This window comes from Argiope bruennichi, chromosome 3 (assembly GCF_947563725.1).
Source record: "Argiope bruennichi chromosome 3, qqArgBrue1.1, whole genome shotgun sequence".
NCBI classification, from domain to species: domain Eukaryota; kingdom Metazoa; phylum Arthropoda; class Arachnida; order Araneae; family Araneidae; genus Argiope; species Argiope bruennichi.
Window position 1 is genome coordinate 37,263,417 of NC_079153.1, and position 144,179 is coordinate 37,407,595.

At 29.5% G+C, this 144,179-nt stretch overlaps 4 protein-coding genes across 5 annotated transcripts; all 4 read left to right on the top strand.

The window, feature by feature from the left end:
• The first annotated feature begins 1,429 nt into the window (after positions 1-1,429).
• On the top strand, positions 1,430-10,877 carry LOC129962561 (15-hydroxyprostaglandin dehydrogenase [NAD(+)]-like). The gene is made up of 7 exons (XM_056076326.1): positions 1,430-1,586; positions 2,439-2,562; positions 4,728-4,834; positions 4,911-5,007; positions 7,009-7,085; positions 9,817-9,956; positions 10,647-10,877. The coding sequence occupies exons 1-7, from the start codon at positions 1,497-1,499 to the stop codon at positions 10,783-10,785; spliced, it is 774 nt and encodes a 257-aa protein (XP_055932301.1). The 5' UTR covers positions 1,430-1,496; the 3' UTR covers positions 10,786-10,877.
• A 10,646-nt stretch (positions 10,878-21,523) lies between these two features.
• Positions 21,524-52,303, top strand: LOC129962808 (uncharacterized). The gene is made up of 15 exons (XM_056076807.1): positions 21,524-21,669; positions 22,533-22,656; positions 28,778-28,884; positions 28,964-29,060; positions 29,673-29,749; positions 32,796-32,932; positions 35,028-35,160; positions 36,335-36,386; positions 39,352-39,500; positions 42,515-42,638; positions 43,515-43,621; positions 43,704-43,800; positions 47,090-47,166; positions 48,820-48,956; positions 52,071-52,303. The coding sequence occupies exons 1-15, from the start codon at positions 21,580-21,582 to the stop codon at positions 52,207-52,209; spliced, it is 1,647 nt and encodes a 548-aa protein (XP_055932782.1). The 5' UTR covers positions 21,524-21,579; the 3' UTR covers positions 52,210-52,303.
• Positions 52,304-84,008: 31,705 nt separating this feature from the next.
• Positions 84,009-96,695, top strand: LOC129962566 (15-hydroxyprostaglandin dehydrogenase [NAD(+)]-like). Of its 2 annotated transcripts, none has more exons than XM_056076331.1 (7): positions 84,009-84,146; positions 89,286-89,409; positions 91,566-91,639; positions 91,793-91,889; positions 93,423-93,499; positions 96,172-96,308; positions 96,498-96,695. In XM_056076331.1, the coding sequence occupies exons 1-7, from the start codon at positions 84,057-84,059 to the stop codon at positions 96,625-96,627; spliced, it is 729 nt and encodes a 242-aa protein (XP_055932306.1). In that variant the 5' UTR covers positions 84,009-84,056; the 3' UTR covers positions 96,628-96,695. The 2 variants fall into 2 exon arrangements, with proteins under 2 accessions (XP_055932306.1, XP_055932305.1); XM_056076330.1 differs by having other exon boundaries at positions 91,566-91,672; positions 96,498-96,694.
• A 2,232-nt stretch (positions 96,696-98,927) lies between these two features.
• Positions 98,928-117,115, top strand: LOC129962563 (15-hydroxyprostaglandin dehydrogenase [NAD(+)]-like). Its single transcript, XM_056076328.1, has 7 exons — positions 98,928-99,159; positions 102,544-102,667; positions 103,839-103,945; positions 107,201-107,297; positions 111,931-112,007; positions 113,764-113,903; positions 116,856-117,115. The coding sequence occupies exons 1-7, from the start codon at positions 99,070-99,072 to the stop codon at positions 116,989-116,991; spliced, it is 771 nt and encodes a 256-aa protein (XP_055932303.1). The 5' UTR covers positions 98,928-99,069; the 3' UTR covers positions 116,992-117,115.
• Positions 117,116-144,179: the final 27,064 nt, after the last annotated feature.

Genomic DNA, 144,179 nt, shown 5'->3' on the forward strand with positions numbered 1-144,179 from the left:
AAGGAAAAGGAAAGGCATTATCCTTTCAGGATAAAATATTGCTAACAAAATAAATGTGATAAGAATGGTAGTTAAGAATAATGAAGTACTGAAACAAAATATTGAGGTAATGAAGTCATTAACAAAAAAGCTTGAAATTATACTTTATGACAATTTTGGATTAAAGTAGGACGAATTAGAAATGGGAGACGGAATACAGAAAATTGAATTGAGGAACAGAATTTAGAACTGGAAAGCCGAAATATCAAATACGAGTTCCTTCAAACGATTAGAAATGTAAGTAATGGACACAGTTCTTTAGACCACCAGGTTCATTTTTTATCATCATGAAACAGAGCAGATTAAATCTTTAATCTTTGATTATGATCTAATTATATTATATAGAAAAATATATAAATATTAAAATATATGCATAGTGCGACAAATATTTGAAATTCAGAATCATTGCTGAAAGAACATAGTAGGAAAATAGATGGTGAAAAAATTACCTGGTGTAATTTAAGAAAGGATGGATTGTATAAAATTTCATATCAATTTGCAGAAATAACGTCACAAATTCATAACTTGATTTGATATCAAGCACAATTACTTACAAATCAGTTGTAGCATTTTCGAAACGGTAATTGTATTCTTTAAAATGATAATTAATTACCATTGATTGATGAGTATTTTAAACAAAGAAGTTTCAAAATGCTATTTTATAAATTTAAATTAGATTGGAGTTGAAATTTGCAGCAAATAACGAAATATTTTAGTGACAAATGAGCTCTACTATCATCGTGGAAATAGTAATAGTTGCTCGACATATTTTTCTTTTTTCATTCTACCATCTTTATCAGACGAGCTATGAAATATATTACCATACTCAACGAAAAAGACATGATTGCCATATGATTACAATGGGGGTTTCTCTGAAGTTAAGACTGTCTGCGCTTATTGTCTTCTATTAGCTATAAAAAGCTACGCTTCTTTGTAATTACTACGCAATATAAAATCAAAAAGTAAAAGGTGCTTTCTCATATGCTAACTCATAATGAAAAAAAAATTCCCGTGCTTTCCTGGAAATAATTAATGTGTCTGTTTCTAGTTATAGCATTAACCCAGGAAAATTATTTCAGAGTTTTTCAGTAATTTTTACTTCTTTTTAAGCGAATGAACGTGATTTCTGAGAATACTGTTTTATGCCGTTCCCGGTTATATAACTCCTCACCACAATCATCCGATACAATCTTATATTTTTCAGATTCACATTCATTTTGTGCAGTGTAACGCATTTTAATGGCAATCGTTTTTCCGAATGAAAATATATTACCTTGAATAACAAAGAAAATCTTACTTGCATTTTTTTTAGAAGAATGAACATTTCAAAAATATGTTTTGGTTCTAGATTATAACAAACATGATAAGTAACAAATAGTAGTATATATAAGGCTTAGATAAGCAAAATTTAATATTTTGAAGAACATTATAAACATATTAAATTTATTAAAAAAACAATGTCCGATTCTCCTGTTGCAATTGTTACTGGAGGAGCACAGGGCATTGGAGCCGCTGTTTGTATAGAGCTATTGAAAAATGGATATCGAGTAAGCTAATGTTAAGACAATATTTATTTAAAAAAAACATTCAAAAAATTTGTGAGAATGAAATTAGTTAGTCATTGTAAAAAGGAATAAAAAAAAAAAAAAAGGATTTGAATTTCTGTTGTAAAAAGTGGAAAGGTTTGAAAAAAATTGCTTCTTCAAAACATTGGGTCTCTTCATTCTATTTAAAGGTTCATATTTCATTTTCTGGCACTGATATTAGACAGTTATATAGGTTGATTTGTAAAAGATAAAATTTATCAAAACAATTTCACTTTTTAATGTTGACTTTTTCTTTGCTAAGTTTCTTAAATGTGAAAGGTAAAGATTGCCTTTGTTTCTGAAATTTATATATTTGATAATTTTCAATATTTCACTTTGGAGAAAAAATACATAACTTTTCCGCTTTGGGAAAATTTGAATACTTAGTTCAGAATTAAAAAAAGAAAGTGTTTTTCAGTTTTGTTTCATAAATATCTGTCGTTGCCTTGTCTATTACTAAAAGCACTGAAATCTCTTTTGTACAGCTTTAGAACTATGATTTCTTTGAAATGGTATTTTATACCATTTGAGAACCACATTATTAAATTTCTGTTTACAAACGTTCAATTCAAATTAATTCATAATCAAAGATGTTTTATAAAATCTCGATTTATCATTACATATTTTAATAAGTATACATTACTTTCTGCATTTCAAATTTTTTTATATATGTCACTAAAGGTATTGCATCTCAATTAGTATAAGATTCACATTTCATTATCATAAAATTCACATTCCATTAGCATAAGATTCACATTTCATTATCATAAGATTCACATGCCATTAGCATAAGATTTATTTTCAATTCTTTAGGTGTGTATAGCTGACATTCAAGAATCGAAAGCAGAAGAATTTGCTAAAGAACAACAACAAATTTATGGAAAAGAAAATGTCATCGCTGTAGGTTGTGATGTATCAAAAAAATCTGACTACACGGGTAAGTCTTTTGAGTATAAATGCTTGAAACTCTCGAAACACAAAACTGATCTTTTACAGATCTTGTATGGGACGTATAAAACGGTATTTGAATGGAAACAAACATTTTTGAAATTTCAGTAAACAACATTGATTAGTAAAAATTAAGTGCTGCTATTGCAAATTCTTTTAAAAGTAATAATTTTAAAGATTTTTAGCATATTACTACACGTTATTGAAAATGATAATGCCATTTTAAAATAAACATTTAGCTTAATAATGAGAAAAAGCAAACATTCATTGCCTATCTAGTATTTCTTTAATTCTGATTTTATGCCATTTAGGTACATTTAACTAGGTTTTAATTGAAAAAAACCTATAAATCTTTGCCTGATTTGATGATTATCTGTGACTAATTATAGCATTATGAATCGGGCCAATTTTATTGCATGTTTATTCTCTAGTATTTTGGTAAATTAAATAAATACCAAGTTTTTCAATGTAGTCCGATGTGTTTTAATTAAGGGCAGGGGAAGGGCTTCTTCGCATTATTCTTTGGTAAATGTGTTTATCTTCTCTTCAGTCTTCATAAGTTGTGAATAATTCCAAAATCATTAAATAGGTACATTAATTTACATACCCCTCGAAAGGGATCTCCGTGCCCAGGAGACGCCAAACTTTTTATCCACGATCACATATTCATTATCTTTTTTGTAAATATTATTTTTATCTAATTCAAAACTCTCTTTTAATAAAATAATCCTTTATTATCATAGAATATACTTTATTCTATATTTATCGCATAAGTTTTTCGGATCTATATTATTTGTAATAAACATCTTTTTCGATTTAAAGTATTTAAGTACTAAAATTTCGATGTGTAAGAATTAACGTTTGCTCGTGCAATTCGACAGAATGGAAAACATTTTTCCATTATACTCGTATAAAATTTTATCTCATAAGTATGAATAGGAGATTCATCTTTAAAAAACTTTTTTTTTAAAAATATTATTCATCTTTTAAGCCACTCAGCGAAACTGCTAAAGATCAGCATGTTGTACATCGTGAGTGTTGCTGAAAAGGAAGGCATTGTGTTTACAAATTGCAAATTTTTCTTAAACGTTCCACGTTCTCTTTGGACAATGTTTGCTGAAATGGAGTTCCAGAAATTACTATTTATGTCAGACATCTGTTTTAAGGGTTGATTGCGCCTTCGGGACCTATGTGAGTCAGCACCTCTTTTACCCGTCTCAGTAAAACTTTCCATTGTTGTGCTTTGAAGATGCTACATTACCGTATTTCGTGTCCAGTATCATAACGGCTGATACAGAACTCCTTGCACGCCCCAGATGATGGGCTGTTTCAATCACAGAGCAACCATCGTACTTCATTCTAGCAATCATGCCTTTTTGGGACTCTCACAAGTTAGTCATTATTAGAGTTTTTCAGAGAGTGTACGGTAAACTCATGTAACATCTATGACTGAGGTGGAGGGACCGATAACCCTTATTTTGCATAACCACTATATCGCAGACTTCAGTGCAAAGCAACCTGCGTGTTTTGCTTCTTTGAAATGGGGCATATCGTTTACATGGGTGGTCGTGTTATTTTACCACCTATCTGTATTTGCAATGGAAAGCCAATATCAAGGTAGTGGACCCATAATATGCATGGAGATACTGTTAAAACCTTATAAGAGAGGACTACTGATTTTGAATATGAGAGCATCCGTTGTTAAGGCATTTATTGCGGCATAAAATTTGGGTTAATTTTATAAGAATATCGCTTTTTTTACATCTCTTTACATTTTGAAAACTTTATAAAAAATGTTATTTTTTAAAGTTTTCCTTCAATTTTAAGCTTTTATAAGGGCTTATTTAACTTTTTAAAAAATTACCAAAACTTAAATGATATATAAGTAGAGATTTTCAAGAATTTAAATTTTAAAGAATCTACGATCGATTGAGTTCCTTCTCACATTTCTTATAACACTTTTTAAAATATAACCGCTGTAGAACTGAAATCTTATTTTCCATTGTTACTAATTAAATAATTTGCTTGATTTTTTTATTCAGATTTATTTTCAAAGAAACATATTACGTAATGTTTGAAGAGATATAATAACACTTTGCAATTTTTTAGATTATTTTTCTTTTTCCATGATCTAAAAGCCTGTCTTTTCCATAGATCTCTTTGAAAAGACCATTGAAAATTTTAAAAGGGTAGATCTTCTGGTAAATAATGCTGGAATTGTAGAGGAGCAAAGTCCACGCAAATGTCTGGAAATAAACTTGGTATGTTTCATTAGTTTGATTTTTTGACAAAGTTGAAGCTCTTAATAATGAATACATTTTTTGTTGTTGTTTTTAGTTGGGACCCACCATTGGATGCCATGCAGCACTAAAATATATGGGTAAAAGTAAAGGGGGAAATGGAGGCGTAGTTATCAATACATCTTCTGCAGCAGGTAAATGTAACATCTATTTGCTTTCTATTAAAAAAAAATATATATATTAATTTTAAACAGGTTGATTTTTTTACCTCCATATTTTTGATAAAACAATATATATTTTTATTTTTAAAAAAATTAATACTAGCAATTTAATCTTATTGTTATTATTGCTCGCTGAGGTTAATAGAGACATCGCACCTTCAATGAATAAACATTATACGTTGCTTTCTATCAATAAGTAGATCTCATCATTTTGTAAATATGTTTGTCTCTCAAATTAATTTTTTCTCTATTAGCCTGACATTGGGATTATACTTAATTAAGACACAAAAAAATGCTATTTTATGAGCTGAAAATAGAATGGAGAGATCTTAATACAGTACACTCCCGATTATCCGCGGAATTGGGTGGCGCGGCCGCCACGGATAACAAAAGTCGCGGATAATCCGAAAAAAGGTAAAAACGGGTATAGCAAAAGAGAAAACAGTCATTCCAACTTTGTAAAATCGTTTTATGTACAATAAAACGTAAAATAAACAGCAGGAAATAATGTTTAACTAACGCTTAATATTTTAGTATATCACTCAAAACTAACCTAAAATGCATTTTGTTAATGAAAACAGTAAAGTGCTTTGTACTTACGAGAGGCGTCAAGGATACATAGAAAAATTAATACATATGTACTGTTTTAATACTGTAATGTATTATGTAATTACAAAAGCATAAATGTAAAACTGCACCTTTTTGAAGAAATCAGTCATTTGTGCTTGCTTCTTGCTTTGGAAGCATTTTCTCTTTGCTTGAAAGCAAAAAAAAAAAAAAAAAAAAAAAAAAAACTTAGTGCGGCAGGCGCGGATAACCCGCCCGCGGATAATCGGGAGTCTACTGTATATCAATTATTTGAAAATAGAGAAATTAATGCTCTATTTTAGTTGAAATCCTATTAAATTTTTTTTGAAATTTCCCCCATGTGTAAACAAATTTATTATATATTTAATCACAAGCATATACATGTAGAATGACCACTAAATAAAACTCTACATACATTATCATAAAGAAAGTAACAATATGTCATATTTCGAGAAACAAATATTGCAAATTGCTGCATAAAAGAACAACAATTTGATATTATTCTGTATTTAATAACTAAATGAGAAATAAAAATATTAATATTTAATTAAAAAAACGAGTTTAATTAAAGATATCACATATTTTAAATTACAAATGTGGAAAAGATACAATGTTAAAATTATTATTAGAAAGATAATTAAATATTATTTCAATTATGTTGATTAAATTGATCCTTCCACCAGACATTGATATTGACACGCTAATTTAGGCATTTTCTTTTTGCTTTTAGTTCCATTATCGAAACTCTTCGATGCTTAAATATAGACAATCGAACTGTTCTTGGTTTGATTCGAGCAGCCATTTAAACTTGGAACTTTTCAATGATTTTATTTGTGTGCAGTCGCAGGATTTTTCTTGAATATTATTAGCAATATTTCCTTGAGACTTATTCCTCCAACAGAGTATATTAAAATCTTTCTGACACCGTGATAATCTAGTTTTATATGATGTCAGTGGTATATAAACTCTAATCGCTCAAATTATGCAAAATAGACAAAACTTTCAAACATATAACGAAAATACGAAAAACAGAATGAAAGAAAGAATGCAAAAACTATTGTCATGTCCTCTTCAGAAATGCAAGACATGGCAAACCCTCAGAAACCGTCCGAGCGCATATACCCATTCGAATTTTATGTGTATGGTTAAATATTAAAAAAAAGAAGACTTCATTTAAACTCTGCAATTTAACCACGCATTAAATAAGACGTCTCAGAAATTTCGTCTTGTATTTATTTGAAAAATTTAGAATCACTGACTTGAGTTACAAGATGAGTACTTTGAGCAAAACACATATTTTGAATTTTTTAAAAATCATCTTTTATTTGATTGATTATCTTTGCCAGTAAAATAGTGAAAAGATATTCTCTAAACTACATTCGACAGGTCTCGTGCCTGCTGCTGGAGCACCTGCTTACGCCGCCTCCAAGCATGGCATAATAGGTTTGACACGCAGCTTTGGGGTAAGTCTTTTGAAAATGAGTATATATTTCAATAGAAATATAGAAGGCGATTCCAGATTTAATGTAAAACTATTAGAGGAGGCAGAAAGGAAGAAAGAAAAACACCCGAACCACATAGAAATGAATAATTGCAATTATCACACGAAGATGCAGAAATGAGATGAGTGAAATTTTTTTCAGTTGGTGATATTTCCCGTTTGGACAAGACAGTGTACATCTAATTTCCCAACGGCTAATTGTTCTTGCCATCCTTGATTATGTAATCGCAATGGAGGTGCATGAGTCACAGAACCCTTTCTAAAGTATTCAGTTTACACAAACATTTGCAAAGTAAAACCTTATTAGCATAAAACGCTTATCTATGTTGTTGGATAGTTTTATGATTTTCTAGGGCATTTAGAATTCCAAATATAATCATGGCTTTATTAAACCGCATCTTGTAATTATAGAGTATGGATATTCAGGTAACGAAATCAATTTAGTTATTCAACTCTTCCCTGAATTTTGACAATTTTTTGAAATGAAGCCATTTCATAACATTATTACTCAGTGCTTTGTTATGATCAAAGTAACATAATGCAAATCACTTTTTTTTCTACTAAACCACTCAGTGCAATGTCTAGGCTATTCGAAGAATAATTGGAAAATTTTTTAATGAGATTGCTGTCAAAATTCTTGGCATTGTTTCGTGAAAAGCAAAAGAATAGAGGAATGAACCTAATCCTACCAGAACTGAGCGTGGTCGAATGCTTGTTTTGAGTGTCTCATCTAAATTTACAAGTATTATACAGTTTATAATTAATCGCACTTACCAAAAGGTATGTTTCAACAGAAGTTATATATATATATATATTGAATTACCTTTATACCTCACTGATTCCTTGTTACGTTTGTAATGCAAGGTCAACAATGAATAGATAGCAGAAATATTTATTTTAAATGTTGGCATACCTAAAAAGATGGTATATATTAAAAGAAACATACTAGAAAAAAGTATAACACACATATACATACAAAAAGCTGGTATATATTAAAAGAAATATTCTAGAAAAAAAGTATAACAGACATATACAGCAAGGAGTTCTTTTTCATTCTTCGAAATTCCTATTCACGCGCAATAACTCAGCTCTATTAGAGAATCAAGGAAGGAAAATTAATCTACATCTTATACTTGAACTCCCTTCACTTGGAAGACATTTAATTTATATATATGTTATCTTTAAAGTATGAAATCCGTTATTTTATAGAATACCTAGTTATTCCATGAAATAACTGATCGTGTCCGCTAAAGTGTAAAACTCTCTTGTATTTCATGGTTTAACTAGTTATTTCATAGAATAACGATCTGCAGCCCGTTAAAGTGTAAAATAATCTATATCATATATCTCGCACGACAAATACATTTACCTTCCACCCCTGCGAAATATCGCTCCGGTCGGTTGCTACAGCTCAAAGTTTAGGTACTGGTCAAGGATTTAAAAAATGTTCGTGTAAATCCCAGTGTGTCAACAAAAAATGTTTTTGTTTTAGAAATAATGTTCTTTGTAATTCCAAGTGTCATTTTAGTAATCCTTGTAGTAACAAATGATTTTATGGTACGTTTCCATAAATACCATTTATACGCTGCATAAATTAGATAAATTGCTTCTTTTTCATTTTAATTGTCTATCATTAGTTCAATTTCATTTTAGATAAAATTGTTTATTTTACATTTTAACTGTCTCTCATTAGTTAATTTATAGAATACCTAGTTATTTCATAGAATAACTAGTTAAAGTGTCAAATTAATAACATATTACACACTTTAACGGACACGATCAGTTATTTCATGGAATAACTAAGTATTCTATGAAATAACTGCATTATATACTTTAACGGTAACATATACATGCTTCTAACATCTCTTCTGCCTATCTTCATAACTCTCGACGGAACGCCTATCACAACCAGTTTATTCTTGTATTCCTGGCACGTTCTTTAGACAGGAGGCTCTGTGGATGAACGATAAAAGTAATTGAACACGCCGGGTAATGGAAAACGACGGTTTACTTCTCAAGAAAACATGAAGCGTAGATGAGAACATGGTGTGGCACACGCAAAGAGCAGCAATTGTAGAAACTTACAGTATAGGAAGATAAAGCACAAAGTTCAGCTTGAGAATTATTGCCGTGTTGACATCTCCAAGAACAGAATTCCACGAGACTGAATCATTTTAACGTGCTTGCATTTTTTGGAGTTTTTTTAAGAGGTCATAGATTTTTCTAGAAGATGCTTTGGATCTCCACTCTTTATGGACATACCGTTAAAACTCCTGTATTGTTTAGAACCTTCATTTTCATCATCTCAATTGCCAAAATTTTCACCAAGTTACCTAGTTGCCAAGATCGGAGTCAAAGATCTGTCATTCATTCAGCATTGTTCAATAATATAGCGAAATTCCTCTTTTTATATTCTGCAATGAATTTCATATCGCAGGAGAGCAATGCTACTTATTCGTAACCATAGAAATGAAGTCTAAGAAGCCTAGTCTAACCGTCACTGCTAACAGAATGAACACTAAATACTACAGTAACTATAGGGAGTTGTTTTCCGAAATTTGTATGAAATATTTATTCTCTACATATATACCTTACATATTATTTTGTTATAAGAAAAAAAAATTAAAACATTATCTTTCATCATATTTAACAATTTTATCATTTATAATAGTTCATATCATTCTCATTTGCAGCATTCTTCCCACTATGATAAAGACGGAATTATTTTTGCTGCTGTCTGCCCTGCTCTAGTTGATACAGAAATTGTAAAGAAAGGAAGAAAGAACCGCCTTAATATGGAACGTGAAAGTACATCGCGAATCAAATTTGTGAGGTAGGAATCATGGATTTAATAAAATTTTAAGCAAGCATCTCAGACAGAAATGTTTATGAATTATTAAAAATAAAGAACATATATTTTTATATATAAAAATATTATCATAAAGGAAACGAATTACTAAATTATATATATTACTAAAGACAAATGCGAATGTGTCCGTTTTCATTCTACAGGCCAGATTGTTCGACCATGACATTCTTAACTTGCATCATATTAAAATGCTTTTAAAGTAAGAATATGAACCTTAGAGTGGCATTTGTAAAATTTTAATTATAATTTTTGCTTACTTACAAATTAAGTGAAATTGCATGTTAAAATGAAAAATAAAGTTAAGTTAGGCTTTTATCTGTTATAATTTCCGAAAATATTATTGCTTAAAAATTATTTTCATATTGTTCTAAAATTAAAAATATTAATGAAATCACTTTTGCTGTTCAATTCTTTTTAGAATTTTAAGAATTTTTAACAATGCTTTTTGCATAATTTTTAGCCGAATAGAGATCTTGAGTATAGTCTTTTTTTTAAAATGTGACTAAAACTTAAATGATTAAAATATGAAAATCACAAATATTTTAGTGGCTCACGGAAAAATATACCACAAATATTATTGGTTTGAAGAGTAAGTTCCGCTTTGAAGTAATATTACTCCATTAGTTTACAAAATTATTTTTTTTTTATTTCTAGCATTGAATCTGTGGCAAAAGCATATCTGAAAGTACTGGAAGACAAAATCAATGGATCTATTTTACTTGTAGTTCCTAATGGATATCATTATCAAAATCTTGATGAAAAACTGATGACGCTGATTTCGGGTGATGAATAATCCTGAAAGGATAGTTTCAACGAATAGATGATGAAAGAAACGTGGGTGAAAGAAGTTTTATGTTTAAAATTCAATAAAAAAAATTAAACTCATGTGTGTTTCTGCATGTTTACAAATATGCAATACTATTCGTTTTATTACTCCGGCAAAGCTACTGATATTTGGATAGTAATATTATCTAATGTTTAGGATTTGTTTGATTATAAATTCACTAATTACCGGAGTTCTCTCTGATTTGCAGTCTGTCTAGTCAAAAACAAAATGGCTCTGGTAAAACCGATGGAAACATTTGCAGAACGGTGAAATTCGGAGTAAACGTTTTGATCTTGGAAGTTGTATGACATGAGATAATAAAAATAAAGTTGATTACAAAATGCAGCATCATCTATTTAATAAGAAAAGAACAGCTTTCATTGCCTAGAAAAGCAATTTTAAAACTACACAATCATGTCTCTCATGTATAAATGTTTCTTCATTATATAGTTGCTTGTTCGAACCGTCATCATGAAGGTCGGATAAGAAACTTTACTTCCCATTCGGTTTGTTTATTCTTTTTGCTGCCATGAAGTATATTTGAACTGCAATAACTAATTAAAATACAAAACTGTATGTTACTGAAAATACAAAGGCTGTTACTGAAAATTAATTATCTAAGCTCCATTCTACTTAAGCAGAAAGTCTATAACAAATTCCTAGGGCTTTTTATCCTCTAGTATTTATTATTCTTAATGCGTATACCACATGGAAAGCATCATATCACCATATTATGCCTATAAAGAATGCAGGCAGGCTTTCACAAATGAATCGCCATAAAGTTGGAGCACTTCCTTAGCACTCTGCCGGTGATTCTTGCAAAATGCAATGAGTGACTCCATGATGAGTTCAGAACTTAGTATATAGCCCTTTCATTATACTTAAGACTATTTTTATGATTATAGTTTTCGCGGTTCTGAAGTTCAGTGTTTCAGTGTACTTTCTATATATGCCATACAATGGGGAAAAATATTGTTACACATGAGGTTAGATTAAGATTCAATATTCATTTTTGGATTTTCTTTTGTCAAATGGGATAGTGAATATTTTTTTTGCGCAGTAATTGGGAACCGAGTATTTATACAATAAAAAACTATATTTTTCATGCGCATAATTTATTATTATCCAGTCACATAATTTATTTTGTGAAAAGAAGTGAAATTAAATCTAGGAACACAGCAGCGATCCACCTCACGAATAATATTAATTTATGTTATGTTAAATTAACAATAGGCTTTTTAAAAGAATTTACCATGTGTCTACTTACATATTACTTTCCAAGTTTAAAGGCTATTTTTAATAATGATTTTATGCTGTTTGAATTTAAACATGGAAGAAAACTAATGTTGATGAAGGAAAAAAAAAAGAATGTGATGTTGAAAGAAGCGTTTTCAGAAAGAGACTTTGATTCTTTTAATATTATATATATATATATATATATATATATATATATATATATATATATATATATATATATATATATATATATATATATATATATATATATATATATATATATATATATATATATATACAGTGGTGGCCAAAAGTGTGGACATTTTTTGAAAGTTTCATGTTTTTCAACATTGCGTGCTTGTAGAATATATTAATTTTCACTTAAATACAAATGTTTGTATATCAAATTGAAGCTAATTTAATGTAAAATTTAATAATAAAAACAGTATTACAATATCTGTATTATAAAAAAAGTTACGCTCATTTTAGTAAGATCTATCTTAGATTTGCATTTTTTTAAAGTGATACTTACACAATCAATACTTAGTAGGAGAACAATTATTTATTAAGACAGCTTCACAGCGTCTTTTCATCGAGTGAAAAAGTGTTTGGAGTTCATCTTTTGTAATCACATGGTGCCAAGAATCAATTATAGATTCAATAAGTTGTCTTTTATTGGATGGACGTTTTTTTCGTACAAGGATTTTCAAACGTTGGATTGAGATCAGGGCTGTTTCCTGGCCATGGTAATACATCTCTGCCTTTATTTTCAAACCATGCTTTACATACTTTTGCTGTGTGGCATGGATCTGAATCCTGCTGAAAAATAAATGGTGCTTTGTTGGGGAAGAAATCCCTGATGGAAGGTATCAATTTTGGTTTCAGGACAGTTTCGACGTATTTTTTGACATTCATGATGCCATCAATCACTTGAATTCGGCCCATACCATCTGCAAACATACATGCCCAAATCATGGCATTTGTTGTTGTTTTTATAATTGCTTCAATGCAATCAGGATGAAGCGCTTCACCTACTCTAAGTCTCATGTATTTTCTACCATCACTACCAAAGAGCGATATTTTAGTCTCATCGCTCCAGATTACTTGCTGCCATTGATTTTCTGACCATTTAATGTGTTCTTTTACCCACTTAACTCGTTTTTCGCGTTGCTTTTGATTTAAATAGGGTTTTTCCTTGGAATTCTAGCTTGTAAACCAAATCCTGATAACCTTCTTCTTATTGTTCTTGAACTTACTGCAATACCCGCTGCATTCATTTCACATCTAATGGCATCTGATGAAATTTTTCTATCTTGAAGGCATAGCCGTTTAATTTTTCTATCGGCAGTAGCACTTGTGCATTTTTTTCGGCCTTATTTGGCCTTATTTTCCACTGATTTCATTTTTTCATAACGTAAACAGAACTTTTGTACACCAGAACAAGTCACTGAACCACCAACTTGTCTTGCAATTTCAGCATAAGAGAGGCCATTTTCTCTCAATATGACAATTCGGCTTCTTTTTGTAGATGTCCAATCAGTTCTTCTTGTTGGTGACATTGTTTAAAATTAGTTTAATTAAAAAAAAGGACTTAAAATATTCAAAAATAACAATACTCTATTTAATTGTAATAGCATGCATCATTCCGCAAAATATTTCCACAACAATAACACTTTTACCATCCAAATAACCTAAACTATAGTTACAGACATTTGATTGGTGCTCAGAACAGTGTTTGTGATTGACTAGTACGCTTTTATTACAAAACACGTCATTATTCAAAACGATTTGTGTTTGTTTGTTCTACTTGTTTGTTTGTTTGTTTCTTATGGCACTTGCCACTGACAAGCCCGCTGTTACGAAGACAGCGATTTAAGCCTGAGGGGAACGTCTCTTATTTTTTATAGCAGCGCCAACTAGGGCAAAGAGTACGACTTTGCTACTCACGCATCACTCATTCGCTTGCACAACCCCTTTTTACAGGAGGGCACATTCACACATCTCACAGATAGAACAACAGAAGAACAACCATGCCCAAACCGGGACTCGAACCCGGGACGCCCAGATCACGGGGAAGACGCGCTACCCCTATGCCAGGACGCCGGCGTTTGTTCTACTAAAAGGAGCATAACTTTTTGTGTAATACAGATATTGTAATACTGTTTTTGTTATTAAATTCTGCATTAAATTACCTTCAATTTGATATAAAAACATTTGTATTTAAATGAAAATTAATATATTCTACAAGCACGCAAAGTTGAAAAACATGAAAACTTTCAAAAAATGTCCACACTTTTGGCCACCACTGTATATATATATATATATATATATATGTAAACATTTTCGGAATCCTGTCGGCTTTTTAGTGTGTAACATTATTTGTTGTGAAGCAGAATGCAGTTTGTAGACAGTGAAGATACTTTTTAGATTTTTAAATTCTTTTTAATCCATCGGGAAAGCATAATTATTTACAAGCAGAAACGCGGACAAGACGTCCGCCACAGCGCAGACTAAAGCCAGAGTGGGGAAAAAGGGCGAAATGAATTATCCCTCGCCTTATATAATCTTAGATTTTGATAGGGAAAATATTTCTTCATTGTGCTAATATATTAATAAGGTTCTGATAGGGATTTCTGACACATGTCAATCACATGTAAGGGAAACACAGGGATCTTTTAAAAAAGAATGTGCTTACTGGACATTTTTACCCCTTCACGCCGAGCGTGTGAAAATATCGGTGTTTAGCTGACCAAGCAATTTTATAAAGCTTCTCTTGAATTAATTAAGTAGAGACAGTGGAATTGGATCACGAAATAAGAAAATATTTTAGAATGAAGTTACTATGGGCTAAATTAAGATAAAATCTTGAAAATTAATTAAATTGAAATTAGAGTTGAAATATCATTTATATTATATATATATATATATATATATATATATATAACGGCATTTAATTTATTTTTACTCTCCGTATTACGAATGATAATTTCTATATAACATGGCTTTTGCGCCTAAATTTGATTTCTTTTTTTGCCAATTTTTATGTTTCGTACTTATGAACCGATTTTCATAATTTTTCCTTTGCCGAAGTTCCAACAGAGTCAACTAATCTGTTATCATGAAAAATTGCAATATTTGAAAGACCTATGAACTGTGTATGATACTGGAATTTAAAAGAGTCACGAAATGTAATAGAGATATTGCAATGAGTGATGTAAATGATAGGGAAGAGATAAATAAAAAAAATTCACCAGAAGAATTATTAACAGTGTATAAAGTAATGTGAAAGGGTTTGCAGCTTTAAGAAAATATTATAAATGATAGGTTTCAACTCCATAAAAGTGTGAATTTTTATAAAAATTTATCCTCTATAATAAACAAAATATAACAGAATGGTAAGCATTTTTTGGTGAAATATATGAATATTAAAATCAATAAAGCAGGTAGGTAAGTTCTATCTTTGTATTTTTATAACTAAATAATATATTTTTTAGTTTCATAAAAATAAAATCTATTTAAAAAAATTTATGATAAATTTTTAAGTAGAATGATGTAAACAGAGATGCTACTATATTTAAGAATGGGGGGGGGGAGTTCGAACAACGTAAGTTGTACTTAGAAGTTCTCAAATTAAAAAGATTAAATGAAGAAATATGATAACGTTTTATCGGATATTACATCTGGAATATTTTAATATAATTTTTTTTTGGCAAGTGTTTCAGCTGAAAATGTATTAGTGAAAAAAATTTCTTCTGGACATTAAGGAAATATCCAGTCTTTATGAAACATAGACTGAATTGCATAAATAACGATCCAACCTATAAAAGAAGAACGAAACTTTGCATAGTCATATAAGTGTTTAAGAGTTTTAGATTAATTTTTTAGAAATCTTTCAATTTAAAGTAAACAATCTCAAATGGTATATTTCTGACAAAAAGTATTGAAAAGAAGATTAATTTAAGATAAGAACATAATTGAAATAATATTTAATTATCTTTCTAATAATATTTTTAACATTGTATCTTTTCCACATTTGTTATTTAAAATATATGATATCTTTCATTAAACTCTTTTTTTAATTAAATATTAATATTTTTATTTCTCATTTAGTTATTAAATACAGAATAATATCAAATTGTTGTTCTTTTATGAAGCAATTTGCAATATTTGTTTCTCGAAATATGACATATTGTTACTTTCTTTATGATAATGTATGTAGAGTTTTATTTAGTGGTCATTCTAGATGCATATGCTTGTGATTAAATATATAATAAATTTGTTTATACATGGGGGGAATTTCAAAAAAATTTTAGTAGGATTTCAACTAAAATGGAGCCTTAATTTCTCTATTTTCAAATAATTGATATATTAAGATCACTCCTTTCTTTTTTCCGCTCATAAAATAGCATTTTTTTGTGTCTTAATTAAGTATAATCCCAATGTCAGGCTAATAGAGAAAAAATAAATTTGAGAGACAAACATATTTACAAAATGATGAGATCTACTTATTGATAGAAAACAATGTATACTGTTTATTCATTGAAGGCGCGATGTCTCTATTAACCTCAGCGAGCAATAATAACAATAAGATTAAATTGCTACAATTAATTTTTTTAAAAAAATAAAAATATATATTGTTTTATCAAATATATGGAGGTAAAAAATGTAGAGAATAAAGATGTCATCCTCCCACTCTTCACCAAAGAAACAAGGCTCCCTTACAATAATTTTTCGAAGCGTTGGCAAATAAAACATTTAAATTCTTGACACACAAGATGCCTTAGAATCGAGTAAAAAATGTTTGAAATTTAAATACATAGGCAAAGAAGAAATTAGCGTAGAAGATAAAAGACATTTAAATCAGCTTGAGTATCATAGGTACCTTTTGTGTTCTTATAATGAAATAACTATTCAACATGACTTAAGGTAAATAATCTTATTAGACAGTTAGAATAAATTCGTAATGTTAATAAATAATTAAAACATAAATAATAATTGAAAATAATAGTTTGAAATGTCAATAAATAAATAAAATATGAATAATATTTGAAAATAATTTATAAGTCTAATAGATAGTTAAAATACAAATTATAATTGAAAATAATAATTTGTAATGTCAGTAAATAATTCATAAACTTTCTTCTTCATCGATTTGCCAAGGAGCTAAATTAGGAAGACAAGGAACATGAAAATAATTTTAATATGATTTAAATTCTATTAAATTGCTTACAGGAAACTTTTAAAAACGTATTGTCTCTACTTAAGGAAAATTGCTTCTTCTACGTAGTACATTACAAATATGTTTCTAATATATTTTGAGTCATTTAGAATAAATTTCCACAGAAATTAATTTAATTTCTATGGCCAAATTGATCTTAGGACTGAGGAGGGTAACATAGAGTTAATAAAAGCAAAATTATTTTATATGTTAATAAGAGAATACAGAAATTAAGAAATATGAAAAAAATTTCAAGGCTATCTTTATTACAATCTTTAAATAGTTATTATTACAATTACTATAAGTATTACAATAAGTTTGTTAAAGCATCCGAACAAGCTCGGAACGGAAGTTTAAGAAAAACAGGGTTTAAACATACTTCAACCATATTTCTAGGTTTAAGGTTATTAAAGATTAGCAATAGAAAATCAATATTTGAAATAAACATTAATATTTTTTGAAAATCGGCATATAATAGCATAAATTTAAGCAAATTCTTAAAAAATTGGCTACACCAAAAACTATGACTCTTATCCAAACAAAACTTATACCAAAATAAACTATATAGTTTTCTATAGGGAATGAACTACAAGCGTATGGTTATAATAATAAATAAAAATTTTAGAACCAATGAAAGATTTATCATGAAATTTTTTGCAAATTTATTACGTTATTGTTCAAACAATAGGCTGTAAATTAAAAAATATTCTCTCAATCTAAATTCTTTTAGTTCCTTGCCTAGAAAATAGAATAAAGACAAATTTCACCAAATTTTATAGTAATATGGTAATTATATTTTGAGTTATTTGATTTGAAGTGAGCAACAAATAAGTAAAAATCAATTTTGAGAAAAATGCATTTAAAATATACAGTAACATGTTTTAATAATAAATTATGTGTGCACATACTTAAAATTCACCACATTTATAGGATATATCTTCTTCCTCCTCAGTGTTTAATAATTTTCTATTTTTAAGCATTTTTTTCTGGCAATTTTTGCATTTGGCAGTGAATGCCGCCTAGATTCATTTATGTCATTGTCAAGCTCAGTAAATGTTCTAACTGTATTTGCACTAAAATACAATCCAATAACCTTAGGAATGTTCATTAATCCTATAAAACCTTCATTAAAATGTATTACAGACATAAATGCCCCTAATCTGAGGATTCGGAGCTCAACTAAGACATCTTTAGGTACAAATTTCCACAAAACATCATTGAAACTCTCATTGGCATTTTGCGTTTTTACGTACAAAACATTTTCCGCATTTAAAACTAAATTTGTGTTTATATAAATTTTTAACATGTTTTTGGCCCTTTAAAATGGTACTTCCGGTTATTTAAATGTCCACTTCCGGTTTACTGATCATTAGGAAAATATTAATATCTTGACTTCTAATTAACGTAGAGACAAAAGTAAACCTGTTTGGGATAGCTCAAAGTCCAATAAAAGAATCTTTAAAAAAATGTCATTTTTGGCGAAAATCGAGCTATTCAACTTGTTCTAATGCCTTGACTGTATAATAATTATTAGTACTACAATCTCTAATTAGTTATTATTTAAGCTTGCATCTCATTAAGTCCAGAATTATTCGTTCTTATATAATTTGTTTAATTCATTTTATTATTTCTGTCTTTCATGAGTTTTTGAATTTTGTCTAATATATTTGAAATCGTATTCTGTTTATCATAGAATAATGACAAAAGAATATTATGAATAAAAAATATATTCTTTATGGGTGCGAAATACCAGATGTTTAAGTTCTATGTGTGACATTTTTCTTTCCCCCTTTCATATGTTTTAGTTATTTTTCATTTAACACATTTTTATTAACTTGCTTTCTGTGCAAATTTTGCAATTGATTTTAAACTGTCTTACCGGTGAGCTACAGACTTTGAACATAATTCATAACATAAGCAATTCATTGAACATAAGCAATGTAATATTTATTCTTGCCTGTCTATTGGCTTCTATGTTAAATACAAATTTTGCAATCGATAAAAAGTTTCATTACTGATAGATAGTGCTTTACAAAATCTTTGGTTCATAAAAAAGTTGGATTAAAATCGATTGTACAATTTTACGCACATAAGATTAAAAAGCAAAAAATAATTATTTAACTAAATAAATTTTGATACATTACTCTTTGAAAATAGATTAAAATATGTAAAATAATTTTTCCTAATGTCACAGAGATTTATATCTCCTTAAATAATGATAATAATAAGATAATGATAATAATAAGACAATGATAATAAATAGGATTGTTCTGAAAATTTGTGGTCGTGAATTCATTTTGAGAACGTTTTGTACGAGAAGTTTAGTAATTTGTTTTGAAAAGTTTCAATAAGAAATATATAGACAGCAAGGAAAAAAATCTTTAAAAATATGAACCGCCAAAAAATAAGTCTGTTTAATTAGGACGGAAATACATGAAATCAATGGAAGTAATATCTCCAAAAGTTTGACATATTCTTTAATACACATCTTCCCCTCCTATCTCCGCATACAATTGGAGATCTTGAATAAAATCGTGAATTTCTCGTATGGCCTTGGTGAAAGATTATTCCTCGTATACCAACAATTTTTGGCGTGAATTATACATTTTTGGCATTTTTCTCAGTCCATCACTAGAATATGTGTTTTGGATGCCTTCTTACCGGCCGATTGATACCATAATTTGATATGAAACTACAGTTGTAGCCATATATAGAATTTTATAAAGTCATTGCGTTTATTAGCTATTTGGTTTACACGCATGCTCGATGTTCATCTAAAGCAGTACAGACTGACGACGGTATTATATGTAGAATTTGATTCAAAATTTGATAAACATCTATATTTGAGGTATTAAATCTGTTTTAAATTACATTTATCTAGCTCTTTGTATTTTGTAGTTATGGAGTTCACATGTACTCGAAAAGTTAGACAGACAGACTTTCATTGAAAAGATTTCTTTCAAAATTTGATTTAAAAAAGCTAAAATTTCTGTTGTAATTTGATATATCAAATTTCAGCCATTTTGCTCAAATTATTGTTGAATTATTGTGTTGACAGAAAGACATGATGCAAGAATGTGTTTTTCATATTCAGGCGTGAAACGGGGTGATTTGTCAAAATCTAACTCGAAGTTTTTGATGATTACAGTGTTTCCTATAGTACTTCGTATATAAGAAAGTAAAAATGCTTAGTTTCAGAAAAAAAAATTATAATGTTTTTTCGTTTGAAGGAATTATTTGAAATGCCATTGTACGTGTGACACAGTATAAAGTACTTGGTTAAGAATTTCAGATCGATATTTACTTTGTTTATTGAAGAATTCAACTTTGTCGAAAAAGCATGAGGTTAGAAAATGTTAGAACAGGATTTTCTTTCGATTTGTGAATCCACGATGAACAAATTGAAAATTAATTAGAGACCTTTTTTCAAACTCGGATTTTTTTATAAACAATATATATTGATCTGAGAATTTTTACAAGTACTCCTTTCTGTGTTACGCACATCTATTTAAGTAGAATTTCAAATATTCAGTTCAAATTTAAGAAAATTTCATAATTCCACTTCCTTAAAATTTATTTCTGTCCTACTTAAACCATCATAATTTTCAAATTTCACTTTACAGGAATTTTTAACTATAAATTTCTAATTTACACTTTTTCTTTCAGATAAATAATCTTTTATTTGAATGAGAAAAATCAAATTTTCAGTTCTTTTCTCACCGTCCTTATTCGGTCTGTGCAATGATGAACATATAATGGCCTGTTTTGGATGGCCAACCCAAGAGCCTTAAGTAATATAATTTCTGCAATGCATCTTTCCCCTGTTTTGATAATATCCACGATATTTCGATATGGCTATGCTTTGTGATTTCCCAATTATATTATTCACTACCTATGTTTTTTTATAGCGTTTCAGAAATCATTGTTTCTGAATTTTAAATTTTTTAACAGTTGAATATGTTTTAAAAATGATGTTTTAAGTTGACAGTCGATTACGAAATTTCTCTAAATAATATATGAAACAATCTAATATCTAATACATTATCGTTCATTTATTGCAGTGTAACGAATTTAAATGATATCAATATTTCGTAATAATAATCTATCACCTTGAATATCAAAACTTGCTTGCTTTTACAAGGATGACAAGTTAAAAAAAAATATTGTGTCTGAACTCTTATCTAAATTATAATAAAGTTAACAAATACAGAATGAGTACTGTATATAAGTTTCCAAAATGTGCAGTTTGTAATCGTAGAGATTTCAGAAGTCATTAGAAACATTAGTTTTGTTAAAGAGAGAACACAATGTCCGGCTCTCCTGTTGCAATTGTTACTGGGGGTGCCCAAGGCATTGGGGCCGCTATTTGTGCAGAGTTATTAAAAAATGGATATCGAGTAAGTAACTGTTAAACTAATAATGCTTCTTAAAATGGATATTCAGGATTTTGCCATGTTTTGCTCATTAGGGAATGGGGCTAAAACGGCGTGAACAGAAAGAGTTTTAATATACAAATGTAAAATATTATAAATTGGAGACGCTATCTGTACAGCTGAGCTACTTAAAACAAACTAAATGCAAAATATTATAAAAATAAAAATGTATTTATCTTTCTTGAAAAGCCTATTTCTTCATTTTCCAATTGCTTTCTTGCATTGATATTTAACAATTATATAGATAGTTATTAAAAATGTAGCGTTTTCAATAAAGGAAATTTTGAATTTATAGTGTAGATTATTGCTTTCCTGGATTGCTTGATTTTGAAAGAAAATGCTGCGTTTTGTTCTTGAATATTTTCAGGTGTTGAAATATACAAAGAAAAATATATAAGGTTTTTGGAAAGTAAATAGGCTTTGGGAAAAATTTGAATATCCAAAATAGAATATTAATGAGACAACATTTTTTCGGTTTTGAATTGCGAAAATTTGTGATTGTATCACTTATTAAAAGTGTTAAAATGTTGATAAAATTTAGCTTCTAAATTATTTTATACAATTTGGATGAAACATCAATGGATTTCTATTTGCAAATTCTTCTATTTTATACAATTTGGATGAAGCATCACTGAATTTCTATTTGCAAATTTTCACTTCAAATTCATTCATAATCAAGGATGTTATATATAAAAAATATCGATTTATTATTAAATATTTTTATAAGTAAACTTTACTTTCTGCATTTCAGAAATTTTTATATAAGTCACAAAAGGTTTTGCATTTAAACTAATATGAGATTCGCATTTCATGAGGGTTCTCTTTAGGTGTGTATAGCTGACATTCAAGAATCGAAAGCAGAAGAATTTGCCGAAGCACAGCAACAAATATATGGAAAAGAAAATGTCATCGCTATAGGTTGTGACGTATCAAAAGAATCTGACTATACGAGTAAGTCTTCTGAGCATAAATGCTTGTAACTCAGACGCATTGCTAAATTCAGAAGCATTGCTAAAATTTCAATAAACAACTTTGATTATAAAAAAATAACAAGAGAATATTGGCATTTTATTATTGAAAATAATAATTACATTTTAAATTAAACATTTATCTTAAAAGTGAGAAAAAAATAAAAACTCTCCAAATTTACATTATTGTTTCTTTAATTCTGATTTAATGTGATTTATGTACATTTTACTAGGTGTTTAAATAAAAAAAATCTTTACTCTTTTTCTGAATAACTAGTAATCTGAGAAACCTTGGCTTGCGCAAGGATACAGTAGGCGTTCCTAAGCAATGTTCACACGAGGCCAACTATTGCGAGTAGGGATTGCAATACCAGTATACCGAATACCGGCATTTCGAGCCATTTGTACAGTTTTGTAATACCGGTATTCACAAGTTTAAATACCAGTTTTTCGGTATTTACTAGAAATTTTTAAAATTTATCCACTATATGTTCAGGTATCGCGAACATAGCAAAATAGTATGCGTTTTTGTTTTTATGTCTCCATAACGGGCGAAATTTATTAGCTAATTAACGGCTTGATTAATTGCTTAAATCTAAATTAGCGAAACATGGGTTAACCCTGAAAGAAAATATTGTATCCTTAACGACTGATGGAGCAACAATTATGAAGAAAGTTGGAAAGTTGATTGGTGCAAATCAGCAGTTGTGGTATGCACATGGAATTCAATTAGGAGTAATAGATATATATGATACCAAAAAAATAAAGATCAGAAGAATCCAAATACTGTGGATATAGAAATTTCGGACTCCAACTTTGAAAAGTGTAAGAGTGAGAGTGATATTGACAATGAAGATAATGACAATATAATTGTTGAAGAAGATACTGCTAATGAGGATGAAATATTAACATATCAAGAATTGCTTCCTATAATTTATAAAGTTCGAAAAATTGTTAAGATATTTAAACGTTCCCCTATAAAAAGGATATTTTGCTAAAATATATACTAACTGAAAATAAAACAGAATATAATTTAATATTAGATTCTAAAACACGTTGGAATAGTTTACTCCTAATGATGGAACGATTTTTGAAACTGAGAAGTCCAATCCAAAAAGCAATAATCGATTTAAACCTGTAAATTAATTTTTCAGATAGTGAATTCGACTTAATATCCAGAACTATGTCAACTCTACTTCCAATAAAACTAACTATTGAGGCATTGTGTCGGAGAGATTCTAATTTATTAACAGCTAATGCAGCAATAAATTTCATGTTGCAGTCACTGAAAGAACAGCACACATCACTATCTGAAGAATTATATATTACATTGAAAAATCGCACAGAAGAAAGGCATACCGGAATAAAAAATGTCTTACGGTATTTACATAATTATAATGATTTTAAAAATAAAAATTAAAATGAAGAAAAGAAAATAACCAATTCAAATCTGATTAAGTTTAGAGTAAATTTTCTTAAAATTTTTTACCCTCAACCATATCCACATTCAGAAGAATTCGGTTCAATTATCGAAGATTATGATGTCACTACTGTCGATAGTGAAAAGTAATTGTGTCTTGAACAAAAATTAGAATTAGTGATAAATAAAAAAATTTCAACGAACCAAAATATAATACAGAAATCAGCTATATCCAAAACCATCCGAAGAGAAATCGATTTATTTGAAGATGAGGGATTTAGAAGTAAATACTTGGAAAAAGTATATGACGCATTGCTAACAGTACCACCAACTAGCGTAGATGCCGAAAGAGCGTTTTCGACAGCTGATAATTTTTACACAAAATTACTTTTCAGGCTTAATGACAGTACAATTGATGCATTATGTTTTTTAAGATCACATTTCAAAAAGTTGTAATAGTACCCCAGACTGAATAGTGATATTTACACTTTTTTGTGATTTAAATAAATAAGATGTTTCTTTACTTTTTTGTGATTATATACTGTTATAATTTATAAGTTACAAATTATTTTTTGTGATATTTACATTCTCTAACAAAACTGGCAAATAAAACAAAAAAACATCTGTGTTTTCTTTCTTTTTCTAAAATTTCTAATACCGGTATTAAAACCGGTATCCCGGTATTAAGATTTAAAGAATACCGAATACCGGTATTGAACTTTTGGTCCGGTATTGCAATCCCTAATTGCGAGCAATCAAAATTCACACCTACTTCAGGAAGATCACGTGACTGCAATGGGACAATGGCAAATAGTTGTCCCAATGAGACAACCATTTGCCATTGTCCCGTTGGGGTCATGTGATGTTCCTGAGGCAGACGTGCCTCTCATTGAACCCAATAGTTGGCGTCGTGCGAATGATTCTTTACATTTGTCACCATTTTTAAATTCATTCTTCTAGAGTTTGGTGTAGATGGTATGAAATTTCTTTTTGAGGAAGACTTTGAAGGCAAAATAGTGTGTTAGCCTCCTTTCAAAAGTGGCGCTTCTTACAAGGAGATCTGCTATCTATTACCAGAATGTCCCTCATGCGTTTTGATGCAATCGAGTTTATTATCTTAAATATTAAGAAGGACATTTTGGATGTTCTATTAACATATTTTATTTGCTTTTTAAGAGAAGAGATAGAGTAGAGATTGGATTTACAATTTTATCTAAATTTTAATGGTTTGATTATATTGTCTAGCTTAAATGCAAGCTTTAATGGGTATTAGCTCTTCTTGAAAGGTTTAATTACATAGACTGAGATGAGCTGTCCTTTGAATTCTGGAAATATTTTTTGCGACACAGATTTCGCCTCCTGTACTGTTTTTAATTTAATAACCACTTATATAAATATTAGAAGAACTCTCTGCCTTGAAAATGTTTTCTAAGAAAATGTGTTCTCCTAGATCGAAAGAGGATCGATGATACTTGGCAGTGGAGGCCTTGTCTTGAAAATTTTGGGATTGCAATCATTATTTTTGATTTAATTGACTCTTCTAAACGTGGAAACTCAAATAACCAATTTTTTTGTTTTGTTTTCAAAGAAGAGAGAGAGTTCCTCTGTAACTTATAGGGTAATTACTTGAATAATTAGTTCCAGAGAAGTCAGAAGAAACTTTTTTCGAAGTAAGTTAAGCTGCCTTGATTGTCTAGTAGGTAGAAGTCAAGCCTACATCGCTATTCCATGTAGGACCACATGTTTCTGTTACCGTAGTATAAAGTCGGCTTTGAAAGCTTGGTCTTCAATAGGTTACCGCTATTTTTTCTGATGTTCCGATATAGGTGAGTTACTTTAATTTTCAAATAGAATAGATGGTTTACCTAGTTTAGTTTGTAATTCATTGCAACGTCTAGGCATTTGAAAGATCTATCCTCAATTATTTTTTATTTATCCATTTTATTCTTTTATTCATTACTAACTTATTGATGAGGATATTGTAAAAGTTTTCAATTGAGTCTGAGAGCTCCTGGCTTCTGTTTGTCCGTCTATTTTTTTAAGACTTATAGAAGTTCTTAGTTCCTGGATGTAAGATTTTTTTTAAATGTGGTTCACCAATGACGAAAACAGAATAATAAGCGGATGGGATGTATATAAATGGAATCTTGATTTAAGTATTCCAAAACGATACCTTTTGCTACCAAATTCAAGAGCAAGGGCCTGTGCAGGAGCCCTGTACATAGTCTTGTTCGGTCTGAAAACTGAAACTTGATCTTACTATGTAGTACGAATCGTCTTTTGCTAATATTGCCCTTCAAGGTTTCTGTCGTGTTTGAAGGGACGTTACAGGCATCTAGGCATATTTCGAATGGAGAAGTATTCAGCAAGGTTGAAAGGTTCCTGGATGTTTAAAGAGATATCCAGTGTATGATTTTGGTTTCTTTTGAATTCATTTGTCTTCTTTAATTTTTAATGAATGACTTCAGGAAATAAAATTTGGTTTGGGAAGAGAGAATTTTACTTTAAATTTTGAATTTATGCAAAAAAAAAAAAAAAAAAAAAAAAAAAATCAAGAATTTCACAAAGGGTTGGAAGAAATGTTACAGGCCAAAATGACTTGATGTTAAATGATCCCTTTTTTATCCTTTCTTGTGGAAGAAGATCATTATTTTTTTAAAAAGAGTTGTAAAATTGATGTAGTGTATGAAAATACATACACACAATGCATACGTAATATATTACATGTAATTAAGGTCTTGATTATAATAATATATAAATAATTAATGCACAGGGTGTCCCACAAAATATGCTGCATCTAACATTTACAGATTCGGATAGAATACGTCATGATGAGTGTTTTGATGTATAATATGGGGGGGGGGAGCGAATATAGCTTCATAGTCTAATTAAGGTGTGAAGCTTGTGTCATGAAAACTTCAAGAAATAAAAAAAAAAATCGTGAAAATTCTAGTGTTCTAATAATTCTAATCGTGAAATGTTCTATATTGAGAACTTAAAATACGATAAATTTTCGAAATGTCGGCCGTTCAGCCAAATGAAATGGTGAAATTAAAATAGAAATTTTCAACTGCAAAACATCTGTTCCAATTTTCTTGACTTCGGTTTCAATACTGTTCTCAAGTCGTCCAATGTTGAGGGCTTTGTGAGATGCACTTTTCTTTCAGATGTTCCCATAAAGAAAAGTTGCTCAGGTAAAGATCTGGCAAGTAAGGTGGCCACTCTATAACAGTGCCTGTTCTCATAACGGAATCAAATCCTATTAGTTTATCGTGAAAATGTTCCGCTAAGAGATCGAAGTTTCTCTGAGTACGTGAAGTCTAGCACCATCTTATATAAACCAAATAATAAGCCAATCTTGTATATGCTAGGCAAGAATGCGAAGACACCGTCATTTAACACGTCAAAAAAAGCTTCACCAATGACACTTTCGATAAATGCGCATCAAACTGTGAGTCTAAGTAGGTGCAGTGGCAGAATTATCACATGATGAATATTTTCAGTGGCCCCAAACCTCCAGATCTGTCTGTTAACATATCCTTGCAGGTGGAAGTGCGCCTCATCACTGAACCATATCACATTAATATCCATTTCGCCACATTCAACTTTATTAATCATCGTTTTTGCAAAATCACACCTCCTTAAAACATTGAAATCGGTCAATGGTGATTGATTTGTATTTTGTAAGGGAACAGGGCCGCATAGGAATTTGCATATTCACTTACAGACACGCTTTTACCCTTATTGACTGCCACAAATTTTCATAGTCACCTAGGGAAGCTCTTCCCTGCTGTGCAATCGTCGTATGCATCGTCATTTGGAATACAAACAGTTGGATTCGTAAATAACGCTCTTCATGTAATTAGACTATGACTTCACTTAGATTAATTATTATGTTAATTGTACGTTCATGTAATTAGACTATGACTTAGACTTCATGTAATTAACTCGGGGACCCCACATGTTATATATCAAAATACTCGTCATGTTGTGTTCTATCCGAATCTGTAAATATTAGATGCTGCATACTTTGTGGGGCACTCTGTACTTGCAACTTTCATGATTCTTGCTTTGACCACTAGTAAATTTTTGTGCTAGTAAATTAATTTGATCACTGGTAATAAAAAATCGTATTTTCCTTTAAGAAAATAGTTAAATATTCAAGAGATGATCATAAAACATTTTTAGCGTGCTTTGATGCAGAATATTTGTATCATACTTTAGTAACTAAAAGATTAATATTTCTTCAATATAAACAGGTTTTGCTGCTTTTAATATTGATTCAGAAGAAGACATTAAAGGAAAAAATTTAAATTATCATAAGTTAATTCACGCGCTTATTAAATAGCTCAAATTAAATTATTCCATGTAAGAAATTTAACTTTTACCAAGATTTATCTCAACTGTATTTTTGCTGCAAATTTATCTTTACTGTATCCTTTAGTGTGCTCTATCTTTACTGTACTCCTTAGTGATATTTATCTTTATTGTAACCTTTGTTGAGATTTATCTTTACTGTATTCCTTATTAAGTTTTATCTTTACTATTTTAAAAAATTGTCTTTTACTATGAAGAAAAACACAAATGATAGAAGAAATATAACAATGATTCATAGTTAGTTATCTGCACAGTTTTTAAGACAATTTTTTCCCATCCAAGACTAAAAAAGACGAACTTTTCGTAGATGTCTTTGAAAAGATGCTTGAAAAGTTTAAAAGAATAGATGTTTTGGTGAACAATGCTGGGATTGTCGATGAAGAAAGTCCTCGTAAATGCTTGGAAGTAAATTTGGTAAGTTGTAATAATTTAATTTAAGTGCCAATAGCTGAAATCTTCAGTAACTAATGCGTTTTTCAATGCTATCATTCAGTTGGGACCTCTAATCGGATGCCACACAGCACTTAAATATATGGGTAAAAGCAATGGAGGAAATGGAGGTGTGGTTATCAACACAGCTTCTCTTGCAGGTAAATGAAGTTTCTACTTTGTTTTGGTATAAAAACACTAATTTCAATCAGATTGAATTTGTATTGACTTACAGTTATTGGATGAAGCAAACACTTTTTTTTTTATATTTTTTAATTAATTAATAACAGCGCATTTTAAATGTAATTATTATTTTTTATATAATATTTTATTAAAACTTAAAAATAAAATAATTTTCTATATGTGGAATATAGTAGAGACTACGTATCTTTTATTACTATTTCAAAATTTTCTCTAAATTTATCAGCGGGTAAATCTCATTACAAAGTAGATAATTTTGCCTCCAAATTTTGTTTTGTATTCGGGTTTAAGAATAGGAGTGCTATGTAATGAAGATAGACAAGATGGCATCTTTGTTGGTAAAAGGAACTGTAAGATCTCTCATCCATCAATGTCTTGAAATTAGAGAGCCAGAAGAAACTATTCGGCGGCCTTTTTTGAAAGTTCTACTGTAAAAGAATATTTCAAATATCATCCAGATGTAACTAAAGATTAATATATGTTTTTAAATACTTTTATTATTCTTTTTTAAATAATTGATTATTTACGTCATTAAAAAATTAAATAATATTCTCTTTCCTGCTTTTAATTAGGTTTCGTTCCAGCTACCACTGTCCCCGCTTATACCGCCTCAAAGCATGGAATAATAGGTTTGACCCGCAGCTTTGGGGTAAGTCTCATTCATCACCAAGCATAGAAGATGATTTGATACATAGCAGATAAATTGTGAAAGGGAGGCAGAAAAAAACAAACAAAGCAATCACAATCATAAAAGAAAAATAACTGTTAACCCATCTTGATGGGCTAGACGAAACAAAAAGACATAGACATGACAAATCAATAATGGGTGAAATATTTCTAATTATTGATATTTTATTCGACGGCACGTGAACAAAACCAATTTCACAATAACTGATGAATATGTTTATTATTCTGAATTATACATACTTTACAGTAGATGGAAATAAATTCCGAAACCTTATCAATAGTATTGTCGCGGATTTGTAATATTGCTTCTCTGCGCAATCAGTTTCATAATAGAGATGGCTGAGAGTTACAAAATCTTCTCCTGATTACAAACATTATTCTTAAAAAAATTATTTTTATTTGATATATGTTCTGTTGAATGTTATAAAAATATTTATAAAATTTTTAATAAAACTGTTACTTAAGAAAATTTCAGTATGAACATTATTGATAGCTCAAAGAATGTTAAGGCGTTAATATAGCAGTTGACAAATATTATCTAACATTTTGGTTGTCACACTAGATACCACAGCATCTACGATCCTAACTTCGAGTATATCAATATCTTTAAATGGCGCCCTTTATGATAAATTGAAACTGACCGATTTAAATTCATGGAACCAAAGAATGCACTGAGCTTTTTCCTTCGTTGACGTCATTCTGATAAGAATTAATGTGGAATCACTATTTCTGCATTAGTTACATAAACTGTTTGGACTAAAAATAAATCTAAAAATAATACTGAAAAATTTTAATATGGAACGATTTCATATTAAAATTTTAAAGTATCATATTCAATGTCTCTTTTGTAAACATTTTTGTAAGGATAGGCTTTATGACCACCCTCTTCAATAAAGCGCTACCTCAATCAAATTGAAGAACGATATAACTATATATCGTGAATAAAATATATATGAACTTCTTGTTTTAATATTTTATAAGGTTTAAATGTTTCTTCTTTAAAAAAAATTGTTACCAACGATTGAAGACATCCGCTCCCATTCCATCCCATTCTTTCTGAACTCATTCTCAATGTTTTATGCTATTCACTTGGTGGCAAATTTAGGATACCAAGAGAATCATTCAAAAATATTCAATGAACTGTTTCAAATGATCATCACTGAATGAAACCATTTCAAAATGTCATTTTTAAGCGCTTTGCCATCGTCGAAAAGGGCTGATATATGACAGTGCCTCGACATATTCATCAGTTATATTCACAGTAACTCACTCGACACCGTATATGAGCTGTGTGAATCATGAAAAACATTTTAATGGAACAGTTGTGAAAGCACATCAAAGAATGGAACCATAATAACAGTAATAAACCATAATACAGTTTCTAAATGAATGGTTATGATTGAAAATGCATTATTCAAATCACTATCGCCAATGGATGCCATAACAGAACTATCGGCATAATTACCAAACACGACTTCTCAAAACTACCTCAGAAGTTCTTGAATAAGTTTAACTGAAATTCGGATAGAATTACTGCAAAAAAAAAAAAAGACTAATCTAGAACCCAATATGTCTGGACGATTATGTCTAGAACTCAAATGATTCAGTCTAAAAGTTATATGTTGCTTTCTGAAACTTTACTCCAACCTTCTTTTTCATTTGTTAAAGCTGACAGAGTAATACACTGCTCAGATTCCACTTCTTAATGCTCAATGAACATTTATACACAAAGTCAGAGGAATGATGTTGCTATTCCGGCTTCTTTCTCGCACATGCTAAAGCGGATGTTATTTTCCGCAGTTCCTTCGTCCTTTACAGGTGTATTAGAGTACGTTTACGAGATAAGTTCACCAATGAAATGATGGAACAAATATTTATTCTAAACATTAATATATTTAAGAAACTTCAGTATCACTACAAGAAAAAAAAAAGAAACACTCACAGGAAGAATTTCGCTTTAACTTTTAGAAATTTATAGTTACATACAAAGAATCAGAAATATTAAGAAATTAGAGATGAAAAATTAATTTCATAATTTTCCATTCCATACTCAAATTTCTGTTGTTGAAATGACACCCTGAACCTCTTACGCTGGCTGCTGATTTCCAGTATATTTTTACTTTTTCATATAACAAAATCTACAAAAATGAAGCATTATAATCATCGAAAATTAGAACCTGGGATTTTGACGAAACTTGTTTCAGAGCTACCTGAATTCCGAAAAACACGTTTTTGTAACTCAAAAGCGCTTTGAACTAGACAGAAGAAATTTGGCATATGGCATTAACACCGAATTAGTAGAATAGGAAATCCAATCAGACGAAGCCTTTTTTCTAACTGTTTAATTATGTAGTTAACACTATAAGTATAAAATAAAGAGACTAAGATAAATAAATGTGGTATTTATTTTTGAAGTGCACGTATGTGTATAAATTTGAAGCCAGTTCTGTCAACGAATTTGTCCTTTGCCGATATGTCACAAACATGTAAACGCAATAATTCAAAAGAATACATATTTAAATATATGAAATTTGGTATATGATTTTGTGACTACAATTTTTGTTCTGTGACAAATTATGGTTTTAAACTACCATAAAAAAAAGGATGCCCAAAATCTTTATTGGATGTTCTTGTGTATTAACTTATATGGTTAATACACGAGTACCAAAACATTCAAAAATTCGCTTACTGACATGCTTTTTCGTAATTTCTTAACTATCCTTTGTTTGTAAATAAGCATAAGGTTAATAATACACAAGCACATTTAGTAAAGAGTATACGAGAAAATTTTGGGAAGACCACTGCCGTTGGTACAGAAATGCGTACAGCTCAAATATATGTATCTAATCTGGGCATCACTACAATAAAGAGGTAGGTTTATCATCAAACACAACAGTATGTGCAGAATATTGTTGACTTAACTTACCTTTTTCTTAAAAAATTCATATACTGCTTATATAATATTTTCAAAAATCAATTGTGTTATTTCATATCTTTCTCATTTGTAGCTCCCTCTTCACTTTGATAAAGATGGAATTGTGTTTGCTGCTCTGTGTCCCTCTCTAGTTAATACAACCATAATAAAGCCGATGATAAAGAATATTAATTCCACAAAAGAAAGTGATATGCCTTTTAAATTTGTGAGGTATGGATTAAGAACTTAATAAAATCTTATGCTATACACATCATGCACGAATATTTATGATATTTTTCCATAAAAATGTTTAGATTTTTTTAACATAAAAATATTACTTTTAGGCAATATATTAAGAAAACATTTTACCTAAAAGACCAAATGCAAACATATGATAAAATTATTTTCAATGAATTTAAAAGACTTAACAGAACATTTCAATAATCGTATTAAAAACGACAAACTAATATAACTCAAGATAAAAAAATAAACTTTTTAATCTTGAGGATAAAAGTAAAATCGTAAATGCTCGAAACAGAAATAGAAATGCAATATGTAAATAAAAATTTCAAACACATTTACATTATATTTCAATTTCTATATCATGACTGATAAAAAAAATTTTGTTTCTAACAGCAATCACTGCGATTTTATAATTTTATTCTATTATTTCTTGCTCCATATGTTTGATAATTTTTGTTGATTAGATTTTTCCTCCAGTTCTTTTATTAGAAAATTATTCTTTCTTTATCATTTTTTTAAATTATAAAGATATTTTTGATTGTTATCCCTTTTAATTTTTTAATAAATTTACCAAAGACATTGATGTCTTGTTTTTTCAAAGTATAAGAAAGACAGAAATCAAAATTCATTTTTGTGAAATACTCAAACCTTCCCAAGTGCTACAGATTGCCTCATCGTGGCGGGAGGGTGTCTCTGGGCGGAATGGGTGATGTACGTCGGGAGCTTGCTCCTGGTAGGGTCACCCAAGGCGTGAAGGCCATACCACTATGCCCAACTAAAATCTGCAGGCGAAGGAGCTAAGACAGTCTTCTACTTCCTGGTGCTCCAGTCTTTTGACTCACAGAAGCTGCACTTCCCTCCCCATGAATCGGTTGACTCAAACCTTAGCCGAAAACTGAACCTGATGACTTTGGCACTGAATGTCAAGTACGAAAACTATTTTATCAAGTCGATTTGATACCTTGAAATTTGCATCCATATTCCATTGAAATTTATAAAATTTCAATGGAATTATTGCATCCATATATTAAAGAAAATGACACCTTGTCTGCAATTCCTGATTTCTAGGAATAAATAAATTGATTGAAGTTACACATTTAGGTGAAAAAAATAAGATATCTTCTAACAATGTGATGGACTTCCTTTTGCTCGGCGAAGTTCAGCAACTCGACATGACATGACATGGCATTGAAATTCTGTAATCAATTTCAACATGTGGCGCCTAGTTCTTACATTTAAATTTAAGGTAATAGTTGTCGTTTTCTCAAGTTAATGGGAACTTTTAAGACTTGAATGGACACCTTGTATACAATATTGTAGGTGACTGAATTCTGGATGTCGATATTTTTCGGCCTCCAATTTAAAGAAATAGAATGCTGACAAAAATGACCGAATAGAAGATCGAGGAATAAAAATGTAGGAAAAGAAAGTGCCTTCGATTCATTGTTTCTCGAAGGCACTTAAAAATGTAAAACATAATTTAATCCCGATGCATTCAATGATGCTTAAAAATGTCGATATTTTCCTGTGAATGTTGATATATACGAGACTGTATATTTTGTTAAATCTCATTATTTCACTCCGGCGAATTATATATTCATCATACACTTTTGATGAATGTCGAATAAAAATATTTTTGATTTTTTGAGATCAACTTTTAATGAGATTTTAATTAACTTTTAATTAATGAACTTTTTAAATGAGATTTTTTAAATTAATCTTATTATAATAAAAGTCAAAATAAGAAAAAGCTTAAACAAAAATACATGTAAATAAATTAGTACCTAAAACGAATAATGCATTTTAGATAAGAAAAGGAGATAATTCCAGCAATAAACTTATACATAATTATATTATTAACATTATACGATATTATTTAGAGCAATAGTTTAAATTATTATGAAACTGCATTGTTAAAGTATAATGAATTGCATTAATAGTTCCTTCTTTTATAACTTTGCTTTGCTTACTTTTAATGGTGGAACCCGCTTTTTTTTGTTATAACAACATGTAAATATTGGTGTAATTTTGGCTTTAGAATAATACTAAGAAAATGTATTTATGTTTGGAATTTTATTTTTAGCATTGAATTGGTGGCAAAAGGTGTTCTGAAAATACTGGAAGACAAAATCAATGGATCAACTTTAATTGTAATTCCTAGTGGATATCATTATCTAATCCTTGATGAAAGACTGAAGAAGCTGATTTTGGATGATGTGAAATGATAAAAAAAAGGGAATTAAAAAGATAGCGTCAACGCATAGATTTGACAAATTGGATGAACATTTTATGCCAAAATTCGATAAAGAACTTAAATTATATATAAATTTATTTTTGTTTGCTTACTATTATAAATTTTGTTTTATCATTTTATTGTACTGTTATATAATAAAAATACTTTTGTAGCGACAACATTCATGCTGCTAAATTTTGAATGCTTTTAGATAAAATTTGAGAATTATAATTAGTCAATATTTTACTAACTAAAAAAATTCCAGAGTCAAATAATTTTTAAAATATTTCGACAGTATCCAGACCAAAAGTGTCCGTGTTACCATGGAAATGGGATGCAGTAGCTTCTGAGGGTAAAGATCCCTGAGCACCCGAGGGCAGAAGTCTGACTTCTAGCTCACATGAAGATGACACTTACACACTCGCTTGCACAACCCCTTTTTACAGGGGGGCTCTTTCACACACCTCACAGATAGAACGCAGGGTGAAGAACAACCAAGACTCGAACCCAGGACGCCCAGGTCACGGGAGAAAGACATGCTACCCTTAGGCCAGGACGCCGGCGACTCTCGATTTAAAATTATAAAAAAGCGCATTCGAACTAGGTTTCCCGTAAAAAATGTGTAGGGTTCAAAGAAATGCCTGACCTTGTAAAGCATACCAAGAGTTTCTAAAAGTAGAAAAGAAAATTTTAAGTGAAATCAATGCTAAAAAAATATTAAATTACATTTGTGATATTTTAATATATTTCTGGAACAAATACCATGTAAGGAAACAAATAAATTGAACAATTTATTTCTACAATTTAATAAAAGGTCTGGATTTCATCGAATAAAAGTTTTCCACAGAATAGAAGTTTCTACAATTGAAATTTATTCACTGAAAAAACAACAGATGTTAACAAAAAATTTCAGAAATGTGTTAACAGTATAGAATGACATTTTCAGAGATCTCTGAGATTAAAATAAGCAATTTAAATTAACTGATTTCCGACATAAATAATAGAAAATTGATCACGAAAAAAAGATTTATTCAATTAAGATTCATTCTTTGAAAAGAATACATATGTTAACAAAGATTTTCACAAATGTGTCAACAATATTAAATGGAATTTTCAGAGAGCTCTGTGCTTAAAATAAATTGACTTATTTATGATAGAAACCACAGAACAGAATCTATGAAAATGAAGATGTTAAAAAATTTGCTCTTGGTCAGTGGCGTTTCGAAGCGTTGACGAATAAATCATTATTTAATCTTTTTGTATTCAAAAACATTTTTATCACGTATATCAATATGCAGCTTTTTTTTAGTATTTAAACGTATAATTAAATTAAAGTATCAATTCGTTTAAAAAGAGATATCTAATATATCAGATTATTTTATGTTCTTATACTGAATAAAAGAAACGTTAATGTCTAATATAAGATGTACCATTTAATAAGAAAATTACATGAAATCGTTTAGATATGATTTTTAAGCAATTGTTCACATTCTTCTTACTTGGACTAGATCTAAACCTTAAAAAATATAGCATCATTTTGTACGTTTGAAACTTAAGCACCGACTTTTTAATTTCTCTACTTTTTTAGAGGTGATTTCTGATCTGAAATTAGAATCAACACTCCACATTACTTTTACGGATAAGTTAGATTAATTAACGAATCGTTATTGAGAAGGATTCAAATGAGTAAAATCAAAAACTATTAATTTAACACCGGAATCATATCACTGAGTGACGAAATAAAATAGCACTCTACAGTAGCCCGTAGTAAACTTCAGAACTTTGCAATGGTCTGTACAACATAGATTGCTCCAGTATGTATACAGCATAAATCAATCGAAACTTGATTTTTAAAGTTGTTTATTTTTAGTAACTATTTAGAAATATCACTAAAATGATTCGTAGACACCAGAATTTAAGTCAGTGGATTAGAAACTTGACTTTAGTAGTGGTCGCTATACTTCGTATGATATGGAACGATTAAGTGTGCTATAGGGTTAGCATGCGTAAGGTGTAGCAAGCACAGGTATCTAATAACTATATGATATGTGAAATACCTCCATTTCAGAAAAATAGTTTTGTATTTGAATAGTGTTGTTGTTTCTAATGGCACTTGCCATGGACAAGCCCGCTGTCGAAGACAGCCGATTTAAGCCTCAAGGGGAACGCCTCTTGTTTCAATAGTAGCGCCATCTAGAGCCAAGAGTACGACTTAGCTACACACACGTCACAACCCTTTTTACGGGGTGGACTTCATTCACGCATTTCATTCACTCAACCACAGATCGTAATTTAGACCTGAATCAGAGAACGATCACCCCTGATCCAGTACCCCCAGTGGTATTACTCTCGACATGGAGGACTTTGTGACCACGACAGATTTAACGCGCGTCGGCCACCAAGCACGCGGGGAATCTTCGGCCGGCGGGGTTCGAACTCGCAACCTAAGGGACGCGGATCCGACGCTCTACCAACCAGGCTATCCCGGCATTTGAATAGTTTTATAAGTAAATTGAACTATGCATTAATATTAATGATTTAAATATATTCCTAATGGCGAAAGTTTTAATGCTTTCTGAAACAAATAAAAAAAAAAGAATTGGAACAAATTAAGCAAATCTTTAACACAGAAGTAAAAAAATAACATATATGCATATCTCCATTTTTAAAAAAAATTCGTAGGCATATCATGGAAAATCAAATTACATTATACTAATACTAATATAAATCCTGGAAAATAATAATTTACAAAAAATTGTATTAGATACTTTCTGAAATTAAATGGATTTGTAGTTCTAAATACAATAATTAATAACCTGTACTTAACCATTATAAAATGCAGTATTTGATTATCCACTGCCATTCAGAATCATAGAATATAGGATTTCATATTAGATTCGAAAGTCTTATTTTTGAAATTTTATCTTTAGTTAGTCAACATTGAATTAAAATCTCTGTTCATTTGTCTGACATAACCAACGACTTCAGTTTATTAGATTAATATACTTAAAATTTAGATTACATCTGCATTAAAGTATCTGAAAAAATTATTGCAAGGAAAAAACAATCTGCTATCTAATAATTTTAAAAATCATATTTCTGAGGATTAATTTAAAATTTTAAATGCATTGTGATTAAAGGAAAACTGTGCTTAAGGGAAGACGCTTTTTTAAAGTTTTAATAAGAGAATATTTCATGCACTTTTAAAAATAGGTGTACAAATGGAAAAACTAGGAAAGAAAAAAAATAAAATTAGAATAAGGGAATTGATAGTGTGCACCTCCAATATTCAGATTTTATTTGTATTTATTACTGAACGTGAATCAATATCTGAAAAATATTTTTAAAAAAGATAATATATGTGCATTGCCGCTCTATAAGATCGATCGCTTCACCTATGCCTATTAAATTTTGTTGAAATACACTTCGGAGGGTAAAAATGTGAGATTTAGAAAAAGTTTCAATTAATTAAAAAATGAACAAGTGCATCATATTGTTTACCTTAATAAAATGCAACTAAAAGTATAAGAAAAATTTATGAGTTTGCCTTTGCAAAGGTTTGACTGGAATATTTTTAGATACGGCTTAAAATCATCCAGTCTAATCTACAAACGTAAGTTAAAGTAAGAAAGTAAATGAAAAGTAAGTAAAAGTACGAAATATTAAAATATTAATATGATATTGGTTACTCGCGAAATATTTTGTTCTTATTTTACTATTTAAATGTTTAACATTCAACAGTTTATGGAAACATTAATTATTTTATAAAATTGATAGTTATAGTGTAAAAAATCATAATTCATAGCACAATTTTAATACCTTCATTATTTTTTTTTCATTAAAAAGAATGAGAATTTTTAATAAATTAACTTTACACTTAAATAACGTACGAGTTCTCTACACTGTATCTCATTAAATAATGTTTCATGTACTCAATAAAACGTGCAAATCAGATATTTCAATCTGTGTATCTATGTAAAATATCGTAAACGTCTTTTTTAAACGTATGTTTCTTCTTAATTTAAGAGGATGAGTGGTAAAAAAAATGTTTTATCATTTATTTTAAAAATACAATTATTAAGCAATAAAAAATACTGCATGTATAGCCATGATTAAGCGCGATTTATTTTGATTATTTTCATAGAAATTATAGAATACGCGATTTATTTCATAGAAATAAAGTTTTCGGAAAATATTGTTCTAGTAATTGATATTTGTTTCATCTATGAAAATATGTCTACCTCTCCTGTTGCAATTGTTACTGGAGGTGCACAAGGTATAGGAGCTGCTATTTGTATAGAGCTTTTGAAAAAAGGATATCGAGTAAGTAAATGCTGAATTTATTACCTCATATTTTAAAATGAATATTCAAATTTTAGTTAAATACTGTCAGAAATGGTTTCTATGTATAACTTATTTTCATAGATGCAATTATTCAATTACGTTTAGTATTCAATTACATTATTTTTATTATATACGAATTAAATTGGGTAGTATCATAATGGCTTCGAGGATATTACATATTTTAATTGGCAAATGATAAAAATAAAATAATGTGCTGTTAAGTTATATATATTATATAACATTGATTAAAATATTTAAAAAAAGTGTTTCACCTTGTAAATTTCAAATAAAGAAGACAAAAAAATATGAATAGCCTTTATCGACAACATAAAATTTACTTTCTCAATAGAATCAATTTATGCGCACGTGCTGGCAGCAAAATATTTTAATATTTTCAGAACTTGTTATATTTTAATTAAATTTTAATTTCAAACATAAAGCGTCATCTAGTAGTGAGTTGAAGAAAATAGTGATTGTAAAATATTCCATATTTTAAATTATGAATTATAAATAAAAGAAGTATTTGTTTAAGAATAAAATAAAAGAATAAAAGAAGAAGAAGTATTTGTTTAAGAAGTGTGAAATGATTAGGATAGTTTTAATTTTTCGATGCACTGTTAAAATTGCCTTATTAAAAAGACTTAAGATTATTTCCATTCTTAAAGCTTGCTCTAGTTGCAAATAATATAAGTACTGCTTAACTTGTTGAATGATTGAAACTTGTAATGTGAAATTTTTAGTTCCATATTTAAATAATATACGTATTTATATTAATCAACTGTGATTGTTACTACACTAATCAACTTAATTTTTGCTTTTTATTCTTTTCTGTATATTAATATTTTCCAAGTTTTTAAAGCCTTTTCTTCAACATGGATTAATGAGAAAAATTGATAACTAAAAAGGATGCAATTTGCAATCTGAAAAGAAAATAACTCTTAAGATCCTCCCTTATTGATGAACTATATGGTGAGCGATCTTTTAACATCAGTACTTATTGTTCAAATCATCGAAGAATATATATTGCTAATTTACATTTTTGGAAATCTATGGTGCATTAGTGTGAAAACTGATAGTTTCTGAAATTATACTCTGCAAACAATTGGTAGAAAGCTTACCTTCAATTTAAATTATTCTTTCAGATTTACATGAATAATTATAATTTAAAGAATTTAATAATTTAAGAAATTTCTTTCATTACACAGATTATAATAATTATTTCAATGCAGCACATAGAGAAATATATGATAGAGAATGATAAAGTTAGAGAATGTTTCTTTGTTAGCTTATTTATTTGTTTGAACAACTTATATAATTCTATCCTCTTTAATGGATTTGAACGAAATTCGGTATTTCACAGCACATAAGAGGATTACGTGCATAATTAAAAAGTTGCTACAATAACGTAAGGTGCTTGAAATGGATTTAAAACTTTTTAACGATTCCCTCGATCTCTTTGAAACATATCGCCGTTCAAAAATATTTTAAGACAGTAGAAAATTTTCAAAGTTAATTTATAAGTAATTACCTATAATTGCATTTTAGTTGAACCATTAGATTTATTTCTCTATTTAATTGCAATTATTATTCGAGCGCTTTTGTTAACGCGGAAATAACATTGCTTTTTTCAGACATTTTTACATTCGCATTTATCACAAAGAATAAACATTTCTCAACATGCATTCTTAGTAATTCATTTTATCTTTAAAATTTTTTAAATTTATTTTACTGTTAATCAATTTTATTATTTAATTTTGTTTCATATCTTAGCACTTGTGGAATTTTAATGAACCTGAAGGAATTTTTAACATATTTCTTTTTTTATGAGCTCTTTGAATAAGATTATTACTTTATTACATATTTTATCGCAACAACTCCAAAATCACTCACACAATTTTGCCTACAGTCTTTAAATTACTACATAAATTAAAATGAATAATAAATGTATATTTTTGCATTACCATTGTATTTTCTAACTATATACTTTTGTCTACCTTTTAGGTTAGTATTGTCCAAAATTCTGGCAGCAATTTTTCCTGACGACATTTTTATCATATCAATATGATACAAGTTTGAAATATTAGATTTTGAATATTTATATTAATGTTCCTAAAATAGATTGTCTTCTTTTTAAATTATTAACCTCTTCAATTAAAATGTAATCTTTAGAAAATGCAAATTTAAGCTCAGAAACTCAACGTTTCTTACAAGACGAATTACATGTTGCCAGGTTCTAGATTGGAAATTCCATTTTTTTTTAACATTTAGGTTTAAAATACTTACCTATTATAAATGTTAAAACTAAAAAAAAAAGTTTATTATAAAATTTTAGAGGTAATTAATTCCGGTTTATTAATCAAGTTTCATGATCTTAAAACCTCTTAAAAGGTTTAATATATGATGGAAAAATATATGTATGAAGTAAAAATGATGTAAAAATATATGTATTTTGCTTTTTTTTATTTACATATAGAGTAATTAAACACAGACAGAATAACAGATAAAATGGCCAGTACAGAATTAATAGTATGTCTTCTTACCATCTCAAAATATAACAAATAATATCTTTTCATTAGAATTTCTTGTTTTTAAAATTTCTTATTGCGTAAGTGTTAACTTTCAATTCTTGAATATACTTAAACTTGAAAAGTCTCTTACAAAATATTCAGTAAAAACATACATAATCTTGAATATAACACATTAATTTTAATCTAAATTATGACAATAATATAAGAATTTGGACAAAAAATATTTAATAAGGAGAGTATCAGAGAAGAAATGAAGATAACTAAGCTTTTGAGATACTAATTATTGTGTCGTCTATAAATAGTATTAAAATGATTTCCCGAAAGTTCATATCACTAGATTTTTTACCTGCATTTGAAAAAAAAGGAACTTACAAAGAATGAAATATGCATACAAAAAATTGATAAGACATTTAGTGAACAAAATCTCTGTAAGCATAAGACTAATTTATAGCAAATTATTTTCAGGTATGCGTAGCTGATATAGAAGATTTAAAGGCTGAAGAATTTGTGAAAGAGCAACAAAGAATTTTTGGCGAAGAAAATGCAGCAACTATACGATGTGACGTAACAGAAGAATCTGAATACGCAAGTAAATTCACCTTTTTCTAGATATTTTAAAAGAACTTTCTAAATATTTTCTCTATTTTGTTGAGTATACAGCAAAATCAAATATATGTCAAGAAACGCAATGTATCGAATTTTAAAAGAATGAATTTGGCATTGAAAAGTAATATCTGTATATAAATGTATGTATAATTTCTATATACCATTTCTATATATAAATATTATAGAATAAAATTTCTATATATAAATACTATAGAATAAAATTTTTATATCAATCTCAAATTTTTGCTTAAAATTCAATTATACGTGCAGACAAAAAGTGTTCATTCATTTTTTTTTATAAAAAAATTTAAATGGGCGAAAAAAAAACAGTTTTATTAATTTTAATTAACAGAAGATTGAAGGTTCATTCATAAAAAACCAATATACACTTGCCGATGAGTCACATTTGATTCTCGAATTTTTATTCCATTAATTATTTTTCTGATTTGTATTTCTTTAGCCTTAAACAAATACGCAAATTTTTTACAGGTACGTGTATTTTCAAATTAAATTTCATTGATAATTTGAATTTTGAAAATCGTTTTTAAATCGTAAAGAATTATCTCTGTATAATTGTTTCAGCAAGAAAAGCAATATATTATTATAATTATTAACCAAAATTTTTATATAATGATTTTTCCCCGATAATCTTCAAATTCAACTTGTGTTTCAACAATTAAAATCTGTGACGTATGAAAAAAAAGGATTTCAAAAATACATAATGCTTATAATAATAAATTATACATTAAGGATTATAGAACAGAAAATAATAAAAATAATTTTTATCTTTTTAGAAAAATAATAAAAGCGTTTTCCCTCCTTCATAATTAGATATTGAAAAATGATTTTTTTTTCACAGATCTTTTTGAACAAATTCTCAAAAAATTTGGAAGAGTTGATGTTCTAGTGAATAACGCAGGAATTGTCGAAGAAACAAATCCTCGTAAATGCTTGGAAGTAAATTTAGTAAGTTTCAATAATTTAATTTAAGTAATACTAACTGTAATATAATTAAAAACTAATATGTTTCTTCTTTGTTGTAATTCAGTTAGGACCTCTTTTCGGATGTCATGCAGCTCTGAAATACATGGGAAAAAATAAAGGTGGAAAAGGTGGTATGGTTATCAACACATCTTCTGTAGTAGGTAGATGAAACTACTAGCATTTTTTTTTTAAATCTTAATGCTTTAATTAATCGATTAATTAACTTTGCTCGTCGGTTAAATTCTTTAAAAGACAATGTGATGCCGTTAAGGGATTCAGTAAAACGTCCGCTAGTATGATAGTTATTCATTCACAAGTTACTTTACACATAGACACTTTATATACAAAAATTTGGAATAATTTTAAGATACATATATAAAATCAGGGTTTGGTTTGGTTATATTAACGTCCCGTTTGAAGCAACACTTGGGCTATTTGGGGACGGACCTCGTCATTTTGAACCGCGGTCAGATGACGAGGACGACACCTGAGCTGGCACCCCCTCTCCACACCACACCAGCGGGAGGACGTTTGGTCATGACGGATTTAACGTGCAACAGACCCCCCCTTCCACGATGGTTCTTCGGTGGAATCGGGTCACGAACCTGAAACCCTCCCGTTTCGAAGCCGAAACCTTACCACCAGGCCATCGCGGCCCTCTATATAAAAGTAGAGATCAAAGCATGCAGTAATACCATCGCTTGACCTTAACTGAGTCATAGCGCCACAAGGCTTCAGAGGGCGCTGTCTCTGACGTCATCCGTCAGTTTATGGTTATTATTTCAAGAGCGGCTACAACGATGCAATTAATTTGATTAGCAAATAAAATGAGTAATTGTGATTTAAAATCAATTATATGTGTTTTAAATCTAAAGTACGCTTGCAATTTAATGTTCTCGTAGAGGGTCCAGTAGAATGCTAAAGATTAAATTAAAATGTTAAGAATACTCTTTTAATTATTTCGACTTGGTCATACTTGTAATTGTAGAATTTTGTAATCTCCTCTTTAATATGCGAGAGTGCTGAAACATTTATAAGCTTAATGCATTTTTAATAACAATACGATATATTAGCATTTTCAGACTTTAATTGATAGTTAATAACAGTTTAAGTATTTTATTACATACATACAACGCTTTCCGATACCAAATATGAGAAAGAATTTGTTACAAAATTCCATAAAATTTGTAATAAAGAATTATATTTTGAGGAGTAAAGTAAACAAGAATAATATATTCTTGAATAAATTATCCTTTATTATTTTATAGAAAATAAACATAACCAAGAATAATATCTTTTTAATACACTAATATTTATTACCCTTTATTTTCAATCTTTTTAATACACTAATATTTTTTTACACTTTATTTACAACCTTTTTAATACACTAATAAATGTATGCTTTTCAAGACAACTTTTTTTAACTGAACTTATTTTATTTCCCCATGTCTCTAACAAACAGATAAAACATAGCAATCACAAAAAAACAACCCTCATATTTTTCTGAATACTATGGTTATTTTAAAATTAATAAAAAAATCAATTAAAACATTTCTAGAATTATATTTGTGTGCATGTATAAGAATTATGGCTTAAAAATAAAAAGATTTAATTGGATGATTTCTTATTTTCAATGTTGAGAGATATGCACAAAATGCTGTGCCATATTCGTCAAATTATATATATAAAATAAATGTTTTATCCTAAAACTTTTGTTTTGGTGTTTTTAATAAAATAAACTAATTTAAAAACATCTAAGCTGATTTGTTTGTAAAGTTGTTTAATTTTAAAGAGCTGCATAGTCTCATGACATACATTCGTTTAAGAACTTTATTGACGTTGCATAAGTATATACTTTCTAAATACAATTTCGAGAGCTGCCACTGGTATTAAATCCCACTTCAAATAAATAATTTTAAAACAAATAACTGCTGGCTCAGTTTGGAACAAAAAAATGATTTAAAAATAAATCTTATAGGTCAATAATCACACTTATAGTATTACATTTTTAACTAAGCTTTCTACTGGTTAAAAAAAACACTCAAATCGGAAAGTTTCTGTTTAAAAGAATCAGAAATATGGATGAGATATAAGTGCTGACAATATCTATTTTTCCTTGTTAACAATAAAAAGAATGTATTGAAAGCTTTTTTCCGCGTTAGGATAGCAAAAACATTTTACTAAGATATAAGAATATCATTTTGTTTTTCGAAACTATGATTAATTCGAATAGTTTTGTGTACAGATAACAGATAAAAATATACAGAACAAGCAATCTTATTGTGTTACTACATGGATTTTCGGTTTTATGCACATACCATAGCCACGAGTGAGTTACCCTCATCTTGCCTCTGCATCAATCCGCATGGCCATTGCTGTGGCAGCTGGAGGATTGAAATTTGAGTTTGAGCTCCAAGGTCATTTACCAGACCTAGTAGAATCGCTCCCGTAGGAATTGTTCTTGTCCTGTCAATGAGGCAAGGTTATCTGACTTTACCATTGCAATGCCAACCAGAAAGACGAGTGTCTGTTTATTTAAAAGTCAACCCATCTCCACAAACTCGTGGTGCCCCAGGTAGAAAAGGGAGGCTTATGGATATATACTGGGTGGTTCTAAAATTATAAATCATTGGTCATACGTTAAAAGTAAATTAGGTATACAGAAACTAATCATTTTTATTATAGAATATGTAAGTGTAAAGGCAAAGAAGGGCTTTTCATCAATGACTTAAAAGAAAGAAATGGAAATGTCAAACACACCAATGACTAAAAAAAAATGGCCAAGGAAAACAAATTGTACAATACAGGTCTAATTCACAAAACCATAATAACACTCTTGTAAAAAATAATAGAATAATAAATCTCCCGCAGCATGACGGAAATAATGGTGAGTAGAATATAATATCCACGTCAAACCTTTGCAGTATTTAAAGCAAGGATATAAAAGACATGACATCCGAAGCTATCTATACATTGTGTATTACTGAGCTGTTGTAAATTTGTAGCTGTTGTAAATTATTTGGTGCATTCATTTTTTTATGCAACTCCCTGACAAACACCTCAATGTACCGAGTTTGTAATTGTGAACATCTTTTTTTAATTTAAAAAAATGACTTGTTTCCTTATACCTAACCCAACTTTAAAGTTTGATTTCCAGTATTAGAATATAATGATATGTGGTTTACAAAGAGATATAAATGTTACAACATAAGAGATAGAAATCTCATATTTCAGTAAATTTATTTCTATTATAGGAAAACGCTGTCGTTTTTTTTTTTTTTTTGTCGAAATTTTTGTTATATAAACTTTTCTCGTGTTTGAACTTTCTTCTTGACGTTATTAGAAGTTAATATGTTTTAATTGTACAAACTTAATATTTTTTCTCGAATTAACTCGTTATTTTTTGTCATTAAAATATTGAAGTGTTATTCACTTATTCGTATTTTATAGCTTTCTCGCCAAGTCCTAAAATGCCTGCGTACACCGCTTCCAAACATGGCATAATAGCTCTGACGCGCTGCTTTGGGGTAAGTTCTTCTGAAAATGAAAGTGAAAAAAAAATCACGTATTCTTCTTTATAAAAATCGCCACCGAGTATAGTAATTTCCATCATTTATTACTTTTGATAATGAAGTTAGAAAAAAAATTCGAACTCAGCAATTTGGTCTACTGTGAAAGTACTAAAAATTTAGAAAGCATAACTTTTTTAAAATTATTAGGAGAATAATTTCATAAATATTCTATCATTTGTAGTCTTAATTTGGATTATTTGGAATTTTATCCAACAGATATAATAATATAAAAGCGAGTTTCAGTCTTTTTGGAATTTTGTTTAATCTCCAACTAAAAAAACAAAACAAAAAAAAAACAACAAAAAAAAAACAGCCCTTACGATTATAAATGCATTCCTCAATAATTAACACACCAAAATCATATTTTGGTTGGCTATGCATTTATCATTCATGTAATGCTGAGTCTAATTGTTCACTCTTGTCGTTGAATCCTAGGATTTTAAAATTATTGAAACAACGTTTAAAGGGTAAAATAAAACCTTATAATAAACATTTTTCGCACAGGACGAATCACCAAAGATTATGCTAGATGTATCTATTGTGCAGAATTCAAATAAATCTTTTGGTTAAAAGTAATTTTAATACTTGTGTAATTATCTATAAAAATGATGACCTATTTCATGTAATATTAGTGTATTTTTTAATATTTGTCTAATGTCTGTTGATATTTTAATAAATGTTCTTTGTTGCAAAGTTAATTGACATTGTTGTAAGCTATAATGATTAAATTAAGTGATCATATTTTGTTGAAAATCGACATTTGTGTGTCTGTCTGGGTTGGACACATGCATTAGATAGGTTTAATGGCATACACATTCTTTCCAATTGATACAGATGTATGGAAACCGGAGGAGTGTTTACTTACAAAATGTTTACTTACAGCACAATTGAAAAATACATCTTAAATGAAATAAGGACTCATAAAAAGTGTTCACAAACATGCTTCAAAGCATCGCTAGAGAAATTGGCGTGTATTTTCGGATGAATTTGATTAAGAACAATGCTGGTCTAAAGTTTGTTACTGAAGTTTCGAGAGGTATGTAGACAACTAACCGATGCTTCCAAAGATGTGTTATTGTTGCACGCCATTTTCAGCTATTATTATAATTAGATATGTCTTTAAATATACCATTTAAAATGACGCCATAAGTAAATAATTTGAGTTTGCTTTCATTTTCTTTGTACTTGTGCTCCAACTCATCATAAGCACTTATAAGAGGTTTTTTTTTTGTAATGCGTTTTACCATTCTTTAAAGTTCATTCCATGAACGTTGAGATATCCTATGCTTAAAAATAAGTTTGTACCAATCCAAATTTAATTTTTTAAAAATGAACCTTTATGAATTATTTACCATAAAAAGTGTCCAATTAGGAAATGCTGTGAAATAACTTCAAAGTGTAAGTAAATAATTGATTATAATAATATGATTATAAAGATATTCTAACATATATTTATTAAAAGAACAGATTTTAGGAGCAGTGAATTGTACATGCTATTGATGTCTGACAGTATCTTTAATTTTAAATCAAGAGTTGTTACCTTTTAGTCTTAAAAAATTATTTTAAACTATTTCTCTAACTTTAACAATCTATCATTTTCATTTACAGCATCCATTCCACTATGATAAAGATGGAATCATATTTGCTGCCTTATGCCCTTATTTGGTTGATACAAATATTCTGAATTCTGTAACTAAAACTCTTGATCCCACCATGGACTATTCCAAGGTCCCTGATAAAATGAGGTATCTAAAATCTGAATCTTTTCTTTGCAATCAACTTCTTTAGCTTGACAAATACATTTTATTAAATTTATCTTCAATTTTTGTATATTTTACTGCATTGTTTTATAAAGACAGGCGATTTATTTAACCATTAGGTGATTAACTATTGGATCACGATAATAATAGTTTTCCTGATCATCAGAAAAAATTGCTATAGGACTTTCATCTATGATATAATATGTCTGTCTATGGACATAAATAAATCCTCCGAATGCACGAAAACATTTTTAATTTAATATAATGATGGCAATTTATTTACAGACAAAGTAAAAAACAAACAAACATGAAATTGGAATATTTTAAAGAAATATAAAGTTGGAAACAATTTTTTTTAATATGCAAAGGAATTAATTTACTTTTATTGAAACGTTGCCTGTTAGGGAATTGAAACTCATCTTCGGATTATAAACACATAAAAAAATGAAAGAGAGAGAATAAATAGATGATGCAGTTTCAGCAAGACCAAAAATCCTCTTTTATATGAGGCGTTGCCATTTTTAGACACAGAAACTCTCCAAGCATTTGCGCTATCCGGTTTTGATTTTGTCAAAATGGGAGTAGGACGAAAGATGGTGAAGGAGATGCATGAAACATCACACAAACTTTGAATTAAAAAAAAAATTGTTATTAAAAAAAGAAACTGAAACTGAACATCAAGAAAGAATAATTAAAAGAGAAACGCGACTAACAAAGAAATCTTGAAAGACAATATTCTTACTCATTGCGTATACCCTACAAAGTAGCAATCTTTAAATTTCAGAATAACTTAAAATAACTTGAATAAAAATTAGCTACGGGATCATGAACTTCACATTTTATTAAAGTGAAGTCTTTTATACTTGATTGTAGCAAAGATTAATGAGTTGAGATCTGCAATTTTTATTATTTTATATTTATTCTGGTTCATTATATTTTTCCCTAGCGAACCTTTGGAGTTACTGCCAATATTTCCTTTCGTTATTCTTTGTATTTGGCATTGAATTTTTTTCTGTTAGTGGATCCTTAGTTATTTTAAGCCAATTATCAATTTTGATTGGAGTATTCATTCTTTTCTATTCAGCGTTATGAATAGAGAAGATCCCATTGCAAGGAAACAAAGCTGATAATGTTTATATTTACATCAAAAAAGTATATTATATATATAAGGTGTCCCAAAATTAACGCAAAATGTGAATTTGCCATCATTCGTGAAGCAAAGCGTTGGCAACCTTATTAAAAAAACCATTTGACAGCTGATAGCTAAGGATTAGTAAAAATGCAACGTTATAGATATAGAACAACGTGTTAATGCAAGATTTGAATTAAATAAAAACACACAGTTTCTTTTTCTTTAAACTGTTACATTTTTATTGAATCGTAAAGTACACAAGAAAGGGTTATGTACAAAATAACCCATAGGGCAAACGGCTTCCACGGCTTTGCTAGCCCATAGCGTTGAATTTCCTCCTTCAATGCATGCGTGCTTGTGGACTTGTTAGCATAAAAATTTGACTTCAAATAACCCCATAAAAAGAAATCTAATGGTATTGAATCGCACGATTTGGGGGGTGGGGTGGCCACCAGACTTTCATTATTTTTGAAATATTGTTCAACAATGAAAAACGCTGTTCTGTGTAACAATACATTTTTACTAACCCTAAACTATCATGTGTCAAGTGGCTTTTTTAATAGGGTTGTCAACTCTTTAACCCTTTGAAGCACACAAACATACATTTTCTGAATTTTAAAAAAATATGTAATTAATTTACATGCTTAGGGTCTAAAGGAAGAGAAAATACTTAAAAAAATTTATAGTGGACTGCACCACGGGAGGGGGGGAGAGGGTCAGTGGAGTACCACCGCACACCTACGACATATTCTTTTTATGAATAATTAATACTTTTTAATTCGTTTTTGTATCATAATTATTCATTATTTATTTATGGAAATACTAAAACATACAATATTATCAATGAAAATTACTTACACAATCTTACAACATAAAAAAAATTATAAAAGCAAATAAATAATTTTAATAACAAGTAATCCTCAAATAAAACGACAATGGCAAGTTCTTTACGAGGCATTTAGACTTTAAATACAATCAAAACTATATTCAAGTTATGAAGAAACGTAATATTTAAATTAACTATTTAAAAATGAAAAAAGTTATACTACATTAGAAAATATATTTAAACATTCCTATAACATAGCTGCTTGCTAATACGAGAAGAACGCAACTGAAAAGTGAAAATTTCAATCATCCTTTTCGTATAAACCTTACTCAAATGTAAATAAATTCCTCACCCATAAAACACATGGCAAAACCTCCATAAATTATCAGCCACTTGACTAAGACTGTCAGGGAAAGGAAAACATATCTTTTTAGCTCATGCGTTTTAAGTTATAGAGAATCTTATGCCCTAAGTGCGCGGTGACATTTCTCTGAAACTACCTAAATATGAAGAACTTTTCTTTCGCGATTTCATTTGAAAAACAAATTTATGAATGCATTTTGAGTTTGCTTACTTTTTGCTTGATAAAAAAAAATTAAATTGAAAGTATTGAGAAAAAGCGTTAAAAATGACAGTTTTTTTTTTTTTTGTATATAAGAGGGATATTAACTAGTGTGCTGACATCTACATGCAATTATTAAAGTTAGAATTTTATTTTAAAGCCTCGGGTTTCGTTTAGAAATCACCGCCCGTTTAGAAACAAGTTTTAGAAAGTGGTGGTTTGGTTTCACTGTGATACCAAAGCGCGTCAAAGGGTTTTAATGCACGAATGGACAAATTCAAATCTTGCATTAATTTTGGGAAACCCTTTATATGTATTTATTTTTTAAGCACACTGCCAATACGCATGAAATTTTTTATTACAATTTTCATTAGTTATTCTGTGACGATCATATCAGCGATATTATTAATAGGATAATATCCCGTCTAGATGGGTGTACTAATAACAGATTTTTAAAAATCATATAAAAACTTCACAGTAGATTATAGATTAGATTCTCTTATATTTCAGAAAATAAACAATTTGATGAAATCTTTTTAAATTTCTTATTTATGATATTATGTATAATTATTTTTATAGTCCTGAATATGTGGCAAAAGCAGTTTTGAAACTTTTGGAAGACAAAATCAACGGGTCAGCACTAGTTGTTCTTCCTGGTGGATATCATTATCTGGAATATCAAGATGAAATTAAGAATCTAATGTGTAAAAATAAGTGAGTGAGTTGATGGGAAAAAAATGAAAGATCTGTATAACAAGAATAAAAGGATAAAAATTCTTTTTTTGAAAATAATAAAAATTTGAATAATCTCATTGCTTGTTCTTTTTTTTTTTCACCTGACATACCGTAAAGTTTGCTAGGCGGTGAAGTTTTATTATTTTTTTTATTTGTTTCAATACGTAAACAGTTTTTAAAAAGTGACACTTCAGATGCTGGTAAACCGAAATATTAAAGCTCGGAATTATTCTATTTTAGATCTACAGAACAATTAATAATAATAAAAAGAAGAATCAGTGACTTTCTTATCATTCTTTTTCTAAAACATTTGAAATAAAATTAACTTAGAATTTTTTATTTCATAATTATTTTTATGGAAAAAATGTTGAGAGGTTGGATGCCATCAAGTTGAAATCCTAATCAAAATTTCATTCAACTAATGATGAATCTAAAGATATTTAGATTCCTCATTCAGATCATCATTCATTAAATCAGATTCATCATATAATTTATATTCGCTAAATTATATGATATATTATTGACGATAATAATTATAATTATTATATGATTTATTATTGACGATATTAATTATATTATTGACGATAATATCAGTCAAAGCTATTTGTTTAGAGTGTGATAGTATGAAAAAAATGCGTTTAAGTCATGTACTTTCGACAATATATCGATATCATCGAAAACGAGAAGTGAAAGTATTAATGAACCATTTATATGAATGTCCAGTCAGAATGAATGAATAAAAGATGTAAAGCTGTTTTGTATATGGAATTACAGAATATAGAATTATAGAAATAATTTCTCCATTTTTAAGTATCACTACTTGAATTTATATTCCTTAATCTATATTGACACTGTTACGGGAACATTAAGTTGCATAGGGTTTCAGGATTAAAACACGTATAATTCAATTATTTTTATTCTGCAAGTAGAAGTGGTTATCAAAATAATAGAAACACCTTAGATTTATAAAAAAATCCTTTATTAGTATGGCGTAGGACCATACTATATAGTTTAATCGCCTAGGAATAGATTCATACAAATATTGAATAGTGTTTAGAGCAACATTGTACCATTATTCCTGGAGATATTACGAAACTTCTGAGAGAGATGCCGGTGGAGGATATCGATTCCGTATTAAAAGCTCTAAAATAGAACATAATGGTTGAATTATATTGAAGTCGGGTGACTGTGCGAGCCAAGACACATGTTTAATTTCATCCTCGTGTTTATCAAACCATGACTGGACAAGTTTCGCTGCATGGATAGGTACATTATCATCCTGGAAAATTCCATCTCGTGCAGGAAACAAAGTTTGCATCATAGGATTTACCTAGTCAGCTAAAATTTCTTTTTAATTCTTCCCAGTGATCTTTCCTCTTAGGGTTACGATTGATCCAGATGAAAACCACGACATGACTGCCCATATCATGACAGAACCACCTCCATGTTTGACAGTTGGAAGGAGACATCACGATCATACGCTTGTGCAGGTGTCCTCCAAACGTGCACCCGTTCTGTTGTAAGGAAAAGTGTAAAACACGATTCGTCAGACCATGTTACATTCTTCCACTTATCAATCGACCAGGTTTTGTGAGTACTCCTGTCGGAACTGCTACGTTCAGTGGTGGCGGGGTGGTCGGCTGTACACAAGAAAAAAAAAAGGTTTTGTGAATGTGACACCACTGTAGACGGCGTTTACCATTAACATCTGTGACAAGTGGCTTGGGATTTGCTGCTCTGTCATAAATGTTCTGTTTATGAAGGGACCTTCTAACACTGGAGAATGCAGATGGGTATTGAGTTCTGCGGCCACTTTTTCTGAAGTTGCTCGTTTTTTAGAAATTACAATCCGCTTCAATATCCGTCGTTCTCTTTCACTGAGCCGCCCACTGTTTTGCTTTGCCGATCTCGTCTTGCCGCACTGTGCATATGCTTTCACGACTTTAGACACTGTACCTCTAGAAACGCCTAAAAGTTGGGATGTTTCGGTCACACTTGCTCCAGCTGGACGGGCTCCTACAATATGGCCTCTTTGAAAATCTGAGCGGTCCGACATTTTAAGCTTTTGAAAAAAATCCAAGAATTACAGAACTTTAATAAAGCTAACACATACTACCAGAATATATACATTGCTATTTATAAAAAAAACTTGTAGCTATTATTGTATTTTAATTCCTACGAAGCACATTCAAAATTGTCACTTTTATTCACAGGTGTTTCCATTATTTTGATAACCACCTATATATTCAGACTTTAACTGAGACCGTAATTCCTAATTTTGATTGCTGATCAATATAATTTTTATTGTCTTTTATGGAATTTAACTGGTGAAAGCAACCAGCAAGGCATCACAAGAATCTAATTAGATTTAGGATAGCAAAGGAGCCTTAAAAGTTAAGTATTAGGAAACTCAAAGTTTGGACGGTATCTTGCTATTAATTAGAAACATATTACGAAATGTTGAAGATATATGTTTCAGAACATGGGGAGGGAATTGCTAAGAATACTATAAATGAAGGATGGGGAAAAAATCTCGATTTGTTATTTTGATACAAGTAAATGTAATTTTTGTTTCAGACTTAACAACATGATATATAGACTTAACAATCAAATATACAGGGTGTCCATAAGATACCCTTTTCATTTTAATGTATTTACGATTAAAATTTATGCATGTTATGAAGAAAAATTTCATATACAAACTAGAAGACGTCGTGGGAAAAATTTAAAAAAATATTTCTTAACAAATTCGAAAGCGATAAAAAATTTTTTGGCATTGTCGGAACCAGGAATATGTCAATAATTACAACAAAAGCATGGAAAATGGAGTAGATAAAATTTCGTTAACATTCGATTACTACAAATTTTACCCCCTCAATGGTAATTAAAGCAAAAATATTTTTAATCGAGTCACTTTGAGCCTTTTGTGCAATGTACTGTATTTGAAAACAACCTTGAAAAGTAAAAAATATACCATTTCTATCTCCAAAAAGAATACTGCCTTTTGCACGTAATGGAATGACTCGTCCAACAGTGCACTTCTCCTAACGACAGTAGATATGACAAATAAAGAAAATGAAGTATCTGATATAATGTTAAGGTATAAATTTATCTGGAATGAAGTAATCACCTCGTACGAGTAAAAATTTTGGGAGGTAATATAAAGTAACTTTATATTTGTTAACGGTAGAACGCAATGTCCGACTCTTCTGTAGCAATTGTTACTGGTGGCGCCCAAGGTCTCGGAGCCGCTATTTGTATAGAGTTACTTAAAAAAGGATATCGAGTAAGTAAATGCTGAATTTACTTTAGTAATTTTCAAACGGACTTTATAGACTAAGGAAAACAATAATTGATAATTTATTTATTCATTTTATTTTCAAGCAATGATAATGAGCTACTAAATAAATAATTGATTAAAATATAGAAATGTTATTAGAAAAAGCAAATGTGTTTTATTCACAACTTTATTTTATTAAAATATAAAATAGCTCATGTTGATTATTGTTACTTCATATAATGACAAAAGAGAGAGAGAGAGAGAGAGATGCTTATGGCAGGTGTTCTCTAACTTTTAAAATTTTTCCTTCTTCTTACATTTTTTTTTCTTTTTCTTCTTCTTTCTTATCAACATTCAACTAAACAAGACAAATGCATGTTCGCCAAAGATAAATTAATTGGGGACGATTTTTCGCCAAATGGAATCGCAACAATTTTTTTACATTAACTATAAATAACGTTTGTTACTATTTCTGGTAGTCATCCAAGACGGAGGACTTTTGCCGAGTTTTTTGATCATTAGCACGATTTTATCGTTTTTGTTGAGAAAACTTACTCGATTCTCTTTTGTCTACTTTTTTATTTAAGGGGCTATAGGACCTTTAAACCTTCATTTTTTTTTTGAAATTCTTTAATGATTTCATTTGATAGCTGAAACCGTTCTGTACTTTTTTTGGTATTGTACATGTGTGCACATTAATTAGTTTAAAAAATATACTCACAAACGTGTTGATCATTGTTGACTTTTTACTCAGAAACGTTTACATTAAAGTCATTTTTTTCAATACAACATTTTCAGATCTTGGGCTCCGGATTAAACAAAAATGGTTCATCGCATCAATATGAAATTTTTCAGGTATATGCTTATGCATATATAATAAAGAAAATCATGAAAAATCAAAATATTATTATGTCTGTTTCCTTTTCAGTGCTTGCTAATATGCTAAAAATGTTTTTTAAACCATTATCGTGTAAAACGACATAAAAAGTGAAATGATTCCAGTAAATCTATTAAAATATTTATTGCTTTGCATGGTTATCATGTTCATTGGTGAAACATTTGATAATATGACCTGCTTATTTTAGGAAAAAGTTTGCAGGCAAGCAAATTCTGTCGTCGACAGTTTACACAGAATATGTTTCATTGACTAATATATTTGAATTAATAAAATTATTTCAATGACTTAAAAATTCATAATTATAAGGCTAAATATCTTATAAAACCGTGGTAACAAATCTATTAAGTTTAAGAATTTTTTCTTACGTTAGGGATAGTTTCATTGGCCAATTTTCGAGACCAGCTTTAACTGTTAAAAGTCCTATATCCCTTTAACAAAAATTCAGATAAAAAAATTGAAAGACAAAAGAATATGTTGATAAAAGAATGAATTCCGTCTATCCTATCATAGATGCAGATATAAGATATAATAATTTAAATTTTTACTAACAATAACGATGAATTTCTTTTTATCTTTCTCTGTCTGTGTGTTGGCGCTCTACAGCTGAAACCGTTTACACCACAACTATCAAATTTGACATGTATATGTCAGTTAGAATGCGAATTTTCATAGCGAATTTTTAAAAAATTTTAATTAAAAATTAGATCAATTTTGAAAATTTTCCAACATAACAACAGAATATATAATTGCACAAAATGAATATTACACCATTTCAAAATTTAAAAAAAAATATGTCTTTTTAATGATTCCAAACTAACAGTCGTGCAAAAATTTTGCTGAATTTTTTTCAATTTTACATATTATATATATATGCCTAATTTCTAATTATAACTAATATTGTTGCCCTGAAGTTCAAACCATTTTCATTGTTCTTTTACTATCTATCTCGCAATTATCCATTGTTGAAAATTAAAGAAAAATGACTTGGTTTAATATTGTTACAAAATTTTTCTATGCATTTAATCCCTAATAGTTCAGCAACTTGCTTGCTTGCTAATCCTCTAGTCTTTTTACTCGTCGGCGACTCCGACCACTTTCACACACACAACTTTTGACGATACACACCCTTCGGACGATCCACACGACTTCCTCCTCAGATTCAGATTGCCTGTCTTTTATAGTTCCGGGAGGTGGGGCTGGAATCTTCAGACCAATCAGGGCGTACCTGGCTGTATCTCGGGTCTCAGTGGATGGATCGTGAAAGTTCTCGAACTTTCCAGTAGTATCCATTTAGTCGCCAACCTCACCAAATTCATCGCCAAGCCGCCAAATGTTCGCCAAATTGGTCGCCAAGCTCCGAGGTTATTGACGCGGCACCCACTCAACATGCAGAGGACAGATCGTACAATTGTCTTTCTTACGATGACACTATTCGGGCCGGGTAGCAAAATTACAGATTTGTAACATTGCTCCCCTCTTTAAAGACTGACGTCCCGGCAGTCCCACTTCAATCCAACAGCTGGCGTAGGCTTCCGAACGATGTGATGATGTTGATGCATTTGGCGACTTCTGCACTTTCGAAGATGACATCATTCGCTAATTTGGCGGCGACTAACGATCCATCCTAACCTTCTCAATGCTTTTGACACGGACCTCTTCGTCGTTTCGGATTGTACACCCAGACTTGATCCCGCTCCTTAAAATGCAGGATGTCCCATGGAGCCAAACATGATATCGCATCATGACTGTCCGAAACGGACTCAAGCCAGGATGGTAGGTTGGTCACTTTGAACTTCTTCCAGCGAACCAACCGAATATCGGGGTGGTCCAATAGTGCCTTCAGGTGTCTACTTAAAGGCCAGGGATTCGCCTTCATTGCCAGATCTTCCGCGGAAATATCTCCGCTTATTCCTGGCTCATTCTCAACACTTGAGAACTGTCCGCAGCTCTCAACACAGGATCTTCTAAAGAGTTCATCAGCCTTTGCTGGGAAAGTTCTTTTGCGACGACGTAGCTTGAACAGACACACAGGAGGTTCTTTGGCTTCTATTTGCATCATACTTCTTTGCAAATCCACAGCAAAGTCGAATTCTTGAAGGAAGTCGAGGCCGAGACTACAGGAATCAGCAATTCCAACCACGTAGTCTTCTTTCGTATCATAATGCAAGTAGACACTAAGAGGCTTGCTAAGAGGTTGTCCCATCGACCTTCGGGATGAATCCAGTCCAAACAGGGTCTCTTTAACACCTGCATTCATAGGCATCGAGCACGGGTCGCCACTAACAGACCCATCCAAACAGAGTTCATCTTCTCCATCCCCAAGTGCCGGCTCCTTCGATTCCACTTCAGGGGACTCGTTCGGAGAAGCCTGTTTCAGCCCTGCAGATATTTGACAGTCTCCCTGTTCGTGCATCTCCTCATTGAACTTCGGTTCATCCTCCGGATGGCTAAGCTCCATTTCGGTGACACCGGTCTCCATTCGATCTTCAGTATTTTCTTCCACTTGGCTCTCGCTGTTTCCTTCAATTTCTTCTGTGATATCATGGACGTCTTCGGTTTTGTTACTTTTATCTTCTAAAATTTCTTTCTTTAACTCATTCTTCATTTTCTCATATCCGGCTTTCAATTCCTCTTGTCCCTTCTTTATCTCTGCCATCATGGCAAGTAACACTGCAAATTTTTCATCCATTCCTCTGGTGCAAGGCATACACAAGAAAATCCAATTAACCCCACTCCTGACACCAAATGTTACAAAATTTTTCTATGCATTTAATCCCTAATAGTTCAGCAACTTGCTTGCTTGCTAATCCTCTAGTCTTTTTACTCGTCGGCGACTCCGACCACTTTCACACACACAACTTTTGACGATACACACCCTTCGGACGATCCACACGACTTCCTCCTCAGATTCAGATTGCCTGTCTTTTATAGTTCCGGGAGGCTGGGCTGGAATCTTCAGACCAATCAGGGCGTACCTGGCTGTATCTCGGGTCTTAGTGGATGGATCGTGAAAGTTCTCGAACTTTCCAGTAGTATCCATTTAGCCGCCAACCTCGCCAAATTCATCGCCAAGCCGCCAAATGTTCGCCAAATTTGTCGCCAAGCTCCGAGGTTATTGACGCGGCACCCACTCAACATGCAGAGGACAGATCGTACAATTGTCTTTCTTACGATGACACTATTCGGGCCGGGTAGCAAAATTATAGATTTGTAACAATATCTATGTAATTTACAAGAGGGATAAAAAGTGGAGTTACAGTACCGTGGAATTTATAGACAGTCATATATTTACAGTTTTAATGGAGCCATCATGTCATGGAACTGATCTCTATCAGAAAGTTTTCTTACGCAAGACAATTAAAATAATTCATCTTTAATGTCTCACAATTTCTTGGTATCTCATGGTATGATTTTTGTACCAATAGAGGATGTGGTATTGGATTTTTAGTTCAAGGATGTTATTTATGAATTTTTTGTTGCAAGGAAAATACACTATCTACGAATAAATAATTGGACACCTGTGATAAAAGAGATGAGTACTATTTATTCATATTAAATAGTTGATAGAGCCTCCACCTGAGGCAATTACAACCTTAACCCTCCTGTGCATGCTTTCCATAAGTATTTGGATGATGGACAGTGGTATTTTCTTCCACTCAGCTTGGTTGAAGACAACTCGTATTTTCTTCAACTCGGCTTCCACTTGAAGACAAGTACGTTCTTTCGATGATTTTCGACAGTTGCTACATCCCTTAAATCGACAATACAACTGGGCCCAGAGGTTTTCTGTAGGATTCAAGTTTGAACTCTGAACAGACCAGTCCAATCGGTTCATCCCGTTGTCATCATACCAATCCATGTTGGGCTTCGCAACATGACAAGTATCGATTCGATCCTGGAAAAAACAATGATCCAATCCGTAAAACTGCCACATCATAAGAAGTACATTGTTGTGTAGAATAGTGGATTAGGAGTCGACTTTCAGCTTACCATGAACAGGAAGCTAGGGTTTTAAGTCCATACCACAAGTAACATCCTCAGACCATTATTCCACATCCACCAAACTTCAATGTAGGCACAATACACTCTGGAAAAAGGCATTCTCCATATATACGCTAAACTCACACTCTGCCATCCGACTAGCAGAGACTGAACTTTGATTCCTCACTCTAGAGAACCTATTTCTACTCATCTGCTGTCCAATTTCGACATGCCTTGCACCACCTTAACCAAGCAGCGCGGTGGCTTTTTTGTAATAAAAGGTTCATGCAGCACTACCATGGAAATCAAGCGTGCTTCCTTGCTGATGGTATTTATCGAAACATAAATGCTTGTTAGAACTCCTGCCATCGATTTGGTGCACTATTTCCGAATTTCTTTGTACAGCATTCGTCGGTCTCTATCCCTTATTTCCGTGGGTCTGCCATGTCGAAGAACATTCCGACAATCACCACTTTTTTCATTCTAGTTTTTATTATTTCTTGTTATTTTATATGTATTCGCATTTTGTCATTTGTTTGTTTCTTTCAAACTGATTTCTGCGTAATTTTATTTTTAAATAAAGTTCAACTACATCTACATCAAACCGGAAAGCGGCCACATGAGCTCTAGAAACGGAAATGTGGTGTGTTGTGGTGTTAAGTGTTAAGTCAATCACCGCTCAAATTCCATTTCTTGATCACAAAAGCCACAGCCTATTTCGGAACACAGCCTATGTTTAACTCCCCAGATATACTTTATGATATCCGACAATTACGTCTTTCTCGAAGTCAAACAGCTCTGAATTTTGTGGAATATTGAATACGACTAATGCAAATGCTGTTTCCTACACAATATTTATGTAGAGAAGACGTGACGTAGATCAGGACCTCAGATATTCTCATTTTCATGGATGTCCAAATACTTATTGGTAGATAGTGTTATCTATAATCGTATATTATTCGTGGAAAGTGTGAGAGGTGAATGTAAGAGTTGTAGAACTAAAATGTTTATTGGAGCTGTTTGACAATCATCTCGCTCGCTCGCTTTTAATCTTTTTTCTCTATTTAACGAATTGAAATTGCATTTCCAGTTGAAGTACAACATGTAGTTGTATATTGTTAGTGCTTTTGACAAATGGATTAATATATGCGTGATATTTGTAATCAAGCTTACATGACATCGTATTTCCACATTCCTCGTGTATGGATTCTATCGCATATTTCACAGTTATTTTTATTATTACTCCCACTTATGTTTGCTCTTGAATTCTTCTTATTTCAAAATTTATAATGAGGTAAAAGTATATTTTTATAACAGTTTACGAGCAAGAAAAGATAACTATCTCATTTAAAAGTTAATTATAAAATTTGCTGAGTCTTCAAATACGAAAATTTGCTGTTGTATCATCTGTTATTATTAGTCTTAGAAAGGATTTTACAAAATGAGCTTACTCAGAAGTCATAGTTACTAAAAGTATTTAGTAACTATGACCCTAAATTTTAAAACAAAAATATTTATTGTAAATTAGTAAGGATTTAAACATATTCTCATGTTATTAATAAATTAAAATTTATAAAAATAGACATTTTATATACACAATATCCGCTCTTCTCATGATTCAATAGTATATTCTTAAACCGTTGAACACATGGTTGTAAATAGAAAAATGGTTAAAATTGTGAAATGAATCACATTTTATGTCGTTTTGCATCATTAAATGTAAAGAAATTAATTTCGAAAAAGTTACAAATTTTAACTTATTATATAGGCTTTTCAGTCGCATTAAGAAAAAATGCAGACAATTTAACAAAAATACGATTAAATAAATTCATTGTTTTATAACTAAAATTGGCCAATTATAGTTGTTTAATCTAGATCACATACAAATATATTTTAAGAAACAATTTCAATAGGAAAACGTTTATTTTAAACTAGCAGACCCGGCCACTCGTTGCCGTGGCTAAGGTTTTTGTTATATTACATAGTAGTAAACTATTCAAGGGAAACGGTAGGAGAACACCTGTCATGGGGACCACCATGCTTTTTTACACAGATGCCATTTGTAAAAAAACATGGGGACCTCCATGATTGATTTTCTACTATCGTTGATATTGAGCAAAAATCAATACAAAAAAAAAATAATTTTCTTTATTTTTTGTATTTAAGTTTGTAACAAATGAGTACATTACAAAGTTGTTAGTAAAAAACACGTAACACTTAAACTTATAAATGAGGTAGGTAGGGCAGATAGTTTTAAATCTTTGACAATAATGTTTATTATTTTGAATTATAAATACTTTTAATTTCAATTTAATTTAGCACTAATCGGTGCACAATATTTTTGGTTAACCTGCCTTTAGCTAACACAAATAGATTTGACGGTTTTCCTACACGTGAACATGCAACATATAGTTGCCCATGAGTAAAACATGGATTTTCCAAATCTAAACCACAAATGGACATTGTTTGGCCATGAGACTTATTTATAGACATGGCAAAAGCTAAACGAATTGGAAACTGTAACCTTTTGAAGGGTATCATAGATTCTGATGGTATCATCGGAATACGTGGCAACAGGACCACTTCTCCTTTAAACTTTCCAGTTAAAATGGTAGCTTCAAGTATATTTCCGGTGATCTTTTTGATGACCAAACGCGTACCGTTGCATAATCGAGGTAGATTCAAATTAAGCAGGAGAATAATAGGTGAACCAATCTTTAATCGAAGGTTATGTGGTGGCATTCCAGGTATATCTAGTGAATTTAAAAATTCAATTGGAAAATTTGCACTATCATTTTCATCAACAACAGTATCGATTGATTTAAAAGACATCAGATCGCCTGGTATCAACTGTTGTATTTGGAAGTTAATTTCGTCAACATCAACATTTTTGGCTGCCAAATAGCCCGATCACTGAGCCAGTTATGATTCAAGTAATTACTCTGTATATCCGGAAAAATACTCTGAATCAATTCATTTTTTCCCTGAAGAACAGTGCAGAAATTGTCTGGCAGTTTAATGCATTGCGTATTTGGTTGCAGTTCTATTTTACCGTTCCCAATATCTAGCAATTGTTCAGAAAATATTTGTGCTGATGGATCATTTTGCAATTGTACGCGCATGTTTATGGCCAATCCAAGTGTTTCAACACTTCGCCATAAGAATGATTGTTTTAAACATGCATTTTAATTAAAGATTGTTGAACAATGAAGCACTAATAATTAAAAAGCAAGAAGAATTCCACTGTATTACTTTTACTATAATATGAATTCAATTTATACTTCAGTCTAAATAACACGTGGTCGGCTATGCTAATACCAAAAATTGAAAAAGTAAGAGCAATTGAATTTCATTGTATTGCGTGTACTACGAAATAAATTTAACTTATACTTTAGCCTCAGCAACACGTGGTGGTTATGCCATTAAATTGTAGCTTATGTGAAACGTTGGTACTTTTAACAAAGCGCCATCTGTTAGAATACTTACTCAATCCAGTCAACAGATACCGTCATCTGTTAGAATCGCTTGGAGCTAACAGATAATTGTGACTGTTAAATAATGAACAAATAATTTGTTCCTTCTTAATACCTTCCTTCTTAGTATAAACCCTTTATGATGTATAATAAATCCTCTAACTTCAGTGAAACAGATTCTGGCTTCCTCAGCTTAAAGGAAAGATTAAAAAAAAGTTCTATATTCCACACATGAAGTTGCCATGAGATTTATTCCGTCATTGATACATTTGTCTGTTGCAATAATTCAAAATTCATTTACAAAAGGAAATCAGTTTCAGAAACATTTATTAAATAATGATAAGCATTGTAGCTGAAGTGAATGATAGCTGAGTTGATGATAGCTGACATAACTTGATACGTACATGCAGTTTATTAGTAAAGAAATGAAAAACTGAAACGATTATTGTAACCATTTTTTATTATCATATCTTCAATAATTTATATAAAAAAAGATTAAATTTCATTTAGCATACAAATGAGTTAATATTTTTTTATTATCCGATTAGAGGAACTTATTATTGGCTCGTTCACTTACCTTTTTTACGATATCCTTAACAAAAGAAATAAAATCATTTAATTGAAAATTCAATGAAGGTAACAAATGTTATTGCCGTACAACATTTTTCTTAGCAAACAGTAAGATAAAGAATCGGAATTCATTCAAAACGAAAAGTAATAATTATCCGTGTGCACCTCCAAGTATTTTTTCAAACTTCTTTATAATTAAAAAAAAGCAGAATTTTAGTATGTTATATTAATCAGTGATCCGTTAAAACGTTTGTAATTTATCATTTTCAAATAAAATATCTTATTTCTGAGAATTGCCACCATGCACAATAATACAAAATTCAAACACAAGATCGTGATACTTTATCCGTTGCAACGTATCAAATTTATTGTATGCATTAAAAAACAATTGTGGAAAATGATATCTTATTCCTGAGAAACGTTTTCGGATAGGATCATAAATAATTCGAACATTCGCATTCGAAACGTAACGCAAATGCCTGAGTTTTTCTACGCCAGTTGGGGTAACGCTTTGCAGATTAGAAATTTTTAATTTCCTTTATTCTGTTTTATTTTAATTCAAAAGTACTTAAGAATGAATCTGAAAGATCGATTAATTAACAATGTTTAATTTTAAATGCATCAAACATTAAGAAAATAAATAGAATCGTTTCAAATAATCAGCCGAAAAATCTTAAACCTAGCCTCATGACTGTTAGGGAAAAAAACTGAAGCCGTACTCATTTGGCGGTGGGGAAAATAAAAAGATTTTTTTTAGCGGGAAAGTTAATTTTTAATTAATAATTAAAATTCTAATTAAAAATTCAAAAAAAGGGCTATCCTATCTTTTAAGTTAGATCAAACTTCACACGGTGTGCAAATTTGATTAAAATCGGTTAAATAGTTTAGGAGTCCATCGCGGACAAACAACGTGACACGTAATTTATATATATTAAGATTAAAAATGCTTCTTCAATTGGTTATTATTTTATATATTCAAACAGAAAGTATAATACAAATATTCGGTTGGTACATAAGATAAAAAATATATAACATAACTTGCTCATAAAAAAACATGATGGAAAAGTCAAATAATTTTTTTAATACAAAATAAAATAATATTTGAAATGCGATTACAATCAAAAAATTTTAAGACTTAAAATAAAAATAATTTTTTAGTTAATTTTTAACTCGTTGACCATAAGATTTTAAGTAAAATTAAACACCTAATTGCACATAAGTTATTTTTCTTAGGAAGAACTGAAAAAAAATTTATTCGAATTTATTTCGATTATTTAACATAAAACATTACTCAAAATCATAAGAAAAAAATAAAATTTCAACAAATCCTTTTTTTACGTGGTGGAACTTGTATAACACCACCATTTCACATCATAAAATATCAAAATTAGCATAAAATATCAAATAACATAATTTTTAATTATAAAGCAATTCAATTTATTCCTTCATAATAAAACAACGTATGCCCCTATGAATGACAAAAATTCACTGCATGACACAATGCGTCAACCTTGATCTTAGCAGCATGCCCAAATTACTGAGGCATTTTGATTTGTATATATATATATTTTTTTTTCGCTTTGTACGCATTTGTCGTTGATGCATAGCATTGTCATATGGATGAAGACATTAAATAAAATATTAAACTGTATGAATATGAGTAACTTCAACTTTTCAAGGTGAGTTAAAATATATCCCAATAGGCATAAAAACTAAGCAAAAAGTGCAACTGTTTTTAACTCACCTAACCTAAAAGAATTAAAAGTTACATAGATTGAAGACGATTTTCCTGTATTTAATTCTTAGCCGGGAATCATGCCGCATAGATAAAGCATAAATAACAAACACTTTAACACATCGACGACTTTTTAATTGAAAAATAATCATTTAAATGGATAATAGATTTTACATATAAGTGAAAATACAAAATAATAATAATAGTAGTACTAATAATAAAGATTACCATGCAATATGATGCAGTTGAAATTTTGCGTCTTAGAAGGAGGATTTAAATTTCGTTTGCTTTTTGACGGTTAACGGCAGACGAAATTTAATTTGTGATCTATTAGACATAATTATTATTTGCATTTAGAAACACAAATATTTTTGCTTCTATTATTATTTTTTATTTATGATTATATAAGATTCTTTATTTTCCTTAATAATATCAAATTTTTTTACAATCTTAAATACGAAGTGTAAACTTTTTTTAAAAAACTGAGCGCAAAAAATATTTATAATGCTATGAAATGCAAATTTAGAAATTAAAGGTTGTTCTTCAAAAAAAAAAAAAAAGCTAATAAATAAAACCAAGAAAACCAAATATGAGTCAAGATTGATTAAAAATAATTAAAAATGATTTCAAAGCTTAATGATACCTTCTCATATAAAATATTCGAAATAAGTTTAATAACGCAACAATGCATAATTTCAACGATCCTTTAAGATTTCTCTGCAGAGAGCGAATTTAGTTTAAAAGTCGTCTATAACTATGATTTGCAACATTTCACAGCTCGATTAACTTCAGGCGCAGAAAAATGGATTATCTTTTGTTTAACCCGCCATTTTTTTCTAGTCATATTATGTTAAAATATTTTTAGGCTTGAAATTAGAATAGAAATGGGATTCATTTAGCTTATTAGATAAATTTTATTTGATTAATTAATTAATTTGGTTAATTAATAATTAAGTGACAAACCAAGACGCATCATTTTGTGTGAGATAAAGAACTGAAGCATCTAAGTTTCTGTCTTTCTAAAAAAAATTGTCAGAACTTATACAACCTACATAATTTCATAAAAAGATGATAAATTGATAAAAAGATTCCCACGGCCTTAGAAAGGGTTAAAATGTTACTACATCAAAATTATTTTACTAAACATGAGTAATAATGGTGAACTGTACAAAAAGTTAGATCTATTAACTTCTTGAAATATATATTTGTTGACTCAAATTACATAAAACACCATTCTTCCCATCTTGGAAAGCGTTTTCCCATCTGTAGCTATATGTCTGGCTTTAGCAGTTTACAAATTAACAGCTGAGATACAATAAGAGAGGATATTCTGTACAGTAGCATTGGTTTTCAGGTATGTGTAGCTGACATTCAAGAATCAAAGGCAGAAGAATTTGCCAAAGAACAGCAACAAATTCATGGAGAAGAAGGTGTCATGTCTATACTTTGTGATGTATCGAAGGAATCTGACTACGCAAGTAAGTTAACTTGTGAGCAAATATTACATTTAAAGAAAATGGCTACAATATGGATTAAGTTGAAAAGTTTCAATTTTATAGCCCATAAAATAACAGAATATTTGTTGATCAGCAAGATATTAAACTGTGATATAGAGTCTTGAAAAAAATTATTATTATAAAACTTCCACTTAAAAAAATGAATAAATAAATAATTTTATTCTGACAGTTAAGTGAATGATATGGATTTTACTTGGTACTTGAGTATAAACTGTATGACAGTAATGTTTCGGTGAAAACAACACCACATGCAATTGGAATCTTTCGCAACTAGAATTTGACTACGTTACATTGATATGCGGTTCGCCAATATCATGCGGCTAATATGTAAGTGCATTTGTCAAAAATGTGGCATATGGCATTTATTTAGGGATATTAACACATTATAGACCTGTTTTTTTTTTGAAGGGTGGATGCCATTTGACGTTCCCAGCAACGTATGGTTATCGAAGTACGTCAAATGACGTTCCAGGTTAACAACGCATAGTTATCAAAAGACATTAAATGACGTTCCAGATCAACAACTTATGGTTATCAAAAGTCGTCATATGATATTTCCGGTAAACAATGTATGGTTATCAAAAGTCGTCATATGATATTTCCGGTAAACAACGTATGGTTATCAAAAGTCGGCATATGATATTTCCGGTAAACAACGTATGGTTATCAAAAGACGTCATATGACATTCCCGGTAAACAACGTATGGTTATCAAAAGACGGCATATGACATTCCCGGTAAACAACGTATGGTTATCAAAAGACGTCATATGACATTCCCGGTAAACAACGTATGGTTATCGAAAGACGTCATATGATATTTCCGGTAAACAATGTATGGTTATCAAAAGACGTCATATGATGTTCCCTGTCACAATGTATGGTTATCAAAAGACATCATATGATGTTCCCCGTCACAACGTATGACTATCAAAAGACGTTGTTTGACATTCCCGATCAATAACGTATTAAATAAAAAGAAAATGAACTACAATATATATTTGGAATGTATTAGAGAAATTTTGGACAGATCTGCATGGGATTCCATCCAATCAGTAGAAAACTACTTAGGGAAGTTTTAAAACAATACATGCAGGAACTTTGGAAAGCAAAATGTTATGTATTTATTATGATACATGATGTTCACATCAAACAATATACGTATATACACAAGATAATAAGCAGAAATTTTTTCTCGAGAACAAAGCATTAATACGAAAAATTAACTGTTGAAAATGGTATTATAAAGTTTTTATCTTCATATTGACCTATAATTACAGTTTATTTTTTCGCCAGATAGTCGATAAAATTATTCTATAAATATAATAATTAATTTTTGATAGAACGATTTCGATGAGAAAGAAATGAGATACATTTAGTTGTTTTATGAAATCAAATTCCCAATTTCCTTTCTGAAAGAAGAAATCCATTAGATGTCATAAAGCATCCTCAAATTGGAGTTAGTAGTTTGTCGAACTCTGGACAAGAAATTTGCTAGTTGAAAAATTGGAAGGGATGATTTTTACAATGGGTTACAAATTCTCTTGGTATTTTCCCACTTTATTTCTACTTTTAAAGTTATATTAAGGAAATAATCGTTGTCACTTAAGTTTAAAGACAACGTAAGATAGATGTATTAGTAAACTATGACAAGTTAAAACTTAAGCCCTTAAAGACTGAAAGCTATGATAACAAGATGTTGTGTCTAGTATTACTTAATAACATTTTTAAGTAATACTAGATATGACATACAATATGTTCTGAGAAATAAAATATTGCATTAGAATCACCACACTAGGGGAGAAGAAAAAACGCATCTATATTTATTAATGTTATTATTTTATTCGAAATTCTTTTACAAACATCATCAAAAAATGCAATCAAACCTCTATATCGATTTTTATTACTTGAAAAAATTCGATGCATAGAAATTTCAATATATAGAAATTTTAATTTACAGAAATACATAGTGAAAATTTTGTATCGTTTTCTTATTAAAATAACTATCTGTTATTAATTTTTGTAATAAAAAAAGCCTACGCCACTTAAAACATCGAAAAAAATTATTTTAAAATATGTGCAAATAGCAACAATTTTTAAAAACTGATACTACATTTGTCGGAATTTCGTTTTTTTTTTTTTTTTTTTTTTTTTTTTTTTTTTGGTTTACCTTTAATTTGCATCCCATTTTCTACGGCCTTTAGTAATCTGGCACTTGACTTTAGGGGCCATAGTCCGTATCAGAAATTTGAACATAAAGTGAATTCAAAGTAAGGACCTAGCTCCATCTATGGTAAAGGATTAATAAGAAAGAAGTTAAATTTGGCTGAAAACTCACTGAGAAGTGTTTTACTTTTTCCGTAAAGGACTTTTCGTCTTCTGAGAACTTTTATTGCGATAAAAATCAACTAAAAATATTTTTTCTTATTTAAATTATATTTCTTCTTATGAGGGAAAGTCATGACGGCTTTAGGGATGGCTAGTTATTTTTATGTGAAAATGTTTATTCTTTATATAAAAATTTTATTCGAAATACAAAAATTATTTTTCTATTTAAAACCAAGATTCCTGGAAAAATTTCGTTTTATAAATATATATGACTATGAACTTTTGAAGTGATATTGAGCGTTCTGCTATACTTATAGTAATCAAAAATTACCATACATCTAATAAAATAATTTTGATGCCATAAGAGTAAGATAATATTGTGTACAAAGATTTAAAAAGAAAAAAAAAGAAATACTAGGTACTTTGCTATTAAATAATATTTTTCATTTATTTAAATTGTTTTGGTTTTTCACTATACTCAGACTCTAAAACGACCTTCTTTCACAGATCTTTTTGAACAAACCCTCAAGAAGTTTAATTGAATAGATGTATTAGTAAACAATGCTAGAATAATTATGGAACATAATCCTCGACGATGTTTGGAAGTTAATTTGGTGAGTTTCGCTAGTTTCAGTTAAATACTGTAAACTCAAATATTTAATACTAACACCAGCTACTTTGTCATTTAGTTGGGACCTCTCCTCGGATGTCACGTAGGACTGAAGTACATGGGGAAAAGTAACGGAGGCAAAGGAGGTGTAGTTATCAACATAGCTTCTGCAACAGGTAAATGAAGTTCTTGTGTATTTTTTGTTGAAAAACGAACTTTTATTTGCCTGCCTTTGGTTCTTTTGCAATCGAATTTTATTAAAAGAAAATATTGCAATTGTCAGTATTCCAATTTCGACTTCAGCGAGTTATTAAAAATTTTTTTTAAAGAATACATTAAAAAAATTAGGGAGAATGATTTTTATGTTATTATCTCTGAAGAGATTCATTGAAAAATTCAATGATTGGAAACTTAAAATAAATGTGTTTTAAAGCAAAACCCAGCATAATTCTTTTATTTCTAAGCTAAAAAAATGTATATAACTTAACAATTTGGTGCATGGTAATTGCAGTTGCAATTATGCAATACTCCCTCTGAATCATGTCAAAATGTTAATCTAGAATTAAAAAAGCTGCTTTGCAATGATGGTGCACATAATATATCAGAAGTCTCTCCGTATGTGATTGTATTTTTGTATTCTTACCGTACCACTCTCTGATGGCTGATCTTGGTATAGATAGAGTAATGCATATGGGCTCCGCCATTGAGGTCGTACCATTGGCAATCAAGAACTAAGTTCCCAATTTTCTTTCCAAAGTTTTTTTAGTTTCTAGAAACAAAAAACTGTATTGCACTGGTTCATTTAGCGGCACTCATGAAAATTTTATGATAATATAAATTCCAGTATGGTAAAAGGTCGCAAGATAATGTTGTTGGGAGAAGATGCTATAAAAGAAAGCTCCCGACGATCATAACATGTGCCCAGTCTTACTAATTCTGATAAATCGTTTCGGTAGCAGTCGGCAACCTTCTATGACGCTCTCTTCATAAGACTGGAATGATTACGCCGCATTATTAATCTTCCATCATGAGAGTAGATAAAATTCTTTGAACCATGCGCTAGAAAAAAAAGGAAGTATGTTTGATGACTAGCTACCTCTCTTTGAACCCCGTATTTGAAGTTTTAAAAGAAATAAGTTGTTATATTTTTCTAATTGTCAATGCTATGCATCAAGTACATAAAAGTGCACGCCTTACTCTACAAAAGTAATCCAACATAAAATAAGCATATTGAATTAAATACACTTTTTTTTATTAAATGCTCACTTTGATTCCTTTTATATTTATCCCAAAGATTGCTTGAATTCAATCCCTTTCACCTAGGTAGCCGGTATTTTTCGAGCCTAATTTCATTTTTCCCCAACAAAACTACGCCTTGGGCAACTTTTATCGCACTGTAGATAGTTTATTCCCCGATCTTGATATATCATGCCATGATGCCATCTGATGTATAGTTAGCGTTGACGAAAACAAATAGTTGTGTAAGTAGATAATAAAATTTATTTTCCAATTAATACAAAGAGGATGAAAGTAGTACGAGATTTTTCACTGGAATATCTTGCTTTGAAAAATATTAGAGTTTTATTTCAGTTGAAAGTAAAGATAAAAAATTGCTGTCATCGCCTTAAGATAGAAATTAAAAGTAAGAAGTTAGTTCATTAATTTTTTTATAGTTAAGATATTAAAATTGCTTTAATTTACATTTACTTTATAGCTTTTATGCGAGTCTCTGAAATGCCTGCGTACGTCACCCCAAGTATGGTATAGTTGGCATGACACGTTCTTTCGGGGTAAGTACACTCAGTAAATGGCAATGAATTTAAATGACAAACATATTTTACTTAAAATGAGCCTACTTGCCTAAAATATTTTGCCAATTTTGCCATTTTTTTGGTTAAAAAGAAGTAGAAAAAAAATCTAGTTTAGAGTTCATCAAATGATTACAAATAGCTTAAGAAATATATTATCTAATTCCTGAACTAAAAATATAAATAGCATTTCTAGCCTTTCTTTGAATAATAAGGTTTGACTGATCAGTAATATAAAATTTACCATTTTTTCACCTTATAAAACGTTAAAGCAACTATAAAATATTTTTAAATAAATACATTTCTTATTCATTACTTCAGGAAATGCAGAACATATTGAGAAATTTATATACTGAATTTCAACAAAAAATACACATTAGAATTTAATTTATGAGGTTTTTGGTAAGAAATTTCTACTAAAGATTAGAATTTGAGAAAACATTCAAAGATGTAAAATAGTATTAAAATTGTGTAAATGCAATTATAGAATTCAATGTAACTCCCCTCCCCCCCCAAAAAAAATAGACTTAGCAAAAAAATTCATACGATTTTATAAATAAACCTTTTTAAATATTAAGAATATTAAATTTAAAAAAATTTCAAATAAAAAAAAAAATTTTAAATCCACTTTTTCACGTAATTACCGCTACGTAAATCAATATATTTCTTTCTTTGGTAGTATGATTCAATCTTCCATTTTCCTTTAGATGAAAGTCTCAAAAGTAAGCAGATTGCCAGCATTGCGTTACTGACCTTCTGTCAGCATCGTGCTACTGACAGAAAATCAGTAGCACAATGAGAGAAATTTGATTCATTTGATTAAAACATGAATTTAATAATATCTGGAATGTGCAGAGTATTGCCAAGAGTATACGTCATAACATAAAATGTTAGAAAATAAAATATCAAAAAAAAAATAAATAAATAAATAAATTTAAACAGGAAAATCTAATATATGGTTTCCTTCGACAGTAATCATTATGATAATAAAATTTCGTTTCGCACGATATGAATAATAATTTACACTTTGTCTGCCGTGTGACGCACCTGTGGATCCCACTTATTATCAAATTGTGCCGAATCCTCTAGCAATTGTCTATCAATTAGCTATGTCTTACTATTTAAGAACCATCTAATTTAATAGACTATCAAAGAAGTGAATTGTATCAGCAATGACATTAAGAATAAAATTTCACAGATATTTGCAGAAGAAATATGTTTCAGAAAAATTTAAAAAAAAAAATCGTTAGAAATTTAGACAGTTGCACTGCAATTTCAAATTACATTTATTATAAATATAAATTTCTGAACTTAACAATGATTTAAAAATAACTCTACAAGGAGCATATATGAAGGAATATACTTCAGAAAGTGGGTTATTTATTAACTAAATAAATAAAAACTAATTTGAATAGTAAAATAATACTTGTGACATTACCTCCCATATGTATTAATGTATTACAATGCCAAATAGTCTATATTATATATGTATAATATAATATTGATTGTGAATATCTAAGGAAGGCATTATACGTATTTTTTACTAGCAGTATCCTCACAGCATTGCCCGTAGCATAATATCCAAGAGGAAAAATTATCTTTATACCTCAATCTAACCTCCACCTTATATAACATGGGCATGTCACGCACCATCAAACATAAAAGTATATTTAGAAATTATCAAAAATAACTACAAAACATTTTTATAACACATATTCAGAAATATTTAGACTATTAAAAACGTAAAAATTTGATATGTTCACAGACAAAACAATTCAATAAAAATATACAATATAAAAGCTGTTTTAAAATTTAAAAATATACAAATAAGTCATTGTACCAACTGTTAACCACTTGTTTATAAACTCTGTATAATCTGATATGAAAATAAAATTTAACTTGCTTCATAATATTTCTTTTGCAAATTATATTGGCTGGGCGATCACTTCGCTCCTCATGAGATTCCTTCTGTCATTTGTAATTCAATTGCAGTACGATTTAAAGAGAAACGGTTACTTCGCTCTACAGAAGACTCTCCTTTCTTAAGTGTGGACATTCTTTCTCAGATATTCATTAACCGAACGTTTCTTTATTCTACGTTATCATTATCGAGCAACAAACGAATCGTTTGGCATTTAATGTACTCCGGCCAAGGTTGGATTTCCTTTTTTTAAGCATAATGAGTTTCGAATCGCTGTTTAAAATCAGACACAAACAATGTATCGCAGAATCAGAAATGTATCGCATATGTATATCACAGCTCTTGCTATTTACGTATGCTCAGTTTGAGGTTTTCGCACATGCGCGGATAAATGCAAAACACAGATACTGCTGTTTTATGTATGTGCGAGTCTTAATTAGTGCGAGTCTGTTTTATGTATGTTCGAGTCTTAATAGAAAAATAATTAAAATCGCAATTATAAAACTTCTTTTTTATTTTGATATGACTTTAATATATTAAACCCTTCCCCAATAAATCCCCTACAACATGGTACAAATATCTCCAATATCAGTTAAGTATTTCTCGAATTTTTCTCTTTCAAACATACAAACACTTTCAGGAGACTTCATTTTATATTGTGTATGGATTATTTTATATTACCTACTTATTTCTTGTCACATTTAATGAAAATTTTTGTATTATTTATTTATTCAATCGACACTCAAACAGAATCAAGATCCAGAATGCTATTTTACATAGCATGTATCTTAATGGGTGAAATGACTAAATTACACCCGCTAAGTATTAAATGCAATCAACTTCTACAAGAGTTGCTCATGTGTTTCAAAATTTCATTTATAATCGTGCATTGAAAAATATGTATTATTACTTTCTTGTATATGTAGTAAAGAGAAAATATAGAAATCGTCAAAAAATTCGAATTAGACGAATCTCCACGTTTTAGACTTCTTTGAGTTCTAAAACACATTTTTTTGGAAAATGTCCATCTGTCTGTGACATAGGTAATTCAAAAACGCTTTGATCTAAACGGATGAAATTTGTTACACCGTCTTTATACTAAATTTGTAAATTTCTATCTAATTTTGAGCAAAATCTATCCAGCGGAAGTTTGTCTGTCTGGCTGTCCGAATATAGTTTAACGCGTTAACTACAAAACGAAGATAACTAAATAAGTAAAATTTGATACATAAAATTAACATATACAATCTAGACACTCGCCAAATTTTGTGCCAAATCCAAGAAGGAATTAACTGTCTATTGGTCTGTATTTTTAGAACACAATGGTTAAATATATCAAATGTGTTATGTGATTTTGCGATTACGATTGTAATTTTGTGTCAAATTTTTGTTTCAATCGGTTAGGAAAAATGCTTCTAAACATAAATTTGCTTTTCGGGTATTATTAACCGCCTGCCATGGATCAATTGGCAAGTAACTCGCCAAGGATGTCGCAATAGATTCCATAAAAATGCGAAATTCACGCCAAAAATTAGTGTTTCTTAACTGTTGAACGCTAATACTATGTAGAGCGTCCCTTGGGATAACATCCTTATTAGAATATATGTGAGAAAGCTTTAGGGCAGACCACCTTCCCTGGTTGTAATTAGATTTTACAAACGAAAATATTTTGTTGTTGATTTTCAATTATTTTAATATTGTGATGAATTTCTAATTTTCATTTACAGTTTCCTTTTCACTTTGATAAAGATGGAATTGTATTTGCTGCTTTACGCCCTTTAACGGTTGACACAGAACAGCTGAATTCTAGAAACAAAACTCTTGAACCTACATTTGATCTCTCAACGCTTACTGACAAAATGAGGTATGCCTCATGACATATCTGAATATTTTTTTAATATTTCATATAAAGGTGGATTTACACTCGGCCAGTTATAAGGCAGCCAGTATACAGCGCATGCGTAGAAAGGCTGAAGAAGGCTGTTCGGTCCATGGCAAGTACTTGTCTCGACGGAATAACAACATGCCACTGTATTATATATTTTTCTTAATGCGCATGCGTTTGTAACATTTGGCGGAGTTTTTTTTTTTTTTTTTGGCGTGAAGAAATTGATAATTTATTATAGATTAGTTCCGACATTTTTTGCTCTTCTTTCTTTCTGATGCAAGGTTGTGGAGTGGTTTTTTCCCCCATTTTATTTCCCTTTTTTGTTTCCTTAGTTTTGCAAATTTAGGTATGTTGATATTTTTTTTATTTAATTTTACTATGTTTCTTTGTGTAAATATCCATCATTTTAATACGATACGCAGTGAAAAAAATTCAAGGGCGTCAAAATGACAATTTATGGTCAAGCATGGAATGCCTGAATCTATCTTATGAAATTGTGTTAAACATAAAACAGTCCCTTTCTGTACATCCGCTGCCTACTGACCGTCTTATAACTGGCTGGGTGTAAACCCACCTATCATTTATTAAAAATATCTGAACATTTCAGATTTGTGTTTCAGTTTTCAGTACTCTATTTCCTCATAGAAAAAAATGCCACTATTATTATAGGGCAGGAAATTTTTTTAATTATGAATCTAATTTTTTTTTAAATATTTTTTTCTAGTCCTGAATTTGTGGTGAAAGGAGCTCTGAAACTTTTGGAAGACAAAATCAACGGATCAACGAGTGGTTCTCCGCAGTGGATATCATTATATTGAATTTAAAGATGAATTTCGGAAGTTAATTGTGTAAGCTAATAAATGAGTGGGCTGGTGAAACGACGCACTTTCAACAATTACGATAATAAAATAAACCAATGAAAATCAATAAATGTAATAAACCGATGAAATTAAAATGCAACAAAAAATTTAAACCTGCCTACTTCCTATTTTCTTACAAGTACACATTAAATTTTAGTATACTGTGTCTTTTCAGAAAATATATAAATCTGGAAAAAATCTTAAAATAGGATAACAATATATCGAATTATTATAAAACTTGCACAAATTGCTAATTCAATTTACTGAATCAAATGTAAATCAAAAGTTTTATGTCCAAAAAACTAAAGCGCACATTTTTAGAATGAAGTAATTGTTACTGTTCTTGATCAAATTATTCAAATTAGCTTTCAATTCAGGAATTGTATGCCTTCTAATTTGGAACAAATTCATAACCTTTGTTCGTATTTAAAGGCCAAGGTGACTCTTAACACGTTGATGGACAGTACAACCTTGGTGTCAGTTTCTGCTGAGACACTGCTAAATTTCATACATTGTCTATAGGCGTAGCGTCACAACGCATAATTATAAAATTATGCGATAGGATTAAGCCGTTTACGTCGTAAGGCGTTTTATAGTATCATTTTCATGAACCTGACGCCTGAGAGCGTACTGTCCATCAACATGTTAAGCTATCACATTGCTCGTTGATAATTAGATGCTTGATTGCTAAACATAATGTGAGACAAATTATATGCAAGCTAAACATTTATTCATATATAGTCTGTCAAAAAAGTATTGGGACACACTTACGTTGACAGATTTTTATCATACTATTTTACTTAAATGTAGAATTGAAACCGAAAAAATTGAAAATAAAAAAACGTGCTCAAAAAAGCATTGGGACACTTCCCAATATAATAAGAAAAACAATGTAAACTTAAAAGTTAATATCTTGTTGGCCCGCCCTTGTGTATTATGACCTCTCATAGTCTATTTAGCATAGATTGAACGAATGTTTTATAAAATGATCCCTCGATTTTGGCCCACTCTTTACCGAATATTTTCTTAAATCCTGCTTGTTAGAAATTCGATATTCATACAATTTTTGCTGCAAATAATCCCACGCATGCTCAATGAGATTAAAGTCTGAACTTTGTGCAGGAGTCTTAATAACACTAGGACAGTAGTAGAGGACTCATAACTTGCAAATATCCGTTTCGGGTCATTATTTTGGTACAGTTTAAAATGTCTTGAGATTCCCAGCTTGCTCGCACTTTGCTTTAAATTTAGCTTGAGAATGTCAAGATAGACATATTTGTTTACTGTATCATCAATAAAATGCACGTTCCCGACATCAGTGCTTACCATACAACCCCACCCAGACTATTTGATTACCACTTCCATATTTGATAGTAGGCCCTTTCATTTTTGACATGCATTGCTGTATTTGGTTTCCGCCCAACGTTTTGCTTGCCATCCAGTCTGAAAATGTTATATTTGCTTTCATCAACAAAAATTACATTTTTCTGAAATTCGTTTGGCTACTTTACATACATTTCAGCAAATACCAGTCTAGCTTGTCGATTTGCTTTGCTGATGTCGGGCCTTCTTTGAGGTACTCTGTCATGATAGTTATGTTTTCTTAAAACATTTCTAGCAGTTTCAGGATTCAAAGATTTTCCGAACTTAATTTTACTTTGCAGAGTCAATTTTATTGCACTAGTTTTTGGAATAAAGTGAAAACTTGTTTCACAATCCATCTCTCTTCACATTCATTAAATGTCATTGTACTTCTTGATCATTGCTTGTTTTCAGTACTATTGGTTTTCTTGAACTTGTGAATAATGTTAGAAACAGTAAACTTACATAATTTCAAGTTATGTCCTATACAATGAACTGATTTTCTATTTTTCCAATGACTTATTACAAAATTTCGCACATCATCTGATATATCTTTCTTTTTCGCCATTTTTTCTAAAAAAAATCTTATCTGTTGAAATTTTTATGCTTAAAATTAAATTCTAAAAAATTAGTAGTAAATTCAGTTCTATTGATGTGCTATATGTTTGTTGAATTAATCATTTCAAAAGTGTCCCAATACTTTTTTGACTCCTATACGTTTTTGAAAGGCTAGGTCAAATTATAATTTTAAAATAGCAATAAATTTTCCTTACAAATTGTATACCAAATGTTAAAATAATTCTTGATACATTTTGTTTTTATTTTAAGGTGATAAATAGTTTTATAAATAACTTCGTAGTTATCCATGCCAAGTGTCCCAATACTCTTGAGTGACTGTATATTCGACAATTTATATACATGAGAACTAGCAAGTGAAATTATTTTAATATTATGCCAATTTTTGAAAAAAATATATAGTAATTTTCTTTTTTCCCTTTTATTTAAAGAAGCATGCTTTTATATAATTGGTAATGAATAAGTTTACATGTTTATGGATGACACGATGGACTTCTGGTGAAATCTAGGATTGAAGACTTTCTTATATCGTAGCAGAGACTCAATCAGATGATTTCAGATAATTTAATGACAAATAATACGTATCATATTTTCTCTACACTATTAGTTTCTTATCTTGTTGGATAACGTAGACGTCCTTTGACTCACGCTTGTAAATTACACTTATTATCTAATTAAATGACCCCTTTTTACTATAGAACAGAGATTGTTGAAAAGAATTTATCTAATCAGACAGAATTATGTAGCACAAGCTTGCATCTTTTACTTTCGTTTAGTTATATTAACGTTCCGTTTTAAAGCTACACTAGGGCTGTTTTGGTTCAAAATTAGAAATATTTGAATATCGGTCAGAGGTCAGATGACGACAAGCTTGCATTATGTCAGAAATTGTAGAAAAACGTTACAATAATCTAGATAACTGTCAAAAGATAACCAAGCCTGTAAAATCCATACGTGTTTCAAATATCCTATAATTAGCATTAGTTTGAAAATATTACTAAAACAATAAACTGGAATTATTCAAAATATTTGTCTATTAAGCTACCATTTTATTAATGAAAGCAACAATGAATAATATTTTCATTTGAATGTTTATAGACATTTTTTTTTCCTTTTCTGACCCCACTGGCTGCTACACAATCCCAAACCATCATGGAACCTCCCCCATATTTTACGCTAGCTCTCACATTCTTTGCTTTAAGTTCCCAATACTTTTCTTTCCAGACCCTAAATTTATAGTTTGAATCGAAAACATTATATTTCCTTTATTTGCAAAAATTACGTTTCTTTCAAAAGTCAAATTACTTACCTTGAAAGCGTTGAACGATTTCTACCAACAGGTTTTGGTTCTTTGGGTTAATATATAGCTTTATCCTAACAACTGTTGTACCCATATTTTTTTATATTAAGATTAACAGCGTCAGCACAAACAGATTTCCAAAATTGTTTTTCCACTTGTACAATTAAATTCGATGCACTCAACCGGGCTTGTTGTATCCATGTTTTCCGATAACAAGATGAGCAGTTTCAGTACAAACAGATTTCCAAAATTGTTTTTTTTCACTTGTACAATTAAATTCGATGCACTCAACTGGGCTTGTTGTATCCATGTTTTCCGATAACAAGATGAGCAGTTTCAGCACAAACAGATTTCCAAAATTGTTTTTCCACTTGTACAATTAAATTTGATGCACTCAACTGGGCTTGTTGTATCCATGTTTTCTGATAACAAGATGAGCAGTTTCAGTACAAACAGATTTCCAAAATTGTTTTTTTTTTCACTTGTGCAATTAATTCAATGCCCTTAATTTTTTTATGTTTATCTGTTTAACAATCCAGCGTACATTTCTTGCAGAACAGGATTTTAGGCACTTTTTCTCACTTTATTTGCAACCCAACTTTCAGGAGGAAAACCTTCATTGATATATTGAACTTAGAATGACCTTTATTTATAATTTTTGCAATTTCCTGTTTGATTTTACCAAGTTTGAAATGGTAAATTACAAGGTTCACGTTCTTGATAAGTCGTATGACACCCCATTAAATTAAATTGACTAAATAAGTGTCAGCAAAGTGTCAACAAAATATAACTTTTTAAATCACGGTTATGATTTAAAAAAATCTTTATTTGGGAGCAAATAAAAATAACTCAAAGGAAACATCTGCTAGATCAATTTCATTTTGATTGCCAGTTTAATATTTTTCTCTTATTTTAGAGTTATCATAAAGAAAAAAAATTGCACAAATGTTAAACTAAAATATAGGATAATCTAAAATCTAAAAAATGTTGTTTTTTTAAATAAAATTTGTAACAAATTGATTCTAATAGATGAATTATATGTTTTGAAATGCATCTGTTTAGGTGGATCCTTTTAATTTTCATTCTGTCTATCAACAGATATTGTGAGATACGTTTACATATCAGAAAAATTATTTTACACCATTTAAAAATTAAAAAAATATTTTTTTAATGATATCCTCTGATTTCCGTACAATTTTACTATATTTACGTGTTAAAATAAACTTTAAAAATTGTCTTTTTTGGCCATAAATTCCAGAATACGATTTTTTACTTTACTTTTTTAATGTTATCTCGCAGTGATTTAAAGCCAATGAATTATATGCAGCTATTCAAAACACGCATGCACACACATATATATGTTAAAATAAAAATAAAAAGTCATGCATTGTAAGGGTGATTCTTCCTAACATTAACTTAGATCATATGCATGTGGTTGCATGTCTTCATGGTCTTGTCTTTTGTGTTTTGTCATGGTGTCTTTTGTATCATGGCACTTCAATTATTCCATGTTTCCCAAATTAATAGAAATAGAAAGACGGAATTTTAAATGCATTCGGTATTAATATTTAATAGCCAGGAAAACCGATATTCAAGACTGTCGAGTTAGTTATTAATTTAAATTGGCTAAATCTGGAAGAAATACAAGAATATTTGCTAGCTGATCATTTTTTCGGCGGTTAGGAGCAGACAACTGATCATTATCAGATTCAGAAACCCACTGTGTTTTTGCGCATTTGTCAGAATGTGTTTATTTAGTCAAAATAAGGGTGAGAGGAAAGATGAAAGAAGGATATATTTACATTTAATAATAAGATGAACTCGGATTATTCGTGATATTGCCGGAAAAAGATACTAATTCCCAATAAAGTACTTTAGAGTAATTTTTTTTATTGTAATAGACCTAATGACCTCCACATTATTAAATTATGATAAATAGGGAATTTCCGTTCTTAAACTTGGCAATTCACTCTTTTACAAAATAATAATTTTTTTGTTAATTTTTTTACTTGCTTTTAGAATTTTTTAAATAATATTTTGAGATTAACAAAAGGTAGATAATCTCAATAACATTTAATTATAATCAATGCGCAATTTTAAGTTAAAATAAAAAAGTACTGTCAGAAACAACACAGCAATCATATGCATGGGGAAAAATGCTTAACAAAAAAGTATCAAATGTGGTTGAAATCAATGTCAAAGAATAACGAAGAATTCCGGAAATACAGTTCTCCACCCAATTCTCACCCCTTAGCGAGATAGAATCGTCGAAAACTGATAGTCTCTGGATACTGAAATGAACAGTATGCTTGACGAAGTTGCCCACGTTTCTTATCCAAGCCATTACTGATTTCGAGGGGGGGAAATTGTGTTCTTCAGAGCTTTCCAAATATTTCTACAGGTATTTTAAATTAGCATTTGTGTGTGGGAAGATGTATTAAATGTAATAACCGACTTCAGTCTCAGTCATTAAAATCAATCCTTGTACCAAATGCTTAATTTGGAAATTAACCATTCGAATACCTAGTTTCTTCAATAAATGGCAAATGAAATTAAGTGCAAATACGGGTGCGTTAAAAAAAATATAGACAATGAAAAAAAATTCTGAAAATTGATGACAAATTTGGTAAAAGAAGAAAAACGTAGACAGAGAATCATTCCAGAACTAACAAAAAATGTTTTAAAGCTTTGTTTGCACAAAGAGTGTTTTAAATTAAGAAATGTACGCAATCACAAAGACTAAATTTTATCAGATTTGGATCGAATATAGAAAGCATTTTAAAACAATTTCCTTTACACAAATTAGGAGTAAAATTTCTCTCAATAATATATGCAAAAATTGAAATACACTCGCTATCTGTGTCAAAAAATAAGCTGAGATTTAAAATTTGTAAAGCAGACCAACTGGATTTAAATAATAATTTACACATACACACACAAAAATAAATAAATAAAAAATAAACTCTACGTGTTTGGAATTTCGGTAGAAAAATTTCAATGACAATTATGGCAATTACCTAAGATCTTACTGATAAAAAAAGATCATTTGAGCTCATGACTATTAAAACATAAAATTACGAAAAAATAAATTAGCGTACATGGTATGCATCTGATTTTACTTTCTAGTTAAATTATTCCTCTTGCGTGAAGCCTGTTTTGTATATTAACACTCTGCACTCGGAAAAGTAATTCGATGCAAAATTATTCAACTAATACAAGGGCTTGTTTATTTTCCCGAAAAATAAATATATAAAATTGTTTCAAGTTGAAAAAGTTAATTTACATCTTTACACCATTCTGTAGGTATTTTTAACAATCAAAACTCTGAAAAATAAATAAATAAAACATCAAAATGATAAGCCATCTTGAATGATGACTATGAGTCACCTCTCGAGTCCAAAGGGTTAAAATGCTTAAGCTCAAATAGATATAAATTGCAGTTTAAATATTTATAATTGAAAAAATACAAATATATGTTATTATGTTTGAAAAAATTGAGAATGAAATCTATTTCTTAAACCAAACTTTACTGTTTATTTCTAATAAAACAATTATAAATGATTATTTAACAAAAAACATTCGAAGAAACATTTTCTTATCACATATTTACTCCAGATAACAAAGCGCGATAGTCCTTATAGAAGAAGATTAGGAGCAAATAAATTCTGGAAGGAACGGTTGAAACAAATTATAGTTAAAGAGGTTTTGGTTTATCTTTTTGTACCATGTCAGACTCGTCTGTAGCAATAGTTACTGGAGGCGCTCAAGGTCTTGGAGCCGCCATTTGCATAGAATTGTTGAAGAAGGGATACAGAGTACGTAATTCAATATTTAATATTGAAATTTTATAATATATTTAACCTAATTTTGTATCTTTAGTATATTACTGTTGTAAATGTAAATGTAAATTGCTGGACAGCGGAACTGTAGCGCATTTTTTCTATTTTATTTTCTGATAGCAGGTATTAAAGCAGTTATAAAGAGATACCGGCACTTTATTAGAAAGAAATATTATTAATATGTAAAAAAATTAAGTCATTAAATCTACTTTATTTGGAAACATTTTTTATCTCTTAGAAATAGGTATAAATTAATTCTAAGATAAGCTTGTATAAGATATGTATATCCTTCTTATTCTTTTATATGAAGTAATTTTAATTTTTAAGGAAATCTAATATATTTAAGCAGTTGTTTCATAATAGGAGTAAAAAAATAATTAACACCCAATTTAACAATTGTTTGCCATTATATTAGATAAAGAGGGGTTCTATTTAATCTCAAAAATAAAATGAAATTCTTGAGTTTTTATTTTAAAAGGAATACATATAAAACTCTTAAGAATTTCTGTATTCAGACTTCATATCGATTTGAAAATGGGAAGAAAGCCGTCAGTGCTATTTTTATCCGGTATATTTCAAAAATATTTTTTGAAAATAAAATAAATACGGGTGCGTTGAATAAAATTTTTTCAAAATTTTATTTCAACAAATGAAATTGAAATTCCTCAAATTTTGAACTTTTGAAATAGTTACAAGAATATCATTATAAGATTTTAAAAATCTACGTTTTGAAAAATCCTAATTAATGAGAGATCAAAAAAATATCGCGACAACTTCAATCAGACAAATTGAATCATATATATATATATATATATATATATATATATATATATATATATATATTTAAATTTCAAAATAACATTTGCACATAACTGTAAAATTTAAATAAAACATTTAACATAATCTCAATTTTCAAATATTGATCAAAGGAAATAGAAGAATGGTGATAAACAACACTCATTGGAAAATATTGTGTAAAATAGATCCTTTTTAATAAATGCAAATTCAAGAGTTCTGTTAATAATAACGTATTTTAAATTAGTTGTATATTGCTATATAGAATACACACAAAATCAATGTGTTAACTTTCAAGAAATTTTGTCAAGATATATCAGAAGCATTTTAATGCACTTTTGCATGGGGTATTTTGCATATGGGTTATCGTCTTGTATCGTCACTTTTGCATATGGGTTATTTTGCAATAACATAAATAACCTATTTATGTTATTGCAAATATATCAAAAATTACTTTATTATACAATGCTAATAAAGTTACTATCATGCCTTCACTTAAGATACTGACCTATGAAATGATAACATACTCAATAAATGAAATGGGTTAGAAATTGTTAAATGATTAATAAACGCACTACACAATTGAAAGCCAATTACTATTTTGTGAATTTCTGAGTGCGATAACCTGCCAGAGTATAATAAGCGATTTATTATTCAATAATTAATATTAGAAAAATATAGTACATTTTTACGAAGATAGTTGTCTTAAATATGCGTATTGGAGTGGATCTCTAAGTGAATTACTAAATTCGAATGATATATTTTATAAATACTTAACAATTTTTTTTGAAAAATAAGAATAGAAAAATAGGTTAAAATTTTATTTCATTGTAGAAAAAATACAAGAAAACTAAAGTCTTTTTTTTCACAAAATCGTCACATTTTTTCCTTGAAACATGACTAGGGTAGAAAAAAAAAGTTTCTATAAAATATTTCAATATTTCGGGCATGCGATTACTCGCTATGACCGTATACAGGTGAAAACATTTGTGGATCCAATAATCCACGTTTGAATCTTGGTCATGATAGAGGCTTCCTATTTATTCTTTCCTTCAAAGTATAGTGAATACGATTTTAAACAAATTAAAAAGAAGATATTACTCGCATATATAATATGACATCGCTAAGACTTGTAAAATCAGGGTTACTTTTTGCGGCTGCAATGTATATATATAATGTATTTTCTTTGATAATATAATAAAACTATATTTTTTTTCTCTATAAGTTCCCGTTTAAGTTAAAATCAATTTTGATCTTTGATATTCTTTTGAGTAAAAGGTCTTTTTTTTTATTTCTGCTTGAAAGGTAGCAATATTAAAATTTCCAAAATTTTGAAATAATTAGGAATTCGTGCAATCAATAAACAAAATTTTAGCGATAAATTTTATCTTACCGTTAAATTATCAACTTACTCAGTTCATTCTATCAGATCTTGTGTCACAATTCACGTGAGTGAACTTTATCAGAAATTATTTGATTTTCTTATCGATCACTGTTTTAGTAGAATTTTCCATCATCACATATACTCGTTATATATCATGCATCTAAAAATATATCAGATTTCTTCTTATCAAATTATATTATATAATTTTTATACATATTTATACTATATAATTTATATATAATTATATAATTTTTATAAAGAACAAAATTTTAACAATTATATTTTTTTAAATCCATTTTTCTGGTTATTCTGAATTATCTCCAAGTCACCGAATTTCGGAATAATTAATCTAATGTCAAATCAATTTCTGGGTTATTTTAATTTGAAATAGCCAACTTTATGGGTAAAGTAAAATATTTAAAGAAATTAATATAATTATTTTGGTATATTGCAGCAAAAAAAAATATTTAAAAGATACAACATTAAGAAGAAAATCCAATGGTGTCAAATTCATGCAATGTCGTAGTCGCATGATAAGCATAAGTGCGCCAGCGCGTTGCAGCTAAATACTACAGCGCATGTTATCGCAAATGCAACTTCACTTGACATGGTGCTTTTACATTATGTGCATAACACATGAATATGCTATGTTGCTACGCTTATATTTCGTGCAATTTTTTGCAGAATAAATAATGTGATATTATTTGTCTTGAAGCTATTATAATGCACTGGGAATCAAAGACCATTGTATAGCAAATTATGTTCAAGTTTTTACTGTACAATTGCCAGGTTTTAAATGCTTTCTGTGAAAATTCAAAGAAAAATGGCTCAGTTTACATTATATCCTTTATTGCATTTCTTTTAACCCGAACATTATCATATATTCAGTTAACTAATAATTATCAGATACAGATAACAAGAAATAAAAAGTAATCTATAATTTAAAAAATATCAACCGCAAGCATTCAATAATTTAAATAATGAATAATTCAATGAATTCAAATATATTCGTAAATTTAGACGAGGATTTCTCTTATAATGATTTAGCAAATACAAATGATTCTTAAGTAAATTATAAATGGTATTAAAGAAATTAACTACGGTTTAAATAGTAATGAAAACAGAATAAAAAAAAATCCTTAATTAAATTTCTAAATTAACAATTATTATATTATAGGAAATATAAAGCAATAAATGAGCAATTTTTGAAATAACAAAAGAACTATTTTAAATATTAGCAGAAGCGATTGTATAATATACAATAGATTTCTAATTCAAATTACCATGACGTTTATCAATTCTGTGTAAATTAACATAAAAAATTATGATAAAATAAAACCATAATTGTTAAAAGTTAAATGAAAATGAGTTAGCATCTGCCAGTGCATACACTCTAGTTTTGAAATGTTTACATTGTCCAAATAGACAGGTGGTTATATTTTCAGCTAATCGGTTCGGACAGTCAGTCGTATGAACTCAGTATCATTTCGTCTTCCAACTACAGCTATTACTGTACTAAATGAAAATTCGCTCCTTGACATCTATTTGCAGATGTAGTACATATCATTAACAGCTGCACATAAATGAAATCCAAATTAATAATAATAAAAAAATCTGTTCTTGTTCGAACCATTCACAGTTTAAATCGTGCATCTTTTTTCACAGATGAGGGCACTTATTTAATATCCTAATTATATGAAGTTCCCTATCTGGAATTTTAGCAGTTGTATGATTAACGATTATTAGTATTAAACGATTATTTTGTTCTTTTAAATTTAAAGCTACTTTGACTTATTTACAGGATTAAAGATCAAATATTTTGTAGTTCGAAGTATGAGTCCTTCACATTTTATGTGAAAGAGCTACGAAATTCGGTTCTTCACAATACCAGGATTATTCAATAAAGAATGATAATTATTTCTTTTAAAAAAATGATATACAAATCTAGAAAAATTAATTTAATATTGCATGTGTAATCGAATGAGTGATGAATTGGTGCCACAAGTTTCACGGTTATGATGTCATTGCTATGACTTTGGCAGCCGGCCATGTAGTCGTTGTTTCAATTTCGCTAAACCAAAATGAAAGTAGCATGGGATAACAAATCAAAAACAAAATTTTGATGTGTTGCTCCTTAAATCGTCGCCTGAAATATGTTACGGGAAGATTATTAGGAGTAAACCCTTTCCTACAGCTCAGCAGTTTAAAATGTTTAAAGTAGGAAAACAATGAGCTTCAAAGGAAGATAGACAAAGCGCTCTAGTGACTGTTCCAGCAGAAGTAAACATCCACATGACAAACAACCACGGGTCAAAACCAGCTGAAGTGTAAATGAGGGATGCTAGTGGAATCACTTTAGCAGACCTTACAGAAAAACTGAAAATTTCTTTGGATGACACACACATTGTGTTCGAAGAAAAACTGCATGTGTTTGTGTGCCGTGGGGTTCCGAAATTACACATCGTTTACATTTCAAAAATTAACATCACGTATGTTTCCCATTCTGCGTATAGCCCTGATTTAGCATTATGGGATTTTTTTTTCTTTTCTCAAGTTTGAAGAAACCTGTGCAAAGTAGGATTTTTCGATCACCAGAGTGAGTGGTAAAATATACAGCAAAAATACATTGCATGTTATAGGAAGTATTTTGAGAACACCTGCAAAAATTTGGATGTTAAATATCTGCAATTATTTCTTTTCATTACTTATTATCATCCTTTACTGAACAGCCTACGTATAATCATGCACTCAAGCAATAAAATGTAGTTTTATTAATTTACAAATGATGAAACAAGTGAATAATGCAGTAAAAAATATTTTTGTTAAGGATAGCTTTCAATAAATGCATTCTTACCTCATTTATCAAAACTTGTCTCATTTATTTGGTCAAGTTTATGAAACAAAAAGTTATATTCCTGATATTCATTTATTTACAGGTATGCATAGCTGATATTCAGGAATCAACAGCGAAACAATTCGCCGAGGAACAGCAACTTACTTATGGCAAAGAAAATGTCATGGTGGTTTCTTGTGACGTAACTAAACAAACCGATTATGCAAGTAAATTATAAGTTTCTGCCATGCTTATTACTTACTACTCGTTTATAATTTTAACAAGATAACTTTTAGTAAATGAGCTTTTTACTTACATACGACTCAACAATAATTCAGTATGGATAAGGTTATTAGTAAACCAAAATCATAAGAGGGCGGCTAAAGTAGGATACTTACTCATAATTAATAAAGTAGAGTTGTGTATATACACGCATAATAAAGAAACTTGCTCATAATCAAAAAATTCTAAATAATTATATTATAGTCACATAGAAAAGGTTCTTTAATAGATTCCAAGTTGAAATGTAAAGGTAACTGAACCTGGTCAGATTAATCAAATATGGACAAAATTCTCCAGGCAAAAGTATATTTCAGTACATGTCGTCACCGTTTTAAAGATTAATTATAAAATATTTCGATTTAATAAAAAAATCACACAAAAGTTCAAAAAAATGTTGGTTTGAATTAAAGCATGTTATTGTTTGTTTTGTTTAATGTTCTAAATACACAGAGAAAGTATTAAAATTCTTTAAAAAATTCGAACCCGAGATTTTCAGGGATCATCAATTTTCATACCTCATTAATATCGGGAAAAAAAAGTTTTTTTTTTTTTGGTATTATGGTTATCTGACTGTACAATAAATCAAAAACTTTTGAGCTAGAGTTCTGAAATTTGAAATATGGTTTTTGCACCACATATGCAAATATTTATCAAATTTTTAACAAAATCTATTCACAAAAGAAGTCCGTCTGTCCGACTCTTCGACACCAAGTGAACGCGATAATTACAAAATATAACATGCTAAATAGATAAAATTGGTGCACAAGTTAACATCAAAAATATAAATTATTAATAAACTTTGAAGCAAATTTTTCAAAAAGTTGACCGTTTGTCGATATGTACTCGCATACATATAATGCAACAATTCAAAAACGCAATGACTTGTAGTGATCGTAGTGCCATCTTTCATTCATGTTATTCTAAAGCGCTACCTATCTACTTTCCCTAATACAATCTATGTTAGTACTTCACCCGGGGAATCCCCGTTCTATGTGTACGTGCGCTAAGCAATGATGAGTTGTTAGTGAAATAAAGAGTTTCTTTTTCTAATATTGATGAAGTGCTTTATACAACAATCTACATGAACATCACTACAGACTAAAATAAAATAAATTAGACATGTGACTCTGCAATGACAATATTTACGTCAAATTTTGATTAAAATTTAGAAAAAAGGTGTCTAAGATAGATATTTCATTTTCTGGCACGTGTCTATTAACCGTATATCAACGATTAATTGGCAAAGATGGTATGTTGCTTTCAGTAAAAATGCTAGATTCATGTCATGAAATCAATATTTCATAATTATTACTCGCCTTTGCCATGCGAACATGGCATTCGCGACTTTACTCAAAGTCCATAATTTCCTTCGGGAAAACACTTATAGAGAGCATGCAACCCCTGCTGGTTTAGATATAGCTTTCAAATATATAATTTAACCCTTTCTAGTGCCGTGGGAAGTATGCTTCCCACCAAATTTATCAATCTTTGTATGAAATTATGTAGGTTGGCATAAGTTCTGACAAATTTGTTAGAGAGACAGAAACTTAGATGCTTCAGTTCTTTATCTCACACAAAATGATGTGTCTTGATTTGTTACTTAATTATTAATGGACCCAATTAATTAATTAATCAAATTAAATTTATCTAATAAGCTAAATGAATCCTTTTCCTTATTCTAATTTCAATCCTAAAAATATTTTAACATAATATGACTAGAAAAAAATGGCCCTTTAAATGGTTAACCGAAATCCGAATATTTTATCTTTGAACTTTGATTAGATGTGAGATTTGATTAGATTCAAACACATGCCTACTTTTCTTTCTGTGAATTAAAATAATATCTATGGAAAGGTTTATCTATGCTAACCAACTGCTTATCACATTATAAACCAATTACATATCGGCGTTTTAATTTCAGCTGACATCTGTATAAGGAACATAAAATAACTATGATGAATTCAAAAATCTAAAAATGCATAATATTTTCTTTTTACAAAGAATAATAAAATGTATAACTGTTTTATTCATTATCCTTTTCCAGACAGATATATCATATTCAAATATGTTTTACATAAAAAATCGACTATTCTTTCTATAGGACTCTTCGATGAAACACTTGCAGCCTTCCACAGAGTGGATGTTCTTGTCAATAATGCTGGAATTTTAACCGAAGTAGAACTCCAAAAGATGCTGGACATCAATTTGGTAGGTTTGAACAAGTACTTTTCTATTCCAACTATCACTTAATAATAAAAATTGAAAACCATTTATCATCTCGAAGCATGAAACTTATCTTCTTTTTTTTTATACTTTTTTCTTTCTAAGTTGGGACCTATTATCGGATGTCAAACAGCCTTGCAGTATATGGGTAAGAGCAATGGCGGAAATGGTGGTGTTGTAATAAATACTGCTTCGATTGCTGGTAAATGAAATTTTAAAATATTCATACAACAATATTTTATTTTATAATGGTAAAAGAAAAAAAATTCAGAATTATCCCAATTATCGGTAAAATACTAGATGGGCCCACCTCTTGGCGACTTATTTGAAATCTCGCCAAGTTGACTACTAATTGAATGTTTGTTATTATTATTATTATTCGATTAAAAAGCGATACCTGAAGGCCAGAAATAATAATAAATATAATAAAAAATAAATAAATAAAGAATAATAAAATAAATAAATAAATAATAATATAAATAAATAAATAAATAATAAAATAAAATAATAAATAAATAAAATAAATATAATAAAAAATAAAATAAAAATATATTTTTAAAAAAAATCCGTCTCTCGTTTGGCGAGAATTCAAAAAGACGCCAAGAGATGGGCTGTGCTACGATCCACCACAATTATCTGTGTAGGCTTCGGAATCTTACTGGATACATCAGATTTGTACATAATAAAATAATCAGTAAAAAAAAAGAGTGAAAATTCCTTGAAGAAATTTAACAACTCATTGTAAACAAACATTTAGAAATATATAAATGAACAAGCATTAGTGGAAGTAAAAAAAAAAGGGGGGAGGAGGGAAGAAAACATGTTACATTGTTTTAAACAAAAAATTATCAAAAATTAAGGCTTTTTGGCTTTTTTGCTGCTTGTAATTACTGGTATAATAAAACATACTACTGGAAACTAAAATTATTCCAATGTTTTCTTCAAAAATTTCACAAAAAAGAATGAGTGAATTGAGATGTCATTTGGAAATTTGAAATCCTTATTTTACCACAGATTTGGGGAACATTTATTTTTTATCCCTTTCTTTCATTGAAATTTACGCCAAATAACTCACAGATATGAAAACTGAAGGGTTGTTATCTTTGAAAAGGATTGGCGACTAACATTTAAGCATCTTGAGCAGAGGTGAAATACTTGCTGTGTATCACACAAATATTTTGAGTATTAGAGAGTGTGAGGAGTGTTGGAAAAGTAATAGAAATTAAGTTTAAACGCTTTTTAATCAAATATCTAAAACCTTTACGTTTAATTATAGTTTCTTAATTAAAAACTCTTTTTTTGCTTTAAATAAGAGAAAGAAAGAAGTAAATTTAAATAAGAGTTTAAGAAGTAAATCATTTTATCTATTATTTAGCTATTTAAAATTTATTTCCATCCTGCAAAGATATAAATAATTTGAATAATATCCTCGTGCAAAATCGAATTAGATATTTATTTTTTAATTACTTTGTAGATTTTTATTACTTTTTCATTCTATGATAATTATTTGCATCTCATGATAATATTCAAAACAAATAGTTAACAGAACGGTTGATTTGTGTTAAAGAGTTATATGGTCATGGTAATAAACATTGATTTGCATAAAACCTGTTTAAATTTTATGCGAATTTACATTAAAAATTCAAGTTTCAGGTAAAAAGTGTATATTTATAAAAAAATATTTGTGCTTGTGCCCAAAATTATGTAAAAATGAATGCCTTTATTTATATTATAGGGTTTTTGCCGTTTCCTGAAATACCTGTTTATGTTGCCTCAAAACATGGTGTAGTTGGTCTGACACGAAGTTGTGGTGTTAGTATATTTTTTTTTTAAAAATGAAAAATTTGTTTAAATTGAATTTACATGTTAATATTTTACTCAACTTTATATCTTATCCAAAATTATTCGTCTGCAATGAAAAGTAATTTTTTTTCATATTTTAAATTTTATTTCATAACTGGAAGTTTTTATGTATTAATTAAACAATAATTGTCAATTTGTGAATTTAAGATTCGATACTTTATATTATATCTAAGAGTGGATAATTTACTATACAATTCTGAAATAATTTAACATACCAAGAAGACTATTCATACTGCAATAAATAATATTGGAATAAAGTAGAATTCAAATTCTGTAATGTTGTTTTTAAATTAATACTTATTATTCAAAATGCGCGCATTTTAGTTGTTTCTTCACTGAGTTAAAATGAGCGATAAATAATCAATTTATATTAATTTTAGAATGGTAAACGGAAATTAAAGGCTTTAAAATTTTTAAGAAAATATGAGGTAAAATCTAGGTATTTTACTTTTATGAAATAAACACTACTAGCAAAAATAACAATTTCTTAAATTACTAATTATTATTTATTCTGACTAAAATAAATTCGTGTTTGCAGCCATATACTCTACTTCAAAAAAAAAAAAAAATTGTTGTTCATTATAAAATGAGAAATTGGATAATCATGTCCTGTTAAAATGTAATGAAATTTCATTTGAAATCTATTTGTTGGTACACCTGCATATCGCCAATGGATGCCAAGTCGCCATTTTATTCTTACATTATGGTTACAACAAATTATAAGGCTACTTCCTTTGTGATATAAAGATGACTTAACTAATAGATTTCAACTGCATAATTCAATCAAATTAGACACAGAAAAATACAAAATAGCAATTTTATTTCTTTAAGATGTTGGGTTGACCATTGAAAGGATTCACTTTATTTGTTTCTGGATAGGAGAATAAAGGGGAAAAGGAGGAGACACTTTTCCGAGTTTAAATAAAATACAAAAGTTATAGATATTAAAAATTATAACGCAGTATAGACGTTTATAATACAATCTGAATTTGTAGGGCAACATATTATAGCAACATTTTAAGATAGGATTAATTTTTCTGGATCAGCAATTACGGACAGAAAAATACTTCTATGTATTTTTTTTCTTTTATGGCGAAGTTGAATTTTTTAGAAAATAATGCTGATATCGATTTTCTGCCGAATGTATCTGACATCCCCTTATGTGTATCACATCACTTACTTGAAACTCAAAACATTTCTATCTGTTCAAAAATTTCTCCTTTTAAGTTGACTAATAACAGAACTAAACTATTTTCATATTGTATGACTAGGTGCTTTAAATACCTATAATGTTTTTTCATGTAACCATTTCCTCTCTGACAAATAACCTTTTATTTAAGCTTAAAAAACCGATGCTTCAACTCCACCTCTTTTCCTTATTCATTAAGATGTAGAGGCCCTTTTTGGATTGCCAGTTTAATAACTGAAAACTATAAAAATGCTGTTTAGAATCTTTTCCACATGTTGAAACTTTTCTGGACAGTACAACTGGTCTAACTATGGAATTGTTGATATGGCTTTTTGCACTATGTGAGATGATATTTAATGTTTATTCGCTTCTCAAAAAACCGACATATAATAGTACTCTGAGCACAAAATTTCGAGTGTATATACAAATCTCCCCTATTATATTTCATAACTTTGCTTTTTACAAAATTAAAAGAGAAAATAATAAATTATAATGAAATTTCTGTTCATTTTTTATAATTTTTTTTAGTATTTAAACTACATTCTGTGGTTTTAAGAAAATACAATCCGCTTATTCAGCCATGCGTTTTTAAAAAGTGCCATATGCTTATTCAGCCATGCGTTTTTAGAAAGTGCTATCTATTTAGTCATTCATGTGTTTTTAGAAAGCTCACGCATTTTGCAGAAGTACCACCTATTCCTATTCATGCCATTAATGAAATATTAGATAAACAAACCAAATATTAATATCACAAATTTATTAGAATGAGGTTCCAAAATACTTTTGTATATTCAATTTTAAAATAAGCAGAAAATATTGAATTGTACGAGAAAATGAAAATGTATTTTTCATAAAAGTAAATTTAAAAAGCTGGCGAACTAGTAAAGATAATTTTACTTTCTGTGCTAAATTAAAAATAAAAATTAAAAATGTTGTTTTATTAAATTATATTTGAGCATAAAATTATAACATATCTAATATATAAAGAATACACTCTAACCGTAGCCTTACAGTTTAGTTCAAAATCACTGAAGATAAGCATATGTGTACAATCGGAAAAAAGCTTTGATTTACATAATATATTAAGATAATTATATTTTATAATCAATATTATATTATTTTTGAATCATTAAATATATAAATGAAATTTGTTTATACGATATTGCGGTCTTTTCAGACAAATTTAGTAATTCTTGTCATATTAACATCTTTAAGAAATTCACTCTTTTGCAACTAAAGTTTATGATTTTAGCCATAGATAAGTTTCTGAATTTTAGTGGCCATTGATAAGTTTAAAGTAATGAAATTCAATACTTCATTCAATTTGAAAAATATATTTATATTTACTCGTTTAGAAAATTTTTCGATCATGATTAGAGTTGACAACTTGTATCAGTCATGACATGGCTTTTATATATCAAATATTTTTTAGCTGCCTTTTCATTTTAAGAAAGATGAAGTGATATTTACTGCCCTATGTCCTTCATTCTCTGATACACGTCTTCTGGACACTGCAAATAAAACCCTTGATCCTCAGTTGGACTTTTCAAAGCGTCCTAACTTATTGAGGTATCATTTTTTTTATCTCAAAAATTTCTTTTCTAATAAGTTGATTAAAGAATTTTTATCTATTTTTGTCATATTTCTTTCATAATTGTATTTTCAAAATAATTTTATCATAAAAAAAATCATTTATTATTTTTATTAATCATTATTTTTTTAATTATTTTTTTTTATAATTTTTTAATTTTCTTCCAGCCCTGAGTACGTAGCTAAAGGAGCAATGAAACTTTTGGAAGATAAAATCAATGGATCTACATTAGTTGTTACTCATGATGGATATTTGTACGTTGAAATCCAAGAAAAATTGAAAAATTTAACACTTTAAGTAGTAGTATTAAGCCGAGAAGCAAAATGTAATAAACGGAAATATTTGCTGTATTTTGCAAAGATTTTTCGTAAAAATATTTATCTTGTATGGTTTTAGAAACTTAATAAAGATTCTAGCATATTTCAAATATTTTTTTCAAGAATTTTTAAAATAAATTCACATATCTATGCTTCTGTTGTCTTTTATATTATCTAATGCAACATTATACTCTCGAAATGGTTTGTATTAATGCTATTAACATTATATAGAATACTTGAAAAGTTTATGAATATCCCTCCATTTTTGCATAGGACTAAATTTTTATGAATGATTTAATTTTGGATTACAAATTTTAAAATGTGGACATTCAATATACGAACTGCACTCGGGCATCATAGTTAAGGAACTTTTTCAAGTTCGTCTTGTGTGCATATTAACTTAAAAACAGATAATTTAAAACAATTCTTCTGAATACATTATATATATGAAGCTTTTCGATTCTTTTATTCTGCAAACGAAGGCATCTTTTAGTTTATTTTTTGAAATAAAATAAAGAATTGATAATTAAGTTTGGTAGAAAGCAGAGAGTACAATTGCGGAGGTGTTCATTCGTCGACGCTCTCATGATATTTATTCAGTCTAGCATTAATTTAGTAAATGTCTTAGAGTAAGAAAGAACGCATTATGGATCTCTAACCTACAACAAATTAGATCAAAAATTAGATTCAAATCAACAATTTTGATTTCACAATGACGTACCTGAATTCCTAGTGCTATGGATTTTTTTTGCATTTGCATATACAGTAAATGCCGTTTAATGTGACTACTTTGAGACTTAATAATTTATATTGTACAATAACTCATGCTAATAACAATATAAACGGATTCCATCTTGCATAAATCACTAAGTGTCCACAAACTACCCGTCTCTTTCAAAAAATGTGTATTGATTTCAAATAATGCTGCATGGTAAGCTGTTACGAGATTCGTCTGGGACTACAGATTACACTTCCATCTACCGACAGCATTGTTAACTAAATTTGAAATTTTCGCACGAGATCTTTAGGGCTTTTTGTGTGAAATAAACACACCATTGATTTCATTTTTATCCTAATTTCTATTGCCAAATTATTTGATTAAAAACATTAGAATCATCTGTGAGACATCCAAGCAATATAAAAAACATTTACTATTTTTCCATTTTTCAAAAAATTTATGTTTTTAAGGTGTTAAAGTTTTGTGCCTTTTTTATCTTCATCGTTCTTTCTCTCACAATGCAAATTTTAAGTGTGGGGGGGGGGAGGATACTACGGTAATGTCATCAACATTCTGTAGCATATTCCATATGCATGAAATTCAAGCAACGAAAAAATGAAAGAAAGCTAAGTAAGATTTATACAAAATTATATTTATTTTCACTTATTATTATAAATATATTATTATTTAACTTTTTATAATACTTATTTTATTATACTTTTATTTTTACAAATTTATACTCATATCTATACATATATACAAAATCACATTCCGAAGATCCACGCTCGGCAACTGTTAATTATATTTTCCTGAAAATTCAATATCTATGCTTTAGGATATTTCCTAAAAATAACTTTTTAATTGAAATAACAAAAGAATATTACAGTTTGATAAAAAAACGCATTTTTGTGAGATAATAATACAATTTAAGAAAAAGATATAAAAAGAATGCATAAACCACATTTTAATGAAAATTTCAAATTATACATAGCGTTTTCTTTTGTAAAAAATAATTTATTTAGTTGTAAAGACATTTTATATATCTATATTCCACTGTTAAATGAGAAAGTAAAATCTCATATTATTTTTTATTTAATTATTCACAAGAAAGATCAAAGACTTCCATCCGCTTAAAGCAGTGCATATTTTATTTGTTAATTAATTTCAATGAACTGTGGTATTACTGCCATAAAAGCAATAAATAACTAACTTAAAAGTAGATATAATTTTTACATCTCATTTTCAAGTGATTGCCAGAAAAATATTACACCATTAATCTGAAACTACAATGAACAATTGTAAAAATTAATGAGCGGGACTACCAACTTAAAAAAAAAAGAAAAAAAGAAAAAGAAAGAAAGAAAGAAATGAACGAGTTATGTTTGCAGACTCGAGTGTTCTTGAACGATCCCAGATGGGATTCGTCATCGCATAATAAACAAACAAACAAAAAAAGCAAACTAAAAGATCGCGCTTGTCACTCTAAAACATCCTCATTAAGAAAATCGTCTGCACTTGAATTTGAGTGATTAAAGAGAAAAATATGAAGGACGCTACGAGTCTTATCTTTTGGCCAGCGATAAACGAACACGTGCTCCGGCGCTGGATGAGAATTGAAGAAGTCACATTCGAAACACTCAGAAGACGCTGCAATAAGACAGTGGAAAAAATATCGCCGATTTTAGCTATTATTTTGACCATATTATGTCGGACGCCCAGGTTGCAATAGTGACAGGCGGGGCCCAAGGTCTCGGAGCGGCCATTTGCATAGAATTACTGAAACAAGGTTATAAGGTAAGCGAATAAAATGCTTCGAAATAGTTAGCTAAAAGGAATGTTGCAATGGCATTCCGGATAGCAGGGTATGAAACCTGTTGAATGTCCTTCAAAATTGAATGGCTTAAATGTTTTCGCTCGATATAAGGAAAAATCGAAAATGAAGTCTTGCCTATAAGCATGTATATGATATAGTTGTTTACATTGGTGCTTAGCTTGAAAATCGCATACAGTTTCATATTAAGCCTGTCGGTTTTTTTCGTTTGTTTATTTAATGTGAAAACGATTTTTAGTTCAAATGGCTGATAAAGAATCAATAAAGTCTAATATGTAATGGTTTTATAAAAAATAAAAATAAAGGACGTTGGTAATGAAATTAAGTTCTTATTAAACTAGGCGAATGTTATCGAACTTCTAAAAGCTACATTTGAACGTACAAAGGTGTAATGAATATATATATATATATATATATATATATATATATATATATATATATATATATATATATATATATATATATATATATATATATATATATATATATAGTGAGAGAGAGAGAGAGGGAATAAAATCTTATTTATTTGTGGCTTCAAAATGAATAACTTAGTGGTAAATAAAGAAACATCAAAGTAAATGAAATTTATGTCATCAAATTACATTTGAAATATATAACATTTATGCAATTTAAAAAATTTATATAATCTTTAGAGAGTGGCACTAAGATCTTTTCATTGCCATTTTTTTAGAACAAGTTGGAGTTTTGAGAATTATATAACTTTATTTCTTTTTAAAGTAAATACATAGAAATTATGTATGTATTTAAAAAAAACGTATTTAAATTTCAAATGCTAACTTTCCTACTAATATTCTTTAATTCAAATATAAAAAGTAACATTTATATATTATTAAAATTCAATCCAATTTTTTATAGTTGATTTTAGAGCACAGACATTTTGAAACGTGTCCAGTTCTTAAGTTTGACTGTATTGCAATTTATAAAACTAGGCAGGTAGCAATGCAAAAACCTTTTTTGTATTTGCAGGGGATGAGTTGTTTTAGAAAAATTATGTTATTATTTCCGGTTTCGTTGCCCTCCGGGAAACATTTCATTTAGAAATGTCATTTTTTTTCCAGTATAAAAAAAAAATCTCTAAATATCTCTATTCTAAGGAATAGAAACTCCTAAATATATAAAACTTCAAATAAATTAAGTAGTGTTTTATTTTAAAATAAGCAAATGTAATAGATTCTAAACAATTGAGAACTGTCAGGAAATGCTTATAAAAACATTTCAATGTTCAAATTTCACTTTTATTTCTATTTTTATTTATTTATTTATGTCTTTGGTATATAGAATTCATTAATAATTCAACGACGACATCAGTGGACATTTCAATATGGACATTTATAAAAAAATATATGAACTTATAAATTGGAAAGAATCTATAATATATAGTATAAAAACGAAGAAATAAAAAAATTATACTCAATTATTTTCCAATTTTAAATATTATTGTGCCGGTATTTGGCTATTATTTTAATATTCTTTAGAATTCTCTCGCGTTATGTACTTTCTAGGTTTGTATATGCTGTTATTATACATACTGTGTTTATTATATTCTTATAAATGAAATTAATATAGCAAAAATATCTAAAAAAAAAAGTAAATATACAAATGCCATTATTGTCACCATAAATCTTGCCAATCATTTAAACTTGGAGCTAATTCCTTCAGAATCACAAAATTTTTATTCAAGCCTCAAGAAAGTATTAAAAAAAAAATCCTTTGGAAAAGCACAATGAATTAATTAAAATATATGTGAAAAAATAACAAGAATAATAAAGAAAAGAATATAATAAGCCAAATTAAAACTTGCTTATTATATCATATAAAAATGTTTTTGAGAACTGACACAGAAAATATTACAATTTAAAGGATATAAAACAATGCAAATAAGAAGAATTAAAAATTCATGCATAAATATGAAACAAAAAATAATCTTTAAAAAGTTACACAGAAAATAGCTGCATTTTAAATAGTTACTATCCTTGACAGTAAGATTAAGTGATTGAAAATAACTAGCTTTGTGAAATACGAATGGTAAAAATTATTTCTCCAATTAAATAAAATGTCAAGAATTTTCTTAAAATAATTTATATTTAAAAATATAAAAAATGTGGGTGAAAGATAGAGAATTGAATATAAATTTCACAAATTCGAGAACTTTCGAATAATTAAAAAGAAAGAAAACGTAACATTTGGGACGAAAAATAAATGGTTTGGACAATGGGAAGTCAAACTGTATTATTATTTATGAATTTTTTATGTATCGGTGAATTCGATTCCATCAGCTCAAGTTGTGAAACCTGTGTCGCCATCTGTTGGCAATATAACAAACAAATAATGTTTCCAGCGAATGTTAAATATTTGGCTACTTTTTTAATTGCTAATTGGAACTATTCATTTTTACATCCTATATTCAAAGAATAATATGAAAGAAATTATAAAAACACAATAAGAAAAGTAAAAATACAAAAAAAGGAAGGCAAAAAATCATTCTTGCATATTTATCATTAACAACAAAAGCACTAATAAATAAGAGATATACTGAAATGAAAATGTAAAAAAAATATTTTTAATTCATTTATTTATTTTTTATTTTAGAACATATTAATGCAAGATTGGACTTCGAATCGAATTATTTGTAGAATGATTTAATAAACAGCAGGTTACCTTTAATGCTATTTTTAAAATGTATTATTTTGGTAATATTTGATATTGTGTGTAATATATAATTATATACCGAGTATGTTTCATGCATGCAGAATAGTTCTTTTTATTTTCTTTGTTTATTTTCTCTAATGGTTATCATATTCAAATCTATAGCAAATTCGGATTAGTATAAAATGAAATGACTTATTTTTTAATGCTTGTCTCTGAAAACTGAAAATGATTATGTTAACAAAATGTCAACTTTTCGTCGTTTCATATTCTATCAAGAAATTACAATGGATGTATACATTAAAATTGACAATACATAAACTGAATTCAAAGCTCACAAATTAATTTATTTAAAAATTAATTAATTCACAAATTTCTAATGTTATTATTATTATTTTTATTTCGGTCATTATTTTTCTGTATGTTTCCTCTATTATAATGAATATTTTTATTTAATAACATACAAACATCATTCATTTATTCAATATTCCGTTGCGATGTTAAAAATTTAAGAAATATTTAATCGGACTTGTCTTTTCGAGTAAATACTATCCTTCTTAAAAAATTCTCTAAATTTTTTTTTAATAATCAGATTATTAAAAAAATTTGAAATTGCCTTCTAATTTTCTATTTTTAACTTCCAAGTATTAAATATTCAAGTTAATAATCGAGCCTTGCAGGTGTGCGTTGCTGACATCCAAGAATACAAAGGGAATCATTTTGTCAATCAGCAGCAAGAAGAGTTTGGTTCCGACAACGTCATATTTTCCGCCTGTGATGTAACCAAAGAATCTGATTATATAAGTAAGTTGCATCTCATATTAATTTCTGTTAATTGAATCTTGGAAATTTTACAATATGCCTAATTTATTTTCAATTTTTTTTTTTTTAAATTCCAAATTGTTGCTCATGACATTTAGTCTCTTAACTCTATGAATAATAAAGTTGTCTGTGTGTGTGCGAGCGTGCGTGCGTTAGGCGTCTTCAGGCTTCAAAACGAATTTTTTTTTTGAAATTTTAATTAAAAATTGAGCGAAATTAGGACGCCGGCATCTGAATATATTAGAACACAAAAATGATTTTTACATCATTCTAAATTAAAAAAAAAAAAAAAAAAAATTGATTTTTTTCAATGATACCAATTATGACGTGCTCACTAGGCCACTGTTAGAGAGTCATCAAATTTGACGCATGCGTGTTTTAGAGTAGATATAAAGACCTCAGAGACATGTTTTTAAAAAAAGTTCTTTATTAGAATTTTAATTACTTAAAAAGCAAGCAATTTTTTTCGGGGGGGGGAGGGGGGAGGGAAAGGGTTGTGAAAAACACTCGAAAATATTATGGTATAAAAATGATTTTTAAATCGTCTTAAAATTTAAAAATAAATGGTAGCAAAGTTTGCTATATATTTTTCCATCTTTACTCAATTTTTAAATAATATTTAAGCCCATTTTGCCACAATATATTTTATTACTGCTATTTACATTTCATTCAGACTTTTTTTTTCTGTTGTTGATTATCAAGATATCAAATTCATCTTATTTTTCCATTTTGAATAAACTTCATTATAAGATATAATAAATACTTCGCTGTCTTTACAATGAAGATTTAATTTCGGAAACAGGCATTTCTGAAACTTTTTTAAGCTCATTCCTTTTTAAACACTTCTACACATTCCAGTAAAATAATTAAATGCATAAAGGGTATAGACATAAGATAAAAAGAAATGCATAGCACAATGAAAAGAAACAAGTACGTCTTCTAAAATCGTTTCATTTAAAAAATGTCAAATCCGTTTAAGAAGAAGTAAAAGAAAAAAAAAGAAAAGTGGATTATTTGTATTGCTGTTTGTATTTATACGTCAGACATGCTTATGCTGATATATTTAACTGAAATCTTTTTAAACTGACTTTCAAATAAATATTACTTGAATTACGAGTTACCATATCTAATAAATTATGATTCTTTTTTCTAGATACTTTTGAATTGACGTTAAAAACATTTCACAGAGTAGACGTGCTGATAAACAATGCTGGAATCGTATTAGAACAAGATTCACATACACTTCTTAGTGTAAACTTGGTAAGAAAAAAATTTCTTTCGTCGAATTAGAATTTTATGAATTTTTTGAAAAAATAGATGAACGGACAGCTGACAATTGGTTCACTAATCAAAACCGTTGCTAATTACCCGAATGGCCCTTTAAATCAATAGTTAACTCATTAAAGAATTTTAAAGAAATTTAGTTAATTCGTTTTGAAAATCTGAAGAAAAATAAATAATTTTGACAACGTCTTATACATACATATGCGTTGTTTTCTATGGTGAATGCAATTCTTGACACTGTCCTTCCCAACTATTCTTTTCTTTTGTGATATTACCATTTTTAAAAAATAATAATTTCAGAAATCTATCCATAAAAAGCTAAAGGACAGAAATAAAGTATATAGTGCATTAAAAGGTCATACTTGCTAATATTAGAAATGTGTTCCAGAAACTAATTATAAACATATAAAAACTCTCCCTTCTCATTTTTTTAATTACCATTCTTGTCTCTTCGCCCAGCGAGCCGAGCTGGTTATTACTTTTTTGTGTCCCATTTTCATCTGTTCATGATTTCTGAGGCAACTTCAAATGACGTCTGTGTTATATGATGTTATATATAATATTCAATGCTGCAAATTCTATATATAATATCGCTTTTTGTTGACTTTGCTCTCTTAAATATAAGAGATTCAAAAAGTATTTCTAGGTGAAGGTATTTCCGAATTTTTCTCGTTTACACTTCTAATTTATGCAATATCTGCAAAAAAAAAGTATGTGTGGGGGATTTTTGATAAAATTCATTTTAAATTGTTTGCCATAAATATTTTTAAAGTTTCTTATTTAAAAATTTTGGTTTTAATGAATTTGTGCCATAATTATTATGCTTTATGAGGAATATGTCTTTGTTTTTAGAACAATTATACTCTATATGCAATATATATTACTCTATATATAAGTTATATTGTCGTTATGGATGTTATAATCTCTTCCCTAACTGTACATTTTATACCATTTCATATTTTTATATATCTTTGGGAATTCGCTGACTGATATCATGATTATTTTAGTTTGATTTTTTTTAAAAAAACACTGCAGTCTCATATTATTAAATACAGTGATTATTAATGTACTTTTGTTTGCTTGTGTGGAATTTAAAAGGTTTATTCTCACTCTTTTATTTATTATTATCACTTTTACTCTCATTTCTACTAGATATTTTTTCTCTCATTTTTACTCTCATTTCTACTAGATAGAAGAAAAAAAAAGAGAAGATAAATAAAGACAAGAACTGTAACAAAAGACACTGTAACAAAAGAAAAGAGAAGAAGAACACGATTGCAATACATAAATGCAATCTTTTTATCTTTTTTTTTTTTTTTTTTTGCTTATCAGATTTTTGAAATCGTTTTCTTTTTCTCTCATTTTTTTTAGCAAATGTAAATAAATCCCCCAGTTATTATTAAATGGATTCATTGTTTCATGTTACTGATTTTAAACCTCATTTTAATGTTCCATTAAAAATTTGATTGAATTCGATTGATAACGGTATTTTATTGTAAATCTGATTTTAATTTTCCACTTAAGAGATAGCAGATGTCTATTATTTTTATACATCATGGTCTCGTACCCTAAATTTTAATTAAAATTTCCTTACATTTAAAAAAATGTATGAAAAGCTAATATCCAAAAAGAATAGTGATTCATGTTAGTACTATTTAATATATTAATATGTCCGATTATACATTTAATCAGCATTATACATATTTTTGAATAGATCCCACGTAATATTTCTTAGATGTGGGAATAAGAAACTATCAGTAAGGTGGTTGGTTCTTGATTCCGTTGTGGCTATAAAAACGTTTTGTGGTCAAGTTAATGGTGAAGAATTAATGTATGAGGAGTAGATATATGAACCAGTCTGCAATTGTGCCTATAATGGATTTATCACAGTGGCGTAGTTAATTATTTTGGCGTTTCGGCTGTGAGAATACCTCTGAGCTAAGATTGTTAAGAATTCTGTTAACCACGTGGTCTTCCTGGACGGAGCTAGTTACCAATCATGTAAATATCACGTGATCTCACTGTTGATGTTAGTATATTTTTTTCCCAGTAGAAGCAAACTTGACTTGTGCACTAGGGGGGAGTGTGATCTCGGCTCTCTCTCTCCCGAGAAATTTTATGTGTAGTTCACTAGGCCTACTACACTATGGCGTAATCATGTGCCTTTTGTTGTTGATGTTGACCAACAAATCACATAAAAGACAACATGTGTCTTCAGGCCATTTCACCCAGGCAACAATTTTCACTATCAAATAAATTATTGCGTAATCAAAAAAAGAAATAATTTATTTACTAGGATGGTTCATTTCTGGTTATCGTTATCCTTTCATAACATCCCTCTGTGGAGGACATCACAGATACAGCGAATTGAATCGTCCATTATGGTGGTCGATTCTCGTTTCCCTGGTGGTTATAAGTATGGTATGGGATTAAGGTAATGGTGAAGGGTTATGCCCTCCTATGTGAGGAGTGGACACATGAGCCGCATTGTAATAGGGCCTCTTATGAGTTCTATCATCAGATTACCCTTCGTGCTAAAGCAGAACGGGAGTATGTGGTTATAATTAGTATTGAGTAGGAATGGAACCATAGAACCAAATATGACGGAAACAAGTTACCAGTTTTCATTTCCCTGATGGGTATAAGAACTATGATATACCATACTGAGACCAATGTACGAGAAATCGGTGTATGAGTTATTCATAACGGGGACCATTTTGCCTCAACTACAAAATGGTCAGGGAATTCACCTCGAACAATAAGGCAGGGCAGGGGAAATTCTTTATTACTATGACTATCTTTGCATAGTGGTGCCTCTGAAAACCCCTCGAGGACAAAGATGGGAGTCTGCCCGGTTCCATCTGCAAGCTTTCGCTTCTCCTAGATTTACAACATTGCTGATTCTGGCTGGTTAATAGTTTCTTTGAGGATGATGAGACGCAAATCAGAAGGTAATAACTCATAAAGAGAATGCCTTTACCTAAATTACTGTTTCTATTTTCTTAAATTTTAAGGGTTCAGTTAGGGAGACTCAACAGATGGCCAAATGATAGGGGATTATTCTATTATGGTGATCGTTATATAATTTGCTGGATATTTTCATGATGATACGGAATAATTCCATATGATCATTATATAGGAGTCTTTGAGTGTAATGTAAAATTCTCTATTAAAATACATAAATATTAATATTTATTTTAAAATTAATACTATACTTTTCTGTTTATTTAGTTGGGCCCGATGATCGGTTGTCAGACAGCTATCAAGTACATGGGCAAGAGTAGAGGAGGTAAAGGTGGAATGGTTATTAATATGTCTTCAGTTTTAGGTAGGTGAAATCGAATGAAATATTTCTCAATAGAAATTTTAAACCTTTATGCATTTATTTATCTATTGGTCGTGCAATTAGAATTAAACTATAGTGAAACTTTTTTATATATCATTATTAGGACTTTTCTACCGTGATGCACTAAAAAGAACAACTTGTTATTAAATCTTGTACAAAGTTGTTTTTTTTTCAAAATACATTAACTTATTTCTTTAACTAAGCCACATTTTAAGTTATATACGTGTTTTTTCAAAAGATTTCATTACCATTTTAAGGTGATGTTATTCTATTAATGTGAGAACATCATTTAAAAATAATTACTGTTCTTTTATTGCAATAATATTCCTTGAAAAACTACAAATTCGTATTTTCTTTCTTGACTTTTTAACGCAAAATAGTGGAAATAAGATAGGTATTAATAAAATATAACTCTTATTATGAACGTATAGAGGCATGCCATGATATTTACTATCATGATATCTATTATATATGTTCCATTCCAGCAACATATTTTTACATTTTTTAAACAACATGTTTTAAATCACGTAAAATATAATTAATGAGAAAATATTAGAATATTGTTCTAATGTCTAAACGATAAGTGTTAATTTTTACAAAATTGGTATTTAAAAATTACTATCTTAACATATTTTTTAAACTTATCTTTACAAAAGTGAGAAGATCTTGGATCTTTATCTCCTATTCAATACCAGGCATTATTGGGCCCTCTTGGAACGCTAAGGCAATGCAAGTCTCACGCCTTCCCTTTCTCATTTCATAAACCAAATATTTTTATTAATTTTAATTCTTTGTATGAGAATGTTTATGTATTGAATTCTAAAAAAATGGATAAAACATTTCATGACTGGTCCCATTTAAAAAAGGTTGGTTTTAGTATTTTGCATATAAAAAAATCAGGGCTTAATTTAAAAAGAAATAGTGAAAGAAAAAAAACCCTTTTGAACACAATCTAAATAATATTTAATTATGGATTCAGACTATTTTTATATTATAAAGCAACATACATTTTTTTACAATTTTTTAGCAACTTATTTTAGTAAAAGATTATTCGTTAGAGAATAATAGCATAACGTTCTAATATTTAAACAATAATTGGTTTTAAAATAAATCAGCTCAAATGCAAGCCACTTGTAAATTAAAGAAAGTGTAAAATTAATCTATTGAGGCAATATCACAAATAGTATATCAAAATTTCATTTTGATCGTTTTCGGGGAAGAAAAAATAATTACAAAAATATTTTATTTGAGTTTCAAAAAGTAATAAGTCATGTATTGAAAAATCACTGTAAAAATATGGATTGTTCATTACATGTATTATTATTATTTAAACATCAAAATGTATATCAATGAAGTAAAACACAAAGAAAAAGACATACTAGCCATCAACAGGTTTTCTGAGTATGTATTAAAAACGCTCTACAAAGAGAAAAAAAATTACTGAGGAGAATTATGTTAGATCATAGTAGATTCAGCACAGAACAAAAAAAAAAACGGAAGTGATTTTTTCCTAATTTTATCAAATAATTTTTAATAAAGGTACTTTTATTTTATTAACTGCATGCCAATGGCGAACAATAGTTACGAAACAGCTCAATTAGGGCGCGATCTTTGGCAAGTAATCGCTGAAATGAGGTTAATATACAAGTACCAAAAAACCGAATGCGTATTTTGGAGCCCTTTATTCCGATTGACTGAAGTCAAAATTTGACACAAAACCACAATTTTAAGTACAAAATGACATATCAAATTTCCTAATTTCAGTCATTCTGTTTTTAAACTGTCGCATTCACATACTTGTGAAAGCATAGACAATGAGATAGTCAAACACTTGACGAATTTGGCTCTAAATTTGACAGGTATCAGCATCTTGGATGTTAAATTTGTGTACCAGTTTTATGTATCGAGGTCTCTTCGTTTTGTAATTATCGTGTTAACTTATATTCGGACAGACGGACAGACACTGAATGAATTTCGTTCAAAATTTAATACGAATGCACAAATTTGGATAAGAGATTGTGGTGAATAGCATATAAGCCAGTTAACAACTACGCTACACGAGCATATGCTTTTGTATCCTGTTTATGTTACTGGACTACGAACCACAAGGTCCCAGGTTCTATCTTCGTGCATCACATATCGCTAAATTGGTGACCCGGACGTGAGTTGAACACACAATCTTCTGCTATGCTATTCACCGCAAGATCATGTTTCAGATTTTATTTGTCTAATTCGAAGCGTTTTTAAGTTATCTTGTTTACAGACTAAAAGACATAATTCTAACCAGCGGGAATGGTCTCCCCCAAACTTTCCCGCACGCACCCAAATAAACTTATCACGCCAAAGGATGCTTTATATGGCCCTGGCATTCATTAGGTACGAAATATTAACTTTTGGCGTGAATTTAGTATTTTTACTTAATTTATCATGTCATCCTTGACAAGTTATTTGGCGATTAATCCCTGGCATGCGGTAATAGTATTTAAAAATAGAATTTGTATTTTAGACACATTCTTCTCAACCGATTGAATTCAAAATTTTGACACAAAATTGCATTTATAATCAGAAAATCCCACACCAAATTTTATATATTAAGTCATGGCGTTTTCGATCGCGTTTACATGTTCCTGAAAGTACAGACCGACAGACAGTCAATCCGTTTGCATTTGGCTCAACATTTGATAAATGTCTACACTATAGATGTTAAATAAGGGTACCGAATTTTATCTTTTTAGCTCTTTTCATTTGGTAATTACCATGTATCCGAACAGCCGGATAGACGGAATTTCTCTGAATAGATATTATTCAAAATTTGACAGAAATCTTCAAATTTGGTATAAAGATCAAATTTTATACGAGTACCAAATTTGGTACGTGTACCAAATTTTAACAGTCTAGCTTAAAGCGTTTGTAAGTTATCTTTGTCACAGACAAACAGATGTACAGACATTTTTCAAAAATGCATTTTTCGAACGCAGGGAGATCTAAAACTTGGAGAATCGTCAAAATCTCGAGTTCGAATTTTCTGACGATTATTATAATTTATATACTTCATATATATGCAATCCTATCAATGAAAGTTGAATGAACACTCTTAGTTTCACATGATTTAATCACATGTATGGTGTATATAAAACTTGGAGAATCGTCAAAATCTCGAGTTCGAATTTTCTGACGATTATTATACTTTATATACTTCATATATATGCAATCCTATCAATGAAAGTTGAATGAACACTCTTAGTTTCACATGATTTAATCACATGTATGATGTATATAAAACTTGGAGAATCGTCAAAATCTCGAGTTCGAATTTTCTGACGATTATTATACTTTATATACTTCATATATATGCAATCCTATCAATGAAAGTTGAATGAACACTCTTAGTTTCACATGATTTAATCACATGTATGATGTATATAAAACTTGGAGAATCGTCAAAATCTCGAGTTCGAATTTTCTGACGATTATTATACTTTATATACTACATATATATGCAATCCTATCAATGAAAGTTGAATGAACACTCTTAGTTTCACATGATTTAATCACATGTATGATGTATATTAATTCAAAATTATAAGTGGTACATAAATGTAATATACTGCTAATAACTGCTAAAAATACCCAAAAGTCACCTTAATGTTTTTAAAATGTAAAAAATTCTATAGAAAAAAAAATGGCAATTTTTACGTGTTTGTTCTTTTTTTTTTATAATGTTCTATCCTTTCGTATTTAAGAATGCTGATGTTTTCTCAATTATTCTCTATGCTAGGAAGCCTTCATTCTAATTACCCTATGAATATTATGATTAACGAAAATCTATCACATTTTTGCCATGCTTCGGGGCGATAATAGTCTGTTATTATCTACTGAAGGCACTGAATTAATTAGATTCCGGCGATATGTGCCGATTATTCGCAGATAATATTGATTTTTACTGATGAATTAGGTTTCAATGCTATCCTGATAATCGATTTTGTTATATTTTAGGATTACATCGACATTTTAATAACAACGATTCGATAAAAATTATCCTGTTTATCTATGTATCAAATAAGATAATATCCACATATAAAAGGAATAAAATATAATATCCATAATTAAAATTAATATAAGTGAATATCAAAATACAAAGATAAATGTTTCGCCCCGTATTTGACCTCTAAACATCCAATTATTTTTATTTAAAGCTTTAAGGTCTGAAAAGTTAGTTTTAAAAATGAATAGATTTAACATTATGTATAAAATAAATCTTTTAAATTATGATTGGGTATAATTGTAAGCCCATCAGAAATAGATATAAATATGTAAGTATATTTTATATTATCGCCAGAATAAGAGTATAATAAAAGAAATCAAAAATAAATTCTAAACTTAAGTATAAGCATATGCATAAACAGATCACTTATTTCGTATAATTAATCTTATTTAATTGAATCGGATCTCAGATGCTGTGCGTTCATATATTAATTATGGAATGAATTAATATTTAGAACGAGTCTATGGAATAAATATTATTCATATGATTTCATAAGTAAATATCAATTTTGAAGTAATATTATTAAATAAACAGATATGGCAATTCAGTAATATAATTTCTTTATTTTAGGTTTCTTGCCATATTCTGCAGCACCAGCTTATGTAGCATCAAAGCATGGTTTGATTGGATTAACAAGAAGTTATGGAGTGAGTAATGAGTGAAAAATTTACTGCCTTGAACATCTATTAATTATTTTTGTATACAAGAGTCTTAGTTGACCGATTCTGAAATTTGCTCAGAGTAACACAATATTTTCCAAGTGTTCCATGATCCAAAAGAAACAATAAAAAAATACACTGAAATACATAGCAGCGATTGTAAATACAAAGGTTGGAACTTTAATAGTGGCAACACTGCTGTGGAGACGAAGGCGACGAAACCAAATAATGCAGCTTATACCACAAGCTATTTATATACCTATCTTACCTCAGAGCAAAAGAAATCTCCCTTCCTATATCACGGAGTGGCGGGAAGAACCGAGTCCTGTGTTAAATTGCAGTCTAATGCAATATTCTCATGATGTTCTCGAAAAAAGGAGTTGAATAAAGATTGAAAAAGAGAGCCAGAGGTCGTATATCAAGACAATATCATCAAAGTCTTCAACAGGCTTGCGGGGAATCTGCATTACCTTATATAATAGTGGCAAGGTGGTTAAAAGCCTTCAATGAAGGACGCCAAAATGTGACAGACATAGTGTCAGTGAAGAAGAAGTGGATTTTGTTGCCGCACTAATGGACATTGGTCAACGCTATACGATTCGTTAGCTGGTCCGAGAGACAGGATTAGCGCATACTACTGTGCTTCACATTCTGAAGGAACGCCTGGACGTGCGAAAAATTGCTTCACGACGGGTTCCATAGGATTTGACGGAAATGCAGAAATGGTTACGATGAGAAGCTGCTCGTATCCATTTGGAGCACCACGAGCTCGAAGCCGAGTCTTTCTTGCCCCGTGTCATTAATCTGGATTAAGATATGGACCAAATCGTACGAGCAACAACTGGAACATCAATCGAACGAATAATCTGAATATGAGTTACCACGAAGATTGAACGTTGGTCAGAATCCTAGCAATATCAAATTTGTGGTGATTCTCGAGTACTTCTGTGATGGCTTTATCCTGACTCATAATGTTCCATCGCTGCAAATCGTTTCCGTTCTGCTGCTCCTTTCTGTTTATTTTTGGAGCACAATCTAAGACCGGCTTTGAGAAAAAAAGCGGCGACACTTTCTGCATAGTCTCCCTGTCATTTCGTATGACAATGCTCGGTCACACTCAAACCTGGCTGTATATATTTTTTTCGATCGATGGGGCCGGGAAGTGCTGCTCAATCCACCATACTTAAGTCCTCCTGACTTAGACTTAATTCCTAAGATGAAGGAACTACTTCATGACATTCGCTTCAGAACTGGTCAAGTGATTCTTCAGGCAGTGAACCTCTCAATTCGAGCCATTAACAGAAAAGGCGCTGGTATTGGTATCCTAAGATTTCCATATAATTGGTAATGGGGTTGTATACAATGCTGGTGATTACATTGATGACCAGTAAAATAGTAACATGTAATGGACAGTAACATGTAGAAAAAGAAAAAAGGAAAAAAAAACCCAGAAATTTTTTAAAATATCCAAAATCTTAATTATTTAAAATATCCAAAATCTTAATTAATACAGTTTTCACAGTTTATAGCACGTTACAATGGAGAAAGATTTGACACACAATCTTGAACTAGCTTCAACAATTATTTCTAAATTTCCTTATCTGAATTTCCCTTTTTTTTGATAGAACTATTAGCTTTTCTATTTAACCGTTAAATTAAATTTATTTAGATTTCCATTCATTTTTTAGAGAAAATTAAGCTAGTGGTTGATATTAATCTCTAAAAAGTGGAATTCTATTTCCAGCTCCCTTATCACTTGGATAAAGAAGGCATCATATTTACAGCTCTTTGTCCATCATTTACTGATACAGATATTCTGAAGAACGCAGGCACAAACCTTTTGGTCCAAGGTGTGGATCATTCGAAACGAGAAGGAGTTATGAGGTAATTCTTTTAAAATGTTCTTTAATACTTTAACTATTGATCCAGCCGTACCGACCATACGAATTCTACACTGAAAGGGCGGTTTTTCTTTCAAACGAAGGGTATGGGATATAAAATGAGTAATCATCAGGATGTCCTCAATTTACATGCTGCAACTATAGTTCGAAACAGAAACTGGCAAGTCAATACAGAATTTGCATGACCTGTTGGGCCGAGTCAGTAAGAAACCAAAGGATTAAAAAGTAAGACTTTCCGAAAACTTCGTCCAAATTTATTGGGTTGTGAAAAAAACTAAATGCTTGTCGCAACAAATCCCTTAATCACGAAAGTTCCAAGAAATTGGATTCATTATAAAAATTGGGCTCGTTAACGAAATTGCCTGACAGATGATTGATGATACATTAGACGCAATGAATAGCATTTCTTCTATTATAACTTCTATCGAATATTATCATATTGACTATAAGCAATTTACTAAGCTGGCAAAACTTTATTGATCATTCTGCAACAAAAAAAGATAGTTTATTTACCTAGGTAGTTACAAGAAAATGACATACGTAAACATAACATATTTATGCTAGTTTTTCTACCATTGTTGACGAACAAACTATGAAGATTCGATTTACTTTCTATATTGAACATGTTTTGTTCAAGCGTTGGTTTTAATAAAAAGTTTCAATATTGAGGCAATGACAGCTGTTTAACTTTGGAAGCAAGCATTGAGGATTTTTTTTTTAAAATAGCGCATTTTTAAATTATTATTCAATTTGTGTGTGTGTGTGTGTGTGCACGCGCGTGCTGATTTTCGGAAGAACTCTGATTTCTGTTCATTGAATCAGATAAATTTTTATTCGATACTGTTCTGATACATTCCCTAAGTCATGGAATATATTCTGTAGTGCATCCAGAGCCTCAATATTGAATGCTCCTTCTTTCTGTTCTTATATTATTTTACGTATATCGATCAAAGCAGCAAGTATTTACTGTATTAGTTCAAGTTGAATTGCAAAATTTAACTTCGAATTTTAAGTGATATAATAGAAAATCAGAGAGACGTATACTATAATGCAAGGCTGTAAAGGCTTATAAAATGGTACGAGTTATATGGAAGTTAAAATTTGAAATTTGAAAATATAGCCCTGAGAAATCCAGTAAGAATAAGTTACTTACAAAAGATTGAATTGTAATTCTGCATAACCGATTATTCCAAAGTACCAGCTGGCTCCAGCAGGCGAAAAATAATAAATATATTATTGCCTATTTAAATAAGCAATTCCTCAATAACCGTGAAACAATAAAATGTTTTTAAATTATCTTGAAATGAATCTAGAGATTTTGTCTAATCTTAATGATATAGACACATGTGTTCTTTAAGACAAGAGTACAAGACAATCCTTGTTAACTTTAAAGTTTAAACTTGTTAACTTTTAACTTTGTTTTAAAGTCCAAAAGGTAACTGAAAATTAAGAAAGCTTAAGCTTAAATTTACTTTAAATTTTAATTAATTAAATTAACTTTTCGTTGGTTTTTCAGCTATATCTTTTGAAAACAACATCACACACAAATTATTTTTATACTATACCAAAATTCAGAAAATTATCTACTTAATTACTTCAGTCTAATTTCTTTTCGATCTTTTTCTCTAATTTTAGTATATTTTCAAATTTAAGACTGTACAGAATCTGTAACAACCATTTCGTTTTATGATAAAACTGACTTATTTCATTATTCTATAAACCATTCAATCTCCTAATTTGCCAACATTAAAATGAAAATGAAAAAAAAAAATTCTTTTTCGTGTTATGAAATAGGCTTTTTGCTTCCAATTTTTTTTTCTTACTAAATACACTTTGACAGCACAGTAAACGGCAAACTCATTTCATTAATTAAAAATTTTTTTCCTTATAGAACAGAAAGATAAAATTTTAACTCAATACATTTCATATTAATAGTTTAATAACCAGGAAAATTAAAATTTCAAGCAAATAAGATTATATACCAAAGTTGCTGATTTTTTAAAACTGAAAATAAAATAACATTGTCACTATAATAATCGTATAATTTCTTCATCTTTTCCATTTAAAATAATTCAGTATCTCAAAAGATCTCTTAAATGTTTATTATACCTCCAATGACTATTTTCATAATAAATTGTTCCGTTCTTAATGGTTTTAGTATCGCAAATACATATTTATGTTAATATATAATTTAAAAAAAACGAAAGTATTTCTTTCTTGACATTTTTGTTGTTATTGTGTTGCGACTTATGGCACTTTACAAGTCCTCTGACAGTTATCTGTCAGCGATTTAAGCCGAATGAGCGTCTCTTGTTTTTGCAGCAGCGCCAACCAGGGCCAAGAATACGACTTAGCTACTCACACGTCACTACCCTTTTCACAAGGCGGACTTCATTCATGCATTTCATTCACTCATCCACAGATCGTCATTTAAACTTGAATCAAAGAACGATAATCTCTGAACCAATACCCTCAGTGGTATTATTCTCGACATGGAGACCACGACAAATTTATAGGTGCGCCAGCCACCACACATATGGAAAGTCTTCGGCCGGGGGGTTCGAACTCGCAATCCAAGGGATGCGAATCCAACACAATACCAACCAGGCTATCCTGGCGTCTTAACATTTTTATAGAAACAAGCGAAATTTTAAATAAACAAATCAAGGCATGAATCTTCTTCAGATTGCGATCCCAGCTTAAATTATATTGAAGAATATTTGACTTCCGACAAATTTAATAGAAATCTTTTATTTAAGAAAATAAGATCAAGAAAAAAATTTCAATCTGTAAAAAAATATTCGAAGCAAACATTTTACGTGATACCAGTAATTTATGTTTCCCCTGAGCTTCGATTCACGCTATTTATAATGTTTAATATTTACTTTTAAATGCATTTTAATTGAATTTATTTATCTGTATTATAATTTTTCAGCCCCGAAGATGTTGCCAAAGGTGTATTACAGCTTTTGGAAGATAGAATTAATGGCTCTACTCTACTGGTTTCGAAAAATCTTGGAACGAGATATATTGGTTTTCAAGAAATATTTCAAAATGTCCCTCTAGAGTGACGAGTATCCATAACAAGCTATGAAAAAAAAAATAATAATAATAATTCATCTGAAAAGGCAAAAGGCCAGAAAAATCACATTTCATTTACGGGTGATCTTCTTACTGGAATTTTAAATAAAAGAAGATATTTCATGTATTTGGAAATTATTATTTTCCCTTTTATATGTGTACAAAGAGGCTTCACCTCCTGCCCGTTTTCGCTCGCCAATCCTGATGCTGTCCTAGAATCATGTATGTCGTCAGGTTGGTGGGGTGATACTGAGGGATGATTCATCTCCCTCCAAAAAATGAAAGTAAATGGAAACAATTTTTTAAAAATGTCAAGAACAAAAAAAAAAAAAGAAGAAGAAGAAGTTTAATTTTAAATAAAGAAATATTTTTGCATCAGTTAAAATTCAAGAGAAATCGCTTCATAATTTTAGATTTTAGGGCAAAAATGAAGAATTAAAACATGAAATTAAAAAAAAAAAACTTTTTAAAAACCTTTGTATTTTTTTTCTTCGTTGATTTTGTTGGGCGTCCCATTACTATTTAAAAACAATGCAAGATTAACACATTTGTTGCTTAGGTATTCAGACGATTGCCAGCCGATGGACGAAAAACTTTCGGTACTCAAAAACAGTAAAGAAACCCAAAAGTTATTCATTAGTGTTGCCACAAACGGTGTGTCTAAAAGTAGAATCAACAAATAATATTGTTTTAAGCTCATTTGCTATTAATTTGATGTCAATTAAAACTTTACTTTTTTCTTATTTTCAGCCATTACGCCGTCTACAAATAAATACTTACTACGACGGAATAAAAATTTTCAATAAATACTTCAAACAATACTGGATAAACAAATCTCAAGTGTCATCGGTCAGGTGACTCGCTATCTACCAATCACGAAGCGAATAAAACGCAATGTTTACACAAAAAAAATTATATAATAGAACATATATATATGGATATTAGCATATAGACAGTAGTAAATTCTCAATTGTTTTAAAAATGTACAAAAAATCAATTAATGCAAAAAAAGTCTATCTTATTTGGTTATTTAAAAACTTTTCCGCCTTATTTTTGGTGACATGTGAAATATAAAAGGTAATAAATGGCTAATTTTCGATTTGGTAGATACTTAGGGTCACATGCAGAGATTAGGCCACAAGTAAATATATAATAAAAAAGCGTTATTTTTTAACTGCCAAATAAATGAATTTGTAAGAGATGAAAATCCATGTAAGAAAAATATATAAATTTATAAACCATGCAAATTCAATCAATTATTAAATATTAGGATAATATTAACATTTTATAAAGTATAATTGGTCAGGTTCTTATGTTTTATTTCATTCACGTCTCTATTGCAAGGTTTAAATACACCGAATGTCCGATTCAATAATGTGCAAGGATTGTATGGAATCATAATAGGTTAAAAAAGACTAATATATGAATATAGGACAGTTTGGGGTTATAATAGATTAAAAAAAACTAATGCATTCACAAAAAAAAGAGAAAAAATCATCAAATAAGAATGATTAATTTAAAATTGGCTATTAATTTGTTAAAAATCTGCTGAAATGAGATATACTACCCATTTTTTAAAAAGGTCTATCATAATTTGAAGTGCCTAGGGCCATAAGGTTCTAAATTTACCGTTGAATTCGATGCAATTTCGACTAAAAAATAGAAGAGAAGGGGGGGGGGGAAAGGAGCAAGCAGAAACCAACCAAAAAAGATTATGCAAGAAAGAACAAAAGATAGGAGGAGCAAAAAAAAAAAAAAAAAAAAAATGTAACAACTTCTAAAATTTTTTGTCATGTCTTCAATAGATAGATAAACATGCTAACCATAACAATCCAAAAAAACCGAAAAGAGAGCGTGGAAACACAGTCTTCAGAACTTATATACATGTTCAAAAGGTAATTTTGCTCAAATTTAGCTGAAATAGCTTTTATTTTAGTAGCATTATCCTGATAAGAATGCTTCATTAAGAATGCTGGGGAAGACAGAACTTACTTACACAAACACACATACACTCACACACGCACGCACACACACACACACACACGCACGCACGCACACACACACACACACACACACACACATAATGTAAACACATAATTTTTTTAAGCAATAACATAGCCAAAGAGAGAAGACACTTTTGAGTTTTTGAAACTTCGCTTTAATCCATCCCGTGAGGCATAAGTTATGTACAAGCAAGAAGCGACAAGATACACTAATCTACAGCGCGGTTCAAGATCAAAACAGTGAAAGAAACCGAAATATTTTTCTCCGGTGATTATATACTGTGGAATTCTGATAGAGATTTCTTTACACATGTCGATTTAGGAAAGGGAATTACAGGGATCTTTTAAAAGAATAGATTTTTATCAGAGTATGGGAACTTGCCGATTTCAGCAATTTTACAGAGATCTTGTAATATTAATTAAATAAAATAGATGGAATTATATTAGGAAATAAGAGAGCATTTTAGAATTAAATAAACATGGGTAAAATTAAGATAAAAATTAGGAAATTAATCTCAATTTAATTTAGATTCAGAGATATCGTTACACACACGCACAATTTTTCGAATCCAACTTTTATAGATTTTGGAAAAGTATTCCAATATTAAAAGATTATTTTAAAATATATTGAAATATTATAAGATATTTTGTATTCGAGTTTTTCCAAGCACACCTCCGTCTTCACATTATTTTATCCTTGCACATGTAAGCTTAAATTTATAGGAATATTCATAAATTATCATTTAATTAATTTATTATTTTCAGTTTATCATTCAGTTCGTAGCTTTAGTTCTTTATTCATGTTTACATGATCCTATTCTGTTGGTTCATTAAATTTATGTCCTACATAAAATACTGAGCTTTTAATCACGTGTAACGATATTGTTTTTCTTTTTATCTGTGACTGTAACATTATTCGAAAAATGATGAAATCACGGGTTATTATTATTGAATACTAAATAGATAAAAAAAAAGAAGTCACAGATTTTTTTGAATTTTAATGTTCGTGAAATCGAACATTAAAAATTAATTAAACCAATTGTTAATAAACATGCAAAACTAATCCCACAATTATACCGAAAAAATAATACTTTTAATATTTCATAAATACTTCTCTTATTCATACCTTATAGTTCTTAATATAATAAACAAATAAATAAAAATTCTGTTTCAGAAAATATTACTTTAATTCTCCCATTTTATTTCTAATTAAATCAAAACCATATATATTCATATATAATAATACATAATTATATATTCATTCGCATAATCAAGTGCATTTACGTCGTTATTGTGCTTATCTATAATTACACTCTGCTTAAATTGCAGCATTCTTTGACCACTTAATTGCTTATCATTCATAATCTCTGGTTTTATCTGGTAATTATATCTATACCAAGAGGAGTTCTCTTATTAAAAATAGTAATTATAATAAAATTATTGATTCTTAATATCGTCTTATCGTACTTTAGCCATTTATTTTGATTTCCAATCTATTTATTAGTTATTTCATTTTTAGTAGTAATCGAGAGAATTTATTTCAACACGCATTTCAATGAGTCCAGGCGCCATCTAGAGGAGAGTTTTCTAGTTAAATATTGTTCAACTTCAGTCAGTCAAATATATTTTTTTAGGAAAATTGACAAACTTTTCTTTCTTCCAAAAAAGACAAAGGAAAAAAAAAAATAATATGTGTAATTTTTAAATTTCTAGAATTTTAAAAAATTACACTTCTTTTTCATTAAATATATATTTTTTTATCTTTATGCTTCCGATAATATTATTTCTGCCAATCATGTTGAATATGGTCATTGATTGAATTGATTTATTCTTTTTCCCATTTTGCCTGAATTTTGGCTATTAAGACATATTTACTATCATTTAAACTGAAGGGGACAAACGAATGTTGGAGATTTCTTTCGTTGAGTGTTGTTCCGTTTATGTTACACACCTTTAGGGGCCTCGAAATAGGAAAAAGAAGAAAAGAAAAAGGTGTAAGTGTGTGCTAGGGAGGGAGGAGGCAAACTATTGAAACTAGCAGAACAGAACTCCACTTTGTCACACGCCCATAAAAATTTTCGTGGACGCTTTCATAGAGGTTTGAAGTAGGTCAAACTTGCAGATGCTAGGTCCATTTGAAAAAAAATTAGAAAAAAAAGCTAGTTACTTTTTTTTTCAAGTAAACTTGCACCACAATAATTCTTTTTTTTTTCCTTCTTCTTTTCACAATTTTAAATTTAAAGTAAATTTTTTTTAAAAATCACTGACTAACTTAGGAACGAAAGTTTTTGGTATGTTTATTTTTACATGTTTTTAAAAGTGGGGTCAAAATTTTTTATTGTTTTAATTTTAGCGTCATTTATCTGTATAAAGTTTTGATTTTTATTTTTATTAATGGTGCGAGTATGAATTTCAATTGAAATATAAAATCGTTTCAACCGTTAATCTGTTCAGACCCATGATCATTTGTTAAAAAAATATTTTTTTTTAACTGTGCGCTTTCATAACTTCCAGATTTGACTGGAGTCATTTTTTTTATAAATTCCGAGAATTTAGAGCAGAGAAGAAGGAAAACTGAAAAATATGTTGCTTTATTAATTTCTCAACAGTTTTGTCCCTTTTGCAATGGTGCCTTGATAACATGATCGCTTTGTCTTGTCTTAGTTTCACCAGGCTGTTAAATCAAGAGGAAAGTACACTCGAATTCTATGTCCTTTAGAAGCCAAGCACATTTAAAAATAATCGGTCCAAGCAGTCAAAGGCTGACTCAAGATTCAAAAAGGGGAGTAAAGTTGAATTTCTTCATTTGTTAGTGAGTAAACTCATCATGAAGTGAAATTCCTGTTTGAATGGATGCAATTGAAATGAGCTTGAATTCTTCAAATTGTCTTCAACTAAGAAGCATCAAAATTAATCAAGAATAATCCTTTATTATAATTCTGCCTTACTCATTTATTCCACTAGCAAACACATACAGGAAAAAAAAAACCACCCAAGAATTGAAGACTTTCTGTGCATCCTGGCACATCCTAGGAGGAAGTAAATTCTTAAGAATATAAGTAAATTGATTTAATCACAAATCTACCCCCCACCCCAAAAAAAAGTGAGCACTGCAATCAAAACAAAAAAGTTTTTTGATTTGAAAGCATTCTGACAAACTTCTTAGAATAAAAAGAAAAACATACGACTTTTAAATAGAGATCGTCAACTTACTGAATTGTATATTATATTATTGCACTCCATCTGGGGACACCTCAGATAAGAGGATGAGAAGCTTACATTATGGTGGTTGGTTCTCGCCACCCAGATGGGTCCATAAAAGATATAGGGTTTGCTAGCCCTTTCCGGAGATGGGATGTGCCACCTACGGAACGGGTTGTACCGTGGCCAGTGATGGCCCTTGGGACTCAAACTTAGTTCGCGCCAATGCTATCGCGGTGGTCCGGTCATTTAAGTTTTTCCATCTGCCTTAGTGGGAGGTAGGAATAGCAATGTTAAAAGGTATAATTAAGGTATAATGAATTATATTTTACTATTATATTTTCTATGATCAAAGTTTGATTGTGACAGTGATGAATTTTGACAAGGTTACAGGTGCAAAACTGACTTGTGGGTCCTCTTAAAAAATACTATATTGATGATAAAAATGAAATAAAATAATCTGTGTTTTTAATTTTACCCCTGGGTTTTTAATTTTAATATTCGTAATTTAATCTCAATTTAATTAATTTTCTTTAAATATAAATCGAAGCCAATTCTTATATTGTTATCTAACAAATTTCTGAAGTTTTTTTTTTTTTTTTTTTTTTTTTTTTTTTCATTTTTCACTTTTACAAAAAATATAATTTACTATAGCCAAAGTACTATGAGTACATTACAGTACTACTAGTACTGTTTGACTATATAAATGTATTACTGAAAAATTTACATTCCAACTTTTATACAATACTTTAGCCCTATTAATCATATTTAATGAAATATTCTCACTACCCACTTTGCGGTTTTCCTTCATATAGAACGCACCGTAAAAAATGTTTTTGCAACTTTCTTCGAATGGAGATAATGGAGGGTAGACATCTATTGATAATAAATTTAGAGGTCATGAGATTATCATATCTATATATCTATATCTATATATCTCTCTCTCTCTATATATATATATTATTTTCTAAGGTTTTTCATATATATATAGACCATTTCAAAGTTTGTTGAAAAAGATAAAATTAACTTCTTTTTTAAACTGAAGGCAAGGAGTAATTAAAACATATAAAAAAAATTGGATCCCAAATGCAAGAATATTAAAAGGTACCCTGCTGCCTATCCGATAATTTGCAATTTAAAATTGTAATGGAAAAGGGTCTTTAAATATATATGATGGTTAGAAATTTTAGATATGATAATTAGTTATCCAAATATTCTATAAAGCAAGAACATCTTCTGATACAAAAATCCAAGAAATATATCGCAATTTATATATTATTTAACCCGCATCAAATATGAAAATTAAACTTTAATCAGTTATTTGAAAAAATGAAATACAATTTATCATGAAAAAAAATGTTATATAGTTGTACATTGTAAATTTAATTTGAATGTTTCATATTTATATAAAGAGAAATTTGAAATCGAATTTTCACTCATTTTCTAAGGAGAGAGAGTTTTGAAATCTTGCGCGTGTGCTTGTTCTTAATGACATTATACTTTTGAAATCAGAAATTAATCATTAGTTAATCGATTAATTTTATAAATTTTTGATTTCTTTGTATTATCACTTTCCTTCCATTTGTATTATCGTCGCCTGATAATGAATTTAAAAGAAATTGATATCAAGAATTTATACTAGTTTAAAATAAATAAATTAACAACTAGAAAATTGAAAATAATTAAAATAAAAAATCTCTGTTTCTTAAAACATTAATAAATGTGTGTTTTTATAAAGTATATGTTACATTTTTTTTTTATTAACAATCTTTGACAGGCTGCATGATTAAATTTCATTTGAATCGGTTAGTTCTAATTTCATGTCCATGATTCCGTCAAGTTATCAAACCTTAAAATTTTGGGTTTGAATAATTTTATAGTTAAATCTTGTTGTTAACTAGTTCATTTTGTAAATGAATATTGCTAACGGAGACTAGTCCCATGACATCATATCACTATTAAAAACTAAATTGCCCGGTTCACTTCTCTTTTAACGTTCGAGGTGTTGAAAATTTACCTTTTATTTTTCGAATAAAAGGGGACTTTGTAAACTACAGAGTAATTAAGTTACATAAATATTAAACAAAAGTTTTCTTCCTTAGCTTCCAACAATGGGAGAAAATCAACAATGGAAAATAATTATATATTTAATGAAATAATGAAAAAGAGATGATCTAAGGCAACAATGAGGGAATTAGACAGAAAAAAAATTAGAAAAAATTTGCATGGCTATTAAATTAATAGCAGTAAAAAGATTTTAAAAAATTGAAACGGTGTCAAATTTAGTTTTGAGCAATAATATTTTTGGAAACTATTGCAGAAAAATCACAAAATTCATCCTGATTTTTAATTATTTAAAATTCTAATTGAAAATTCAAAGACATCTCTCCTAAAAGTACATTCCCTTTTTACATAGCATATATGCGCTATTTTTAGTAGCTTTAGGTCAAACAATCTGACCTTTTTAGCTCCAAAGAACTATTATTTTTATTATTAGACGAGATATATATAATATCCTTGTATTTTTTTCAAATAATTTCACATACCACAAGTAATGTGGAAAATATGAGGAAGAATCAAATGCTAAAAGAAATAACGAGGCACATTACAATTCTGACGTTTTCTGAACAAGGAACATCGAACGATAAGAAAGGAATCTTGGCAGATGCTTTCGGTTATTCAAACTTGTTAACACGTCGGGCTCCAGATTTTATTTCAAAATAGAAGTTAACTTAGTTGTTCTAGAAATAGCAAAAATTTCATCTTTATCTATTCAACTTCCCAGTAGTAATGACGATGATGACTGTTTCTTGACAAGAGGAATTTTAGATTTCAGAGCACAAGTTCATCACTTGTTGTTTAATACTTGAAGCATTTGAGGTCACATGTCTGGAAACTGGTCTGCAAAAGAAAATATTTTCAGCTGCAGATTTTTGATGATCTTTCTGATTTCTTGATCACATAAAATAGAAAAAAAGAAATAAAAAGAAATAAATTTAAAAAAGGATACATTTGATGAAACTGAAATCTTAGTAAACTATTAACAAATACAAATTTTAGCATTAAAAAATTTAAATCATAAATTCAATTAGTGACTAGCATTCACTGACAAATTGGACTTTATTTTTCTTTTGTGTTTTTTACTTTCTCGTAGACGAAGAATGAAGAAAATGTTGCAATCGTCAAAAGATTCGAATTCGACATTTTGACGATTTTTTGACCATGAGTTCGAAAAACGCATCTTTCGCATTATGTCTGTCAATCTATCTGTCTGTATTATATGAACCCTATAACTCGAAAACGCTTTGAGTTAGATGAATGAAATTTGGTTTATGGACAGCCTAATTGTAGAAGAAGAATGCAATCCATCCACAGTGTGTTTGTCTGTCTGGTTTTTCTATTACATGTGAACTCGATAGCTCCATAGTGCAAAGAAATCGGTAGATAAAATTTTGTGCTCAAGTGTAGTATCTAAAATATAGATTCTCATCATATTTTTAAACCAAATTTGTGGAAAAATTGAGCGTCTGGTAGTATGTACTTTCGCATACATGCAAACACAATGACTTAATACGGTGAAATTTGGTATGTTATCTTGCGACAGCAATTGTAATTGTCAAATTTTAGTTTCATTCGATGGAAAAAAAGGAGTTAAAAATAAATATTCCTATGATAGATTCAATCAAAATATCAGATTTGAGCCAAATTACTATATTTCATTACTATTACTCGCCAAAGCATTGGTGGCCAATTCTCATAATTTTATGCGAGGGTAAAGACCTTAGTTGGAGAGTATGCGAGAAAGTTTCAGGAAGACTATTCCTACAGGTTCTAAAACGTTTTCTTGTTTGTACTTAATTCTAATTAGGCATTAAATAGCAGTCTATTATCATTATTATATCACATCTTTTTTTTGTGAACACATTTCTAACAATATAAGATAAATAATTTTTCTATTTCTTTCATTACCTTATTTCTTTAATCTTAAACAATTTAGAAATATCATTTACTTGGCTTTTCACTTCTTTAAAGATTTCTCAATTTTTTGGAAAATATTCTACAGTAGAACGCAGAAAATGAACATTTCAAGTTTGGTTGCATCATTTCTCCATGAAAACTTCTGATTTCCATTTTACTTCATTTTTTTTTTATCTAAATCTTTAGAATTTCAAGAAAAACCTGTGCACTTGGATCAATCCAATGCCTCCTTCCCAATTTCACTTACAGAATCTTTATACAAAACATAAGTTATTGTATCATAGTCTCTGCAATCATTCCCTTGCTTACTTTTTCGTTTATGAAATATTATAATTGTCAAAAAAGTTGAACTTAATTTTTCACGAATATCCATGTTTAAGACGTTCCTAAGTCAGTAAAACACATTAAAAATTTTTTTTGTGTTTCTCTCTGTCTGCTAACACAGCTCAAAGCAGCTTTAGCTAGATGGATGAACTCTAGTGTGTAGGCGTAATACCTCATTCGTATATCTATCAAATTTTCAACAAAACTCGTCCGGAAAAATGAATACAGTTAGATTATTAAAGTTTGTACATAGATTTAACATCTAAAGTGCATCAAATTTGGAATCAAATCGGTCAGGACATTTGCTGTCTATCGGTTTGTTCTTTTGCATGACAATAAACCTGATAATAAAGATCTTAAATAAAGATCTTTAAGTGTTGAACCACATTTATCAACGGGATCACCTTGTGTCGGCCTTTACTTTCACAAGTATGTAAATATGATTGCTCAAAAACGCAGTGACTTAAATATATAAAATTTTGTATGTGGCCTTGTGATTTCAACTGTATTTCTGTATCCAATTTTGGTCTCAATCGACCAAAAAAGGAAGAAAGTAAAAAACTCAAAAATATATACTTTTACGTTTTTTTAAATTATTGTTCGTCAATGGCATGCGGTTAATAATACCCAAGTACATTTATTAGAAAGTATGCCAGAAAGTTTTGAGTTTTCTTCTGGTTTTAATTTGATGTCAGTAAGTTGTAAAAATTTATAGAGATATATAAACTTTCTTCATCTTAGAAAAAAAATTAATAAAAAGCTATTTCTTCAAAAAAAAATGTTAATGTGCAGCAGCTGTAATAGAATCTTCGCATTATGAGCTAAGATTTTATTAATATCATTAACAGAAAAAGTCACATGGAGCTAGATCAGAGTTATAAGGAAAATGACGAGTACATGCGACTTTGATTTTTGAAAAATTATAATGAGTAGTCTCGGAGCTCAGTATATTTAAAATATACCACGAGCAGTTTTTCTACAAGTAATGCATCCAATGAAATGTTTATTCATTCTGAATATTTAATTGGGTTTTTACGTGATTCGACGCTCTTTCCTCACTATTAAATGAGTTGTTTTGATATTTATTTCCGATAGAGCAGTATTTGAGCATTGGGTCTACCTTCCTTTGAAATCAATTGTATTTCTTCTTTAAACATTTCTAAATCTTCTGCCTATGTTTATGGGAAAGGAAGACTTCCAATATGATGGAGAATTCAGGTGGAGACTTCAGATGAAACATTTTTTTTAAAAGCATAAACTAAATTTCAATATGTTTGTCTCGTGTCACATCCATATTTGGCATAAATGAAAGTTAAATAACGCCAAAGATGCAACGATGATTTCATACCCGTGCAACATGTTTCAACTATTCTTTACTTATCCACTTACATTGGTAAGTCATATAACTGACTCTCGGAATCGCCCGAAGGCACACGGATAAAGAAAACTGAATAACTGGACCGCCGCAACAGCAACATTGGCGAGAATTGTGGTTGAGATCTAAGGGCCATCACTGGCCACGGTACAATCTTTCCCGAAGGAAGTATGTCCCACCATCGATGGGAAAAGCCAAATCCCCCACCTATTTATGTATCCTCCAGGGTGGCGAGATCCAACCACTATGCCGGAAGCCTCTTATCCTCTTTTCGAGGTGCCCCCCGGGGGCCACAACATAGGAAAATCATCTTTAAAAAATTATCCAACAATTTCCAAATTTTTTTCATCAGATTTCTGGAGAGATGATTGAACATGATCTCAAAGCATGCAGTTTTAAAATTCATGCAATATCCAACATTCCATGAGCACTGCATGAGAAAATTCTTTACATTGAAGATATTAACGATAATTAATATTTAAAATAATTTTTCTTCACATTACATATCCCAAATGTCTCAAAGTAATATATTTTTGGTAACCTTTGCGCCGGTGTGTGAGGGTAGGTGGAATTCAGTTCAGTTTAGTTTAGTTATATTAGCCTCCCATTTTTAAAGCAACACTAGAGCTATTGTGGGATGGACTTCATCATTTTGAACTGGGGTCAGATGAAGAGGACGACACCTGAGATGGCACCCCTCTCTTCAAACTTCCACACCACCGGGAGGACGTTTGACTCCGACGGATTTAACGTAACCAGATCCGTTGCATGACGATTCTTCGGTGGAACCGGGTCTCTAATCTGACACCCCTCGGTTCCGAAGCCAAGACCTTAGCACCAGGCCCTGAAGGGGGTGAATGAACGCAGTTCTTGAACTTGAAATTCTTAAACTCCGTATAGTGCAACTGGATGAGGTTATGGTAATAACTGGAGTGTTTATTTTCACACTTCAATCATGTTACGGCCAAAGCCCGAAGTACGGTCAGTTCGCGAATTGGCTGGCCAATTCGCGAACTGGCCAAGAGGTTTGGCCAAAGTCCGAAATACTTGCAATTAATATTGTATTTTCTACTTTGGCTGGCCATTTCGCGAAGTGGCCGGAAATCCTTGGCCAAAGTCCAATGTGAAAATCTATACTTATAAATAAAGCTCAATGTGTGTGTGTGTGTGTGTGTGTGTGACGCTCTACAGTCCAAACCGTTTGACATACAGTTATCAAATTTAGCATATGTATACCTTGGAGGTCGGAAATGTACACCATAGAGCGATTTTTTTAAAATTTTTAATTAGAATTTTAATTAAAAATTAAGCGTAATTTCGACGTTTTGTCGCTATAACCAGAAAATAATACAGCACAAAATCGATTTTTGCATCAAATTAAAGCTCAAAAAATTATCTTTTTAATGATACCAATGTTTTAATTTATAAATTATGCTTATATTTTTAACGAATTTTTAAAGAAATATTTTAACCATGTTTTTCAATAATATATTTCGCTCAAAATAAAAATAAAATTTAATCTGCGCGAGCACGACAAATTAAAAAAAAAAAAAAAAAAAAAAAGCTTTTATCAACGTGTTGCCATCCCATTGATAGAAGTTTAAATTAAAAATAAATCAACTATTATTGTAAATTTAATAAATGAAATTGTAATTTTCGGCAGGTGTCTGTATAAAATGAAAAAAAAAAAAAATGAAATAAGATATTTTCTGAAAAGTAAAAGTAGGAAAATTTTTCTATGAGCTTTGAAAATACATATATTATTAATTCAATAAAACAATTTAATTTAAAGCAAACATAGTTTAATATACTTATAATCATTCTAATCAGTGGTCATCAGCTAATTTAGGGCATACATTTGCTAACAAAATGGTCTAAAGGAACTAAATAAGTATATATAATATAACTTTAATCAATAAATGCTCCGATGAATCAGGAATTTTAAATTTTTACATAGGTACTCTGCCCTTTGACAAAATATTCTTGAGACACCAATATTTTAAATAAAAATTGTTGAACTCCAACCAACTAAATCAATTACTAAAACAGTGCACAGAAATACTCATTTTTAAATACTTCATTTTTCACAGTGTGTAAAACAATCTGCTCTTGATTCCTGTCTTCCTACTTTGGCCGTTCCTTCCAAGCCACTTCGCGAATTGGCCGGCCAAAGCCCGAAATCAAGAAAAGATCGGACATTGGCCGGTAAGTTTACAGCAACGTTGGCCAGTTCGCGAATTGACCGGCCAATTCGCGAACTGGCTGATTTCGGGCTTTGGCCGTAACATATATATATATATATATACAAGTTTCATAGCTTTTGGACAAGCCGGCTCACCTACAGACAGCCAACATTGCTTTCTCTATTGCTACTAGAGATAAGCTATCGAAAATTGTTAGGTTGCGAAACAAATATAACTTCTTCCAAAGGGAAAAGAAAGAGGGGCGTATTTTCTGTGTTGTAAAATAAAATGATTATTTCTTAGCATAAGAATTAAAATAGGAGATAATTTCTCAAAGTTAGCTTTTATTTTCCTATAATCTTTGTAGTTCTTGATTAGCACATAATTCTACTTCTTGAGGAATGTATTGTTTTTCTCCAGTGAATTAGCTCGTTTTATGTATATATATTAAAAAACAGAATACTTTTGTTCTCTTTACATCTGAGTGATACTCTTTGCACTCTCGAAATCACCTGTGAGCAAAGCAAATATTTTTCTCATTCTTTCTTCATAAATAACTACGATGAAGTGTGCAAGTTTTCGTGTGAGTCGTTTGAATGCGAATGTGTATTTAATGCCAGAGTTAGGAAGTGCAATCATTCCTTAGTACTTTTTTCCTGCTCGTTTTATATGTTTACGACCAAGAAAATACAAGTGAAAGTGAAGATGGGAATAAATGACGTGTTTGTGACTTTAAGTTTGAAGAACTCCATGGCTTAAGAGAAGGAAGAGCCCCAGTTTCTACAAATTCCGAATATGTTTATAAATACGCAATGAAGTAAGGAAAAAATGCCTTTTATTACAGGAAACCCAAATGGAAATTATTTTGAAATAATTGCCCACATTATTTCAAGATTCTTTTTTCTCTCTCATATATACGAAAGTTATAAAGTTAAATGAGTACAACCGTTGAACTTTGAGATTTATGAATTTCCCCATTTTAGTAGGAAAAAATACTTTTGGAATAAAGCCTGTATGTTTGTGAGAACCGAAACTAAACAACAAATTTTAGATATCTAACTAAATGAATTGGATAACCAAAATTTGGATAAGTAACTAATAACCAAAATTGAGTTAGATGATTAACTGCTAATAACTTTAGGTAACTAATAACTAAAATTGAGTTATATAAAAGTTGGTTGACTAACTAATAACTAAAACTGAATTAAATAACTAATTACTAATAACTAAAATTGAATTAGATAGCTAAAAGATGGCTAAGAGCCTGATAACTAAAATTGATTTAAATACTAATATTTGGCTAAATAACTAAAACTAATATTGAGTTAGATAATTAAAAAAGTTGTACAGAGTTCAAATTTGGCAAAATATGTAGCATAGAACTAATATTTGGAGTGTTTTAGTTATTATTATATTTTAACCTTTGAAGCCAACTTCTGATGCAATCCATTTATGTGAAATTTGTCTATTCGTATGCTTTCGTGTAGTTTTATTAACGTCCCGTTTAAAGCAACACAAGGGCTATTTTGGGACGGGCCTCGTAATTGTGAACCTGCGGTCAGATGACGTGGACGACACCTGAGCTGCCCCTCTCCACACCACACCAACGGGAAGACGTTAAGCCCTGACGGATTTATCGTGCAACAGCCCCCCTTACAAGGCGGCGGTTCTTCGGTGGAATGGGATCTCGAACCTGAAACCATGCGGCTTACAAGCCGAGACCCTACCACCACGGCCCTGTCTATTCATATGCATGTAAACACAATAGCTTAAAAATGCAACAAGCTAGAAGGATGAAATGTTTTATATGATTTTTATCACCAAAATTATTGGTATGCATCAAATTTTAATGCAAATCTATCTATGTTGATTATTTGTACTTCGGTTTCATCGCAAGTTTATGAACGGGATAATTAGATATAATAATCGAGATTAATTAACTGTGGTGATTAGTGTTGATCCCAAAATTGCAGATGTATGCCAAATTTTAGACCTTTTAGTTCCATTCTCCTCGTCGTACCACAGAATATGTAATAAATTGTTTTTAAAATATTATATTAAAATTTTAAGTAAATAATTCATATTTTCGAGGAACTGCCAGTATTTTTAATAAATAAATTTTAATTTCACATGCGTGAAATATAGGATTTTTTTTCTTTCATAATTTAAAAGCTAAATATATAGTGCAATTCATTGAGCTAATCATATCTTGTAAGTTCCTAATAGGATGACTCTTTCTTAAAATTTCTATAATCGAGGGAATATTGAAAAAATGAAAAACATGCGTTGAAAAAATGAAAAACATTCCTATCTTCTTGAAATTCCAAAAGAAATTTTATTTTTTTGTTTTCATTTTCAAATTAAAAATTCACACAGAATACAATTTTTTACAAATGTTATGCCCAGAACGATAATTTGACAGATTTGCTATTTTTCTCAATAAAACCTATTTCAATAATAAATATACTTACGTATTATTAACGGTATGCCATTTGAATTACAAAAGAACCTATTGCGATCTTTAGGGATTTCTTTGGAGATTAATCTGTTAGATGCAATTAATATACAAATTACAGAAAACCGAATATGCATTTGAATACTTCCACTTCAAAGCATTTTTGAGTTATAATGTTCGCATACGAATATATAGATGTAATTCTAAAAACGAGTATTTTATGGAGGTTTGAAACGTGGAGACTCTTCAAAAAATCACATTTGAATTTTTTAACGATTACATTATTTTCTCATTGCGTATTTCGTGTATGAGAAAATAAAGAAGTTTGAACCTAAGAGGTGAAAACAAGAATGACAATATTTTAAAGCAAGCAAACTCAGATTCCTTCAATTTAAGAAAGTTTGTTGCGCTCATTCAGTTTGGCACATTTGTGTAATATTTTCTTAGCTTTCTTTCCAAAATTTTTTGGCCCTTTTAAATAAAACCTTAAGTTAATCCTAAAATCTCTAACTTGACTGTATTGACAAATTTATATTCTTTGGGTAGGCTAGAGTAGTGTGGGAAATTAGTGGCCGTTAGCAGAAATGTGTTATCATCAAGAGATTATGCGAAAATGACAAAGGTATATTTCCTCTTGTTTAAATACTTTTCTCATATTTTAGTTTCGTAGTTCATTGAATAGTTTGTATATGAGAAATTCAAGAAATGTTCAAAAATATTAATAAATCAAATAAAAACCTATCGATTTTAGTTCTTGAAACCAACTTTTAAAAAATTCACTGTCTTTACGGTCTCTTCATTTTGTTTATTAGAAGGTTAATAGTTATTTTTATTATAATTATTTTTAAGAAAAAACAAAAGTCATAGGTGATTACTTCAACCCGTCCGAAGATACTTGGAAAAATAGAAAGACTGGACCGCAGCGACAGCATTGGCGGGAACCAAGGTTTAGTTTTAAAAGCTCTCACCAGCCATTGTACAACACTCCCGTAAGAGGTCCGTCCCGTCAGCGATTGGGGGGGGGGGAGCCTCACACTATCTCTGTACCCACCAGGGCTGGGAAAACTAATCATCATTCTAAAAAACATGATTTTTTTTTTTTTTTTTTTTGCCAAATCAGTCAGTAGTGCGGCATCTTTATTAAAGAGGGTTATGTTTCGGAATTCTTTCGGGATGGCCTTAAGGGAATATGGGTAGCCTATTTTTTGTAACTGAAAAGGAATTTACAAAAAGAAAAACTTTTTGTTTTGAATATTCAGAAAAAAAAAATCGTTTGTGGGCCATAGTATTCAAAAGTAAAAAAAGTAAGAAAACAATTGGGTTTTATTTAGAGTTCACCTAGAAGATTGTAGTAATTGGCTATGAATCCCATTTATCAGTGTAACTCATCATATAAAATAAGAAATTATAAACATTTACTCAAAACCGGTGTTTGTTGAGGATGGATCCTCAACAAAGAGGATTAGAAATTTTAGATGTGGTCGATATCTCAAAATATATCTGTTTTAAAATAAAAGGAATTTTTAGATAATCTGAACACACTTTGAAAAATGGAAAATTACAACAGTATTGATTTTATTAATAAAGCTTTTTTTAAGCAGAGAAAAAAAAAAGGTATTAAAAAACAACAACAGCCTTTACAACAAAAATGTACAAGAGTAGAAGTTTTTTTTTTTTTTTTTTTTTTTTTATAAAAACCTGTTTTTCACTGCAAAATCAGCTTTTGATTATTTATTTATTTTAGATGAGCAATTACAATCTGAACTGCATGTTTGCATTATAAGAATTTCGTGACAGAATCGCTTTAATATCCTTTTATTGTAGATGATACTATGTTATACTCAGGCGCTCGATCATATTATAAGGATTACATCTATCAATTATGGATTGCATTCTGATTTTTTTCGACTTCCCATCAATCTCATCAATGTAAATGTCTCATCAATCATCCAGGTTTTCTTTTTTTCTTTTGCAGGAATGTATTACATATATGTAAGGAATTTCTTTCAATTTTTTTTAATACCGCCAAAGGTTAATGTCTGAAGGAAATATGACGACGTTTTGTGTTAAAAACTTAAGAATACAAGCCCTTGTAAATAAATTGAAATGAATAGTAAATAAACATCTTTTTTTAGCTTGATTTAAATATTCTGATATAAATGATTGATATGCAATGTATCAGCTTTATATAATATTATTAATTTCTACAATATTTAAAACTTATCCTGAATGGATATAAAGACAATAAACGCGCTACATTGTTCAATCTAATAGAGACGTTTCGCGCTTGAGATATAAAAATGAATGGCTGCTATTCTGTTAAAATATAGAAGATGAGGATTAGCACAAAATAATAGTTAATTTTAATGAACGATAGGATCTTTCTTTGCTCCTGATTTATTTCATTATTCTTGACAACTTCTTTACAGAAAGATTTCGGTAAGAGTTCTAGCTCATGATTCTGATGTCCTACATGATTAGAAAGAAAAATAATGTAGAAAGGAAACATATTAATTAGAGGATATTAGGAGATCGTTAGAGATTATTTGCGCACATTTGTTTTAGTACACCCGAGGCAAAATGTCATATCTGATTAGAAGATAGAGCAAAAATAAACGATCCAGCTTATAGACATGATCAAAAAATATTTCTGGAAGCATACGTGCGCAAAAATCATCTCATGCCTCTAGAATATCAAAGCAAATCTACCACTCCTTTATTTTATTTATTATTTTTTTAAAGTAAAGCATTATCGGCTGTACACTAACATTTTTATAAAGTTTTTCTCCAATAAATAACATAGAATTCACAGCTTTCATTATTCAAGCAAAGAAATTAAGATTTGTTAAGATATTTAAATGGTTTTAAAAATTAGAAATGCATCAGACATGGATTTTTTTTATTTTTAAAAGAATCAGACAGAAGGTGAAGCAATGCTCTAAATTTCAAAATTCTATACAAGTGCCTCTTAAACTTGTCGCGCTTGTGATTTCTATTCAGGAAGGAAATTCGAAAATTGATTTGGTTATTTTCAAATAAAATAAGTGGGTGTGGTCTCCCGAAATTTTCTCGCACATGCCCAAATAAAATAGATATCATCTCACCCACCCTGCCTGTACGAATAAAAATTGTGATGCTTGGTTTATACTGTGAACGCCACGAGTGGTCAGGATTTTGTTTTCAAAATCACTCACATGAGCGTTTTGCGCTTCGCAGCACATAAAAGAAAAGCAAGGAATCATTCGGCCTGTTTCTATATGTCGATCGATTGAAAAATAATTACAAATGTTTAAAACTCTAGTAACAAGATCACAAATGAAATTTCATTTTATGACGCATTTTTATTTATTGCGTTTACAAACATGCGAATGACGACAGACTCAAGGTCGAATGTGGTTAAAAACTTGATGTGGATCTGTACTTTACATGATAAAAATATGTACCGAATTTTATTTATCTACATCTTGACGTCTTGTTATTTTATTCATAGACAATTAGACATACAAGCAGATAAAATTCCTCTGAATGAATTTCGTTCAAAATTTGATAGAAATATACAAATTTTGTATGTGGATCGCATACTAAATTTCATACCTCTAATTGAAAACCTTTTTAAGTTGAGTTTGCTGATGGATAGCGCGGCAGAATAGCAGACGTTATTCCAAAAATTGTTTTTCGGATTTAGGGTTGTCTGAAGCGAGGAGTTCGTCAAAATGTTGAAGTCGCTTTGTGATTATAATACTTAGTTCTTGAATATTAGAAAGTAAAAAGTTCAAATTCAGCATGTGTTCAGAAAATCTATTTTTTCTTTTACAACTGCTTGGGCTTGCTTATGAAGAAAATCCTCTTAAAAATTTGTGCTTTTGCTAAAACTGAAAAATATGAAATTGAAGAAATTTCAAAAATTTGGCGACCTCTTCTGTGGTTTTTGACTTATTGTTTAAGAAACTTTGTACTGTATCAAGCTTATGAGAATATATTCAATTTAAATTATATCAAGTTCTTGTGTACGAAGTAACATTTAATGAATTAAGTTTAGAAACCATGGATCTTTTATTTTTTTACCAACTAAGAGACAATGAAAATATCCTTGTCGTCTTAAGAAATGGAGGATGTTACTAGTCCATTTTTACATTTTCATTTATGAAATATAGAGCAAGTACTGTAATTGTCAAAATTTCGAGCTCGAGATTTTTACGAATCTCCATGTTCAGGCCTCCTTGAATCCGAAAAACACATTTTTAGCATTATGTCTTCTTATCATTTTGTGACCAAAATAACTCAAAGACGCTTTTAACTTGATTGCTGAAATTTGGTACACAAAATTATGCCAAATTTATAAATTTCTGCCAAATATTGAGCGAAATCCCTTCACAGGATGTCTGGCTGGGTGGCTGATCAAGCATAAGTGAACTATTTAAGTACAAAACACAAAACGCACAAAAGCGAAAAAAAATTTGGCACGCAAGTGTAACATTTAGAATATATCTATCCATCAAATTTTGAAGTAAATCTATCTAGGAGTAGATCGCCTGTCGGTCTGTACTTCCTCTTGCATGTAAAAACAATAACTCACAAAAGCAATGATTTAAATCTATGAAATTCTGTATGCTATCTTGTGACTACAATTGTAGTTGCATGTAAAATTTTGGCGGCGACAATCGGCCGGCAAAAAATTGATGAAAATATATATTATCGTGATAAAATCTGGAAAAATGCTTGCTGCAAGCCAAAAATTTATATTTCATATTATTGTATTCACAATCTCCATTTTTATCCAATCCCCTGACTTTAATTGGAGTGTATGCAAATAAGTTTTGGGCTTCTACCGAATCCTATTTCTTAATAAAATAAGATTGTTCAGGTCTTCAAGACTGTCGGATTAATGACGTGAAGCAAAAATCATTTTTCAAGACTAGCTAATTTATCCAAAATTATTTGGACAGAATTTTTCATGATTTCTACTATTGAAATATTAATGCTTTATGTCAGTAAAATGTCACTTTTATTTTAGTGTTCGTGAGCAAAATTTTAGACATGTGTTGTATGAAAGAAAGTAAAAATCTATCTAATATTAGCACCAGGAGGATTTCTAATTCATCCTTTAAGAAACGTTTTTTAAATCACTCATTTTTAATACAAAAGATGATTTTCTAGAAAATTGTTAGAAATCGCACCATCTTTCTATCATCTGGTACCTTATTTTTCAAAATTAGAATGAAAAAGTCTGTTGTACCGGAAAATCTTAGTATTTCGTAGTTTTTTTTTAAATCATTGTTTTAAACGATATTTTAACCACAGAAAGATATTTATTCCCTCAAGTTCTTAATAATTTCAATAAAATTGTACAAAAACTAATTAAGCGCTGTAAGTGCAATTAATTAAGTAAAATTAATTAATTAAGCACTGTATGTAATTGTATGGAATACATTTGTATTCCATATTAAATAATACAATTATAATATGGAAAATTAATGCAGTCAGTGATAATTTCTGTTAATTATTAAAAGTAAGATAATATTGAATCATTTTCTCAATACCATTAACCTCCAAAAAATTTCAAGATAAGGAAGAATTTTTGATATCAATAAGTAATCTTAATTGTATTTAAATATTTCTCTTTATTGTGTTTTTGGTTATTTCAAAATCGGTTTTCTAAACAAATCTTGTCAATAGCATGGGAAACACTGTTTTTAATTTTCAAAAAATTAAAAATTTACTTAATTGTTAAGAGACTTTCTCTAAAATGCTCCTTGAACATGCTCCATATGTTCATTTTGACCTGATTTTCATTCTGGCAACGCCAAAATCTTTCCTATCAGTGGCTTTTATTATTGGTTATAATCATTATTTATTTTATTTTAAGGAATTCTTTCCCTATGCCTTGAACAGTATATATTACATATATTTTGCTTCCATTTCCATTTTTAATTATTATCTCGCAAACGAAGTATAGAGAACATATTGTAATCATCAAGAATTTCGAAATCGGGATTTAGATGAATCTTCATTTACTTCCCTGAATTTAAAAAAAAAAGCATTTTCGACAATATATCAGCACCACAGTCTCTTATGATACATTTGCATTCATAAATATCTATTAAACAGAGTTTTATCTTCGTTACCATTAACCAAATTATTTTCCATTTGATTTTTATAACTGCAATCTCATCTACTATCTCATAATAATAAGTGAACACATTATCTTTCTGCATATTATTATTCCAAATAATTTTTCAAAGTTGAAAATCTTTGTAAACAGTTTCATCTCAATATCATTCCTTATATGGTTGTAAATTTTGTACATAGTTATTTTCTTATTCTTCTACTGTAAGTATTTAAATAAAATTACCGTAACATGCCCACCAAACAACATTCAGTGCAGGCGTCAAGGCATAGGGGAAGCGTGTCTTCCCCGTGATCTGGACCTCCCGGGTTCGAATCCCGGCTCGGGCATGGTTGTTCTTCATCTGTGTTCTATCTGTAAAGTGAGTGAATGTGCCCCCCTGTGAAAAGGGGTTGTGCAAACGAATGTGTGTGAGTTTCATGAGCTAGAAGTCAGACTTCTGCCCTTGGGTGCTCAGGGGTCTTTACCCTCAGAAGCTACTGCAACCCCTTTCCGTGGTAACGCGGACACGACATCATCAACAACCAACATTCAGTGACCAGAATGATTACAGATACGGGGGTATGAGGGGGGTGTTCTGTTCTGTTTGTCTGTCTCTCTGTTTGTGACAACGAGAACTCAGAAACGCTTTGAGTTAGAGAAATTAAATTTGCATTTACACCAAACCTGTTTATTTCTATCAAATTTTGAGCAAAATCTATTCTTTGTGTCCAGCTGTTCGAGTACAAATTAACATAATAACTATAAAACGAAGAGAACAGGATGGATAAAAGTCGGTACACAAATTTAAATCTGCAATGTAGACATTTATTTCAAGTGTTGAGCTATACCTAACGAGGTACTGACCGCCTATCAGTCTGTACTTTCGTGTCAGTCTGTTCAGTCTGTACAAGTAAACGCGATAACTCAAACACACAACGCCTTAAATGTATGAATTTTTGTGGCTACAAGTATAGTTCTGTTTCAAACTTTTGTTTTAATCGGTTGGTAAAAACGCGACTAAGAAATAATTTGATTTTCGGACACTATTAAATGAATGCGACAGATTAATCGCCGCCAAAACACTCATCAAGGGTTGTACAACAGATTCAGTAAAAATGCTAAATTCTTGCTAAAGGTTAACATTTCGTAACTATTACTACTGTATGCCCATGAAAGGTATTCCTTGGAATAACATCTTTATTACAGAGTATGCCAGAAAGGTTAGGGGAGACCATTTAGTTAGTTTTAGTTGCATATGCCTGCAGCTAGAGAAATTATTTTACCAGCTTGAGTTTTTATCATAGATATCCAATCCTACTTCTTTTAATATTCTAGAATCAGTGCACGTTAGCTTCTAATTTTAAAACCTCTTTCAAATGTATATTTGTTATATTCAAGAAAGACGAGTCATATAAAATTCTCTTGCTATAGAAATAACATTCCATATTCTCAAACCCGATTGGTTTTTAATTCATTTAATTAGAAAACCTCATGATTTAAAGCCAGTAATTGGCCAAATTAAACGATTTGATAACCACTCCTGTTATCAACAAGATTTGAATGAGATATCGGAGTGAATGAAGTGTTTTGAAGATGAGATACAACTTCGGGACAGCATCTCAAGTCTCGAAACTATCATTTCGAAGTTAGTTCCTGGCATAATCGCTCTTAAATTGTGATGCATTGGGCAATGATTGGCTCTCAAGTAGGTGCTACTTCGTAAATATCGGGTGCGTTGAGCTCAGCTGGGTGACGGATGTGCTGGCTCAGTCTCCTTCCGGGTCAGAAGGTCAAAACTGTCAAAATAACAAATTTATCTCTGGGACCAATTTGTCAGTGGCAAATTTGACCCCGAAGATATGACAATATAACCGCGTATGGAAGTTATTCATTCCGAACAGTATACGCCAGGTGTCGTTTCTTTTGTAACAATTGGTTTGTTTGATGGCAAGATATCTTTAGAAATTATCAAATATTGAGATAAGTTTATTCGAGAGCAGTATTTTAATTTTTAATTCAGTCGCATTTAAAAGGATTATTAGATTTGTCTGTATTCTTGATTGGTCTTTTATTTGTATTCTTGGTTGATCTAAATTTGCATTTAGTCTTTTATTTTTAGTCAACCTTTGACAATAAACCTGCTTAGTTTGGACATTGTAATTTTATAACTGACGACTTTATAAATGAGTGAAGCAAGAAAAAAGTCTGTTACAAATTTTTGAATTACGATACAGAATAATATTATTTTTAACACGTTCATTTGTATTAATGTAGAATTTTGTCATACAGGAGTAACTGTTAACATATAATGAATACTTACCCTGTACTTAAAGAAATTCCTTTTGATTCTTACAAAGAGAATGCCATAGACTTGTTACAGCAGTAGTGAATATGTTACTTGTAACCGAATTTTGAAAATAAATAATCTTGTACTTCTATTAAAAACAAGTTCAACAAAATGTTTATAGGTATCTTTTACAATATTTTAGATATAATTCCATACAAATTTGGCATGCATTATATTTTAATTCATAAATATTTTTGATCGGAAATAATTATGGCATTACATAAAAATTGAATCTTAACAAATTAATTAAAATTCGTTTATTATTTTAATATCCCTATCAGAAAAACAAAAATCAATAAAATTCATAATGTTTTAAGTAATAATTGGAAAGGTAATTTTATGCAATTTCAAATCTCAAAGTTTAAATTTAAAATTTAAATCATCACTTATGTTTCCTAGAAAAATCTTCTTTCACAAATTTAAATCTTTTTCTAGCTTTCATTCTGAAAATTAACACATTTTTTTAGTACATTCCTTCTGTTTCTAATGCATATCAAGGTAAAGCATTATGTGTTTTTGATTTGATGATATGTAATTTGTTCAAGTTCGTTAATGTAATCGAGGATCTGTTACTTGGTTTCAAATTATTAATTTTTTTTTGCTTACTTTTCCTATCATTATTTTTCTATTTGCATTTTTCTACTGTTAAACCATTAACACTATGTATATATTCGTTATATACTATTAAAATAATGATAGAAAATAGCTAGCTGCTATATTTTCCTTGGGTTTCTTCTTCTTTTCCTCCCACCCCCCTTTAATAGATGGTAAATGTTTTTCATTTCTGTGTCGGATAATGCTTAAGTTATTTTCTTCAAACAAGAGTTGATTGGTTTCATTTATTTTTATACTATTTTTAATAAATAAAATAGCAGTAAATATGACGATAGATTCATTTGAGACCATAAGATAACCATTAAATTATATCGATATATCGATTATGTAAATTATATTATTTTACCACTTATGCATCAAGGTTTTCAAGATGGATATTTCTCCTTTAACAACCAGAAAAAGAAAGATTATTTTCCATAATAAAACAATTAATCTTTTTTTTAAGATTTTTTTCAACTTTGACATAACAACATATATGGCGAGAGTTTCGTTTGAGAACATAATTTGTCCAACAGCTTATATTGGATTAATAGTTTGGCAACACCACATACAATTTAAGGATCATTTGCAATAATTTTTGAGCTCAGCTTATTTAGTTTTCGATAGGCAATTTTGTTTCCATTAATAGTTGTTTGAACTTCCACTGATTATTTGTACTAATGCTTTTCCAATTCCATCTACTTTACAGCCTGTAACTGTTAAATTATTTTCTGTAAAAATAATCAAACAAAAAAAAAAGTTAATTAAATAATTTTTTTCAACGTTTAATAATAATAATTATAAAAGTAAATCTGAAATTGAAACTGAAATAGAAATGATTCAAATTACATATATATAATTAAAAAAATCAATGATGAGAAATAACATATATTCTTTTATGACAATGCTGTTCTAATAATGATTCATAAATTATTTCATATTTAAATGAAATTATATATTCCATTTATATGTATCAATTATGAATATTAATAGTCTTAATTGATTATTACAGAAAGAAGTAATTAAAGTTTATATTTATCATTGTAGAGATAATTCTTAAAATGCAATTGATAAATTAATTTGCAGCTTATTTGTATACAAGTAAAGTGAAACATGATTAATTTGAAGTAAATGGAACTACAGTACAAATTAAATTTATTCGAAAATTCGAATTAAAAATACCTGCTAGTGAATATTAGTACGAGAGAAGAAAACAATATTTTTTGACAGTTGTGAAAAATGTAGTATTATTTGTTTAGTTGCTAAAATTAACTTTAATTAACGATCATTATTTTTAAGCCTTGAGGATTAAATATATTTATTTATAATGAAGTTTTTAGAACTTTATTAAAATTGCTTAATCATGGCCCACCCATTTTGAATTTAGTCCATTTATGAAATGAAGCAGAGGTATTAGCTTTACCACATCCACTTAAAAGATATTTCCGTCTGAAAAGGGAATCTATAAGCTTAATTTTGAAAAATATTATTAAATTGTTAAAATTTAATTATGATTCATATATATATATATATATATATATATTCCGTTTATTCAGATTTGTTATTTAGTTAAAATTCAGATTTATTATTTAGTTATAATTCAGATTCAATAAATAATTTCGATTTATTTAATTTTTTTTTGTTTGAAATTTCGTTGACCAGAAAAATGTTGAATTGCAGTCTTATTAATTGCTTGCAAGTAAATATGTTTCTAATGCTTTAAATAACGGTTTTATGGTTTAAGAATTTTCTTGCCTCCATATAAATTAAACAAAATCATATTAATAGACTGGTTAATGGTACACATCTTGCAAGAAATTGTTTGTTTGTTTAAGTTAATTAAAAACAGATTTTTCATTAATAAACTAGTAGCTTTTGGAAATAAATTTTTATCACGAAATATTGGCTTTCCAGGATGTTAAATTATTGCCCTTAAATGCATTTATTTGAAATTTCATCTTAATATTTAATGACTGAAAAATATGAATTTTGGGTAATGAATTCTATAATAAATTACTGCGCATTTAGTTTAAGGATATATAATTACTCAATAACAATCTTATTTTGAAGAAAATGCCCAAGGAAAGCAAGTTTTATTTTTTATTTGAATACTGACCCATGAGGGAATAGTTTAATGAAACAAAAAAAAATAGTTTAAATTTCATAAAGATAATTTAAAAAAATATAATAATAATTAAAATTCGGTGTAAAATTAAAGAAAAAAAGAGATATTATTAATATTTTTTAAGTTTTAAGAAAGGGTAAAAATAAATTTTTACTAAAAAATATTTTTTTGTAGATAACCAGATATGATATTGATTCAGATATTTTCTGAAGAACACCCTAACTTTGCTTAACTTTTAATTATATTTTAAATAATGTTTGGGTTTGAAAAGTTGTGAATGCTTTTTTCTTGTTTTGAAGAACATGTGTACCATATTTCAGAAGGTTCGGACAAAATTTATAAATTTGTATAAAAAGACATAGAAACCAATATTCATCTTTAAATATGTTTCATAAATAAGCGAAAAAATTTCTATTTACTCTGGTTTGGCAACAAAATTCTGCTTTAGAAAAAAATAGTGTATTCATGAATAATTATCAATTGG

Coding starts and splice junctions, on each gene's coding strand:
- LOC129962561 (XM_056076326.1), top strand. CDS start 1,497: ATGTCCGATTCTCCTGTTGCAATTGTTACTGGAGGAGCACAGGGCATT. Junction 4,835..4,910: donor AATGTCTGGAAATAAACTTG/GTATGTTTCATT, acceptor TGTTGTTTTTAG/TTGGGACCCACCATTGGATG. Junction 7,086..9,816: donor GTTTGACACGCAGCTTTGGG/GTAAGTCTTTTG, acceptor TCTCATTTGCAG/CATTCTTCCCACTATGATAA.
- LOC129962808 (XM_056076807.1), top strand. CDS start 21,580: ATGTCCGGCTCTCCTGTTGCAATTGTTACTGGGGGTGCCCAAGGCATT. Junction 29,750..32,795: donor GTTTGACCCGCAGCTTTGGG/GTAAGTCTCATT, acceptor TCTCATTTGTAG/CTCCCTCTTCACTTTGATAA. Junction 39,501..42,514: donor TTTTGAAAAAAGGATATCGA/GTAAGTAAATGC, acceptor AATTATTTTCAG/GTATGCGTAGCTGATATAGA.
- LOC129962566 (XM_056076330.1), top strand. CDS start 84,057: ATGTCAGACTCGTCTGTAGCAATAGTTACTGGAGGCGCTCAAGGTCTT. Junction 91,673..91,792: donor AGATGCTGGACATCAATTTG/GTAGGTTTGAAC, acceptor TTTCTTTCTAAG/TTGGGACCTATTATCGGATG. Junction 93,500..96,171: donor GTCTGACACGAAGTTGTGGT/GTTAGTATATTT, acceptor AATATTTTTTAG/CTGCCTTTTCATTTTAAGAA.
- LOC129962563 (XM_056076328.1), top strand. CDS start 99,070: ATGTCGGACGCCCAGGTTGCAATAGTGACAGGCGGGGCCCAAGGTCTC. Junction 99,160..102,543: donor TACTGAAACAAGGTTATAAG/GTAAGCGAATAA, acceptor CGAGCCTTGCAG/GTGTGCGTTGCTGACATCCA. Junction 107,298..111,930: donor TAATATGTCTTCAGTTTTAG/GTAGGTGAAATC, acceptor TCTTTATTTTAG/GTTTCTTGCCATATTCTGCA.